This window comes from Sus scrofa, chromosome Y, assembly GCF_054392235.1.
Source record: "Sus scrofa isolate SSC_HxYL_T2T_F1_AM1 chromosome Y, Sscrofa_HxYL_maternal_Yorkshire_Landrace_v2.0, whole genome shotgun sequence".
Taxonomy (NCBI): Eukaryota; Metazoa; Chordata; class Mammalia; order Artiodactyla; family Suidae; genus Sus; species Sus scrofa.
Window position 1 is genome coordinate 19,591,792 of NC_139402.1, and position 144,179 is coordinate 19,735,970.

Genomic DNA, 144,179 nt, shown 5'->3' on the forward strand with positions numbered 1-144,179 from the left:
ATCATGTCACCAGGTGTAAGCCACTATATTATTATTTTTATTATCATCATATATATTTCTATTTTTATTATAAGCAGCAGAGCCCTTGTTGATCATATTCACATATGGCAGAGTATTTTGATCTTATTCAAAATCTAGTGGTAGATTACTTTGATTAATACATTAAATAAGGACAATATTAAGATTATTGGTGGCCCAATTTGCTACATATCATAAAGAGGGAATTTGGGAGTTCCCATAATTGCTCAGCAGGAATGAATCAAAAGTATTCATGAGGATGCAGCCTCAGTCCCTGGCCTCAATTAAGTGTTGGGGATCCAACATCACCATGAGCTTTGTTGTAGGTCACAGACATGGCTCAGATCCCACTTTGCTGTTGCTGTGGTATAGGCTGGCAGTTGCAGCTCCAATTTGACCCCTATCCTAGGATTCTATATGCCATGAGTGTGGCCCTGAAAGCAAAAAGAAAGAAAAAAGAGGCAATCCAGGTATATGTTTGACAGGAAAAGTAAATGCTGTGAATGGATATGTTAAAGTGCTGTTCACACTATTATAACTCTTTCTTTCCATAGAAGAGACAAAAAAAGATTACAGCATAATGAATATTTGTAGAATAAACGAATGCATAGATACCAGACATACTGTAGATAGCCAAATATTTGTTGAAACTTCTAGATGTTTCTAGAAGTGTTTGGAGATGAGATTACATCTGAGTGAGGCCTTTAAATAATGATTAGGATTTGGCAGGAAAGATGGGAAGGCAACTCAGGAAAGAAGAAAAACACTGATAAGGAACAAAACAGGAAAAGAATTCAATATGAAAGTTAAGTGTAACTGAAGTGTATCTCTATGGGCATGTGGAGGGGGGTGGAAAGTGACAGAAAAACATACTGCATAGGCAGTGAAATTTATCAGATTTTTTTTCTTTTTAGGTTCACATTCACTGCATATGGAAGTTCCCAGGCTAGGGGGTGAATCAAAGCTACAGCTTCTGGCCTGTGCCACAGCTACAGCAACATAGGATCCAAGATGCATCTTCAACCTACACAATAGTTCATGACAATACCAGATCCCTAAGCCACTGAGAGAGGTCAGGGATTGAACACACATCCTCACAGATACTAGTCAGATTCATTTCCACTGTCCCACAATGTGAACTCCATTAGAAAATTTTAAGTGATGGAGCAATAAGTTCTGATATTTCCTTTGTGTGGTAAATTTATTGATAAATAGACTATTGAAGACCCTACCTACTTTAGAATTTTGGAATGCTATATTTTTTAACTTTCCTGGAATTAGTAGAATAATGAAGGAGATAATGATGCTCAACTTATTTCCTCCTCCATCACAACCACTAGCCCTAGCTCCAATGCAGCCACTTGGTGGTATTTTCCCTTTCCTGAACACTTCTTGTGGGGATGGTGGTGGATAAGGATAGGTGTATAAAGATAAGGTGGTTGGTAGGACCTCCTGAGGGGACATATTGCAGCCATCCTCAAAACATTTTAAGAGCAATCATAGTTCCCCAACAAAAAAAAATGATACACAATGCATTTTTTTTTCTCCAGCTGTACATGATTTGAATTCAATACAAACTAGCCACTTCGTGACCCTCGCCTGGGTAATGGTATTTACAGATACCCGCCTGGCCTTTCTTTAACCTAGCAACAACCGTATAAATCACAGTTTCCCTATTTGCACAAAGTCTATCGGGAGTCCTAGTGCTTGTTGATTTTGACGGAAACCATGTCCAGGAAGGATATGTGGTACTAAGTTTCTAATCCATAGTGTGCAGGATGAGAATTTCTTTAGCACTAATGGATTCTACAAACAAAAGTGTTCCCTACTCATCTGGTAAATCAGCCTAGGTTCAAAACCATATTTCTAAGACCTCTTTTAAAAACACAAAAACTGGGCCTGTTGACCTGTTCCCGTGATCCTTAAGAAAATTAACCTGTAGTAGTTTATAAGCCTGTCTGCTATTATCACAAAGCCTGCATTTGCAGGATCCACAGCATCATTACACTGCTAGGAAGTCCTGGGATTTGAAGACTAGGAAGAGATGAGGGAAAGGAAGAAAATTTACTGGCTCGGACACAGACATTTGGGCTTATAATCTACAAATAATTTTACCCTATCTATATACATATTACCTTTACTCTTGGTATTAGAGGAAGTAAAAAAATGGCTATTTTGTTGCTCTCATGGTGTAGAAAAAATGGGTCCTCACTGGATTGTAAATTAGGCTAGATTTATAGAGGTTCATCTTTTGCTTTGGTTTGTCCATTTTATTCCTTGATTTATTCTGGTCCACAATATTGGAAAACTGCTCAATTCCCAAGTGGAATTTAGAAATTTCAGAAAACCTCTCTAGACAAAAGGGCTAATGTAGATTGCCTTGCCTTGAAAGGAATGAAAGAGATCATTAGCAATGTTTATTTTTCAGCTGTACAAACCTCACTTATGGTTAAATTAAAAAATGAACTATTCTCTTTCTTTTAACATAGGATATTGGATCATATGTTAAAAGAAAAGATGAGACTTCTTTATGAATTAACTTTGTCCCTTCTTGGAAACTACTGGATTTTTTTTCCCCTGAAGAAGCTACTTCCTACGAGGAGAGAGTTGTGTTTCCCTTTCTATATTTGCCTTTTTGTAACCTCTTCTGTTGTCTGGAAAAGAGATCTCTATGTTGTCTTTAGGGAGTCTGGGATTGGGATTTATTCTTCTATTTGGTTATAATAAACCCTAATACAACTTTCCCCTTGCACAGAGCAGTGAGGAGTGCAATAACAGTCTATTGAAATGAGGAGAAAATAAAGCTTTGGGACCAAGAGGTGACTTGAAAAAATCCATTAGAGAACTAAAGACAAGGATTTTTCTCTCAAGTGTGTATGACTCTGCTTCCTCTCTTTTCCATGTGCCATGCCTATTTTATGTCCACTAGTGAAATAGGGTTTAGATTCCTTTAATTTCCATAATTCTTTCCATACTTGGAAGGATGTGAAGCTTCCCTCCAAGCCACTGGACCTTGCCCAATCTGGACCTTGGAAAGCTGAGAGTCCCTTTTTATGAAGTACTTCTTGGGTGTTAGTGAAATTTTTCTAGCTTCCATCATAACTGCCTATTCCATCCTTTGGTATGATAGATAACAGGTTGTGTGGGTGGTCACAATTTTCTCCCTGAGAAACATTGGGAAGTACAGATGGAGAGAGCTTGATACTTAGAGGAGTATGGAAACGATGTCAAGAAGTTGAGATGGGTAGACCCCACATTCACATGTTCAAAGATATCAGAGACAGTAAGCTAGGAGATTGATTCCTTTGATAAAAGATATGTGGTGGCTGATGAGGTCATAAATAAGGAGACTGTGGAAGAAGGTGGGATATCATGTTTTGATTTGGGACTAACAGTAGCATCATGTGTAAGCATTCCCCAATGTATGTGTGTGATGGGGGGAGAAGAATGATGAGAACTGTCTGAGTAAAATAGGGACTTGATATCTGTCACAATTAAAGCCTCCCCACATTGCTAGTTCAACAAGCCAATTATCACTCCTACTTTCCTATCATATTCCTTATTTCTAACACTTCTCAGAAGGTTGAATTTTCTAAACTTTTGCTTTTTACCTGCTATTCATTTTCACTGAATGGCTCTGATTGTAGCAGGAGAGATTGCTATGTAATAGCCCATATTTAGTGACAGAAACACATTGAGCACAATTGGGGCAGGTAAAAAAATGAGGAGGAAAGTCATAATATAAACATGTGATTCTAGAGTTATTGCTGTCTTCCACTTACATAACTGGAGAGGTATCCACAAAGAAAAATAAACATGAAATTCTAGATATGTGCTCATATGATAATTGAAATATGCTTAGGATGAGAGTCTGTATATAGCTGAGTCCTGAATCTAACTCTGTTAAATATACCAAGAATGTTCAAATAAGTTTGATAGAGCAATTGTCCTCCCATCCCAGTTGTATCTCCAGAATTTCTGAGCAGTGATGTGGCAGTTCACAATGCAAAGGGCATTTAGATTCTATAGTACTTTAAGGCATTATGATCACAAATGTAGTTGAAGCCAGAGAACACATTAGTTTATTACATTCTGAAGTATGTCCCCATGGCCTGAAGCCAGGTCTGGAGTAGCTCCCACCACCTCAAAAAGCCAAATACTGGTTCTGAATTCTCCCCTTCAGACTCCTCCTCTTCCTCTTCCTCCATCTTATCACCAACCTGCTGCATTATTTGTTCCTCACCCTGGAAATGTTCTTTGTTCTTGTAATCTTCATCCTCTTCCTGATCCTTTGGTGCCTGTCCATAATCCATATTTTGGACTGTCTGCTGTTTGAATGAAAACATTTGGGGAATGGAAATTAGAGGCTTCAGAAAGGCCTGCACTGAAACTTCTCGATTAAGTTCTGTAGAAGGAAACTGCACTGCCTTGTGGATATGCTCATTATTATTAGATATTTGAATCCTCTCCACAGGGTAATTTGGGTGATTCACACTGTCTCTCTGGGACTTGTACATATGCCTTTTACGTGGCTTCACTTTGGTTCTTTGTCTTCTCCATGATGCCTTGTACCTTGTATTGTTAGCTCCAAACTTTCTCACATTAGTCTGTCTTTGGCCTGATGTGCTACTGTACAGAGTGCATCTTTTGGACTTGGCTAAGTTAGAAGATCGGGAGGTCTTGTTAGCACATTTTCTTGAGTTGGTAGAGGACTTAAAATCTTCATTGTTGATGAAGACTTTGGGCATGTCCCTGGAATGAGTACCGGTGTTAATTGTGAACTTGCCTCCGGCTGTGGTTTTACTGGTCACAATAACCCTTGTTGGAGTTGAGGACCAGGTACATCTCCATGGGTTGGAGCCCTTCAGTTTTAACTGGATCATATTCCTGTTTTTTTCCAGACATGTAGTTTGCAAGCTGGAATTTCGGTATCTTGGGCCTCTCAGGAAAACAGAGGGCCGATGATGAGAGTGGCGGTCATATACTACAAATTCTGCCATGAAGAATGTGATACCAACATGCCTGGCAAACAGTCTGCGTGAAATATCCAGGTGACTCCAGTGGTTTGGGAGGGCTTGTGGTCCTCTACACCGCCTCATGGCTACTCCAGTCAAGTGTCTTGTCTAGGGAGGTTTAGGGGGGAGTGGTTGCCATGACATCTCTGCTTTGTGACTTCACTAAAGCAATAAACAGAAATCACTAAAGAAATAAACAGACCTTTGCCTCCTGGGAATTTAGGAAGAGACAGGGCAGTGGATTAAAAGAAGATTATAGATTTTTTTATGGTGGATAGATTTTTTTATGTGCTTATTTTCCCCTACCACTTTCTGTATAAAGAGATAATTTTATACACACTATACTATAGTCTTCCTGGGTTGAAATTACCTCTGCAATAGGAAGAAACTCTAGGTGCACTGAAGCTCTTGGGAAACATTAAGAATCTGTGAAGATTCTTAGTGTAAGTATAAAAGAGTCCTTTTCCAGTTTATTTTCCTTGTAGGATATATATAAGCAGAGGATATTGAAAACATCTTTTAAAGAGGAAGTGAATGTGGTTGTATGATAGGACTGCCATAAAAAAGCAATACATACTGGGTAACATTAATAAATCTTCTCTCACTGTTTTGAAGATCAAGATAGTGATCAAAATATTGGCAGATTTTTTAACTTCCAAGTCCTCTTTGATCACATCTTTATATTGTCTCTCTTCTAGTATCCTATTTTTATAAAACTAGTCATGTTGCATTAGGAGTCACTCTAATAATTTTATTGTAAGCTAACTCCCTCTTTAAAGGACCAATTTCCAAATATGTACAGGAAGAACTTATAACTTAATCACATAATATAAGGTACTAAGAGTTAGTGCTTCAGCATATGAATATTGAGATATTTAATTTGCAAAATTTATGTATTAAAAAAATTATTGCAGTATAGTTGACTTAAAATGTTAATTAGTTTCAGGTGTACAGTGAACTGAATCAGTTATACACTTACATGTATATACCCATTCCCTTTCAGATTATTTTCCATTCTAAGTTATTATAGAGAATTTAATTGTGTTTCCTGTTCTATGCAGTAGGTTCTTGTTCATTATTATTATTATTATTATTACTGTTATTATTATTATTATTAGTCTTTTGTTTTTTATGGCCTTACCCATGGCCTGTGGAGTTTCCCAGGCTAAGGGTCCAATCAGAGCTGTTGCTGCTGGCACATGCTGGAGCCACAGCAATGCCAGATTTGAGTCATGTCTGCTACCTACACCACTGCTCATAGCAGTGCTGGATCCTGAACCTACTGAGTGAGGCCAGGGATCGAATCCACAACCTCATGGTTCCTAATCAGATTCATTTTTGCTGCACCATGACAGAAACTCCCTTGTTCATTTTTTAATTTGATTTATTTATTTATTTTTATTTTTTGTTGTTTTTCCCTGATACAATTTTTTTTTACTGTACAGCATGGTGACCCAGTTACATATACATGTATACATTCTTTTTCTTCCATTATCATACTCCATCATAAGTAATTAGACATAGTTCTCAGTGCTACACAGCAGGATCTCATTGCTAATCCATTCCAAAAGCAAAAGTTTGCATCTATTAACCCCAAGCTCCCAGTACATCACTCCCTCCCACTCCCCTAGGCAAACAAAAGTCTATTCTCCAAGTCCATGATTTTCTTTTCTGTGGAAAGCTTCATTTGTGCTGTATATTAGATACCAGATATAAGTGATATTATATGGTATTTTTCTTTTTCTGACTTACTTCAATCAATATGAGAGTCTCTTGTTCCATCCATATTGCTGAAAATGGCATTATTTGTTCTTTTTAATGGCTGAGTACTATTCCACCGTGTATATATACCACATCTTCTTAATCAAATCATCTGTTGATTGACATGTGGGTTATTTCCATGTCTTGGCTATTGTGAATAGTGCTGCAATGAACATGCGGTGCAAGTATGTATTTTTAAGAAACGTTTTGCCCAGATATATGCCCAAGAGTGGGACTGCGGGGTCATATGGTAGTTCTATGCATAGTTTTCCAAGGTACCTCCAAACTGTTCAACTTAGTGGTTGCACCAGCTTACATTCCCATCAAGCGTACAGGAGGGTTCCTTTTCTCCACAACCCCTCCAATATTTGTTATTTGTGGACTTCTTAATGATGGCCATTCTGACTGGTGTGAGGTGGTATCTCATGGTTGTTTTGATTCACACTTCTCTAAATATCAGGGATTGTTTAATGTGCTTGTTGGCCATCTGTATATCTTCCTTGGAGAACAGTCTATTCAGGTCTTTTGCCCATTTTTCCATTGGATGTTTGGCTTTTTTGCTGTTGGGTTGTAGAAGTTGTTTATATATTCTAGAGGTTAAGCCCTTATCCTTGGATTGTTTGAAACTATTTTCTCCCATTCTGTCAGTTGACTTTTTGGTTTTTATTTTTTGTTTCCTTTGATACTCCTTCACACTCCCCTTCTATTTTAAATGATATTCTTGCTGGATAGAGTATTCTAGGTTGCATAGTTTTTCCTTTTAGCACTTTAAATATCTCTTGCCATTCCCTCCTGGCCTGTAGAGTTTCTCTAGAGAAATCAGCTGATAACCTTATGGGGGTTCCCTTGTAGGGAACATTTTGCTTTTCTCTTGCTGCCTTTGGGATCTTCTCTTTATCACTAACTTTTGCCATTTTTGTTATAATGTGTCTTGGTGTGGGTCTATTTGGGTTCAACTTGTTTGGAACTCTCTGTGCTTCCTGTATCCTGAACTCAGTATCCTTTAGATTTGGGAAGTTTCCATCGATAATTTCTTCAAATATATTTTCCATCCCCTTATCTTTTTCTACTCCTTCTGGAATTCCTATTATGCAAAGATTGGCCTGCTTTATGTTATCCCATAAAGGTCTCTTATATTGCTTTCCAGTTTTTTGATTTGGTTTTCTGTCTGCTGACCTGATTGGGTGATTTCCATTATTCTGTCTTCCATATCACTGATTCGTTCTTCTGCATTATTCCTTCTGGTTTTTACTGCCCTTAGCTCAGTTTGTATCTCTGCCAATGAGTGTTCTAGTTTTTCTTGGCTCCTCCTTATATGTTCTAGTTCCTTTCTGAGGGTGTCTGCATTTCTGTTCCTATCTTCTCTTTAATTCGTTCAGTATTTTCCCTGTTTCCCTTTTGAACTCCATGTCCATCAGACTGCAGAGGTCTGTTTCATTCTTGACTGTTTTAGGTGAGTTCTCCTGTTGGTTTGACTGGGGGTGGTTTCTCAGCTTCTTCATCTTGCTCGTTGTTTTCTTTTTCTTGGTGGATTTGCACTCCCTGTGGCCAGGCAGGGTTTTCCTTGGCCCTGCTGTGGAATATTTCCTGGGGGCTGGTGTTGTTGGTCGTCTTCTTTGAGGCAGTGTGCGTTTTCCTGAGGGTGGGCAGGGCTGAGACGGTCTCTCTGAAGCAAAGGAGGACTTCCTGAGGGCAGACAGGACTGGGAGGTATGCACTGTGATAGAAGCAGATTTCACGCAGCTGGGCAGAGCTTGCTCTGGTGTTACTGGGCTATGGGGCTCTTCTAGGGGGCTGGCAGTGCTGGTTCGCTGTTCCACAGGAGTGCAGCACCCCCAAGGGTGGGAGCTGCCAGCTGGGCCACTGAGAACACAAGGGGCTCTTCCCCAGGGCAGCAGGGATTGGCAGGATCACACGACAATGGAGGCAGATTTGCATGGCCAGGCTGAGCTTGTGCTAGCTTGTCTGGGCTGCGGGCCTTTTATCAGGGGCTGGCGGTGCTGGGTGGTGCTCTGTGGGGGTGTAGCCCCTCCAGAGCGCAGGCAGGCCAGGGCAGGGAAAGCCCCTGCAGTGGTTGGCTTCCTGCAGATGGTGAGGCCAGCCCTCCAGGATGGCAGGCAGCCTCAGGTCCGCAGGTGCGCACAGGGGAGGGGGAGGGGGGATGCACTGGGAAGCACAGCTTTCTGATAGCTGGTGGGCCAGTGAGCTCGCTGTGGTGTGGGGAGAATTCTATGGCAACCCACCCCTCCTCCTCTTCCCTCCCCAACCCTGGCACCTTGTCTCTCCTGAAGATCCAGCTCTTCTCCCAGGTTCCCTCTGATGTGGCTTTCCACTTCCCTGCCCTTAGCGTATTGCTCCTTCCCCCTTGCTACGCTCTGCTTCCTAGTCTCCCAGGCAGTCTCTGCCCCATCAAACTTTTCAGACCAGTTCCTCCACCTCCCAAGCAGTCTCCACACCACCCACCCCAGCTCGTTCTTGGGGAATAACCTCTGGAGCCAAGTCTGGGTGCCCAGCCCCCACCGAAGCATCTCGGCTTTTGATGACTGTGCCAGTAGTTCAGATGATCTCTTCAGTTCTCACTCTGCTCTTCAGAACTCAGACTTACTGCTGCTCTCTTCTCTGTATCTGGAGATCCCTCCAACTTAGTTGATCTTTCCCTTGAGTAGGTGACTTTCCAGGGTGTGGGATCCCTTTCTCCTGCTAAGTTCCCTTTCAGGAGCACCCATTCAACTCTGATTCCCCTTCTCTCACCCTCCTCTTTACTCATTTTACCCAGTTATGTCATGAGTTTCTTGCTGTTATTGGAGTTTAGGTTCTTCGGCCAGCAATTAATTGCTATTCTGTGCAAGTCGTTTAATCTATAGATGTGTTTTGTTGTTGTTGTTGTGTTTGTTGGAGAGGGTGAGTGTGTCCCCCTTCTCTTCTGCCACCTTGCCCTTTTGCCATCTATGTTTGTCTTTTCTTCCTTTCATTTTTGCTTGGATGGTTTCCTTTTATTTTGTGCTTGAGTGTTTTCTTTTCAGTTTTTGTGAATGTTTTGTTTAGATTTGTGGTTTGCCCTGATTTTTTTTTTAGGTATGTTAGCACCTATTTACATCTGCTTGCAGTAGCCTGATAATCATATACGTTCACATACAACATTCAAAAAAATTTTTTTAATTAAAAACAGAATCTCAGAGAGGACAAGATGGCGGAGGAGTAGGAGGACACGCTCGCCCTCTCCCACAAACACAACAAAAAAAGCACATCTACAGAATAAATGACTCGCACAGAACAGCAGCCAATTGCTGGCAGAGGAACCTAAACTCCAATAACGGCAAGACATTCGTGACATTATTGGGCAGAATTGGAGAAAAGAGGAGAGTGAAAGAAGGTGAATCCCAGCGGGACGGGCGCTCCCGAAAGGGAACTGCGGAGGAGAAAGGGATCCCGCACTCTGGAAAGTCACCTACCGGCCGAAAGATCAAACGAACTGGAGGAATCTCCAGATGCAGAGAAGAGTGTAGCAGTAAGTTGGAATACAGAAAAGCTGATCAAGAACCGAACAGACCATCTGAACTACGGGCACAGTCACCAAAAATTGAGACGCCTAGGGGGGGCTGGGCACCGAGACCTCACCTCTGAAGGTTAATCCCTGAGAAAGGGCCGGGGGACGCCTGGGCGGGGGGGCTGGGCACCGAGACCTCGCCTCCGAAAGTTAGTCACCGAGAGGGGGCCGGGGGACGGCTGGGTGGGGGCTGGGCACCGAGACCTCGCCTCCGAAGGTTAATCCCTGAGAAAGGGGTGGGGGGCGCCACCTGGGTGGGGGCTGGGCACTGAGACCTTGGCTCCAGAGATTAGTCCCCAGGCTGGGGGGGCGGGGCAGAGCAGAAACTGCTTGGGAGGTCTCTAAACCATTTGACGGGGCAGAGACTGCCTGGGAGACTAGAAAACAAAGCTGTTGCAGAGGAAGGGAGCAATACTACAGGGGTGGGGAAGTGGAAAGCCACATCAGAGGGAACCTGGGAGAAGAGCCTGGTCTGCGCCCGTGCTGGGGAGGGGTGAAAAGAAGGGGTGGGTCCCCATAGAATACCCCCCACGCCACAGCAAGCTTACAGGCCCGCTAGCTAGCAGAAAGCTGTGCTTCCCAGTGCATTCCCTCCCCCCACCCCTGCCATGCCCTACGCTCTCACCGGACATGGGGCTGCCTGCCATCCAGGAGGGCTGGCCTCAACAATTGCCTGAAGCCTACCACTGCAGGGGCTGTCCCTGCACAGGTCTGCTTGCCCTTTGGAGGGGCTACACTTCCACAGAGCAGCACCAAACACCACCAGCCCCCGAGAAAAGGCCTGCATCCCAGAAAAGCTAGAACAAGCTTAGCCAGGCTGTGAATAGATCCGCCTAATTCTCGGACAGTTTTTCTGAGTCGGGTTGCCCCGGGGAGGAGCCTCTTTGGTTTCTAACGGCGCTGCTACCTGCCCAGCCCCCAGAGATGCTCTAGTGGACCAGCTGCATAGGACTGCCAGCTCCAGGCAGGACCCCCTGCAGCCCAGAAAAGCTGCAACAAGCCTGGCCGAGTTGGGAAAAGATCTCGGATGGTTTTTCTGAGTTGGGCTGACCTGGGGAGGAGCCTCTTGGGTCTCCAATGGCCCTACTACCCGCCCAAGCCCCCAGGGGGTGCCCCACTCCCGTGAAATAACTGCTCAGCACCACCAGCCCCCTGGAAGAGCCCCTGCAGCCCAGAAAAGCTGCAGCAAGCTCAGCCAGACTGTGAAAAGATCCGCCTACATTCTCAGGCTGTCCTTCTGAGTTGGGCTGCCCTAGGGAAGAGCCTCTTAGGTTCTCAGTGACCCAGATAGCTGCTCCAGCCCTCAGGGGGTCCTGCACTCCTGAGGAACAGCTGCCCAACACCGCCAACTCCCTGAAAGAACCCCACAGCTGAAAAACACCAGAGCAAGCTCTGCATGACCAAGTGAAATCTGCTACCATCGTGGTGTGGACCTTCCAGTCCTGTCTGCCCTCAGGAAGTCCTCCTTTGCTTCAAAGAAACACTGCTAGCCACATCAACACTCCAGAAAAGCCACACTCCCTCAATAAAGATTGACCAACAACGCCAGCCCTCAGGAGATATTCCACGGCAGTGACAAGGCAAACACTGCCCGATAACGGAGAGTACAACCTCCTCAGGAGAAAGAAAACAACAAGCAAGATGAAGAAGCTGAGAAACCACCCCCAGTCAAACCAACAGGAGAACTCACCTAAAACAGTCAAGAATGAAACAGACCTCTGCAGTCTGATGGACATGGAGTTCAAAAGGGAAACAGGGAAAATACTGAACGAATTAAAGAGAAGATAGGAACAGAAATGCAGACACCCTCAGAAAGGAACTAGAACATATAAGGAGGAGCCAAGAAAAACTAGAACACTCATTGGCAGAGATGCAAACTGAGCTAAGGGCAGTAAAAACCAGAATGAATAATGCAGAAGAACAAATCAGTGATATGGAAGATAGAATAATGGAAATCACTCCATCCGGTCAACAGACAGAAAACCAAATCAAAAAACTGGAAAGCAATATAAGAGACCTATGGGATAATATAAAGCAGGCCGATTTACACATAATAGGAATTCCAGAAGTAGTAGAAAAAGATAAGGGGATGGAAAATATATTTGAAGAAATTATTGCTGGAAACTTCCCAAATCTAAAGGATACTGGATTCAAGATACAAGAAGCACAGAGGGCCCAAAACAAACTGAACCCAAACAGACCCACACCAAGACACATCATAATAAAAATGGCAAAAGTTAGTGATAAAGAGAGGATCCTAAAGGCAGCAAGAGAAAAGCAAAATGTTCCCTACAAGGGAACCCCCATAAGGTTATCAGCTGATTTCTCTACAGAAACACTACAGGCCTGGAGGGAATGGCAAGAGATATTTAAAGTGCTCAAAGGAAAAACTATGCAACCTAGAATACTCTATCCAGCAAGAATATCATTTAAAATAGAACGGGAAATAAAATTTTTTTCCAACAAACAAGAACTTAAGGAATACAGCAACACAAAACCCAGGTTAAAGGAAATATTGAAAGGGCTTCTCTAAACCAAAAAGAAAGGAAGGAAAGGGAAGAAAAAAAAAGAAAAAAAAAGAAGAAGAGGACGAACTAGGACTGAGGAAACTGCAATCAGAGAGCAGTCACTCAAATAAGCCAGCATACATATTGCTTATTTGAGTGACTGCTCTCTGATTAATCATGAACATGCTTCAAACAAAATAAAATTAAAAAGAAAAAAATAAAAGAGGGTCATCAAAACCATAAAATTGGGCAAGGGATGTCAGGAAGTAAATAACCCTTTTTGTTTATATGCATGTCTCTCTTCTTAATTTTAATATAGTAATGAAGTGTTTGAACTTACAGGACCATCAGGCTAAAACACACAATTATGGGGTTAGCATACTTAAAAAACAGGGCAACCACAAGCCAAAACCAAATATTGCATTTGCAAAAAAGGAAAAAAAAATACACTCAAGCAGATAATAACAGGAGACCATCCAACCAAAAAAAAAAAAAAAAAAAAAAAAAAAAGAAGAATGGAGAACCATAGAATCAACTGGAACACGAGGTTCAAATGGCAATAAATAATCATCTATCAATTATCACCTTAAATGGCAATGGACTGAATGCCCCAATCAAAAGACACAGAGTGGCTGAGTAGATAAAAAGGCAAAAACCTTCAATATGCTGCCTACAAGAAACTCACCTTAGGACAAAAGATACATATAGATTGAAAGGGAAAGGATGGGGAAAAATATTTCACGCCAATAGACATGACAGAAAAGCAGGAGTCGCAACACTCATATCAGACAAAATAGACTTTAAAACAAAAGACATAAAGAAAGACAAAGAAGGACACTATTTAATGATTAAGGGATCCATCCAAGGAGAGGATGTTACTATCATCAACATATATGCCCCAAACATAGGAGCACCCGGATACATACAACAAATATTAACAGACATAAAGGGAGATATTGATGAGAATACAATCATAGTAGGAGACCTAAATACCCCCCTTCACATCAATGGACAGATCCTCTAGACAGAAAACCAATAAAGCAACAGACATCCTAAAGGAAACAATAGAAAAGTTAGACTTCATTGATATCTTCAGGACACTACATCCAAAAAAATCAGAATACACATTCTTCTCAAATGCTCATGGAACATTCTCAAGAATCGACCACATATTGGGACACAAAGCGAATCTCAATAAATTTAGGTGCATAGAAATTATCCCAAGTATCTTCTCTGACCACAACACCATGAAATTAGAAATCAACCATGGGAAAAGCAAAGAGAAAAAACCTACTCCATGGAGACTACACAACATGCTACTAAAAAACCAATGGGTCAATGAGGAAATCAAGAAGGACATTAAAAACTACCTTGAAACAAATGATAATGAAGACACAACCTCTCAAAATCTATGGGATGCTGCGAAAGCAGTGCTCAGAGGGAAATGTATAGCAATACAGGCCTTTCTCAAAAAAGAAGAAAGATCCCAAATGGACAACTTAACCGTCCACCTAAACGAATTAGAAAAAGAAGAACAAAAAAGTCCTAAAGTCAGCAGAAGGAAGGAAATTATAAAGATGAAAGAAAAAATCAATAAAATAGAGACTCAAAAAACAATAGAGAAAATTAATAAAACCAAGAGCTGGTTCTTTGAAAAGGTAAACAAAATTGACAAACCCCTGGCCAGACTCACTAAAAAGAGGAGAGAAAGAACCCAAATCACCAAAATTATAAATGAAAAAGGAGAAATCACAACAGATACAGCAGAAATACAAAAAAACATAAGAGAATACGATGAACAACTGTATGCCAACAAGTTTGACAATCTGGAAGAAATGGACAATTTTCTAGAATCTTACAGCCTGCCAAAACTGAATCAAGCAGAAACAGACCAACTGAACAGACCCATCACTAGAAATGAAATTGAAGAACTCATAACAACACTCCCGACAAATAAAAGTCCAGGACCAGATGACTTCACAGGGGAATTCTATCAAACATATAAAGAGGAATTGGTGCCCATCCTCCTTAAACTCTTTCAAAAGGTTGAAGAAGAAGGAATACTCCCAAAGACATTCTATGAGGCCACCATCACCCTCATTCCAAAACCAGACACAGATACCACCAAAAAGGAAAACTATCGCCCAATATCATTGATGAATATAGATGCAAAAATTCTCAACAAAATCTTAGCCAACCGAATCCAACAACATATCAAAAAAATTATACACCATGACCAGGTTGGGTTCATCCCAGGTTCACAAGGATGGTTCAACATACGCAAATCAATCAGCATCATACACCACATTACCAAAAAAAAGTCAAAAATCATATGATCATCTCCAGAGACGCAGAAAAAGCATTTGACAAAGTTCAACATCCATTCATGATCAAGACCCTCGCCAACGTGGGTATAGAGGGAACATTCCTGAATATAATCAAAGCCATTTATGATAAACCCATAGCAAATATAATCCTCAATGGGGAAAAACTGAAAGCCTTCTCACTCAAATCTGGAACAAGACAGGGATGCCCACTCCCACCACTGCTCTTCAACATAGTTTTGGAAGTCCTAGCCACAGCAATTAGACAAACAAAAGAAATAAAAGGCATCAATATAGGAAGAGAAGAGATCAAACTGTCACTGTATGCAGATGACATGATGCTATACCTAGAAAACCCTAAGGACTCAACCCCAAAACTCCTTGAACTGATTAATAAATTCAGCAAAGTGGCAGGATATAAGATTAACATTCAGAATCAGTTGCATTTCTGTATACCAGCAATGAAACACTAGAAAAGGAATACAAAAATTTCCTTTTAAAATTGTTCCTCACAAAATCAAATACCTCGGAATAAACCTGACCAAGGAGTTAAAGGACCTATATAACGAGAACTATAAAACTTTAATCAAAGAAATTAAAGAAGTGGAAAGATATTCCATGTTCCTGGGTTGGAAAAATCAATATTGTGAAAATGGCCATCCTACCCAAAGCAATCTACAGATTCAATGCAATCCCTATCCAATTACCCATGACATTCTTCACAGAACTAGAACAAACAATCCAAACATTTATATGGAACCACAAAAGACCCAGAATTGCTAAAGCAATCCTGAGAAACAAAAACCAAGCAGGAGGCATAACTCTCCCAGACTTCAAGAAATAGTACAAAGCCACAGTCATCAAAACAGTGTGGTACTGGGATCAAAACAGACAGACAGACCAATGGAACAGAATAGAGAATCCGGAAATAAATCCTGACACCTATGGTCAATTAATCTTTGACAAGGGAGGCAAGAACATAAAATGGGGAAAAAAAGTCTATTCAGCAAGCATTGCTGGGAAACCTGGACAGCTGCATGCAAAGCAATGAGACTAGAACACACCCTCACACCATGCACAAAAACAAACTCATAATGGCTGAAAGACTTAAATAGAAGACAGGACACCATCAAACTCCTAGAAGAAAACGTAGGCAAAACCCTCTCTGACATCAACATCATGAATATTTTCTCAGGTCAGTCTCCCAAAGCAATAGACATTAGAGCAAAAATAAACCCATGGGACCTCATCAAACTGACAAGCTTGTGCACAGCAAAGGAAACCCAAAAGAAAACAAGAAGACAACTTACAGAATGGGAGAAAATAGTTTCAAATGATGCAACTGACAGGGGCTTAATCTCTAGAATATATAAGCAATTTATACAACTCAACAGCAAAAAAACCAATCAATCAATGGAAAAATGGGCAAAAGACCTGAATAGACATTTCTCCAAAGAAGATATACAGATGGCCAACAAACACATGAAAAAATGCTCAACATCGCTGATTATAAGAGAAATGCAAATCAAAACTACCATGAGATACCACCTCACACCAGTCACAATGGCTATCATTGAGAAGTCCACAAATAACAAGTGCTGGAAGGGCTGTGGAGAAAAGGGAACCCTCCTGCACTGTTGGTGGGAATGGAAACTGGTACAGCCACTTTGGAGAACAGTTTGGAGATACCTTAGAAATCTATACATAGAACTTCCATATGACCCTGCAATCCCACTCTTGGGATTCTATCCGGACAAAGCTCTACTTAAAAGAGACACATGCACCTGCATGTTCATTGCAGCACTATTCACAATAGCCAGGACATGGAAACAATCCAAATGTCCATCGACAGATGATGGGATTCGGAAGAGGTGGTATATATACACAATGGAATACTACTCAGCCATAAAAAAGGATGACATCATGCCATTTGCAGCAACATGGATGGAACTAGAGAATCTCATACTGAGAGAAATGAGCCAGAAAGACAAAGACAAATACCATATGACATCACTTATAACTGGAATCTAATATCCAGCACAAATGAACATCTCCTCAGAAGAGAAAATCATGGACTTGGAGAAGAGACTTGAGGTTGCCTGATAGGAGGGGGAGGGAGTGGGAGGGATCGGGAGCTTGGGTTTATCAGTCACAACCTAGAATAGATTTACAAGGAGATCCTGCTGAATAGCATTGAGAACTATGTCTAGATACTCATGTTGCAACAGAAGAAAGAGTGGGGGAAAATCTGTAATTGCAATGTATACATGTAAGGATAACCTGACCCCCTTGCTGTACAGTGGGAAAATTTAAAAAAAAAAAACAGAATGTATATTTTCTTATTTTCTCTCCCCATATTGTAAGATTTGTTGTATTTTTTATGTTTTTAAAACATCTTCATGTTTAGATCTGTATGCTGACCTATTTGATTGATTGCTTTCCAATTCTGGTTTTCTCCATTCTCTTTCTTACTTTTTTTTTTCTTTTTATCATTTATGGTAACCACTGCAGTATTTCTTTTAGAAAGTGTTTAGTATTGCTGTACTCTTTTAACTTTCGCTTGTTTAAGAACTTTCTTTTGTATTACCCAGTTATGTCGAGAGTTTCTCGCCCTTTTTGGAGGTTTAAATTCTTCTGCTAGCATTCAGTCAATATTCTGTGAGAGCTGTTCTACATATAGATGTGTTTTTTTTATGTGTTTGTGGGAGAGGGTGAGTGCAACCTCTTACTCCTCTGCCATCTTGCTCCACCCCCCCAGGGAGTTTCTTTCTATGCCAAATTTCTTGAGACTTTTTGTCAGAAATGTGTGTTAAATTATTTCAAAAGCTTTTTGTGCATGAATTGGGATGCTCATGAGGTTTTTATTTTTCAGTTTTGCTGGTGTAGTGTATCACTTTGATTAATTTGTGCATATTGAAGAATCCCTGCATCCCTGTGATAAATCCTACTTGATCATGGTGTAGGATCCTTTTCTGTATATCTGTATTCAGTTTGCTAATAATTTTGTTGGGGATTTTTGCATATCTGTGCATCAGTGATATAGGCTTATAATTTTCTTTTATGTAATAACCTTTTCTGGTTTTGGCATCAGGGTGTGGGTGACTCACAGAATGACCTTGGGAGTGTTCCTTCCTCTGAGTATTTTTTGGTAAAATTTTCAGAAGAGTAGGCATTAACTTTTAATTGAATGTTTGATAGAAATTCCCTGTGTTTTTGTTTTGGGGAAGTTTTTAGACCGCATTTTCAATTTCAGTACTTGTGATTGGTCTAATCATATTTTCAATTTCTTCCTAGTCCAGTCTTGGCAGTTTGTACCTTTGTAAGAATCTGTCCACTTTAGTCTAGGTTGCCTATTTTATTGGCAGACAATTGTTCACAGTAGTCTCTTTTGATGCTTTGTATTTCTATGGGACCAGTTGTAATTTCTCCTTTTTCATTTTTCATTTTATTGACATGAATTCTATCTCTTTTTTTTCATGATGGGTCTGGCTAAAGTTTTATTCCTTTTGTTGATCTTTTCAAATAACTAAATTTTGGTTTCATTGCTCTTTGTTGTTTTCTTAGTCTCTATTTCATTTGTTTCTGCTCTGATATTTTTCTTTGACTAATTTTTAATTTTTAGCTTTGTATGTTCTTCCTCCTCTAGATTTTTAGATGTAAGTTTAGGTTGTTTACTTGAGCTTTTTCTTGTTTCCTGAAATAAGATTTTATTTCTATGAATTTTCCTCTCAGAACTGCCTTAGCTAGCCCATAAGTTTTGGGTCATTGTATCATCATTGTCATTCTTCTCTAAGTGTCTTTTGAGTTCTTCGTGATTTCTTCAATGATCCATTGTTTGTTCACTGTCACAATGTTTAGCTTTCAATATTATGTGTTTCTTGCTGTTTTATCCTTATACTTGGTTCCTAGTGCCATAGCATTGCAGTCAGAGAAAACGCTTAAAATAATTTGAAATTTTAAAATTCACCCACCTTGTTCTGTGGCCCAAGATGCGATTTATCCTGGCAAATTTTCCATGCACCCTTAAAAATAATGTATTCCTACTGCTTTGGGTCAGAACATTGTATAAATATCAGCTGAGTCTATTTGGTCTAGTGTGTCATTTAAGGGCTGTGTTTCATTGCTGATTTTATGTCTGGATGATCTATACATTACTGTAAATGGGGTATTTAAGTCCCCAGTATTATTGGGTTGCCATCAACTTATTTTATGGCTGTCAGCAGTTACCTCATATATTGTGGTGCTCCTATGTTTGGTGGATATATATTTATATCTTCTTGGATTGATCCTTTTATCATTGTGTAGTGATCGCCTTGTCTTTGTGACCTTCTCTATTTTAAAGTCTGTTTTGTCCAATTTGCATATTTCTACTCCTGATTTCCTTCAATTTCCATAGGAATGGAATATCTTCTTCCATCCCCTCACTTTTAGTCTGTATGTTTCCTTAGGTTCAAAGTGGATGCCTCATAAACAGCATATATATGTGTCATTTTTGGTATCCATTCAGGCAGATAGTGTCTTTTCGTTGGAGTAGCTAATCCATTTACATTCAGTGTAATTATGGATAAATATGTATTTATTGCCATTTTGTTAATGGATTGGGGTTGTTACTTTGGTGGTTTTTGTTGTTATTTTTCCTCTTTTTTGGTCCTCACTTTTGATTTGATGACTAGTTTTAGCATTGTGTTTGGACTACTTTTTCTTTTTTATGTGTGCATCCATTCTAATTTTTTGGTTTGTGGTTCCAGTTAGATTTGGATGTAACCATGTCAGTGTGTACAGAGTTGTTTTGAGTTGCTGTTCTATTATTTTCAAATGCATTTCCAATGTTCTTAATTTGTCCTCTCTTCACGATTTGCTAGCTTTGATATCATATTTGTCAATGGGTGATTTTTTTTTGACCTACATATTACCTTTGACCTTAGCAGTGAGTTTTGTCATTTGCAGGTTTTTTTGTTTCTAATTTTGGCAATTTATTTTCTATCAGAGAAGTTTTTTTTAGTTGTTTTATAGCTGGTTTGGAGGTGCTGAATTCTGTTAGCTTTTGCTTGCCTGAAAAGCTAGGTATCTCTCTATCAAATCTGAATGAGAAACTTTCTATCTTGGTTCTAGGTTCTTCCCCTTCATCACTTTAAATATATATTGTCACTCTCTTCTAGCCTGCAGATTTTCTGCTGAAAAAAAAAAAAAATCAGCTGATACCTTCATCGGAGTTCCCTTGTGTTGGCATTTTCCCTTGTGGCTTTTAGTGGTGTTACCTTGCGTTTCATTTTTGTTAGTTTGGTCAGTATGTGTCTCACTGTGTTCCTCCTTGGGTTTATCCTGTATGGGAATCTCTGTACTTCCTCAACTTAAATGAGTGTTTCCTTTCTTATATTAGGGAAATTTTAAGCTATGACATCTTCAAATATATTCTCTGGCCCTTTCTTGCTCTCCTCGCCTTATGACACCTGTAAAATGGAAATCTTGGTACATTTAATGTTGTCCCAGATACCTGGGACTCTTCTTGTTCTTTCATTTTCTTTATTCCTTTCTGTGGCAGTGATTTCCACCACCGTTCTCCACCTCACTTATTGATTGTTCTGCCTTGGATATCCTGCTCTTGACTCTTCTAGTGCATTTTTACATCGTATATCATATGACCCATCTAAATTTGCTTGTTTTTTTTTAAGTCTTTAAGCTCTTTGTTAAATGTCTCTTGTAACCTCTTGATCTGTGCCTCCATATTTTCCAAGATCTGGATCATCTTTACTAGCATCGCTCGTAATTGGTTTTCACTAGGTTACCTATCTCCTCTTCATTAGTTGTTTCTGTGGTCTTTTGTCCTTTTCCTTTGTCTGAAAGCTATTTCTTTGTCATTTCATCATATCTAACATCATTAATCATTTAATGTCCCCCTAGGAGGCACGTAGATGCAGCAATGGCGCCTAGTCTTGGAATTCTCAGTAGTGGTTGCAGCTCATGTGTACCCAGGGAGTGGGCGGTTGTCCATGAGTACTGGCTGTGTGCCCAGGGAACAGGGAAGAAGAAGGGAGTCACCCCTGGCAAGCAGGCAAGCTCAGGACCCCCGGATGACCTCTCCTCCTTCCCCCAACCTGGGGCGTGGCAGGTGCAGGAACTGGGCCATTCCAGGGGCCGCTGCAAGTTGCTGTTTCACTTTGGGCACAACCTCTACTTCTGGAACGAAGTGATCGTCAAGGAGTATCAGCTTGGCCTCGCGGGTAAGGAGCTGCTTGCCTGGCGGGTGGGGGTGACGCTGGGGGGAGGGTGGGCATGGATGGCGGGCTGACCGCTCATCGCCTGAACGCCCGCTTTTCGTCCAGGATACAGGGCGTCCCGTTCCACGTCTGGTGGTGCCGGGATTGGGAACGGCGAGCCCCCCGGCCACAGGCAGCACCCCAGCAGCCTCACCTTCCTCCACTGGTTGTCTGACCACGACTGCCCAGGGTCTACCTGGGTGGCTGAGGTGGGTTCCCTCCAGCCCCCACTCAGCCGTGGCTATGAGGGTGTCCCCGGGCTCTTGGCCAAGGGGTCGGGGCTGGGCCACGCCTGCCCTGTGCTGCCTTGGCCTGTCTCCCCTCCCAGATCATGGGCGAGGACCTGTGGCCCCACCCACTGCCCTACTACCCGCGGGAGGGAGGAAGGCACCAGCCAGCGGGAGAGGTAACTGAAAGGAGAAGTCGGAGGGGAGCCCAGGGCAAGCCCTGGGCACTGAAAGGCGTGTCCTCCACAAGCTGGGACTCTGCTTGGGACAGCAAAGGGCGGGCCTGTGGCTCCAAGGCACCTGGGAGCGGGGCTGCTTCCTCGGCCTCCCACACAGGGCTGTGAGGATGATGGAGGGGCCTGGGCCACCACAGGGCACCCAGGCTACCAGGATGCAGACCCCCTGAGCTTTCAGTGGGAGTGACGGTCTCCCAAAGAGCACAGGCTCCTTGAGTACGTTTGTTGGGTCGACTGGCCGTTGTTCCCTGGCTTCAGGCCTCCTGCAACTGCTGCAGGGTGGCATCACTTGGGCCGCTCCCTCTGCACCCCAGCAGTACCGTCCCCCCCCCGACCTTGACTTCGGTCCACCAAGGCTCCCTCCCCAGCCTCTGCCCGCATGGCCAAAGCCCTGTGGTTCCCTGGGAGCTTGGCTCCCCTCTGCATCCACATCTGGGGCAGATGAGCAGGGTCTCCCTTGAATTTTCACAGCCAACCTTCAGGCTGCCAGGAGCAGCACCCAGTCCGGCCTGCACATGGCACAAGGCAACTTGGGCACAGGCCTCAAGACCAGGAAATGCTTTCCCAAAGGGCAGGATTCCCTGCCTGTTGTCCCCTTGTGTCCTGTTGTTGGAAAAAGCTGTTTCCCCTGCACTCCTTCCCCACCTCCACCCCCCTGAGGTGTTCGTTTTCCTGGGCGCTGTGTTCCCTTTTAGGGTGGGGGCATGTGTGTGAGTGTGCCTGTGTGTGTGCGCGTGGGGAGGGGGGTAATGTGTCCTGTGTGCTTGTGTGTATTCCAGGCAACCAAGACCAGGAGATGAAGGTGATGGAGAATGAAGTGGGCCAAGTGGAAGAAGAGGAGGCCTGAGGTGTCTCGGGGTGCCCCAGAGGAGTGCTTAGAGCCTGGAGAGCCATGAGGCCAGTGAGAGTTCCAGCGAGTGCCTGGCACATTCCTGGCACGAGGCCGAGACATAAAGCCTGTGCCAAGTGGTCCTGCCTTGGTGTGTGTTTGTCTGGGGGTTCCTGCGGTATTCATGAGTTGAGATGGTCTTGCAGGGCTTGGGCACCCACTGGTGATGGATGTCCCTGTCTGCGGGAGGGAGGTGGGCCTGTGGAAGTGGAGCATGGACCCGGGTGCGGCCTGCCTTGGCATTCTGGTGAGGGCAGGCCTGGGAGGAGGAGGAGGCCAAGCGAGGCAGACTGCCTAATTGGAGACTCGATCCTCCGGCAGGGAGAGGGGCCTGGGAGGGGTCCTGGCCTGCAGGTGCCTGCATGGCCTGGTGCGTCCTGGGTCCAGGGTCTCCCGCAGCGCCCTCCCTCTGGGACGTCAGGCACACACTGGCCTGATGGGCGGCATGGGACCCATGTGGGGAGGGGTTTCCTTAAAGCCCCTGTGCCCGAGCAGGTGGGAAGGGAGCACGGGCATCTTTCGGGTAGGTACGGGCCCAGCAAACAGGCCATGAAGGGGTCCACGGGAGTGCGAGAAAAAGGCAGTTGTGAGACTCATTGTGTGCAGGGGTGGGTGTGGTTGTGGGCGTATGGGGGTGTTCCCTGATGTGGCCCGAGTGGGTTCGCCTGCATGACGCAGGCCCTCCTGGGGCAAGGCGCGTTGGACGGATAGACCCTGGACACATTCGACATCTCTCAGGAAGGGACCTAACCCCTGGACCAGCGGAAACAGGGAGGCCAGAGCAATCAGCCGCACGATCCCAGCCTCAGCCAGGGAGCAGGGTCTAAGGGCACTCATGGTCCCGCCCCCCTCCACCCACAGGCAGAAATTAGAGTCTGGTCGGGCGCCGCTGAGGAGCTCAGAGTCGAGGCGGAGGACCCGAGGCGCCCAACGGGCCGCAGTCCAAACACAGACCGAGACCCCTAGGGTCCCCTGCACAGCCACACCACACACCGCCCCGCTTCTTCCCCCCGTCCCCGCCCCTGCGGCTCCTTCTCTTGAATCCCAAATCTGCAACAACCTTTTCCTCCTTCTCAAGGGCACCCTTACATTTTCCCCCATGGGAGGAGCCCCTTGCGGAAAGCCTGGCCTGGCCTGGCATCTTTGGCAGACTGGCCGGTCCCGCTGCCTCACCGACTGCCAGCCCCTCATACGCTGCCAGCTGACGACAGGGCCCTCGAATTCGGGACAGCCCCTTGTCGGTCAGCCGGATGGATGGCGATGGCTTAGGCGGAGCCTCCTTCGGCGCCCGCTCCCACAGCCCAGGGAGGGGCGGAAGGGGTAGGCTGGACTGGGGCAGCCCCTCTCGCTAAGGGTAGCCACTCCTGGTAAGGCACTGGATCCCTGCTGTCTGGCTCGGGCTAGGCACCGGGGGCGCGATGGCCCTGGACAGGGCTGTGTCCACAGCACCGCGCTGTCTGGGCTTGCATGGTGTTTTCGGGAGGGTCACCGGGAGGGAGCGGCCAAGGCTGAGTCTCCTGCGGTACACCGTGGGGCCTACATCACCTCTGCTTCCTCCCAGCCAGGCACGCCTTGGGGAGCAGCCTCAGAAAGGCACTCATGCAAAGGCGTGGGCACACAAAGGGCAAGCCCGAAGTGGGGGCCGGCCACCCGGGAGGAGACGCCTTGGCCATCCTGGCCGGGGGGCATTCGGTCAGGCTGGCTGTGAGCGAAGAGAGGGACAGGCACGTGCAGACGGTCAGGAGGCCAGAGAGAGCCCGCACACCTAGGAAACCACACAGGCCAAGTGAGAGATCCAAGGACAGGGCTCTGTGCTGGACCCTGAAGGTTTGCCCGGCCCTCGAGTGGCTTGGGAGTGCCACCCTAGCAAAGGCCGGATGCACACTGCCCTGGCACGCCAGGGAGCGTCCTGCTGCCCAAGACCTGGACCTCCAGGAAGGCTATGCAGGATCACTGCAGCGCTGGGCATTTCCTCAGGCCTACTGGGAGGGCTCCCTGAGGTGGAAGGGGCCAACGGAACCGGGATCCTGATGTCCTGGAGGCAATTTCAGGTTGCACTGGAGAGGGAGAGACGGGCCAAAGGGGGGCAGGCGGGCACCTGCAGCTTAGCCCTAGGCCCAAAGACCGCGGGGTGGAGTGTAGTAGGGCGGGGCCGAGGAAGGGGCCGCCCACTGCCTTGAGTCTGATTGGTCGTGATCAGAGGGCGGGGGGGGCGGGGCGGGTTCTGGGAGGCTCTTCCCGCCCAGGCCTCGGGCCAGGCGGACGGTTTAAGGCCTTTGCGCCTGCTCCCTGGGCCCGGCAGCCCAGCCACGCGGCCTCCTGGGGCTCCGCGGCTCCCTGCAGCCACCCTGCAGATCTGGTGCCCTCCGTGGGCCGGGGCCAAAAGGCCCGGAGGGCGCCGAGCGGAGCACAGGGTTGATTGCGGCCCCTGGACCTGCTGGGAGGGCCAGCTGCTGTGCTCGCACCTCCAGCTCCTTCAGAGCTGCCTCAGCTCAGGCCTACGTGGCCAGTGAGGCGGGGCCCGGGGAAGACAGCGCCGCCGCCCAGCAGTCCTGGGACGCCTTCCTGCTGGCAGGGGCTCTGCAGCAGGCCGGAGAGGCGGGTCTGGCATCGCCGCTAGCTGGTGCCCCTGCTGACGCGGGCGCCACCGTCAGGGTGGAGCCCCTGCAGGAAGGCTGGACCCCAGAGGGAGGCCAGGCCGCCGGCCTGGGGGAGGAGTGGCTGCTGCTGCTGAAGGAGGACGTGGTCGGGGAGGTGGAGGTGGTGGCTGAGAAGGAGGAGCAGCAGCAGGAGCAGCGCGATGCCGCGGTGTCCGTGGCGGAGGAGGCCCAAGCGGAGCAGGCGGAGGAGCGCGAGCAGAAGCCCCAGGCGCGCGCCCAGCAAGAGCCAGGCCAGGCACCTCAGCGCGCCCCGACCCCGCTGGAGGCCCTGGAGGTGCTGGAGGCCCTGGAATTAAGAGTGGAGCGCGGAGGATGCCCGAGCCCGGCGGGCCTATGCTTGGCTGAAGCGCAAGTTCGCTCTGAGGCGGAAGCTTCATCTGGCTCCAAGAAGCCCCTTCATCCAGAGCCTGCCTGGCTTCTGGGCCCAAGTCTTATCCTGACCTCGGCTGCTCAGGGAGGGTCGCTGCCCAGGCAAGAGGCAGGAGGGGCAGGAGGAGTTGGGGGAGCAGCTCCGGAGCTGGGAGGTTGGGGAGGGGGTTTGGGGGGGAGGTGTCTAAGGGAGAGCCAGGCAGAGCCAAGGTGAGAGGGCCGGGGGAGCCGGGGTGGGCTGGGAGGGGGGCCCAAAGGCACCGCAGGTGGGGAGGCTGTGGCTGAGCCTAAGCGAGGAGGACTCGGAGTAGCCTCCTAGTCCTGCCTCTTTGGGGCAGTCCTTCCGGTCTGCAGCACGCACAGGCATTCTCCCTCAGTTCAAAGCGTCCTGCGGGAACCCTGAGAAGGGGGAGAGGCCTGGAGCCTCTTCGCAGAGAGCACTTTTTGGAAGAATGCTTCATGCCAGGCAAAGCCCCGGAGACAGCAGGAGTCTCCGCCCCGCAGCCTCTCCACAGAGGTGTTCCCACCACCTCAAGGCAAGAGCCCAGGATTTTGAATTACACCTGGAAGAGGGTGCTGGGCTTGGCCGACAGAAGCTCGGATGCCTGGAGGCCACAATCCCTGCATTGCCGGGCCCTTGGCCCCCACCCTGGACTGTGTGCATGACCCACACATGCGGGCTCACGCACACTCCCCCCCACCCAACACACACACACACAAACCCAAGGCTCCAGGCCCACAGCCTCAAACCTCCCCCCCCCAGGGTGGCTCAGGTGAAGAGGTGAGGGCTGCCCAGAAGGCGTCACTGGGACAGGGGCAGAGCCCGTGGAGTCTATGGGAGCAGTGCTGAGCCTGCACGTGGCACTCAGAGGCCCCTGTAGTGATCAGAAGGGTTCAGGAAGTCAGCCCTCCCCATGTGGCTGTAGACAGCATGGGAGGCACAGGACCCCAAGCATCTCCCAGGCACGAGCATGTGGGAACACAGGGCGGTTGCTGAGGATCATGGGGGCATCTGCGTGTGTGTGTGTTTGTCTGTGTGCACGCATGCAGGTGCACAAGGGCACCTGGGTGAGAGGCAGTGCCTGAGTCTGACAGAATGCCTGTTTGGGGCCCAGATCCTTTCGTTTCACCCAGACCGGCTCTGGTGCTTGTGGCTCTTCCTTGGGTGGCATGAGGCAGGGGACACGTCCTTGAACCTGTGGTAGCTTATGAACCACCCCCAGCTGTTGGCCATGATGAGCGCTAAGACAAAGACCTGCTTAGCTACTTGACCAGTTGGGAGGTCAGTCTGGGGGGCTTGAGGCCAGGTAGGGGGAGCAGGGTTGGGGGTCCATTTATGACCACATGAAGGAAAAGTGGTATTATGATGGAGATGGGTTGCTGCTAGGATTGGGGTCTATGAGAGAGATGGCAGTGGCTCACAGTTCTCGGGATTGCTTTTTTGGTTGGGGAGCAGTGGGTCCTGCAACCCCTCCTGCTACCAGGTAGCTCTCATGACAATTTCTTGTAGTTGTCAATGTCTTCAGTTAATGCAAAGTCCCTCCCTTTCTAGGGTAGGCTCTCAGGATGTCTCTCTTTAGCTGTGGGTAGGGGCCGTTCTGTTGTTGCTCCTTTTGTGTGACCAGTCCAGGAAGGATTTTCTGTAGCCCAAGTGCAGAGGCTACATCCTAACTGTTGCTAAAACTCTCTCTCTCTCTGTAGCTGTACTACCTGCACCATTCCTGTATTCCTTCCCCCTACTGGGGCAATGACAGTGCTCCCTGTGGTTTCTGCAAAGTAAAACACACAGCAGAAGCCCCCTTGGCTTCTTTGGCTAGCAGTGTAACATATGCTGCTTCCACAGTGTCCTGCTTGATGGTTGGCAGGGATCACAGATCTTGTAATACTCCTGAGGTCAGTCCACCAAGCCATTGGTCCATTTATGACTCCTAGGCAGTGTGTGTTGTTTCCAAATTCTCTTTGCTCCTTCACTGGGCCTTGTGTGGCTTTCCATCCACCCACCATGCCTTTTGTGACTACCAGGATTCTTTGAACTTTTCCAAATACACTTTCTGCTCCCTAGGTAGATCATGACTCTCTGCCCACCCACCAGGCCTTTAGAAAATCCCAGGACTGTTTGCACTATTTCTGCAAAATGCATTAGAAGTTACCAATAGCATGGTAACTGAAGCCAAAGAATGAATAAGTGAGATGGAAAACAGCTTGGTGGAAAACTCTGCCACAGAAAATAATAAAGAGAAAGGATGGAAAATGAATGTGGCAATCTAAGAGAGGTCTGGCACAATTAAAACCACTGCCATTTGGATTAGAGGGATCCCAGACATTGAGAGAAATGGCCTGAGAAAATATTTAAAGATATAATACCCAAAAAGATACCCTAAAATGGGGGAGAAAACTTTCACTCAAATCTAGAAAGCACAGAGAATCTGATTAGCATAAACCCAAGGTGGAACACACTGAAATGCATATAATCAGTCTGACGAAAGTATAGGGAGGGAGAATAATATTAAGAGCAATGAGGGAAAAGAAACAGATAATATACTTGGGTAAGCCCTCCCCCATATTAGCTGATTTTCAAGCAGATAATCTGCAAGCCAGAAAGTGGTAGAATGATACATTTTTTTCAACTGATGAAAAAGAAAAAAAAATATACAACAAAGAATACCCTACCTTAGAGTTCTCTTGTGGCACAGTCTGGTAAGGATCTGACATTATCAATGCAGAATTTTGGGTCGATGCTGTGGCATGGAATCTTGTCCCGGGAACTTCTATATGAAAAGGGTATGGCTGAAGGAAAAAAAAAGGAATAAAATATCCTTAGAGAATCTTTCATTCACACTAGATAGAGAAATTAAAACCATTACAGATAAGCCAAAGTAAGAATTCAGCACCATCAAACCACCTTTATTATAAATGCTATAAGAACTTCTCTAGGAGGAAAAGAAAAGGCCACAACTAGAAAAGAAAGTAAATTAGAAATGAGAAAAATCACCAATAAGTGGAAATGGATGGTGAAGCAGACAATCACCCACATACAAATAGGAAATCAAAATAGCAATTTAAGAGGAAAGAGTATAATTGCAGGATATTGGAAATATAATTGAAGTTAAGAGAATAATAACTGAAAACAATCTTGTGTATGTATATATATTTATGTTCTCATATACCAAAACCTCATGGAAACCACAAAAAAAAAAAAAAATCCCTATACTTCAAACAAAAAGAAAAGCACTCCAAAAACAACATGAAAAATAGTCATTGAATCACAAGAAGAAAGGGGAAAAAAAAAGGGAATGGAAAAAACAAAGACCTACAAAAACAAATCCAAAATAACTAACAAAATGATAATAAGAACGTGTATGTTGATAATTATATTAAGTGTAAATATATTAAATGCTTCAACTAAAAGACATGCCCTGGCTGAATGGATATGAAAACATAACCTATATATATTCTGTCTACAAGAGATGTATGTCAGATCTAGGGACAGGTACAGACTAAAAGTTGGGGGATGGGCAAAGTTATTCTATACAGTTGGGGAAAAAAACGAAAGCTAGAGTAGCAATAGTCATGTCAGGCAAAATACATTTAGAATAAAGACTACTCGCATTCCTTTGTGGCTCAGTGGGTTAAGAATGCAAGACAGTGTCTGTGAGGATTTGGATTGGATACCTGGCCTCATTTAGTGGGTTAAGGATCTGGGATTGTGGCCAGCTGTGCCATAGGTTACAGGTGTGGCTCAGATCCAATATGGCTGTGGTTCTCAAATAGGCAGAAACTGCTGCTCTGATTTAACTCCTAGCCTGGGAATTTTCATATGCCACAGGTATGGCCCTAATAATAATAATAACTAGTATTATTATGAATAATTAAAGACTGTTACAAGAGACAGAGATGGATACTACCTAATGATCAATCTAAGAAAATACAACAGTTTAGGTATATAAGGTAAATGGTACAGCCATAAGGGAGGAATAAACAGTAATACAATAACATCAAGGGAATTTAACACCACACTTACAGCAGTGGACAGGTCTTCCAAAGAGAAGAACAATAAGGAAACAGGCATGTAAAAATACATGATACCAGATGGACTTAACTGACATTTATAGAACACTTTATCCAAAAGCAGCAGGATACACTTTATTCTCAATTGCAATATTCTCCAGAATATATCATGTCTTGGGCCACAAAACAAGCCTGGATGATATTAAGGACATTGAAATCAGTTTATGTACCCCTTTCTGACCACAACACTATGGGATTAGAAATCATTCAACCACAAAAAAAAAAAAACCCACAAACAAAAACAAAAAAATGCATTAAGTTCCCATCATGGCTTAGCAGAAGCATATCTGATTAGTATCCATGAAGATGAAGGTTTGATCTCTGGCCTCATTCAGTAGAGTAAGTGTCCACATCATTTTGGCTGTGGTATAGGTCACAGACAGGGCTTGGATCTGGTGTTGCTGTGGGTGTGGTATAGGCCAGGAACTGCAGCTGTGTTTGGACCCCTAATCTTAACCTGGGAATCTCCATGTGCTGCAGGTGCAGCCCTAAAACGACAAAACAAAGAAATAAAATGTGGCTGTGAAGCAATATGCTACATCACTGAAGAAATGAAAGAGGAAATAAAAAATTACCTGGATAAAAATAATAATGAAAACAGGATAAACAAAAGCTATGAGACACATAAAAAGCAGTTCTAAGAAGGAAGTTTATAGCCATACAAGCTTAGCTTAGGAAACAAGAAAAAGCCTAAGTCAACATTTTAAACTGAACTTAACGCAACCAGAGAAAGAACAAATAAAACCCAAAGGAAACAGAGATAAAGAAAACAATAGAAAAGATCAATGAAACGAAAAGCTAGTTCTTTGAAAATATTACCAAAATTGATAAACTTCTGGTAAGACTAATCAAGAAAATAAAGGAGTTGAGAAGACTCACATCAATACAATTAGAAGTAAAAAAGGAGAGGTTACTCTGGACATCACAGGGGAAAAAAAAGTGTCATTAAGAGACTAAGGAGTTCCAGTCATGACTCAGTGGGTAACAAACCTGAGTAGCATCCATGAGGACATGGGTTTGACACTTGGCATCTCTCAGTGGGTTAAGGATCCAGTGTTGCCATGAGCTGTGGTGTAGGTCACAGATGCGGCTCAGATCCCACCTTACTCTGGCTCTGGCATAAGCCAACAGCTACATATCCGATTTGATCCCTAGACTGGGAACCTCCACATGCTACAGATGTGGCCCTAAAGAAGACAAAAAAAAAAAAAAAGACTATTACAAGAAATTATGTTGATAAAATGATTACTTGGAAGAAACGGAGAATTTTTTTTTTTTATGTCTTTTTAGGGCCGCAGCTGCAGCATAAGGAAGTACTCAGGCTAGGAGTTGAATCAGAGCTGTAGCTACTGGCCTACACCACAGCCATGACAATGCCAGATCAGAGCTTAGTCTGCAATCTACTACAGAGCTCACAGCAACACTGGACCCTTAACCCACTGAGCAAGGCCAGGGATCGAACCTGTGTCCTCATGGATACTAGTCAGATTTGTTTCTGTTGAGCCACAATGGGAACTCCCTGGACAAATACTTAAAAGATCCAAATTTCCAAAACTGAACCAGAAAGAAATAGAAAGTAGGAACAAACCAATCACAAATAATGAGATTGAAATCATGAGTTAAAAGCTTTCAACACAGGGAGGAGAGAAGATGTTGAAATAGTTGGACATGAGGCTCACCTTCTCCTAAATATACTTTGGGAACGCATCTACCTTTTGAACTGTTCACACAGAAAATTTGGTCAATGTTGACAAAAGACCTCAGACTCTGATTGAGCAATAAAAACTTCATGAAACAAACAAAAGAATAAAGAAAGGTAATGAGAAAGTGGGATGGGACCTGTTCCCTGAGGATGGAGCTGGAAAGAGGAAAAGCTCCTGCAACCTGGGGAAGGCAGGGGAGTAAGTGGGATAGATGGGCAATTTGGGGTTCATAGATGCAAATGATTATATTTAGAATGGATGAGCAGCAAAGTTCTATTGTACAGACCAGAAAATATTATCCAGTTTCTTGGGATAGAAGAGAATGGAAGAGAGTATGACAAAAAGAATGAGTGAGTGTGTGTGTGTGTGTGTGTGTGTGTGTGTGTGTGTGTGTACATGACTGGGTCACTATGGGGTTCAGCAGAAATTGAAACAACACTGTGGATCAATTATACTCTAATAAAGATGTTTTAAAAAGTTTAAAAAGCAGTTAAATTAATAAGATGGAATATCATTAATCCATTAAAAGAAGTTCTGCTATTTGGAGCAATGTGAATGGACGTAGAAAATATTATGCTTGGTGAAATAAGTCAGACAGAGAAAGGCAAATACTGTATACTACCTATGTGTTTATAATCTCTAAAATAATACACATGATTGTGTATGCAAAACAGATTCATGGGTACAGAAAAAAAAAAAAACTTCTTGTTACCAAAGGAAAAAGAGGTTGTTGGGGGGATAAATTAGGGATTAAGAGATTGAAATGACTAGGTATAAATAGATAAGGAATAAGAATATTCTGTATAGCATAGGGAATTATATCCATTATCTTATAAGTATCTTGTAATAACATATAATGGATTATCATATGCAAAATACTGAATCACTATGCTGTATACTTGAAATGAATATAATATTTAAATCAACAATACTTTAACAAATTAAATAAATAAATTTTTTAAATAAAAAAATAAAATCTTCCAAAAAGCAAAAGCCCAGTACTAGATGGCTTCATAGGTGAATTATATCACATTTAAAAAAAGAGTTAGCACCTATCTTCTGAAACATTTCCAAAAATTTGCAAAGGTAGGGAACACTCCCAAGCTCACCTATGAGACCACCATTACCCTGATACCAAAACAAGACAAAGACAGCATGCAAAGAAAGAAAATTTACGGGACAATATGACTGATGAACATAGAAACAACCGTCCTCAACAAGATGCTGGCAAACTGGGTGCAACAATACATTAGAAGACTCATACACCATATTCAAAAGGGAGTCATCCCAGAAGTGAAAAGATTCTTCAGTATTCACAAATCAGTCTATGTGATACACCACATTAACAAACTGAAGAGTAAAAAAGCATAATCAATGTCAATACATGCAGAAAAAAACTCTTGACAAAATTCAATACCCATTTATGATTAAAAAAAAAGAAAAAAAAAAACCTCTTCACAAGGTGGGCATAGAGGGAACCAACCTCTACATAACAAAAGCCATATATGACAAAACCACCACTAACATTATTCTACAAAGTGAAAAGCAGAATGCATTTCCTTTAAGATCCCGAACAAGGCTAGGATAGCCATTCTCACTACACTTATTCAACATAATTTTGAAAGTACTAACCATGGCAATCATGGAAGAAAAAGAAATAAAAGGAGCCCAAACTGGAGAAGAATGAAAACAGCCGCTATTGCCAGATGACATGATACTGTAACACACAAAATCCTGAAGAGGCTATCAGAACACTTTAAGAGCTCATCAATGGGAGTTCCCGTTTTTTTTTTTGTTTTTTTTTTTTTGTCTTTTTGTCATTTCTTGGGCCGCTCCTGTGGCACATGGAGGTTCCCAGGCTAGGGACTGAATCGGAGCTGTAGCTGCCGGCTTATGCCAGAGCCACAGCAATACGGGAACCTAGCCGTGTCTGCAACCTACACCACAGCTCACAGCAACGCTGGATTGTTACCCCACTGAGCAAGGGCAGGGATCGAACCCGCAACCTCATGGTTCCTAGTCGGATTCGTTAACCACTCGCCACAACGGGAACTCCAGAACTCCCATTTTAATTTTAAATGATTAAATACCCAAATAGATATTTCCCAAATGAAAACATACAAAGGCCAATAAATGTGAAAGATTCAGTTAGACCTAAGCACATTAAAAAAATAAAAGATTTAAGTTATTGGAGTAGAAAATAAAAGTGGAGCATTCTTACAGTACTTATAGAATTATAACAGATTGTGAGGACTTGATATACACAGAAGCTACCAAAAGTGACCAGCAAAATGGAAAATTTGAACACACTTATGATTGTATTAGCAACAAAAACCTTTGAACACAGAAACTCCCCAGTTAAGATTGCTGAAAATTTTACACATGCATTTTTTTCCTAGTTCTTCTGAAATTCTTTCCAAAAAAATGGAATAGGATTACCCACTTTCTAACTCATTCTACTGAGCCAAGTTCAATAGCTCTGCCAAATAAATAATTCATAAGTAAGAAAATTACTAAAATAGAAGTAAAATCATGGAAAAATCCAGTAGCACACTGAAAATTTTAATCAGCATTATCAAGTGAGTTTATACAGTTTCAAGAGTGGATCAACATATTATCAAAAATTTAACTTACCACGTTAATATAAGGAGAAAAAGAGTGGGAAAAGTAAGCAGAGGAAGAATCTGACAAAATACAACACCGTGTAGTGATGAAATGCTTTTGTTTTTCTGATCAAGAGGAATAATAAGACTAGTATTCTACTTTTCCCAATTCTGTTCAACACTGTACTAGAAATTTTAACTATAGAAATAACGAAGAATAGAAAAATCACTTAATTTTCAAAGATTAACATCATTTAATGATGTATACATAAAAAATGCTAATTCTTTTTTAATTAGAGCAAATAAGTTCATCAAAAACAGGATATAAGGGAGTTCCTGTTGTGGCACAGTGGGAACAAATTCAACTAGTATCCATGAGGATTTGGATTCTATCCCTGGCTTCACTCATTGGGTTGGGGATCTGGTGTTGCGGTGAGCTGTGGTGTAGGTCACAAGCATGGCTTAGATCCTGTGTTGCTATGGCTGTGCTGTAGGCCAGCAGCTATAGGTCAGGTTCAACCCCTGGCCTGGGAACTTATGCCTCAGGTGCAGCCCTAAAAAGAAAAGAAAAGAAGAAGAAAAAAAAAAGGATATAAGGTCAGCATGAAACAACCACTTACTTTTCTACGTACCAATAATGAAAACCCCAGAAAAATCATTAAAGGGTAAATTCCAACTAAGTTCAAGAGCATAAAAAATATTGATTTGATGTGTGTGCATGTCTCATATCTTGAGCAAAGTTTTAGTGTACTTTTATTATTTTATTTCCTGTTCCTTTTTTGTCTCATTTTATCCGTAAGGAAAATGATAGTTGTGCAAGGAGAATTGAATTTATTTTTCCAAAGTACAAGATGATGTAAGAGTCTCCTAATCTAAAGGTGGAAATGGAGAAGAAATATGTGGTATTTTGGAGGTTGTTAGGTAATCAATTTAGAATTGCTTCAAGTTAAACTTTGACCGCTGTTTTTTCTTTCCTTTGAGGTGATATTCACATAACGTTAAGTTAAAATTATAATTAATGTTTAAATTTAAGTGGGATTTAATAGATTCACCATATTATACAAATAACATCTATATTTAGTTCTGCAATATTGTCATCACCTCAACATTAAATTCTGTGCTTATGAAGATGTCACACATTCCATCTCCTCATCTCCCCTGGAAAATATCAATATGACTTGGGTCACTAACATTATGTCCAATTCAGGTATTTGTGTTTCAAAACTATTTAATTATAGTGAGGCCAACGGATTAGGGTATAGTTGCCATTGAAAAGATAGTTTGTTATACTCACAGATCCCAAAAGAAGGCACACAATGAGGGTGCCACATGAGGGAGCACCAAGACCGGTCAAGAGTCAGGAGTGGCGGAAGGTGGGCTGGAGCCTTCACTGTATTTCTGTATAAAGGGACAGGTGAAACAGTGTAAATAGGCTTAGGTTTGCCTAATTTCAACAGCTTCCATGGGCTCTGGAGCATATGGGCATATTCTTAGATGCTCCTAAACCCCAGGGTATTTAGAGTACAGAGGTAGTGACCCAGAGTGTGAGAAGTTTTTGAGTAAGTGAGCTCTGGATTTCTTATTTCAGTGTCTTAAGAACTAGCTTACCCTGGGAGGAATAATCTCTCCAGCATCAGAAAACTCAAGATGTCAAATTATCAAAGCTGAAAAAGTAAAGATTTATTATATAATTTGAAATAAATAGAATCATGTAACTTTCCTAATGCAGCTTCTCTGACAGAATAATCTATAGAGGGGGTGCTCATTGATCAGCAGGTATTTTTCCTACGGAAGTGTTATGTTTCATCATCCCAGAAAAAATTCAGAAATGAGACAGAAATTGGGAAAGTAAAGAGAGGGTTTATTTAAATGAGAAATACACCGCTTAAAAACAGGGAGGCAAAGAGATGAGCAGAGGCCCTGTGTTTTTTGGTATGTCAGTTATGCATGGAATACAAATGGATGGGCAGAATATTCATTGAGAAGGAGAGGCTTTGGGGTCATATTCCCAGATTTTCATTCCAGCTCCATTTCCTAGAGGGAGGAAGGGTTTTTTATCTTATTCAGCTTTGATCAGATGTGTCATGGGATCGGTGTATGGTGGGTACTTCTTATCTACAAGGGTATCTACTCATTTTATTGTAATGAGGCCGTAAGAGAAATAGGTTACATTTAGATATTGGAAATTTTCATCTTTATCTTTCTTTGTCTCTTAGGCACTTATCCCCACCCCACCTCCCCAAAAAGTGTGGTTTCCTGTCAATCTAGAGGTTCCTACTTTTCTTTGTCTGCCCTCAATCCCACAGTTTACATGATGCGTGGTTTTCTGCCACCTGGCCCCATGCCCTAACCCTTTTCTAGCCATCTGCCTGCCATAATAATATTAGTACCTTACTCTTACATCTGAATAGTGCATCACTATGGCTAAGTCAGAATGTGCTTAATCACTTATTTGATGAAATGAGACCTCTCTCTTTTTGTCTCCTGTGAGCAGTGATGTGAACATGTGTGTACATGCATGTGTACCTTTTCCAGTTTTCTTGATTGTAGAGTTGAATTATTCTATCATAAAATTCTAAAATTTTTTTCCGATCATTCTAAAAATAATTAACTCAAACATTTTGAGAAGTAATTGCTATACTCACTCTATAAGTTTAAAACATACAAGATAGGTTTATTTGTATTATAAAATGATTATCACAATAAATCCACATCCATTTTCTCATATATATATATATATATATATATATATATATATATATACAATAAGAAGAAAAGAAAGAAAAAAAGAAAAAAGTCTTCATGATGAAAACTTTCAAGAGTTACTCTCTTAATAACCTTCCAATATACCATTGTCATTATATATCTGCATATAGTCATTGTGTGGTATCCTATACCCCTAGTGCTTACTTATATTAAACTAGAAGTTTGTACCTTTTTATCACGTTCCTCCTATTCCTTTTGGTCCCTATCTCTGACTCTAGCATTCACATATCTGATTCTCTTCTTTTCTTTTCTTTTTATGGGCTCACTTGTGGCCTATGGACATTGTTGGGGCTAGGGGTTGAATCAGAGCTGCTACTGCTGGCCTGTGCCACAGCCATAGCAACTCAGGATCCAAGCCACATCTACTATGTATGCTGTAGCTTGTGGCAATGCTGGATCCTTAACCCACTGGGAGAGGCCAAATATTGAACCCACATCCTCACTAATGCTATGTTGGGTTCCTAACTCACTGAGCAACAACAAGAGCTCTAATATCTGTCTTTATTAGTTTTTTTGTTTTAATATATGAGAAATATCACAGAGTATTTATCTTGTCTTACTTATTTCACCAAGTGTAATGAGTTCAAGTTCTACCCAATTTGCCAGAAATGGTAGGATTGCCTCCTTTTACAGCTAAATAATATTCCATATATATGTAGTCCATTGTGCATTATATATTCTATGTATTTTTATATATCTGTTGTATTATATACAGTATGATCTATCATATCACATATTCACATAAACAATATATATTGTTTATGTAAACCACATATTCATTTTTATTATGTTGTATTAGAGGATAGTCGATTTACACTGTTGTATCAATTTCTGCTGTACAGCATACTGACCCAGTCATATACATATATATTCATTTTTTTCTTATAATATCCTCCATCATATTCTATTTGAAGAGATTGGATACAGTTTGTTGTGCTGTACAGTAGGACCTCATTGATTATCTACTGTAATGTATACTTTGCATGTACCAACCCCAACTCTCCCTCCATCCCTCTGCTGCCCTCTATCCTTGGTGACAAGTCTGTTCTCTCTGTCTGTAAGTCTGTTTCTGTTTTGTAGATAGGTTTGTTTATGCCATATTTTAGATTCCACATATAAGTGATATCATATCGTATTTGTCTTTCTATTTCTGACTTGCATCATTTAGTCTGAGAATCTCGGGTTGCATCCATGTTGCTGCAAATGACATTATTTTGAACTTTTTATGGTTAAGTATTATTCCATTGTCTGTGTGTGTGTGTCTGTGTGTGTGTGTCTGTGTGAGTCTGTGTGCATGCACGTGTGTGCGTGTGTGTGGTATGTATGAGTTCTTAATGCATTCATCTGTTGATGGTCATTTAGGTTATTTCCATGTCTTGGCTATTTTGAGCAGTGCTGCCATTAATATATGGGTGCATGCATTTTTTTTGAATGAAAGGTTTGTTCAGATGTATGCTCAAGAGTGTGATTGCTGGATCATATACAGTTTATCAGTCCTTACCTTTAGTTTTTGTGGAACCTCCATACTGTTTTCCATGATTGTTCCCATTTAACATCCCTAACAGCAATGAAGAACATTTCGCTTTTCTCCACAATCTCTCCAGCAGTTATTCTTTGTAGACTTGTTAAGGATGGCCATACAGATACATGTGAAGTGGTACCCCATTGTAGTTTTGATTTGCATTTCTCTAATAATTAATGATGTTAAGTGTTTTTTCATATGCATACTGGCCCTCCCCATATCTTCTTTGGGGAAATGTCTATTTAGTTATTCTGTCATTTTTGATGAGTTTTTTTTAGGTGTTTTGTTTCGTTTTGTTTGGTTTGGTTTGGTTTGGTTTGTTTTGTTGGTGGCTGAGTTCTATGAGTTGCATGTAGATTTCAGATTAAGCCCTTATCAGTTGCATTCTTTGCAAAGATTTTCTCCCAATCTGTAATTTGCCATTTCTTTAAAAATGATTTCCTTTGCTTTGCAAAAAAATTTTGAGTTTCATTAGGTCTTGTTATTTTATGTTTGTTTTTATTGTCATGACGCTAGGAGATGGATCAAATAACATCCTGGTGTGATTTGTGGCAAAGAGCGTTCTGCCTATGTTTTCTTCCATGAGTTTTATGGTATCTGGCCTTATGCTGATCTTTAATCCATTTTGAGTTTTCTTTTGTGTGTAGCGTTAGAGTGTTCTAATTTTGTTCTTTTACATGTAGCTGTCCAGTTGTCCCAGCACCTCTTATTGAAGACACTCTTTTTCTTCCACTGTATGTTCTTGCTGCCTTTGTCATAGGTCAGTTGACCATAGGTGCTTGGGTTTATTCTTGGACATTTTATCCTGTTCCATTTATCTTTATTTCAGTTGTTGTACCAGTACCATACTGTTTTTGATGACTATTGTTTTGCAATATACTCTATAAAGTCAAGGAGCCTGATTCTTCCAGTTCTGGTTTCTTTTTTAATTTTGTTTTGTCTATTTGGGGGTCTTTTGTGTTTCTGTACAATTTTAAAATATTTTCTTCTAGTTCTGTCAGAATATCACTGGTAATTTCTTAGGGGTTGCATTGAATATGTAGCTTGTCTTTTGTGTGGGTAATATAGTCATTTTGACAATACGGGTTCTTCCAATCAAAGAGTATGGTAAATCTTTCCATCTAGGTCATCTTTGATTTCTTTCATCAGCACCTTATAGATGTCAGAATACAGGTCTTTTGTATCCTTAAGTAGGTTTATTCCTAGGTATTTTATTTTTTGATGCAGTAGTAAATGAGATGATTTCCCTAATTTCTTTTTCTTATTTTCGTTGTCAGTATATAGAAGTGCATTCTATTTCTGTGCATTAATTTTGTATCCTGTGACTTTGCCAAATTCATGGATGAGCTCTAACAGTTTTCTGGTAGTGTCTTTAGGATATTCCATGTGGGTTTATCATGGAATTTGCAAGCAGTGATAGTTTTACTTCTTTTCCAATTTCAATTCCTGTTCTTTTTCTTCTCTGATTGCCATGTATAGGACTCCCTAAAAAAAACCATGTTGAAAGGTAGTGGTGAAAATGGACTTCCTTGTCTTGGTCCTAATCTTAGTAGAAATGCTTTCAGGTTTCCACCATTGAGAATGGTGTTAGCTGTGTGTTTCCATATATGGCTATTATATTGAGGTACATTCCCTCTATGCCTACTTTCTGTTGAATTTTTTTTTAATCAGAAATCGATTTTGAATTTTGTCAAAAGCTTTTTCCATGCCTGTTGAGATGATCATATATTTTTCATTTTTCAATTCCTACATATGGTGTAACATAGTCTTTGATTTGTAGAAACTGAAGGATCCTCACACCCCTGGGATAAATCCCACTTGAAAATAGAGTATGATCCTTTTAATATATATGTTGAATTTGGGTTGCTAATAGTTTGTTGAGGGTTTTTGCTTCTATGTTCATCAACAAACAGAAATGAACTGTAATCTTATTTTTTTGTGGTATCTTTTTCTGCTTTTGAAGGTGATGGAGGCCTCATAAAACAGCTTGAAAGTGTTCCTCTGCAATTTTTTGGAAGAGTTTCAGAAGAATAAGTGTTAACTCTAAATGATTGGTAGAATTCATCTGGGATGCCATCAGGTCCCAGAATTTTGTTGTTAAGAGGTTTTTTGAATAACATTTTTAATGTCAGCATTCATGATTAGTCTCTCTGTATTTCTGTTTCTTCCTGGTTCAGTCTTGGGAGGTGGTACCTTTCTAAGAATCTGTCCATTTCTTCTAGCTTGTCTATTTTATTGAAATATAGTTGCTTATAATAGTCTCTTGTGATCTTTGTTTTTCTTGGGTGTCAGATGTAATTTCTCCCTTTTCATTTCTAATTTCATTTATTTCAGCCCTTTCCCTTCTTTTTTCTTGATGAACCTGACTAAAGTTTTATAGCTTTCTTGATATTTCCTAATAATTTTTGGTTTGAGTGATCTCTATTTTTTTCTGTCTTGAGTTCATTTATTTCTGTGCTAATCTTTATGATTTATTTCCTTGTACTGACTTTGGGCTTTGTGCGTTCTTCCTTCCCTAGGTGTTTTAGGTATAAGTTTAGGTTGTTTACTTGAGATTTTTCTTGTTTCTTGAAATAAGATTGTATGTCTTTAAACTTCCCTCTCAGGACAGCTTTTGCTGTGTCCCATAGGTTTGAGTCTGTAATATCTTCACTGTCACTTTTTTCCTAAGAATCTTTGGATTTAAGGATTCCTTCAGTTATCCATTTGCAGTTTAGTAGCATTTTGTTTAGCTTCCTGGAGTTTGTGGATTTTGCTCTTTATTTCTTGTAGTTGATTTCTAGTCTCATAGAATCAGTGTCAGAGAAAATGACTGAAATAATTTCAAATTTTTTTTATTTTATTATCAAGCCTTGAGCTGTGGCCCAAGATGTGATCTATCCTAGAGAATGTTGCATGGACACTTGAGAAGAATGTATATATCTACTACTTGGGAATGGAATGTTCTATCAATATCAGTTAAGTCTATCTGGTCAAGGGTGTCATTTAAGGCCTTTCTTTGCTGATTTTCTGTCTGGATGATCTGTCCATTGATATGAGTAGGGTGTTAAATTCCCAACTGCTATTTCATTACTACCCATTTCTCTTCATATGGCTGTTAGCAGTTGTCTTACATATTATGGGGCTCTCTGTTGGGTGCATGTATATTTAAAATTGTTATATGTTCTTTTTTGGTTTGATCCTTTGGTCATTATGCAGGCTTCTTCTTTGTCTCTTTTTGCCCTTCTTTAAGTCTATGTTATCCGATATGTGTATTACTATGCCTATTTCCCTTTGATATACATTTGCATGCCATACTTTTCTACACCCTCACCTTCAGTCTGTATGTTTACTTTGGTTTGAGGTAGATGTCTTGTAAACACCATATATATGGGTCCTGTTTTTGTATCCACTCTTCCAGTCTGTATCTTTCAATTGGAGAATGTAATCCATTTACATTCGATGTAATTATGGATAAATATACACTTACTGCCATTCCTTTAAGTGTTTTGGATTTTTCTTTGGGGTCTTTCTCCTTCCCTTCTTCTTGTGTTGCCTGCTTGTGTGATTTGCTGTCTTTTTTAGTCTGTGTTTGGATTGCTTTTCCTTTTTTATGTGTGTGTCCATCATCATTTTTTTGCTTTGTAGTTCCTCCCATTAGGTATTGACATAATCATCAGTATGTGTACAGAAATATTTTTGGTTGCTGGCTTCTTAATTTCAAATGCATTTTTAATATTCTGCATTTGTCCTGTCCTCTTCAAATACTTGCTGGTTTTGTTATCATATTTTAAGAGGGTGAATGTCTAGTTTTATATTGTCTTTGCCTTTACCAGTGGGCTGTCTCATTTATAACCTTCTTGTTTCAAATTTCAGCTTTTTATTTTCTGCCTAGAGGAGTTCCTTTAAGTATTATTGTAGAGCTAGTTTGGAGGTGCTGAATTCTATTAGCCTGTGCTGGCCTGGAAAGCTTTTTATCTCTCCATCAAATCGAGTGAGAACCTTGCTGGCTAGAGTATCTTGGTTATAGGTTTCTCCCCTTCAGCACCTTAAATATATCTTGCCACTCTCTTCTAAGTTGCAGAGTTTCTGGTGGAAAAAAAAAATCAGCTGGTACCCTTATGGGGTTCCTTTTTTATGTTATTTGTTGCTTTTCCCTTGTGGCTTTTAATGTTTTTTCTTTGTATTTAATTTTTGTCAGTTTGATAAGTCTGTGTCCTGCTGTGTTTTCCCCTGGGAATATCATTATGTGATTTTCTGTGCCTCCTTAACTTGAGTCTCCTCAAATATTAAGGAAATTTTTGGCTATCACCTCTTTAAATATTTTTCTGACATTTTCTCTCTCCCTTTTCCTTCTGAAACCAGTATTATGCAGATGTTTATGTTTTAGTTATCCCAGGGGTCTGTTAGACACTCTTCAGTTTGTTGTTTGTTTTCTTTTTTCTTTATTCTTTTCTGTGGCAGTGATTTCCACCATGGGCTGTCTTCCACCTCATTTATCCATTCTTCTGCCTCAGCTTTCCTGCTATTTATTCCTTCGAGTATTCTTTTTTTTTCAGATACTGTGCTATTCATGTTACTTTTCTTGTTTTTAAATCCTCTCACTCTTCGTTAAAATTTTCTTTTAACTTATCTGTATTTCCATTCATGTTCCAATTATCTTGGATTATCTTTATTATCATTATTCTGAAGCTTTTTCCGGTAGATTACCTATCTTCATTTAATTGTTTTTGTGTGTTGGACTTTTTCTTTCTCATTTCATATTGTCCAACTTTCAATGTTTATTGTCACCTTTCCAGCAGGTGTATAGGACCAGCAGCTGCTGAGCAACCCTGAGTATCAGGAGTGGCTGCGTCTCATATTTACCCAGAGCACGTGATGGGAGCTGCAGTACCTTTCCTGACCTAGGTGGCTGCTGGGGATGGGCTCTCTGAGGAAGGTTTTTCAGTTCATGGGGTTACATTTGTAACAGGAGGGCAGCAGTGGCTCATGTGGCCTCTCCTGCTACCAGGTATCTCTAGGGACAATTTCCTGTGGCTGGCAATGTCAGCACCTGCTCCTGCAGTCTCTCCCTTTTCTGGGGAGGCTCTCAGGACTACTCTCTGTAGATGTGAGGGCTGTCACCATTCTGCAGGCACTTCCTTTGTTTGGCCACTCTAGCGAGCACAATTTCTAGCCCCAAGAATGGGGGCTGCTCCCTAACTGTTGCTAAAAACCTCTCTCTGTAACTGTGGAATGTGTGTCTTTCCCAAGTTTCCTCCTCCTGTCAGGCCACTGGTAGAAGTGCTCTTTTTAGCTGATTGGAGTGGAACATGAACCAATAGGCCTCTGGCAGCTCCTTTGAGCAGCCATGCAATGTGTGCTCCTCCATCAGCCACCTACTGCGACACTGGAAGGAGCTACTGAGCTTGTGCTATTAGTCTTTGTAGCCCTAGGGTGATGACTATTCCTCAGCTGTGGCTAGGCACCTGCTGCTCCAGATGTGACTCCTAGATCTGGAGCAGCTGGTCTCTTGCAACCTGGGAGTTCACACAGGGAATAAGACTGTAGTGGTGAATCCCTCAGTTTGCTTCCTGTACCCCCAGTGTGTGTGTCTGCACTCACTACATCTGTGAATGCAATCTCCCTAGACTCTAGTCCCTCCAGGCTGTTTCTGTGCAGCCAATCCCAACTTTCCCACATACCAAGCCCCAGCTTTCTGAGTCGGATCTCCAGAGCCAGAATGTCATTTCCTGACCACTGTTCATATCAGCCTGTTTGTCAAATGCAGGACAGTAGCATTGACTTCTTATAGAGGACTGTTTCTGTTTTAACTGCTTCACACCAATTGTTGTGTTACCCTACACTAGTAGAGTTCCTCCTCTGTCCTGGCTGTTCTCCTTGTCATTTGGGGCTGGTGTGTGTGTGTGGAGACTATCCAGGTTTCAGATTTTCTTTGTACCTAGCTCCCTCCTAAGGGTGCAGGTCCTGTCCCACTTCATTTCTTATTTTCTCTTTTTCTTTTGTCCTACCCTGTTTTGTGAAGATTTTCTTGTTTTATCCAAGTCCTGGCCTTGTTTTTGTCATTGTTCAGCAATTTTCTGTGAGAATAATTCCACATGTAGATGCAATCTCAATGTATTTGTGGGACTAGATGAGACTCACACCCTACAACTTTGTCACTTTCTCCTTTCCTCTAACCACATATTATGCATGTATTATGACAGACTCTTAGGTAATTTCATGACTTGTCTATTGTAAATAAAGCTGCAAAGGTGGTGCAGAAATCTTTTTGAGTTAGTGTTCTCATTTTCTTAGGATATATTCCCTAAAGTGAAATATCAGGATCCTATGTTGCATAATATTTTGAGGATCTTCCATAATGTGTTCCATAGAAGCTACAACAATTTACAAGCCCATCAAGCATGCACAAGTGTTCCTTTTTCTCCACCTACTCATCATCAGCATTTGCTCTTACTTTTTTTTTTTTTTTTTTTTTGGTCTTTTCATCTTATTGGGGCCACACCCGAGGCATATGGAGGTTCCCAGGCCAGGGGTCTAATTGGAGCTGTTGCCACCAGCCTACACCAGAGCCATAGCAGCAAAGGATCCAAGCCGCGTCTTCAATCTACACCACAGCTCATGGCAACACCAGATCCTTAACCCACTGAGCAAGGCCAGGGATCGAACCTGAAACCTCATGGTTCCTAGTTGGATTCGTTAACCACTACACCACGACGGCAACTCCCCTCTTGCCTTTTTATACTGACCATTCTAACAGGTGAGGTGATATCTCACTCTTAATTTACACTTTCCTAGTAACTAGTAATCTTGAGCATTTTTCATGTTATCACACACACACACACACACACACACACAAACACACACACACACACAGACTCTCTTAGGTCTTTCCCCATTTTTCATTTAGGGTGTTTTTGCTATTGAGTTCTTTATATTTTGGGATTAAAAACCCCTAATCAGACAAGTTATATGTTTTGCAAGCTTTTTCTTTTTTCCATTTCATTTGCTGTCTGTCACTTTACAAGTGTTGGGCTCATGGTGGTTATCTTACCATACAGAAGTTTTTAGTTTTATGTAGTCTGACTTGCTTTTTGTTGATTTTTTTGCTTGTGCTTTAAGTGTCATATCCAAAATGCTTACTACCAAGGTTCATGTAAAGTAGTTGCAGCTGCAGTTTTTCGTTTGAGGATTTCTACAGTGTCAGGTCTATACTTAGGTCTTTAATTAATTTTAAGTTATTTTTTGTAAGTAGTGTAAGATATTGGTCAAGTTTTATTCTTTACATGTCCATACCCAGTTATTCCAGCACCAGTTATTAGAGGGCCCATCTTTATGTACCAGGGGTTCTTGGCTCTCTTGTCAAATGTCTGTTAATCATAGATACTTGGGCTGATTTCTTCACCTTCAATTCTGTCCCATTAGCCCATTTTTGTTTCTATACCAGTACTGTGGTATAAGTTTTATGACCATGTATTTTCATAGAATAGCTTAAAATCTGAAAGTATGGTACCTCATTCTTTGTCCTAGTTTAAAGATTTCTTTGGGCTTTTAAGTCATTTGTCAGTCCATACGAACTTTAGAAGTACTTTTCTACTCCTGTAAAAATTGCCTGTTGAATTTTGAACAGGAATGCATTGAACCTAGAAACGGCTTTTGGTAATATTGGCATTTTTACAGATAATAATTCTTCTTAGCCATAACAAGAAGATACCTTTCCATCTGGCTTCACTGATTTTTTCTTTTCATTAATGTCTCCTAGTTGTCAACACAAGAGATTTCTCTCCTCCTTTGCTAAATTTCTGAAAGAAATTAGCAGTGTACACACATGATGTTTTGTATGTTAATTTTTACCGCTAAACTCTACAAAATTATGATTATCAGGTTTTTTTTTTTTTCTGGTTGAATCATTAAGATTTCTGTATGTAAACCCTTGTCCCTTGCAATTACTGTTTTACTCCTTGCTTCCAATTATGATATTTTTAATTTCTGTTTCTTGCCTGATTGCTATGGTCAGGACTTCCAACACTGCTGAATGGATGTGGTGAGAATGGGCATTTTTGACTTGTTTCTAATATTTGAGGATTTTCCAGCCTTTCACCATTGAATGATGCTAGATGTTCATTTGTCCTGTATGACATTTATTAGGCTGAGGTGTTTTTTTTTGTCTCTGATTTGTTGAGGCTTTTGTAAGAAATCATGAATTTTATCAAATGCCCTTTCTGTATCTATTAAATGATAAAACCTTTTCTCTTACCCTGTTAAAAATCTATCACATTGATTGAGTCATGTGGATACAAGGATCCACTTGATCATGGTAATGATCATTTCAAGGTGCTGGTGAATTTGATTTACTAGTTTGCTGAGAATTTTTGCATCTATATTCACCAGGGATACGCTCTATACTTTTCTATTAGCTTTCTTACTAGGCCAAGTCTGGCACTGTCAAATGAGTATGGGAGTATTCCTTCCTCTTCAAAGTTTTAGAAGATTTTCAGATACATTTAGTGGTAAATTTTCTTTAAATATTTGATAAAATTCCACCATCAAAGACATTTGATCCTGGACTTTTCTTCATTGGGAAAATTTTATTACTAATTTCATCTCTGTCTCTTCAGAGTTTCTGTTTCATCCTGATTCAGTCTAAGTGGTATGTTTCTAAGAATTATTCCATTTTTTCCTAAACTGTTCATTTTCTTAGTTTAAAGTTGTTCACAGTAGCCTATTGTGATCCTTTGTATTTCTATGATATAAATTATGTTTCATTTCCATGTATAATTTTGTTAATTTCAGTCCTCTTTTTTTTTCTTGGTCAGTCTAGCTAACAAATGATGTGTCAATTCGATTTACCTTTTCAAAGAAGAAACTCAGTTTGGTTTTTCTGCCGTGTTGCATTTTGTTTTAATCTTTATTATGTCCTTCCTTTTGCTGACTTTGGGCTCAATTTGTTTTTTTCCTAGTTCCTTAAGGCATAAAGATAGTTAATTCTATTTTTTCTTGCTTCTTAAGGCAATCCCCCCCCCAAAAAAAAACAAAAAACAAACAAACAAAAAGCATTATGGCATGTTTTACCAAGAACCTCCCAATTAGAACTGCTTTTGCTGCATCCCATAAGTTCTGGTATGTTGTTTTACAGTTCTGCTTGTCTCTAGAAACTTTAAAATTTTCCTTTTAATTTCATTTTTGAACCATTGGTCTTGGGGGCAGAGGATTGTTTAATTTCTATGTGTTCCTGGTTTGTCCAGTTTCCTCTTATTACAGATTTATACTATCATATCATTGTGCTATGTCTTAAAGAAGATCTTTGGTATTACCTTAGTCTTGTATTTGCAAAGAAGACTGTTTTGTTGCTTAACATATTGTCTCAAAAATGTGCCACGTGCTCTTCAGAAAAATGTGCACCCTGCTGCTCTTGGATAGAATGTTCTATATGTCTTAATAGACATGTCTCGAAAGAAGGTATACAATAAGTTAGGTACAGAAAATGAAGATATCATTTCAGGATATGCAAATGAAATTCATGAAATACCTCTTGATTTTCCCATATTTTTATTGTTGTCTTTTTGTTGTTGAGTTGTAAGAATGCTCTCATATATACTGCTTAGTATATCCTCTTGAGACATATGATTTAGAAATGTTTTCTCTCATTTTATAATTACCTTTTCATTTTCTAGAAAATATTCTTCAATGTAAAAAGTTTGTAATTGTTTATCGTTTCAATAGAGAAGCTGATTCTTGGATTTTCCACAACATTATTCTTGCTCTCTACTCTATTGTTAATGCCTTAACTGGATGAACCGGTACTTAACTAGATGCATCAGGTTGTTCAACAAAAATATAAGGTTTGCTTAAATGAACTTTTGCTTATCAACAACCAATTTAATGAAAAGACCCAGAAATTCCATATACAAAGTATCCTTTTCTAAGTCACCTAAGAATAGAGAAATTCATAGTCCTTGCAGTTTTTTAAAGCCTCGGGAGAAGTTACACTATAGACATTTTCCAGAACACCTATTTTAAAATAAAAATAAAAATAAATAAATAATGCTAACTAAACTCTGGCTGAATAAAATGACTTCTGCCAACCAATCAGGGGGTGGTCTCTTTCATATCCTTTTTATTTATACTGTGCAGTAATTACGTATGTTCCCAAGTCCTGAGAAATCCACCTCTTACAATTTTTTGAACCTGATTTATCGCTTAGCAAGTCCATTAAGTGTAAAGAATAAACAGAGACTATTAAATTACTTATTATTCATTTACTCAACCATAACAAGAGTAGATAATATAAGATTCACATTTATGAAAAATCTACAAAATGTCTTTGAAAAGCAAAATATGACTGCCACCTTAATGTATTTATCTTCAGAAAAACACGTGAGCTGTAAAAATAAAGCAGTGTATTTAGCACTACATCATTTATAGTTTGAAAGAGGTAGATATTTCTATAAACCTGAGAAATGAACTAACCAACTCAAATAAGGTAGTTTCATTAGTAAGTAAAAAATACTGGTCTTGTAATCACAAAATATCTTCCTACCCATCTGAAAATAAAATGGTAGGTTACCCTATATCCTCGTTTTTTTCTATATCATGGATATAGCCTGACACTATGGATTTTATAATTCTAGAAGATCCACAACATGGTGCAACAAGCACAGTTTAACTCATTACAACATTTAAACTTTCTCCTGGTGCACCAAAGTGTCTTGAAAACAGGGTTGAGAAACAAGGGTCAGATAATAACAATTAGCCAGAGAAAAAATTCTGAAGGAAAACCAACTTCATCCCAAACAGAATCCAGATATTTGAGTATCTATATCACTTAACACAATATCTACTATACCAGGTACACCCAAAAGGGTAACTAAATGCTGCCATCCAGTTCACTTTCGGCCCAAGATTTACTTTCTACATCAAACAAGAGCCACAAGAAGTGCAGTGGGTCACAGAACCACTTTCACAAATGTTAAGAGTTTAACTGCAGGAGGGTTCTGGTGAAATATGATCACAATTTTAAGGCAAATTCTTATTTCTGACATCTTTATTTCTCCTTGGAAGAGGGCCCACTATTTCATTTAGTAACTAAAAGAAATACTTATAAAAAAAGTTGTTGGGGTTTTGGTTGATTTTGCTAGTTCTGGCAGTGTAATCAGTCAAACTTCATGTATGTTCTTTTCCCTCCAATGTTTGGATTCTTGATCATCAAGGTCAGTGATAGAAGTGGAAGTTTATGAGGATCATATAATGTGGGCTCTCTTTTGTATTAGGTAATTCAATTTCCAAGTCATTTTAGATCATAAACACTACAGGGACATATAACGATTATTCAGCTTTTAGACACTGAACTAACAAAGGAAAGTAACAAAAATCAAATTTCAGAAATTTCCCCATTCCAAATGTAGAGATCTAAATACCACTTTTTAATATTCAAACATCAGTTCCAACCTGAAACTAAAGCAATACAAATAGCTTTAGTCATATAAATATTCAGCCTACTAGACCAATGACTTGTCTGCATATAATGCTTTCTTTACAAATGACATCTTCATATACATACATATACCATCGCAACTTTTGAGGGAGTCAAAACTTGGCAGTTATGTCAGTTTGTCAAGTGATGAAAATATTATCAAAAACTAATCTGAATCAAATATGCTGTGTTTTCTTTACTTTTTATTTAATTTTTTTTTTCTTTTTTTAGTCTTTTTGTCTTTTCTAGGGCCACTCCCTCAGCATATGGAGGTTCCCAGGCTAGGGGTCAAATCGGAGCTGTAGCCACCAGCCTACACCAGAGCCACAGCCACAGGATCGATCCAAGCTGTGTCTGCAACCTACACCAGCACTCACGGCAATGCTGAGCTTAACCCAGCTTAACCCAGTGAGCGATGCCAGGGATCAAACGTGCAACCTCATGGATTTGTTAACCACTGAACCATGAGGGGAACTCCTGCTGTGCTTTCTTTATATCCCATACTTAACTTGTCATTTAAATGAGCTACTAGACAAAACTAATCAGCTTTATATTTTCTCTTTTATAGTAAAGAACTACAGTTTAAATTTGTTTTGTTTTTACATGGAGGAGCCATTATGAGACCAAGTCTCAATTTAATTCTGCTAATCATATGCAAGAATAAGAAACAGAAACTGAGCAGACAAGCAGATACATTAAAATAACAAGGCAATGAACACATGCATTGCAATGAAGGAAAAATAAAGCAAGTGTAAAATACAGCCATGGAAAATGCATACAGTAAAACAACACAAGACTGCTAAGCAGCCCCCTGTACCATCTGGTCCAATAGCTAAGAAAATACAGATATGGTAGAAAAAGTATGAAAATTTTCATCACAAAAGGAACAGTAACTACTTCAGAAAAGTTATACACAAAATAGAGTTCTCAATATAGTGATCACACTTGAACTTAGTCAACTAAATTAATATCCACAAGAGATTATGTGGAAAGGGTATTCTGAGCTGCATTTTGGTCACTTGTTCCTTTAGACTCAGCGTCCAGGTTGCCTCCTGGGGCTCTTTTAGATGGGGCGGTCAATGCTTTCTGAGCCTCAAAAGCAGTGCAGGGCTGTATCACAGGTGTTGTCAAATCTAAATCTGCTGCTTTTACGGATACTTGCTCTTTCAAGACTTCCACCTTATCATTAAGCTCATTTCTTTCCACCTGAAGAGCTCTGCACAGCTTCTCTAACCGTTCCAGTTTTATCTGAAAGGCCTTGTACTCTTTATCACAAATAGTTTTCTGAGGAAAAAAAAAAGGCAAAATTTATGGAAACTTTCTGTAAATAAATTCAAGTTAGATTACTGTATCTGTAACTAACTGGAGCAAATCTGTAAACCACTTTTTAATCATTACTATATTTAAATGTATTTAAAATATTTACAGTTATTCCAGAACAATGCAAGAATTAAGTTGTCTTTTCATACTTTTTAGGGCAAGCAAAGTTCTTTTCTTAGCTTTGTATTAAGTTGACTTAGTAAAGTATTACGGAAATTTAGGATCTTAATTTGACATATTAAGAGACTATATTAAAATTTTTATTTCTATATGTTTTTCTTTCCTTCCACCATTTTTGAGTGCTAAAACTTTCTCCTGTGAAATATTATAAACCATTCTTTATCAAGTAAAGTAAGAAATTTAGTCATCGCAAATGGAATACATTTCAGATTTATTTACAGCAAAACAGACAAATAGTACCACACTTAACTGTGGGAAATAATAAGTCGAGATAGAAAAGCAGCAGTTATAAGGATGTGATCTCTCCAAAATAAGTAAATATTAATAAACAAACAAACAAACAAACAGCTGTGTTCCCCCCACCTAAAAAGCAGGGTTCTCATGTTCCAGCTTTCCAACCAGCACATCAGCATTACCTAAATACTTATCAGAAAAAAAAATTCTTGGGCCACACCCCAGGTCTAATTAATCAAAACTGCAAGAGAGGAGCACATAACCAGGTTTAACAAATGTTAATAAAGAAAAGCTGAAGTTTACCATAGAAAAAAGCAAAACTTAGACATTTCACAGCGATCTACAACACAAACCTGAGCCAACCAAATAAGGAAAAAAGTTTAAACACCTCTCTGAGGACAATCTAAAAGCCTCAGTTACTAACCAAACCCCCACAAGTTGTAGCCTGCCTTAATACTGAAGTAAATGAGCACTGCTATTCAGTCTTATAAAACCTCACCTCTTCAGCCATTTGAAGAAGTATTTTATTATTATTTTCCCATTTGGTACGCCATACTGTCACTTCTTTTTCCAGTTTTTTAGTTTTCCTTGTCATCTGTTAACCAAAATAGTCACAAATTTAAATTCTAAATTGCCTGACTCACCACAAAAACATTTTATAATATTCTTCCCCTCTGTTAACACTACACTTGCCTCCAGCATCTCATAGCTTTATTATGTTTTTATAAAAGTGACTATGCCAGGCTGCTGCTAGCAGAGCTAACAGAAGCCCCTGTGGTAGAGCAGTAAGAGTGAAAGTTGAGAGATGCATATTATAAGAAAAACAAATTTGAGCTCCTCAGTTTCAGAAAAACTGGCAGCACATGTAAACTTCAGTTACCACATTCTGAATTCTCTCAAGGCTGGAATACAATTCATCCCAAGTGGAGATAGCAAAAGAAGAGTTGTAGGGGAAAAAAAAAAAGAAGAAAAAGAAGGCCATGTTGTTCAGTTTTCTGTAGAGGTTGTTATAATACATTAATTAATCGTATCCTTGGAAGGATAGAGAGTATTAGCCCCAAACAGATTATCCCATGCTGCAAAATCCCAGTTTTCAGAAATTCAGAGTAAGATTCAGGTATGCTGGTCAATCAGCCTTGTTTCTAATACCACATTATTGTTGGTAGGCATGTCAGCTCTGTTGCACCGAGTCAGACACTGCTGAGGGAAACAAGGATAAGACAGAGCCAACGGCCTGTGCCACAGATAATTACCCCAAATACCACAACAAAGAGTGAGACAAGGCTGTGAGGCTGAGAGCAGTTCCATAGTGATCTTTACAGCTGCCAGCAGAGAGAAATGTGTTCCAAACCAGAAGACTCTACAGGAGGAAGCAATGTGAAGTCCCTCTCTTGAACTCCACAGGTACTGGAGTCCAACTAACATTTTCAGTGTGTACCTTGACTGCAGCCTAAACTGAGAGGACTGGCAGGCAGAACCAATCTGCTGCCCACTGAATTCTCCACATTACCGGGGCTTAAAAACCTGAGGCGGTAAACAGCGCACTTAACATGGCCAAGCACTGCTTGAAATACTTCTGTTACTTTCATTTTTAAAAAGAAAAGAAAAGAAAGACATAGGAAGGTTACATAATTTGTCCATGGTCTACAAAAATGATACAAGTTTAAATTTGACAACTACTGTGAATGTAAGATTTTAAAATATTCAGATTATAACTACAATGACTACTATCTATCAAATACTTATTACAAAATACCAAGGCCTACAATTACTATTGTCCATTGACCAGGTTTTAAAAAAAATTTCCCAATTTTAAAGTGGACATGCCAAGCTAAATAGCTTTCCCCAGGGAATATACACATAGGAAGGAACAAATCTCAGTTCCAGGTCCCATGTTCCAAACCAAGGTGCTCCCTTATTTTTGGGAAAGAGGCAGATAATCATACACTTTAAAATTGCCCTTGACCCATATTCTGAACTGGAATGATCCAAAACATTTCCATGCCAAATTTTAACTACTAAATTTTATAATGATGTTTCTCTGTATTGTATGCATAAAGACCAAATTTAAAAGACTGAAAACATTCTGGGCAAGACCAAGGTCCCTCACAATTAATAAGTTTCAACCAAAATACATTATTGCTTTCCTTGGCCTAGAGTTTTAATAATTTACAAACATTTGGTGAAAGTACTGGGAGTGATCATCTGAAGTGATACTTTTTTAAAGAAATCTACTTTAAGATTTAAGATTAAGAAGTCTACTTCTATTTGACTTTAGTACAAAAATTTTCTTTTGACAATAGTAGACTTCTGAGAGTATCAAGATCATTAGCAACTTCTGGTGATTTCAGAGCAAAATTCAATAATAGTGTGCTCAGACCAATGTAAACTACATCCAAATAATAATTATGTTTTCAACAACCTTTTGTAAATTTACTAGTGACATTCTACTAGAAATTTGTAAATACCTTTTCCATTTCCTGTCTGAAGGTTGTAAAAAGTTCATTGCTTTTTGCCATGGTGGTCTGGAATTCTTCAAATTTATCCATATAAAGAGAAAGCTATAGAAAAAAGTACCAAATACTGAGTTCCAAGCAAGGAATATAAAATGGCAAGGACTATTCAAATAACATGATATGGCTAAACATCAGTTATTAGTTTTAAACAAAAAATAACGGCAAATGCATATTAAATTTCTGAGTAACAGAAATGTTGAAAATTCTTGTAACCCACGAAATGCATTGAGGCTTATGACCTCTTTATATATGAAAAACTGTCCTTGGAAAAAGATTATTCTTTTAGAGTACTACCTGCATGCTTACTAGCTTGATGTCAAAGTCTATGTCCTTCCTTAACCTAGACAGGAAAATAAAAGCCAGAGAATAGTTCATCTGAAGGAAAAATAATATAGTGGGAGGTAAGAAAAAGAACATTTAAAGGAGACAGAAATACCACTTTTTATTTGAACTCCTACCCTCAAGACTTTTCAGTCTAGTTGGGAAAATAACGGTGACAAGCCCCAAAAGAACAAAGAATGCTGTCACCTCTTCCTCCCCAAACAACACAAGTTTGGTTGGGGAGGAGGGCACTGGAAGAACACAGCAGCATCCACAACAGAAAGCTTCATATAGGTGAGCCCTCAGAGAGGCCTCAAGGATCAGACAGAATTATTTCATTTCAACAAGAAGAGAACTCTTTAGAAACCATATGAGGAAATAGACGCCCAGAAGAATAAAGTGTTTTGCCAAAGAAAGGTAGGAAAGAATGAAAGACAGAGGGCAAGAAATAGCATTAAGTGATAGAGCTCCACCTGCATTAGCGCTGCATTAGAAATATTCAATAGGAGTTCCCGTCGTGGCGCAGTGGTTAACGAATCCGACTAGGAACCAGGAGGTTGCGGGTTCGGTCCCTGCCCTTGCTCAGTGGGTTAACGATCCGGCGTTGCCGTGAGCTGTGGTGTAGGTTGCAGACGCGGCTCGGATCCCGCGTTGCTGTGGCTCTGGCGTAGGCCGGTGGCTACAGCTCCGTTTGGACCCCTAGCCTGGGAACCTCCATATGCCGTGGGAGCGGCCCAAGAAATAGCAACAACAATAACAACAACAACAAAAGACAAAAAAAAAAAAAAAAAAAAAAAGAAATATTCAATAGGTCCATGTGAACAGGATGGAGAGAGAGTAGGACTCCTGAGGCAGATCAGAAGTTCTGGCAGTTTTAGCATGGTCTATTTTTAATGAAAATGGACTACCCAAGTGGAGGCTCCGACATGAGAGTTCAGTGATGGTCAATACTGAGTCAAGAGCAAATGTTAACTACCACATACCTGGGTTTCGGTGCTTGGATTACAGACGAGTAATTAAGACACACTATGAAACACTTTGAAATCAACAAATGCTGGAAACTGACATGGTGAGGATGATACCATGACACCAAAACTTGGGAAGCACACCAACATATAAGGAGCAGGAAAAGAAAGAGGTGGCAGCAAAGGAAACAACTAATGATTACAAATGAAGGCTCCTGCATAAGTGATGATAGAAACTGCACTGATAACATTACAACAGAATCAGGGCTTGCCCATGAGCTTGAAAAATAGGTCCTCTGACGATTTACTACTGGAGCAATTATCAACGACTCCCACCTTAAAGAACATTTTCCAAAGCAAATACAGAATTTTTTACACTCTCCACATCAGTTGTCTTATCTACTTAAATGGAGCACTGATTAGACAGAACTAATAAGCTAGAAGCATGCTAGCACGATCATAACTTACAGTGGAAAATTCAACACACCTCTTTGATTTGATTCCTCTTCAATTTTCACTGTAAGTTAGTCTGGCTTTACAAATATCACTATAAAATACTGCCAAAGAAAAGCAGCACTCAAGAGGGTTGCACATGAACATGCATGCCACTCTTAATGTTTTAAAACAGGTAATATCATTTTCAGCACAATGTAACCTAGTTAACGTAAAAGAGCATTAGTAAACATTCAGATATGGGAAGTGCAATCTTTCCTGTATCATTTCTTTAAACCAGGGTGAAGCATTTGCTCCCTGTATTCCACATAAACTAACCAAACTAAGGATTGGAATAGGACAACATAAGAGAGATAAAGTGAAAAATGGGGAAAATCCAAACAAAAAAATAAATAAATATATAAAAAATAATAATAATTAAAAACAAGGGAAAATCCCAATTCTTTTTAAAAAGTACAAACACACTACCTTATGTAGAAGTGGACCTACAGCTACCCATAAAATAAAATATGTGCTTTCCGATTGCTTTATTTTCCCCATAGAACAAATTCAAAATATAGCGGAGCAAAATATCCAAGATAGTATGAAGGAGACACTGAAAGCAGCCTGAGCAGCCAGTCATCCCAGTTTGCCTAAAACTGAAGAGTTTCTTGGGACATGGTACTTCCAGAGATAAAACTGAGAAAAGTTCTAGACAAAACATGGTTAAGTTGGTCACCCTAACTGAATGAGGACAAAAGATCCATTCAGTTCTGGTTCTAGCTGGGAACCAGGAGACTCACAAATTTGCTAACCTCTGCCGTCAAGTTACCTGCTGTCTTAATTGCACTTCTTGCTGTTTCATTTCTTCACATTTGTACCTTGATTCTGTTGCTTCTTTTAACAGCTAGAAAACAGAAACATTCTGGCAGAATACTAATAATAATATTACACATATGACTAAAATGTCAAATGACCAGATATGAGGGTTTTAGCCTTTCATCATTTTAGGAAGAATCATGGATCGATGGCTAAAGAAAAAATTGAAAATGGGTCTATGCTATAAAAAAAAATGCATCTCTCTAAACCGTACACTTGAACTAGTTAGGAATTGTTCACATCATGAGAAAAACAGAGGAATACTCATGGTATGAGTATGTCAGGGCTTATGCTAGTCGAGTAAAATCCAGGATGGAACAGTCCACATTATTATAATCACTTCTCAGTTTATTAATTTAAGTTTAGCATATATAACTATATATTTGCGTATGATAAGCATGATATTTCACTATGTTCACAATTACTGACAACCAAAATAGTATATGCAGATTTGGGCAACTGTGCTGTATGATTATCAGAAAATTATACCAGAGTGATTAAAAAAATAGTTTACCTATCTTCAAGTTACTTATTTATAACAGAGAATGTAGGAGACCAAGACCCATATTTGAAAAACTTGGTATGAAATTTAATTGCTCTAAACTCTTAAGGCCTAACTTGCCAATAACTGGCACAAATTTTCAACCTTGTCATGACCACTACCTAAAAATCAAGATAACATTCCATACATAGAAAAATGAAATATGTGCAAGTATTTCCACCATACCTATGTGGTGTAATTGTTCCAACATCTTTTCAATATGAAAATTTCATCAGATATAACCATATATATTCTAACATTTCTCAGTCTAGAAAGTAAAGGAACAAACTGTGTGCCCCAAGAGCTATGTAAATTGTCAACTAAGTTTAAGACCTTTAAGTGGCTTTGGTAACAATTTTGACCACACACACACACACACACACACACACACACACACACGTATGTATATCTTAAAATAGAACTTACAAAGTCTCTTTCTCGTTGATGTTTTTCATCAGCTTCCTTTATGAGTTGTGTTGTTTGCTGAAGCTTGGCATCTACAAGCTGTTGTTGTAGTTCCTTATGTTTGAACACTTTATCAACGTGCTATGTGGAAAACAAAATTTCTTACATTATTTAAGGAAAAAGGAGACTCACTGGTGAGGAGACGTAACACAAGTTACAGTTAACCTCCCTGCAGTACTGAGTTTTTTCCCTGCTGTTCCTAGAAATACTGTGATAGGTAAGAGAAGAAGTCATTATTGTTTCCAAACTAAACTGTTAAGTGGTATTTATGTACAATAAAGTCATCAGAACAAACTTCTCAGATGGAGAAATGGTAACTCTTTTAGTTATAACATTCCATGACATAGGAAGAAAGACTGCTTGACCTAATGAACATTTGAGGATTGTACCAGATCTTTCAGCTATACATATTTTGATAGTAAATTTTATTCTTACCCAAAGGAAGAGAAAATTCTGTAAGACCTAAAACTAAATGATGTACAAGTAATATGATTTGAACACACACGTTCTAAATTGGCAGCATTAAGAGACAGGTAGACTGTCATTCTTAAAAACTACAAAATAAATTTAAAGACTCTTTTACAAAATGATGACACGATAAAAATACATCTAAGAAAAAAGAAAATTCACTGTGTAGGCCTAAAAAGTCTTGTCAATAAACACAATGCAAGGAGAGAAAAAAAGAGAGCGGGAAACCTACACATTATAAACACTTGAGACATAACAACCAATAAACTGTATAAACTCTGTTTAGTCCCAATTCAAGCAATCTTATAAAATTGAGGACAAAGAAATATGAACAGTGATAAAGTATCTGATTAGGTAGCTGTTGTTAAATTTTTAGTTATGAAAATTAAATTGTGTGCTGCCTCGAAGAGCCCTGTCTTTAGAGAAATGCAAACAGCAGAATGGAATCATAGATTTGCTTAAACAAAGATAAAATAAGAGTTAACTAGACACAAAAGTAAGTAACTGCTTAAGATAAGTGATGTATTCTAGTTTTGTTTCAAACTATGGAAGTTCGAAAACTGGTAAAAGATGGAATGGCATGGTTTGGAAAATACTCAAAACCTTAAAAATATTTTCAAACACTATACACAACACTGAAGTTGAAACAATCCAAAACCTGAACTGAAAACTGGACACATGCCACAATGGTGTTTTTGTTTGTGTTTGTTTGTTTGTTTGTTTTGGGGGGTAAAATATGTACAAAGTTTACGATCTTTAACCATTTCAATTGCACACAATCTTTTTTCTTAGCAATTTTAATCCATATAAACGGTACATAATACATTATTTTTCTCTTTTCACTAGCTTAAAGGACCTTATAGGCAGGCCATGTACCCTCTAGAAGACCCAAAGCCTTTATCCTATATGTTTGACCACTGAAAGTAATGAAAACTGAATGAGCAGGTTATCACCAATTTACTTTTAAGTATCACCCAACTTCCAGACTAACCTGCAAAGTTACTGAAAGGATAGATTTTTCAGCCACATATCATTCCTATAAGATTTTCACTTCTCTGGCTACGTAGCACCAACCAGACTGACAGACGGGTTATTTTCTTGTCCCCAAAACAGCACAGGAGGCAGAAAAAAATGGTACTGGACATTGTGCACATTATTATAGAACCCTGAGATACTGAGTATTTGTGTGCCAAATATTTAATTACTGTTATGTGAAACATGGGAAAAATAATCTGTATGCTAAAATCACATTCTTCCAGTATCATACGGGAAAGAAGTAATACTTAACACGTCTCCTAGGAATTAACTCACATATCCAAATCCACTGCCTCCCAGGATATCAAGCGATGATCCCAATTAGTCCTAAGTTCACATGGTTCCTAATCTTTTCCTAACAAATGCTGAACTTCTTTTACACCTACGCAGAAGTTCGAAAATTGTACTGTGACAAAAGCTTTAAATTTGCATGAAGTGGCAAAAGGTTTGTCTAAATAACAAAATATCTAAACATTAAAAAAAAAAAAAAAAAAAGCCTTTACCTCCTCCCTCAGTGCATACTGTTCAATGAGCTTCTTCAGTTTCTCTCCCAGTTCAATGTTTTCCTGGCGGAGTTTGGCATTGTGGACATCGTGTTCTTGTAGTTGTCCCTGGATTTCACTCAAAGTAAACTGGAAATGTGCAGTTGCTTCTTTACGTCTTTCTTCTTCTTCTCTTGCCTGCTGCATATTTTCTTCCTTATTACCCAAAATAATTTTTGTTAATAGTGTAAAATTACATATAGCTAAAATGCTCAAAATAAGATGGTGCTGCTAAATGGGTTCATATAAATCGGTCCAAAATGCTGCTCATAACCACAATGTATTCTCCTTTCTGGTCCATGACCAGAAATCTTTCACTGAAAATCAAGCAGATTTTCCAAAGTAGACAGAGAAATCAGAGAGAAGTGAACTGCCCTGCTTTACATAAAGTATTATTTGACCATCCAGATATTTACTCTGCTAATGTACAGTCATTACTGTCGCCACAGAGTTAGATTTGTCCATAGTCTTTTCCCAAATATGCTTTGCACTGGTTAGGCTCAGCCTCTTCTTGGATCAGCATGAAGAGATATAGCCCATCTAGCAGCTTACTTCCCCTTCCCCTCCCCACTGTACAGCAAGGGGATCCAGTTATCCTTACACATATACATTACAATTACATTTTCTTTCCCCACCCTTTGTTCTGTTGCAATATGAGTATCTAGACATAGTTCTCAATGCTACTCAGCAGGATCTCCTTGTAAATCTATTCTAAACTGTGTCTGATAAGCCCAAGTTCTTGATTCCTCCCACTTCCTCCCTCTCACATCTGGCAGCCACAGGCCTATTCTCCAGCAGCTTACTTTTTGAGTCACATCTTCCATTCCCTGGATGGTAAGGGATAAATGGAATTTTTATCTTTGAAGTCTTGCTTACAACTGTTTCTAGGATACAAATGCAAACATAGCTCTACCTAAACAATAACTAGTCCATGCTGACTCATTATTAAAAGAAAAAAAAATCTATTACTATCCAAATCTAAGGTTTCAAAAGAAAAAGAGGGGAAAAATACACACAGTAAGTGAGGATTCATTTCATGAACTATCCTATATTCTAGATCCTTTGGAGTTTCCAACAGAGAGGTAATCAGAGATCATCCATGCTCAATCAAAATCATTCTTCACTGTACCACCTCATCTACTGTTAAAGATAGATATGGTCCCATCACAGAAGGTGGATTCTTTCTAGAGCCTCATCTGTCCTTCTCCTACTAATACAAATTTTGACACCTGCTCCCTCTGCCTTTACTATCAGCTCAGGTTTAAGTACTACTCTAAGGTATTTATCAACTGAATACCTGAAAATATACAGAGAGAAGTGAACTATCCAATTGGCATCCATACAGAGCAACCTGTTTCTCTGTCAAACTCAATCTGACTAAAATCCATAGTTCCTTTATTCTGACCAAGTACTTCATTCCCTATCCAAGGAAGATGTGGCAATCAACTATATTGAAGATCTGAGGAATATACAGCAACCTTGAACTTCCTAAGCAGGGGTAAATTTGACATAAAACATCAATACCTTCTAGATACCCTGTGATCAAGTATGAGGTACATTAAGGAGCTCTTTCTTGACCCCAAACCAAATGTTGCATGGAAAGAGTTTGATTTACAGTGATGCCACACACAGTATGAGCACAAGTAAATAAAAAGGAACGCAGTTTATCTCTGAGCAAATTGCTCTCTGCTCAGGAATCTCATCTATGAGAGCAACTATACTCAGGGTTACCAACCAGCAGCCATTTTGCAACTAACTCCCACTAAAGCAAATGATTTTAAGGGCTTACTTTAAATAGCTACATGGAGAGTATAAAATCAGCCTAAGTCCCACCTTAGAACAAAAAAATAAACCAACTCACCTTTAACGTCTTGTTGTGACGCTGAAGTTCCCTGCAAAGAGACTCAAGTTTGCTTCTTGCCAAGATGGCCTTGCTGTGTTCACTCTGCAACTGTACCTTTTCTTTCACAATCTGGGCTTGCTTCTTCTGCAGAATTTTCACTTGCTTCTGAACGTTCCTGCTCTCCTCCAGCTAAAATTAATAAGTACTTCACATTTAGAAGTGCGGTGAAAACACTTACTCCATTACAGTTGTGACAACCCTACAATCAGAAAACCTTTTCTGCTATCCTCTTATTCAGTTGTGATAGAAAAGTATGCAAATAATTTAAGCAGAAAGCCAAATTTCTATATTTCTATAGCCAAAAATATATATACCTCTTAGGAAAGCTTATGAATAAACATCATCTAGTTTTACTTTCATTTTTTCCTGCCTGTTAATAGTTTACCTGCAGCATATGGAAGTTCCAAGTCCAGGGGGTTGAATCGGAGCTGCAGCTGCCAGCTTATACCACAACCACAGCAACGCCAGATCCTCAATCCACTGACTGAGGCCAGGGATCGAACCCACATCCCCACAGACACTATTGTCACCTTCTTAACCTGCTGAGCCACACAACAGGAGCTCCTGGTTTTGCTTTTCTGTAAGAACCCTCAAAAGGTACTTTGCAGAAGCAGGCAACACTCAAAAGTCTCTTGTGAGCGACGAATGCAATTTTAAAGCTAGCTCAAATTCTTCTATTTTATACTAACGAATTAAAATCTTAGGCTTGGTGACATTTCAATAAATATTTGAAGAAGAATAAATGTTCACACTTTGAACACTTCAAAATAAAAAATGACACGTCCAAGAAAACTATCAAGCTTCCTTCAGGCAAAATATTGACAGCTGTTAAAAACCACCTTTACTTAAATTTGCTTTGATCTCTTACAATGAATTTATGAGCAGAGACCACTTAAAATTACCTACAGTTTCTGCCAATTACCTGTAACTAAACCTCTTTCTTTCCCTACTCCAAAGTTTTCAAATACCAGAGGGTGAGTAAAAGCACTACCATGCCTCTTGCAATTACACTTTTAAGTGCTAACAGTAATAATGGAAATAGTGGTATTGCAGCTCAGAATCCTGAACTATTGCACCAAAGGGGATATATTATGCTCAACTGATGAGGGGCCCATACACTGAAATAATAAACACTAAAGACTGAAAAAGTTGAACAGGAGACTTGAGAAAATGGTCATCAATGCAATAAAATTAATATACTTGATGCAGACACTGACAGATTTATGGTTTCTCTATCCTCTAAGAAACAAAAGGCACAGTCCTGTGCTGCAGACAGAGGTAAAGAGAAGTTGAGGATTAATATTTAACAAAAAGGGTACCTAAGGCCGTGCTACTTTTATGATCGTGACTGTGGATAAAGAGATACTGAAATGAACAAACCGCAATGAAGACCCAGTTTCATTTTCATCTGCCTAGCTTCATATTTAGGTACCTAGAGTCGGCATTATGCCAGGCAGGTGGAATGAACAAAGGGGATGGAGGTATTTTCAAAGAGACTGATATCACAGCAAATGAAACTTAATGGGGAAAAAAAAAAAAAAAAAAAACAGGCATAAATACAGAAGGTAGCATGGGCAAAGACAAAGTAGAAGGTAATATAGTGGTGGTTATAGCAGTCACAGAAAACAAATGCAGAGGGAATCCTTCAATAAGTGTGCTGGGCCAATGGTCAAGAGTATAAATCAAATACCTGTACTTGTGACTTAGGGTCCTCTGTTTCATAAGGTAATCAGAGCAAAGTGTAGCCAGGATGGTGCAATGTATCAGGTAGTCAAGGGACAAGAAATCAGGCTTACCTGAAGTGATATGAAGTAAGATGCACAGTGGACAAAACCAGGAATCTGTCTCTGCACTGTCTGAACTGACAAAAAGTAACAGAACTACTTTGGAACTTGGAAGTCTATTGAAAGGCTTGCAACTTTCAGGTAAATTCTTGGTTGGTAAACTGTGATTAATTTTAGTTCAATGAAACCAATAGCACTGTCGGCACTACTTACTCTTGCATGTTGTAGCTCCATGACAAGTGGTCATACTAAAATTCCTGGACTGGTTTACATGAGCCATGGTAGGCAATAAAGACTCACACCTCCATATGCCAGGGATCTGTGTTCTGATTTCAGATTTACAGATACATGTGACTAAGAAGGGACAGAGACAGCAGTGGGCCACCAATATTCCCATGCCTTCATGTGAAGATGAGTGTTAAGTAAACAAAATGAAATAATTTTGTTATTTTCCCCTTCATTTACCCTTTTTTATCCCCTTTGGAGAGCCAGACATTTAAGCAATAGAACATTCAAAAACAACCCACCTAGTGAGATTTAGAAAATTACCATGCAAGTCCGGGATCAAAGATGACCTGAGAAGACCTTAAGTCTGCATCTCAGGCTGATTGCTGAGCAACAGACATTCTACAACAGTAACAAAACAAAGTAAAACAAAAATAACAAACTGTGGTAAAAGGAGAGACTCTAATATCCAGAGTTACCACAGTATAAATCATCAACCAAAGAAAAAAAAAAATACAAAGCAATAAAAAAGTATAGCCTATTCAAAGGAAAAAGAGCAATCAACCAAACTACCCCAGAAGAAGACCAGATGGTACAATTACCAAAGACTTTAAAATACAGTATTTAAAATAAATGAAAATTTATAAAAAGATGTGGACAAAGTCAGGGAAAAAACACAAGTAAAATGAAAAGACAAAGCAAAATCATGAAAAGGAACCAAAAGAAAAAATTCTGGAGTTAAAAAAACTACAACTGGGAGTTCCCCTCGTGGCGCAGTCATTAACGAATCCAACTAGGAACCATGAGGCTGCGGGTTCAGTCTCTGGCCCCACTCAGTGGGTTAAGTATCCGGGATTGCCGTGAGCTGTGGTGTAGGTCGAAGACGTGGCTCGGATCCCGCATTGTTGTGGCTCTGGTGTAGGCCAGTGGCTACAGCTCCGATTCAACCCCTAGCCTGGGAACCGCCATATGCCATAGGAGCAGCCCTAGAAGAAGCAAAAAGACAAAAAAAAAAAAAAAAAAAAACTACAACTGAAATGAGAAATTGACTAGAAGGGTTCAAAATCTGATTTGGGCACACAGAATAAAGAATCAGGAAAACTGCGGAACAATAGAAATGATTAACTTAGGGAAATAGAAATAGATTAAGGAACAATCTAAGACCCCAGGGATCTGTGGAACACCTTCAAACGAACCAACACAGGCATTGAAGAAGACCAAGAACAGAAGAGATAGAACGGCAGAAACATTATCTGAAGAAGTAATGGTCAAAAAAACCCGACCAAATTAAAACTTGGTTCCAAGATATGAAGGCACAAGTCCCAAACTCCAAGGACAATAAACTTATGACACTCACGCTGAGACACACTGTAATAAAACTTCCAATACCAAAAACAAAAAGATCCTGAAAGCAACAAGAGGGAAAACAACTCATCAAATACAAAGGACCCTCATTAAAATAATCAGCAAATTTCTCAGCATTAATATTGGAGGATATAGCCAGCAGCTTTTAGAATGCTAGAGGAGGAAAAACACACCTTTAAGTGAGAATCTTATATCTGGCAAAAGTGCCCTTTGAAAATAAGACATTAAGCCATTCTCAAGGTAAACAAAAGTTAAAGGACGCTATGACTACTACAATACCTGTCCTACAAGAAATGCTGAAGGGATTCCTACAGGGTGAAGTGAAGGAACACTAGATAATACGTCAATGTAATATGAATAAACATCTCCATTAAAGATAAATACATGGACAACTATAAAAACCAGATTTACTCTAATTGTAGTTTGGACTCAACCTGTACTTCCATGTGAATTAAGAGATAATGCTTTGGGCACATTTTTTTTTCCCCTGCACCTAAGGCATATGCAAATTCCTGAGCTAGGGCTCAAATCCAAGCCACAGCTGTGACCTGCGCCGCAGCTTCAGCAACATCAGATCCTTACCCCACTGCACCACAGTTGGAACTCCACGACACATCATTTAATAATTTAAAGTAGGTGGTGACAGAGCTCCAGAGGGGAATTCTTGTATACTTTGCTTAACAGTGTGAATAACCTCACAATGTTAAATACAACTGTCCTGGTAAACCCCCCCCCCCCCCCCACACACACACCGGCTACAGAATACATTATGAATGAAATAAGGGAATTAAAATGTTTTACTACAAAAAAAAAAAAAAAAAACCCACAACTAAACACAAAAGAGCGATACAGAAAACAGTAAAGTAGTAAAAGTCAGTCTTTCTTATTAATAGTTTATTTTAATGTAAGTGGATGAAACTCTCATAACAAAATGAGAAACTGGCAGAATGGGCTAAAAACATGATCCAGGGAGTTCCCATCGTGGCGCAGCGGAAACAAATCTGACTAGGAACCATGAGGTTGCGGGTTTGATCCCCGGCCTCACTCAGTGGGTTAAGGATCTGGTGTTGCCTTGATCTGTGGTGTAGGTCACAAACGTTGCTCGGATCTGGCATTGCTGTGGCTCTGGCAAAAGCCAGTAGCAACAGCTCTAATTAGAACCCTAGTCTGGGAACCGCCATGTGCCGCGGGTGCAACACTTAAAAAAAAGGACAAAAACAAAAATAATAATAATAATAATAATCATACAAACATGATACACTTTTATCTAAAGTTAAGAGTTAGTAGAAAGCCTTTATCAGAATGAAGGTCTTCTGGCTGGTGCCAGTGCCTTTACTCTGCAGCATTAGGGTTCTCGTTCAAGATGGAGACAAAGAAGAATGCCAACTTCACCTCCTCCAACGGACGCACTGGATCTACAATTACATACTGGAACTTCTGGCACCCCAACTTTTTAAGATTTTCTTCTGAGAGAGTAATTCATAAAACTTTAAGATTTGAATGTCAATGGGGCTTACATCCAAGAGACCACCTTTTGGAACAGGAAAATGGTTCCTAAAGACCTCACATAGATGACTAACCAACCTGAGGGTCCAACCAGCTCAGGGTCAGCAGACAGAAAAGCCCAATTTATCTGGGAGAGAGCGCTATAAAGGTTATATTCATGGCTGTGAGCTGAGGTGGAGACTTCTTAATAAACACACATCTAAGTGCTATTATAATCTTTTCCAGAGACCTTGGGGGTGGGTGCTATCTTTTTTGTTCTTCCTCTGCAGCATTCAGAGTGCTTGGAACCCCCTGAGGGGAACTGTAAATATGGGCCTGGGGCCCTTGTTTTTATTTCTGGTGCCATATTTGTATGACTATTGTCCCTAGAAGACACCTACTGACACTCCTTGAAACACACTTGCTGGCACCGGAACTTAAGTCTGAGGGTTTGGCATACATCCACCTAGGGCCCACTGAGATGCCCTAAAGGGATGAGGCCTGTGAACCTACCTTTTTGTCCTCTCTCTCTGCTTTGCATATGTTCACCAGTATCTCCCAAAGGGGAGACCACCTAGTCTTATTTTTGTGTCTGTCACCCAAAGCATGACCCATTACTGTCTAGCCCTTGAAACCAGTAGGGCTGATACTCATGAGTCCTGCGGGGCTGTTACTAGTGGAGAAATTGTTCTTGTTGGCTAATTCCCTAACCTGAGCACATCAAAGAGACAACCGCCTAACTAAATACAATCTATCTCCCTGTGAAACAGACCTAAGAGCGTATCTTCAAAGCTCTAGCCAGGAATATACACCTAAGGGCCGACTACAATCCTCTCCAGAGACATGGGAGGGTAGCAGGCACCATCATCATGATTTCCCTGACACAGCCCAAAATCTTGTGTACACATCTGGTGTCCCAGTTTTTGTGGATGTTGCCCAGCCAAACCACCCCTTGGTGGCCAGCGGAACTTATGTTCAAAGGATGGATTGAAAAAAGGAAAAAGAGTTCTTAGCCAGCTATCATCACAGGGCTCAGGGCTTCATGCACAAAGGGCACACAGAAACACCCATGTCCAATCTTCTGAAAGATGTGTATCTGCATGCATTCAAAGCTGCTACCTGAGGGTCTGGCTTCCAATCACCCTGATTCTAGGTGAGGACTGAAATCCAAAACTTTTGAGAAGACGACAGATTTTGGCACATCTCAACTACTGAGAGCCACTCAGAATAATGTAGGCTAGGTTTGGTTTTGAAATCTTTCAGTTCATTGCTATTTTGTAAGTTCTAACATAACAACAGGGAAACTTGGGTGGTTGGGAAGGTAAATTACAAGGTTAGGAGTGATAATATATGCACTACATGTAAAATAGATAGATAGCAAGGACCTACTGTCTAGCACAGGTAAATCCACTCAATATTGTGTAATAATCCATGCAGGAAAAGAATCTGCAAAAGAATGAATAAGTGTATATGTATAACTGATTCCCTTTGTGGCACACCTGAATCTAACACAGCACAGTAAGTCAACTATATTCTAATAAAATTTTTTAATGAACAAATAAAAATAAATGTTTAAAAATTTCTTGAAAAAAGTAATGTAGGCCATTTGGACAATTACAAACATTTGAGAGACAACCAAGAGCTGAGGAAGAGTTGAATGACAGCGTTTATCTCCTACATGAAGCCATTTATTCAACAGTAGGAGAGTTGGTCGCACATAAACCAACACAGAGTCAAGAAAAGTGAAGAAAGAGAGGAACACATTCCAAATACAAAAAAAAAAGAAAGAAAAGCCTTCAGATAATAAACCTTACTGAAATAAACATAATTAATTTACCTGGTAAAATGTTTAAAATAACACTTATAGAGATGCTTACTGAGCTCTGGAAAAAAAAGGATAAATGAAATGAAAATTTCAACAGAGGTTAAAAAAAATCTAAATAAGTATCAGAGAGAAAACACAGCTGAAAAATACAGTAATTAAAACATAATAGAAAGGTCAGCAGCAAATTCAACGAGAGGAAAGGATAACTGAACTCAAACAGAGGTATTGGATTCCAAAAAAAACCAAAAAGTTCTTTGGGGCCTACAAGGAAATACAGCTACCTTTAAGGACACAGACTTGAAAATGAAGGAATGAAAAAAGATAATACATGAAAATGGAAACCAAAAGAAATCTAGAGCAGCTATTTTATATCAGAGGAAAAAAAAACAGACTTTAAAGCAAACTGTTTTAAGTGACAAGAGGGTTATCATGTAATGATTAAGCAGTCAATCCAACTGAAAATACAGTATATGCAATATTTATGCATCCAAATTAGAAGCAACTAAATATAAAAAGGAAATATTGAGAGACCTAAAGGGATAAATAGGAATAAAATAATAGTAAGAAATTTTAATACTCCATTTTCATCAACAGGCAGATCATCAAGACATGATAAGGAAAAAAAAGACTTAAAACATTGGATGGAAAATCCTCAACAGACATCTACCAAACATTCTAAGCAAAGCTGCAGAACCAAAGTTCTCCAACTGCACCTAGAACACTCCCCAAGATAGATCATACAATGAAGTGTAAAACAAGTCATGATAAATTCCAGGTATGATAATCATGACACACGATACTATATGAGGTATCTTTTACAAACACTATGTTATGAAGTTGGAAATCAATGATAAGAAGAAAATTCTCCAATGTGTGGAAATCAGACCCAATGTACAGAACAACCAATGGGTCAATGAAAAAATCAAAGGAGAAATTAAAAAAAAAAATCTTGGGACAAACGAAAATGTAAAAACATTCCGACACTTATCAAATGCAGGAAAAACGCCTGTCGAGGGATCGTCACAAGAAAAGATTCCATTGTATGTATGCACCGCATCTTCTTTATCCATTTAGGTTGTTTCCATTTTCTGGTTATTGTAAACAGTGCTGCAGTGAACACTGGGCTGCATGTATCTTTTCAAATTACAGTTTTATCTGCATATATGCCCAGGAGTGGGACTGCTAAATTATATGGCAGTTTTCTTTTTACTTGTTTAAGGACCCTCCATACTGTTTTCCACAGTGGCTGCACCAATTTATATTCCCACCAACAGTGTTAAGAGGGATTCCCTTTTCTCCAAACCCTCTCTAGCACTTACAGTTTAGAGACTTTCTAATGATGGAATAAACTCACAGACATCAAAAGCAAACCTGGGGTTACAGAGGGGAAAGAAATCATGATGTGGAGGGAGGACTGGGAGGATGGGAGTAACTTAAACACAGTACTGTATAGAACAGATGGGACCCTACTGAAAAGTGCAGGACACCCAATCGAGTTTGTAATAACCTACGTGCAAAAAAAAAAAAGAAAGTATATAAAATACTGCCAATTAAGTTTGCTGTATACATGAAACTAATACCACTGTAAGTCAATTATACTCCAATAACTATTTTTTAAAAATAGGGAAAATTTCAAATAAACAAACTAACATTATACCTCAAGGAACTAGGGGAAAATAAAGCCCGGAAAGTAGGAACAAGAAGGAAGATCAGAGTGGAGAGTGGAAATTGGAAATGGAAACCAAAAAGACTACAGAAAATTTCAATAAAATGATTTTTTTTAACAGATAAATAGAACTGAAAAAGGTTTAGCATGACTCACCATGAAAAAAAATCACAACTCATATAATCAAAACTGGAAATGAAAGAGTAGACTTTACAAGTAATATCATATAAATATAATGGCTTACCAGAGACTACCATGAACAATTATACGACAGTATTGGACAATCTAGAATAAATGGTTAAATTCATAAGAATATTCAACCTAAAAGGAGATCCATTTAAAAAAATCAATCTGACTACATCGATTACAAGTAAGAAAACTGAATCAGTAATGAAAATCATCCAAAGGTTTTAACTCCACAAATAATTAGACTATACACTTGTCTGTTTTATTTAATTTAGCATTGAAGTTCTCATGCTATCCATACGAATGGCCAGATTTAATCCCTGATTGGTGATCAAGACTGAATATTTTGTTGTGTATATCTGTATGGAAAATACTATATTTATATATAAAAATATATTTTATTATTTATATATAAAAATATAATTTTATAAAAATATATATTTCCCACATCTTTTTTTAAACCTAATTTTATCAATGTACACATAAGGTGTCTCACATCTTGGCTATTATCAATAATGCTCCTGTGAACACTTAACTTTTCAAATCAGAATTTGCATTTTCTTTGGAGAAAAACCCAGAAGAAAAATGTTTGGTCATATGGTAAACTTGCTTTTAATTTTGTCAATGCCCCTCCGCAATGTATTTACACTCCCATCAACAGTGCACAAGGGTTCCTTTGTCAACATCCTCATTGGTATTTGCTATCTCATGTCTTGACAGCCACACTAATAAATGATGACTAACAGACAGATCAAAACATCTCTCCTCTCAGGAGTTCCTATTATGGCTCAATGGTAACAAAGCTGACTAGATCCATGAGGAGTCAGGTTCAACCCCTGGCCCTGCTTAGTGCATTAAGGATCCAGGCCTTGCCATGAGCAGAGGTGTAAGTCACAGATATGGCTCGGATCCTGTGTTTCTGGGGCTGTGGCAGTAGTGTACCTAGAGCTGCTGGCCTGTGGACTTCCATAGGCCAAGTGTACAGACCTTTTAAAAAAAAAAAAAAAAAAGAAGTTTCCTTTTATTCTTTCATATGTGGCTGTCCAGTTTTTCTCAAGACAGTTTATGGAGAAGACTGTCCTTTCTCGATCATATACTTTTGGGTTTTTAAACATTAAGTAACCATATATGCATATGTTTATTTCTGGGCTCTTTAATCAAATTCACTGATTTACATGCCTAGTTTTATGACAAAACCATACCATTGGATTACTACAGCTTTGTAATTTTATTTGAAATTAGGGAGCAAGATATCTCTAGCATGTTTTTTTTTCTTTTCGAGTTTGATTTAACTACTCAAGGTCTTTTGTGGTTACAGAAAAAAATAGGACTGTTTATTTCTGTAAAAAAAATGCTACTGGTATTTTCATAGTGATTCTATTTTATTTTATTTTATTTTTTACATGAACACTTTATTCATTAAACCGAAAATGAGAAACAATCACAATATCCATCAATCAGTGTCATAGTGATTTTAAACAACCTGTAGGCAGAGCAAGATGGTGGAGGAGTAAGAAATCATGCTCAACCTCTCCCACAAACACATCAAAAAAACCAACAAACAAAAAAACGTATCTACATGTAAAACGACTCACACAGAACATAACTGAATGCTGGCAGAAGAACTTAAACCTCCAAAAAAGGGCAAGAAACTCCAGACATAACTGAGTAGAACAAAAGAAAAAAGAGAGGGAGAGAAAAGGAATCAGGATGGCGTTAGCATTCCAGAGAGGGAGCTGTGAAGGAGAAAAGGAACACACACCCTTGGAAGCCACCTAATGGACAGAAAGATCCGTCGAGCCAGAGGGACCTCAAAGTTGCTGAGAAAAGCACAGCAGTTGGACCGAGAATGGAAAAGTAAGGTGACAGCCGCTTAGATCATCTGAACCACCAGCCCAGAAACCACAACTTTGGGTTGGGTGCTGAGCATTGAGACTTAGACTCTGGAGGCCAGTCCCCAGGAAAGGGCTGGGGTTGGCAATGTGGTGACAGCCTAAGGGGATAAGAAGCAGTGCACCATGGGCAGGGGAGCAGTACACCACAGGCTTGGGAGTAGGACACCACAGCAGAGGGAACCCTGTAGATGATTAGCACACATAGGAGAGGCAAGGTGCCATGGTTGGGGAGGGAGAGAGGAGGAGGGACAGACCGCCATAGGCAACTCCTTGCACCAGAGCATGCACAACTCCATGCCAGGCACCTCTAGTGTGGGCTAAGGGAATCAGGGGGCAAAGTGTGACAATGTGCCCACCAAACACCATACACTGTTGTTCTCACTCCCCTGGGAACACACCGGACCTGCACCTGCCACTGCCAAAAGCTCTGGCTGGCACCCAGACACTTGGTCACTCCCCTTTCCCAAGACCATGAAACTAGGAGCAGCAGGTGCAGCACCTCTTGTGTGGTCTAAGTGGGGCAGGGGGCTTCCTGTGTGGCAAACCACCAGAGTTATCACTGACTCCAGAGGTGGGCGTGGCCTACCGCAACAGGGAATACCTGAACAATAATCACCTGCAGCCCCAACCACCTCAGAGGGCACCACTGAGAAGGACATTATGACAGAACACCACCTGTTATTGCTTTTGCTACCCTGGGAGCACACCCACCTTACTGCTGCCACTACCAAATGCTCTTGGCAAAGCCCAGACACTTGATCACTGTCCCTTCCCAGGAACCTGCAACTAAGTGGGAGCTAAACAGGATGAGATGCTTCTTTGCATGGCAGTTATCTCTGGCTCCAGAGGTGGGAGTGGCCTGCCACCATTAGGGGTCCATGAACAGACACCACTTGAAGCCTCATTCACATCCAAGTCACCACACAGGAGAGTTTTGTGACCAAACACCACATGTTGGTGCTCTCACCCCTAGAAAACACACCAGCCATCCTGAAGGCTCAAGGCAGTACCAATATGCCAGATCTCTGTCACTTCCCAGAATTCTGCAGCTAGGAAGGGTCTGTGCAGCATCTCCTATGTGGGCTAAGGGGGATGGGTTGCTTCTTGCAAGGTCTAAAGGTGGTGGAAGCAAACCACCACAGTTATCACTGATGCTAGAAATGGTCATGGCCCGTTTCCGATGGGGGTCCCTGACAGGCACCCCCTGAGGTTCCAATCACCTCACAGGAGGGCACTGCAATCAAAACTCACACACCCTGCTGCTTATACTGCCTAATGCTCTGGTCACCTTGCAGATTCTCCTAGGGCTCATTCCACTTCCCAGGGCCCAGCAACTAGGAATTAGCCAGTGCCACCTTCCTGCAGGTCCTTGCTGCTGATGAGAGCCCAATGAGCAGGCATTGACTGCTGGCCCTACGCACTGCCGCCTTCTCTCTGAAAACACACAGAGCATCCTGGGGATAGCAGCCTGCTCACACCCAAGAAAGAAACAGCAAATATTCAAACTCCCACACCAGAAATAAACAGTAACCCCCACAAAATACAAAGGGATACTCTTGTAGAAACATCCTTACAAGACTACAGTTTGGCTTCCTCAAACTCACAGAAAAGAAAAAAACAAAAGCAAGATAAAGAAGCTCAGAAACCATTCCCAGTTAAAGGAACAAGAGAACTCACCTAAAGCAGTCAACAATGAAGCAGACCTCTGCAGTCTGACAGGCTTTGAGTTCACAAGGGAGATAGTGACAGTACTGAAGGAATTAAAGAGAGGATCTGAACAGTAATGCAGATTCCCTCAGAAAGGAACTAGAAAATATAAGGAGGAACCCAGAAAACCTAGAAAATTCATTTGCAGAGATACAAACTGAGCTAAAGGCAATAAAGACCAGAATGAATAATGTAGAAGAATGAATTATTGATGTGAAAGATAGAATAATGGAAATCACCCAATCAGGACAGCAGACAGGAATCTAAATGAAAAAGCATGAAATCAATATGAGAGACCTATGGGATGATATAAAGTGCACGATAGGAATTCCAGAAAGAGAAAAAAAAGAAAAAGGGATGGAAAATATATTTGAAGAAATTATCGCTGGAAACTCTCCAAATCTAAAGGATACTGAGTTCAAGATACAGGAAGCACAGAGGACCCCAAACAAGTAGAACCCAAACAGGCCCATGCCAAGACATATTTAAAAAAATGGCAAAAGTTCAAGATAAAGAGAAGATTCTAAAAGCAACAAGAGAAAAGCAAAGCATTAAATATAAGGGAACCCCATAGGGTTATCCAATGATTTTTCTACAGAAACACTACAGGCCAGAAGGGAGTAGCAGGATATATTTCAAATGCTGAAAAGAAAAAATCTTCAACCTAGAATATTGTATCCAGCAAGAATATCATTTAAAATAAAGGGGAAATAAAGAATTTCTCCAGCAAACAAAAGCTAAAGGAGTACCACACTACTAAACCCTTTCTAAAAGAAAACTGCTTCTCTAAATTAAAAAAAAAAAAAAAAAAAAAAGCAGAAGAAGAAGAACTAGGGTGGAGGAAATCACAATTAGAAAGCAGTGAAATAAATAGGCCAGCATACAGATCTGAACATGAAAATGTTAAAAAAAAAAAAAATCAAAATCATACAATTTGGGGAAGAAAAGTTAAGAGAATATAGATTTTTTTTTTTTTTTAATTTGAATGATGTGTTTGAACCTATATGACTACCAGGCTAAAGCAAGCAGATATACAGAAGGGGTAACATGCTTAAAAACCAGGGCAACCACAAATCAAAACTGAACATTACCTTTACAAAACTGAAAAGTACTCAAGCAAAAGATAAATGGAAACCATCCCACCAAAAAAAAAAAAAGAAAGAAGAAAAGGGAAACAGAGAATCAACTGGAAAACAAGGTTTAAAATGGCAATAAATAAACACCCATCAATAATCATCTTTAGAGAGTTCCCGTCGGGGCGCAGTGGTTAATGAACCTGATTAGGAACCAGGAGTTTGCAGGTTCGATCCCTGGCCATGTTCAATGGGTTAAGGATCTGGCGTTGCTGTGAGCTGTGGTGTAGGTTGCAGACATGGCTTGGATCTGGCGTTGCTGTGACTCTGGCATAGGCCGGCAGTTCCAACTCCGAATGGACCCCTTGCCTGGGAACCTCCATGTGCCAGGGGAGTGGCCCTAGAAAAAAGCAAAAAGACCAAAAAAAAAAAAAAAAAAAAAAAATCTTAAATGTCAAAGGACTGAATGCTCCAATCAAAGACACACATTGGCAGGTTGGATAAAAAAGCAAAAACATTCAATCTGCTGCCTACAAGAGACTCACCTTAGGGCAAAGGCATATATAGATTGAAAGTGATGGGTTCGAAAAGATACTTCATGCCAAAGGACAAGAGAGGAAAGCAGGAGTTGCAATACTCATATCAGATCAAATAGACATTAAAACTGAGGCCATAAAGAAAGACAAAGTAGAACACTATTTAATGGTAAAATTGTCCATTCAAGAAGAGGATAGTACAATTGTCAGTATACATGCCCCTAATATAGGAGCACCCAATTTCCTACAGCAATTACTAACAGACATAAAAGCAGAAATAGATGGGAATACAACAACAGTAGGAGAATTTAACAACCCACTCACATCAATGGACAGATCCTCTAGAAAGAGAATCAACAAGGCAAGAGAGCTCCTAAAGGACAAAATAGAAAAGTTAGACCTAATCGACATTTTCAGAACACTGCATCCAAAAAAATCAGAATATACACTCTTCGCGAGAGCACATGGAACATTCTCAGGGATAGATCACATGATGGGGCATCAATCTAACCTCAACAAATTTAAGAGTATAGAAATGATTCATGTCATCATCTTCTATCACGACAATCATGAAACCAGAAATCAACCACAGAAAAATATGAAAAAAAAACCACACACCATGGAGACTAACCAATGTGCTATTAAAAAACCAATTGGTCAATGAGGAAATCCAAAAGGAAATCAAAAAATACCTCAAGCCGCACTCCTGAGGAATAGCTGCTCAGCACCACCAGCCGCTGGAGGAGCCCCCACAGCCCAGACAAGGCTAGAACAAGCTTGGCAAGGCCGTGAAAAGATCTGCCTAATTCTCGGACAGTCCTTCTGAGTCGGGCTGCCTTGGGGAAGAGCCTCTTGGGTTCTCAGTGACCCAGACAGCTAGCTGCTCCAGTGCTGGGGCAGGGGCCGAACTCCCATGGAACAGCTGCCCAGCACCACCAGCCCCCTGCAAGAACCCCACAGCCCAAAAACACCAGAGAAAGCTCTGCCAGGCCATATGAAATCTGCTCCCATCGTGGTGTGGACCTCCCAGTCCTGTGTGCCCTCAGGAAGTCCTCCTTTGCTTCAGAGAGACCCCCTCAGCACCACCAACACTCCAGAAAATCCACACTGCCTCAAAAAAGACTGACCAACAACACCAGCCCTCAGGAAACATTCCATAGCAGTGACAAGGCAAACACTGCCCGGCCACAGAGAGTACAACTCCCCCAGGAAAAAGAAAACAGCAAGCAAGATGAAGAAGCTGAGAAACCACCCCCAGTCAAACCAACAGGAGAACTCACCTAAAACAGACAACAATGAAACAGATCTTGGCAGTCTGACAGACCTGGAGTTCAAAAGAGAAATAGTGAAAATACTGAAGGAATTAAGACAAGATAGGAACAGTAATGCAGATACCCTCAGAAAGGAACTAGAAAATATAAGGAGGAGCCAAGAAAAACTAGAACATTCATTGGCAGAGATACAAACTGAGCTAAGGGCAGTAAAAACCAGAATGAATAATGCAGAAGAACGAATCAGTGATATAGAAGACAGAATAATGGAAATCACCCAATCAGGTCAGCAGACAGAAAACCAAATCAAAAAACAGGAAAGCAATATAAGAGACCTTTATGGGATAACATAAAGCGGGCTAATCTTTGCATAATAGGAATTCCAGAAGGAGTAGAAAAAGATAAGGGGATGGAAAATATATTTGAAGAAATTATCGATGGAAACTTCCCAAATCTAAAGGATACTGAGTTCAGGATACAGGAAGCACAGAGGGCCCCAAACAGGTTGAACCCAAATAGACCCACACCAAGACACATCATAATAAAAATGGCAAAAGTTAGTAATAAAGAGAGGATCCTAAAGGCAGAAAGAGAAAAGCAGAATGTTCCCTACAAGGGAACCCCCATAAGGTTATCAGCTGATTTCTCTAAAGAAACTCTACAGGCCAGGAGGGAATGGCAAGAGATATTTAAAGTGCTCAAAGGAAAAACTATGCAACCTAGAATACTCTATCCAGCAAGAATATCATTTAAAATAGAAGGGGAAATAAATATTTTTTTCCAACAAACAAAAGCTAAAAGAATACAGCAATACAAACCCAGGCTAGAAGACATATTGAAAGGGTTTTTTCCTAAACCAAAAAGAAAGGAAGGAAAGAAAGGAAGGATAAAAAAATGAAAGAAGAAGAGGAGGAAGTACTAGGATTGAGGAAACCACAATCAGAGAGAAGCCACACAAATAAGCCAGCATACAGATTTAATCATGAACTTCTTTCAAAAAAAATAAAATTAAAAAGAAAAAAAAAAAAGAAGTCATCAAAATCATAAAATGTGGGCAAGGGATATGAGGAGATACATTCTCTTTTTTAAAATGTTTTTCTTTTCTTTCTTTTTTTTTTGATATGTGTTTCTCTTCTTAATTTTAGTATAGTAATGAAGTGTTTGAACTTACAGGACCATCAGGCTAAAACACACAATTATGGGAAGGGGTTAGCATACTTAAAAAACAGGGCAACCACAAGCCAAAACCAAATATTGCATTTGCAAAAAAGGAAAAAAAATACACTCAAGCAGATAATAACTGGAGACCATCCAACCAAAAAAAAGAAAGGAAGAATGAAGAACCATAGAATCAACTGGAACACGAGGTTCAAAATGGAAATAAATAATCACCTATCAATTATCAATTTAAATGTCAATGGACCAAATGCCCCAATCAAAAGACACAGAGTGACTGAGTGGATAAAAAGGCAAAAATCTTCAATATGCTGCCTACAAGAAACTCACCTTAGGACAAAAGATACATATAGATTGAAAGTGAAAGGGTGGGGACAAATATTTCACGCCAATAGACATGACAGAAAAGCAGGAGTCGCAACACTCATATCAGACAAAATAGACTTTAAAACAAAAGACATAAAGAAAGACAAAGAAGGACACTATTTAATGATTAAGGGATCCATCCAAGGAGAGGATGTTACTATCATCAACATATATGCCCCAAATATAGGAGCACCCAGATACATACAGTAAATATTAACAGACATAAAGGGAGATATTGATGAGAATACAATCATAGTAGGAGACCTAAAAACCCCCCTCACATCAATGGACAGATCCTCTAGATAGAAAACCAATAAAGCAACAGAGATCCTAAAGGAAACAATAGAAAAGTTAGACTTCATTGATATCTTCAGGACACTACATCCAAAAAAATCAGAATACACATTCTTCTCAAATGCTCATGGAACATTCTCAAGAATCGACCACATATTGGGACACAAAGCGAATCTCAATAAATTTAGGAGCATGGAAAGCATCTCAAGTATCTTCTCTGACCACAACACCATGAAATTAGAAATCAACCACAGCAAAAGAAATGAGAGAAAAACCTACCACATGGAGACTAAACAACATGCTACTAAAAAACCAATGGGTCAATGAGGAAATCAAGAAGGAACTTAAAAAACCCACCTGGAGACAAATGATAATGAAGACACAACCTCTCAAAATCTATGGGATGCTGCGAAAGAAGTGCGCAGAGGGAAATTTATAGCGATACAGGCCTTCCACAAACAATAAGAAAGAGCCCACACGCACAACTTAACCGTCCACCTTAACGAATTAGAAAAAGAAGAGCAAAAAAGACCTAGAGTCAGCAGAAGGAAGGAAATTATAAAGATCAAAGAAGAAATCAATAAAATAGAGACAAAAAACGAAACAGAAAATTAATGAACCCAAGAGCTGGTTCTTTGAAAAGGTAAATAAAATTGACAAACCCCTGGCCAAACTCACTAAAAAGAGGAGAGAAAGAACCCAAATAAACAAAAGTATAAATGAAAAAGGAGAAATCACAACGGATACAGCAGAAATACAAAAAACCATAAGAGAATACTATGAACAACTGTATGGCAACAAGTTTGACAATCTGGAAGAAATGGACCGTTTTCTAGAATCTTACAGCCTGCCAAAACTGAATCAAGAAGAAACAGACCAACTGAACAGACCCATCACTAGAAATGAAATTGAAGAGGTCATAAAATCACTCCCTACAAATAAAAGTCCAGGACCAGATGGCTTCACAGGTGAATTCTATCAAACATATAAAGAGGAATTGGTGCCCATCCTCCTTAAACTCTTTCAAAAGGTTGAAGAAGAAGGAATACTCCCAAAGACATTCTATGATGCCACCATCACCCTCATTCCAAAACCAAACAGAAATACCACCAAATTGAAAACTCTCTGCCAATATCCTAGATGAATATAAATGAAAAATTCTCAACAAAATCTTAGCCAACCGAATCCAACAACATATCAAAAAACTCATACACCATGACCAGGTAGGGTTCAACCCAGGTTCTCAAGGATGGTTCCACATACGCAAATCAATCAACGTCATACACCACATTAACAAAAGAAAGGTCAAAAATCATATGATCCTCTCAATAGATGCAGAAAAAGCATTTGACAAAGTCCAACATCCATTCATGATCATGACCCTCACCAAAGTGGGTATAGAGGGAACATTCCTGAACATAAACAAAGCCATTTATGACAAACCCACAGCCAATGTAATACTCAATGGGGAAAAATGGGAAGCCTTCTCACTCCAATCTGGAACAAGACAGGGATGCCCACCCTCACCACTGCTCTTCAACATACTTTTGGAAGTCCTAGCCACCAGCAATTAGACACACAAAAGAAATAAAAGGCATCCATATGGGAAGAGAAGAGAAATAAAACTGTCATTGTACGGAAATGACATAATACTATACATAGAAAACCCTAAGGACTCAACCCAAAAACTGCTTGAACTGATTAATAAATTCAGCAAAGAAGCAGGCTATAAGATTAACATGCAGAAGTCAGCCGCATTTCTGTCTACCAACAATAAAATATTAGAAAATGTATACAAAAACACAATACTTTTCAAACTGCACCTCAAAAAATCAAATACCTGTAATCAAAGAAATCAAAGAAGATGTAAAGAAATGGAAAGATATACCATGTTCCTGGATTGGAAAAATCAATACTGTAAAAATGGCCATACTACCCAAGGCAATCTACAGATTCAATGCAATCCCTATCAAATTCCCCAGGACATTCTTCACAGAACAAGAACAAACAATCAATCCACAATAGACCCAGAATCGCCAAAGCAATCCTGAGAAACAAAAACCAAGCAGGAGGCATAATTCTCCCAGACTTCAGGCAATATTACAAAGCCACAGTCATCAAAACAGTGTGGTACTGGTATCGAAACACACAGACAGACCAATGGAACAGAATAGAGAACCCGAAAAAAACCCTGACACCTATGGCCAATTAATCTTTGACAAGGGAGGCAAGAACATAAACTGGGAAAAAGAAAGTCTATTCAGCAAGCATTGCTGGGAAACCTGGATAGCTGCATGCAAAGCAATGAAACTAGAACACACCCTCACACCATGCACAAAAATAAACTCCAAATGGCTGAAAGACTTAAATAGAGGACAAGACACCATCAAATTCCAGAAGAAAACACAGGCAAAACACTCTCTGACATCAACATCATGAATATTTTCTCAGGTCAGTCTCCCAAAGCAATAGACGTAAGAGCAAAAATAAACCCATGGGACCTAATCAAACTGACAAGCTTGTGCACAGCAAAGGAAACCCAAAAGAAAACAAAACGACAACTGACAGAATGGGAGAAAATAGTTTCAAACAATGCAAGGATAAGGGCTTAATCTCTAGAATATATAAACAACTTATACAACCCAACAGCAAAAAAGCCAAACATCCAATGGAAAAATGGGCAAAAGACCTGAATAGACTGTTCTCCAAGGAAGATATACAGATGGCCAGCAAACACATGAAGAAAGCCTCAACATCGCTGATCATAAGAGAAAAGCAAATCAAAACTACCAGGAGAGACCACCTCACATCACTCAGAATGGCCATCATTAATAAATCCACAAATAGCAAGTGCTGGAGGGGCTGTGGAGAAAAGGGAACCCTCCTGCATTGTTGGCTGGAATACAAACTGGTACAGCCACTATGGAGAACAGTTTGGAGACACCTTAGAAATCTGTGCATAGAACTTCCATATGACCCTGCAATCCCACTCTTGGGCACATATCCAGACAAAACTCTCCTTAAAAGAGACACATGCACCCGCAGGTTCATTGCAGCACTATTCACAATAGCCAGGACATGGAAACAACCCAAATGTCCATTGACAGAGGACTGGATTCAGAAGATGTGGTATATATACACAAAGGAATACTACTCAGCCATGAAGAAGAATGACATAATGCCATTTGCAGCAACATGGAACTAGAGACTCTTATACTGAGTGGAATGCGCCAGAAAGAGAAAGACAAATACCGTATGATTTCACTTACAACTGCAATCAAATATACAGCACAAATCAACATCCCCACAGAAAAGAAAATCATGGTCCTGGAGAATAGACTTGTGGCTGCCTGGCGGGGAGAGGGAAGGAGTGGGAGGGATGGGGAGCTTGGGGTTATTGGCTATAACTTGGAATGGATTTTCAATGAGATCCTGCTGAGTAGCATCAAGAACTATGTCTAGATACTTATAACACAATAAAGGGTGGGAAAAAAAATGTATATTTGTAAGTATATCTTGGCCCCCATGCCGTACACCTGAAAAATAAATTAATTAATAAAAATACCTAAATAAATAAATAAAACATAACTTGATTCTTGTTTCTCAAAGTCTAATTCCTGAACCAGCAGCTTTGGCTATCACCTGGGAATCTGCAGAATACCATCTATCTTAGTCCCCCTCCCATTCTCACTTAAAATCTAATTGCAAACTCTCTTTTGCATCTCCTGACTTAAAATCTGTAATTTGGTAAGACGCCTACACGATATGCATTGATTTGAGACAGACTGCCCTAGACCACTATGCTATTTGATTTCTTTCTTCCCTCATCTTCTCATGGCTGGCTGCTGCTGTCACATTAGCAAACAAACCTAACCTTCTATTCTGCTGTTTTTCTAAGCCGAATTTCATTCTTTACTTAATTTTTTTCCCGTTTTCTTTTTCTCACTTAATTTCTATCATGTGACTATATTATTGGTGAGTTTGACATCCAGTGGAAGCTTTCCTTTCTTGAGCCCAGCAATGCAACGATTGCTGCCATCTCTGCATGCAGACAGCTCAAGGTCACTTTCATAGATACTCCTGTTTCTCAGAGTATCAGAAGCCTGATAAGTGGGGGACATGTGTATGGAAGGAAGAAACAGCAGTATGTTCCAGCTTTGTTCTTAGAACCACTTATTGACAAAACACAGTAATGTTTATGGTGCATAACAGTTGCTTTAATAACAAATGAAAGTGATACTTTATATATATGCTTCAGAAAATGCAAGAATTTTGGCATTTACATTATAGCCAACTACTCTGAAAATTTTTCCACAACTGTTCTTCCAAGGGTTCTATGAGTTTTCCATTGTTCACTTTTAAAAGGACAGCAGGGGTCCCATGCTGAGAGTACTTCATAATTCAAAAAAAAAAAAAAAAAAGACAGCTACTTGAAACAACATTGGTTAGAAAACAAAATCTTCCGTGAGTCAGTTTCTCTGGAAGGTAGAAAAGGGAACAATGTTTGGCATATAGCAGATGTTCAGTAAATATTTCCTGAAAAATAGCACTGTTCTCATGTAACTCCCAATTTCAATCAAAATGTATAAGCTTTAATCTTAAGGATTCCTTTTATGACTTGAACTTCTGAATTTAAACATAGAAATCACTCCCTCCCAACTGTGAGGCTGCTGAACATAAAAACAAAAATGCTCATCTACAAATGCTGGGGTTGATTTAGGAAATCAATTTGACATCTCAGAAAACACTGTAATGGTTCCACATAGCGTTTCACACTATTAGGCCATACATTCAACACAAGGCCCAATAAATGTAATTTTCCCTTCAAGTGTGCAATAAAATATAATTTTACATGTAAACTGTATCATAAAAATATTTTTAAACATTTTGCCATACTATATGTGGGCCTTGCTCCCTTAATACTCACGAGATCTGCGTATTTCTTACAAAGAGCAGCCAGCTTCTCCTCTGGAGTTGAAAGTGTGTTTAAGGCTTGCATTAATAATAATACTTCTTTTCCTGGTGAATAATTAAAAAAAAAAGTAGCAAAAAGATGGCATTAATTCAACCTGTAAATTCTACAGAAAACTGATATTGATATTTAGAATATAATTTAAGGCTGTAGTGAGAGACAGCAAGTCACCTGCTATTTCAAGAAGCCATATAGTTAAAGTTGTAGAAACTCTTTTCAATACTTTTTTTTTTTTTTTTGCCTTTTGCCTTTTCTAGGGCTGCTTCCCGCGGCATATGGAAGTTCCCAGGCTAGGGGTCAAATCAGAGCTGTAGCCACTGACTGACACCACATCCACAGCAATGCGGGATCCCAGCTGCATCTGCAACCTACACCACAGCTCACAGCAATGCTGGATCCCTAACCCACTGAGCAAGGCCAGGGATGGAATCCACAACCTCAAGTTCCTAGTCGGATTCATTAACCACTGAGCCACGACGAGAACTCCTTCAATACTTTTTATTAGCTGCAACATCACCCAAATTTCTTCACTTACCAACAGTGCTAGCTGTTACCTATTTAGCACTTAAACAGTAACAAGAACACTTTTGAAGGTTTAGAATTCTTAACTAAACCACTGATTTCAAGACCTTTTACAAAGGGTAGAATGTTTTTCAAGTATTCCTCCTCACCAAGTGAAAACATACAGCAAAGCTCAAAAAGCATTCACACAGTACACACTGTCTATCTAAAATGCACGGGGTGACACATAACATTACCTACAACCAAAGAGGTATGATTGTTTCCTCATTATTCGCTGAGCATATTCTGCATGTTAACCAAATTTAGTGGCAGGAAAAAAAGACAAAGTAGCTCTTCCCTTGCAAGAAGGAGTTTCAGAACAGAATAACTTTGGCAGAGAAAGCAGATGACTAAGACAGGAAGTATGAATGACACTTTAAAGTAAGAAATATTGTTGTATTTCTTACCCTGAGATTACTTTTTATTTTCTAAAATGTTAACTCTCATATACAGAATATTTGACTTAAAACTGTGATGAGAACTTTGATATTTGACATACTTTACAGAACTTCTATGGGAATGAAAGAGAAGAAACAGGCCAACATCAAAAAGAATAACTTTGTTATCTACTAAAACTTCTCCTTCAGTTCAGGATGATACAGAAAAGGGGGAAATATAATGATTAAATGAATAGAAGTAACAGTGACGTAAACTTCAATTTGTGAAGATTTTAAACAACAACTTTAAACAATTTTAACCCAGAGCTACATTTTATGTATTAGTGCTGTGACTATTGATTCTGAAGATATTTGTCAGTTTGTAAGGAATTATAAATACTTTTCATACCCCTATAAATTTTATTAAGTTTAAAAAAGTAGTGAAAAGTGGTTTAAGAAAGAAAATTTCAAGTTGTAGGCTTATGCAGAAATCACTCAAATCAAATATGGTAAACGTTAGGTACAATAGGAATGAAAAATCAAGTGGCAACCAGGAAAGTGAAATAAGAGTTTCAGGTTTCAGCCATGAAATTTAACATATCACATTCTTACTCCTAATTGTCAAACTAACTAAGGGAGATAAAACATGTTCTAAAGATCAATCTTATTAACCTACTTTCTAAACTACAAATAAATACTTATACATATTATGTATATATTATTATATATTATATATAATTCTGAAACTTCAGAGAATAGTCTTCAATAAGCTGAGCTAACACATAGTTTTCACTGTACTTATTAGTCAGACTACCTTAAATGATCAAACAATAAGGCAAATCAAATACCACTTCTGCCAAACTGGCCACAATTCTTTTCTAGAAAACAGTTCTTAATTATTCAGAGAGAAAGAACCAAGGCATCCAAAACCAACCACTTATTTCTGCTGTTTTCACTTCCTGCATATAACTGCAGCAGGGAGGCATAGTGACCTGACCAAAGAAACTAGGTGTTATTAGCTAAACATGTACCTCAACACTGGGCATGCTCCATAATTACCTGTACTGCAGAAACAAACAAACAAAAACACAAGTTAAACAAGCAGCATGTGAAAATGTCCAACCCCTAAGCAGAGAGTATTACCTAAGGTTTTTTCTTCATTTCTGTGGCCCTCTGAATCTTGCTGACAATCAGAAGAATTTGCTCCAGCTTCTGGCCCTTGGGATTCCTCTCTTGATTCTTGTGTGCAGAATACTGGGCTCAGCAAATTCCTGTTCTTTGCTATAAAGCTACTGCTTTCATCTTCTTCCAGTGATTTCTTGTTAGTTGTGCTACCATAATTCGAGTCATGTTGTTGAGGAGTATCATTCAATTGGGAGTTATGCAACAAATCTACTTTTACTCCTAGTCTGCAAATGCTAGAGTCTTCCATTGTGCCAACCACAAGCTAGAGGAAAAGAGCAGAAAAAAATAGGAAAAAAAGGAGTTATACCAAATGCAATCAAGGGAGGAAAACATATGCAGTAGGTAAAAATTCAGTTTTCCATCCCACTTTGCTCATGTTTAAATCAGTTTTTACTTTTTGGACATGGTACAATCATTTGACAGTATTATTCTTTTCCCTTTCATAGTAGTTTATAAAACAGCAATAATTCTTAGAATCAAAGGGGGGGGAGAGGACTACTTTAACAATGGAAATGGAAAAATCCAAGGCTATATCCCTCCAATAACTAATATGCTGGCAAAATCTATCAGAGTCAACTGCTGCAGAACTATGGTACCTACTAAAAGTTAAAGAAAGAAAATTAAAAATCATAGCCCAAGTGAAGGCTTAGTGACTACACAAAAGTTGGAGAGCACAGTCAGATTTTAGACTTCCTTTGTTTGTTTGTTTGTTTGTTTCAGGGTTACACCTGAGGCATGTGGAAGTTCCCAGGCTCGGGGTCGAATCAAAGTTGCAGCTGCTGGCCTATGCCACAGCCAGAACATCAGAAGTGAGCCTCACATTCAACCTACACTGCAGCTCACAACAATGCCCAATCTTTAACACACTGAGGGGGGGAAGGGATTGCATCTGCACTCTCATGGATACCAACTGGGTTCTTAGCCTGCAGAGCCTTAAACTTCTTGTCTACCATTCTCCATGCTATAAGGACAGCAGCCCAGACTCTAAGTGAAGGCTACTGGTTCCAGAGGGAACAATACAGACATTATTTACAAGGATTATGGTCTCATTCAACCTCTTGGGCAGCTCCTTGATAAACCTGTACCCGAGTACATTTCACTCTTGGGGAAGTTGTCTCAGGGACTGGGGCAGCTTCCAGTGTAGCTTTAAATAAAAATATACAAGGCACAAGTATTAATTTCAACAGCCTGAGGTCAAGAACAAAAACCAGCAAAAAGCAGCAGAGAAAAATCTGAGTAGACAGAAAGTGACAGAAGAGAGAACACAGGAATTTAAAAGCTCCCACATTGGACCAATCTTACTATCTCTGCCTGGTCTTCATTCAGCCACTCTGGCCTTCAAGCAAAAGTAAACGCTAGGGTAAGGCTGTAAACAGCCTAGATAAGTAGTGTAAGCTATTCGAAAGTAAAAGAAACAACATGTCTTGCTTACTAATGTGGACTTTCTCTTTCTTTCTTTTTGCAACCCACTTATTTTTCCCTGGATTCCCTGAGTGTTTTAGCCACCTTACACAGAAGTTGGCCAAGATCTCCCCAGCCACAAGTGGAACCGCAGGCCATACACACCCATCCTAGTTTCCTGGGGTTCAGCGGAGAATAGAGGGACTCAAAATTTGGCATACAAGCCACTTATTTTGGGGGAAGGTTCACAACAGTTCAAGGAAGCTAAGATCAATTATTAGCTCTGAGCTGACTCCTATTATTATCCAAATTCTAAATCCAAGCTCTATACCCAAATGTATTGTACAAATGACTATACATATACTGGTTACACATAAAATGCCGTATGCTTCTCCTTAAGCCATCCCACAAGTCCCAGTGGAAATTCTCCTATTTGGGAAAGCCAAAAGTAAGAGTAACATTGGTGAGTACCCTCTGTGGCTCAGAGGAAACATATCTGACCAGCATTCATGAGGATTCAGGTTTGATCCCTGGTGCTGCTCAGTGGGTTAAGGATCCGGAGTTGCCCTGAGCTTTGGTGTAGGTGAGAGATGGGGCTGAGATCCCGTGTTGCTATCGCCAGAGTGTAGGCTGGCATCTGCAGCTACAGCTACAATTTGACCCCTAGCCTGGGAACCTCCATATGCCACAGGTGCAGCCCTAAAAAGACATAACCAACAAACAAAAACAAATAAGAGTAGCTTTGGAACTCACAAACCCTAAAGATGCCTTCATGTCACAAGTCTCTGTGTGACTCATGCCATTGTATCCTCTGAACTGGTGTGTCAAGTGATCAGTTTCTGGATATCTGCTGTCCAAAAATGATACACATTTTACCAAAACAGCCATTAGCAAGGAGGTGATGGTCAAGGTTCTTACAACATTCCTATTCACACTTCCTGTCAGCCACAGGCATCTGGCATTAGGACTGCTTCTCAAAAATCCAGTTAGGAAAGAATCCTGGCATTAACTCCCACACTTCACCTCATCTACACAACTAGGAAAGGCAGGCCGGGCCACTGAATGCAGCTCTTTCCATTGTAGCAACATGGACACAACTGGAGATCCTCATACTAAGTGAAGTAAGTCAGAAAGAGAAAGACAAATACCATATAACACTTATATCTGGAATCTAAAATACGGCACAAATGAAAAAAAAACAAACACTTGTGATTGCCAAGCAGAGCAGGGGGAGGAGGGGAAGGGAGTGGGATGGACTAGGAATCTGGGGTTAGTAGATGTAAACTATTGCATTGGAGTGGCTGAACAATGAGATCCTGCTATACCACACAGGGAAATATATCTGGTCACTTATGATGGAACGTGAGAAAAATAATGTATATGTATGTATGTATGACTCAGTCACTTTGCTCTACAGCAGAAATTGGCAGAACATTGTAAATCAACTATAATTTAAGAAAGTTTTTAAAAAATATCAGATATACAAGACAGATAATAACTTTGGAGTTAAAAGAGCCTAACCTTTGAATACACCACTTACCACTTACAGAGTGGCTGTGAGTAGGGGTCAGTCTTTTAGTTCATCTGTAAAGCTACCTTAGAGAGTTATAAGATTAGATGAGACTATAAACTGCTGGCCCATAAGAGGACAGTTATAATAATTCCTGAATGAGCACATTCTATAAAATGCATGCTACATTAGTTTTCTATGACTGCTATTAAACACTTACCACAAACCTAATGGATTAAAAATTTATATTTATATCTTACAGTTCCAAAGGTCAGAAGCCCAAATGGGTCAGTAGTGCTGTGTTCCCTTTGGAGGCTCTAAGAGAGAATCTCTTTCTTTGCCTTTTCCAGGTTTACAGACAACTGCATGCTCTAGCTTGTCACCTCCTCTCCATCTTCAGAGTGTGCAGCATAACATCTTCAGATCTCTCTGTCCCTACTCACTGACTCTGGTCCTTCTACTTTTCTTTTGTAAGGACCCTTGTGATTATTCTCTGCTCACCTGGATAATCCAGGACAATGTCCCCATCTCAAGATCCTATGTAATCACCAATGAGATTACATAGGATTACATTTGCCACACAGGGTAACACAGTCACAGGTTTCAGAGATCAGGACATGAGCAAATTGCCAGGGGTGGGAGTGGGGAGAGATCACATGCTTTTTTTTTTTTTTTTTTTTTTTTGCCATTTCTAGGGCCGCTCCCATGGCATATGCAGGTTCTCAGGCTAGGGGTCAAATCAGAGCTGTGGCCGCCGGCCTATGCCAGAGCCACAGCAACACGGGATCTGAGCGCATCTGCAACCTACACCACAGCTCACAGCAATGCTGGATCCTTAACCCACTGAGCAAGGGCAGGGATCGAACCTGCAACCTCATGGTTCCTGGTCAGATTCATTAACCACTGAGCCATGACGGGAACTCCTTGCTTTATTTTTTCTACCACACATGTTATTACATTAACATGGTCCACACTTCAATTCTTAAAGAAGAAATCATCTTCCAAACTACTGGTATAGCTTCATGAACTATTCCCCACTAAATGATTCTACCTTATAGGAACAGGAAATCAAGTATCACTTTAGCAAGTAAGTATTACTAATGGCTGATTAAAGGGCAAAAGTGGGGAGAGAGAGGGTTACTGTGAGGACACTTTAGGAAAACTACTTGGGATTCAAACCAACACACAAGACAATAAATATTAACTGAATTATTCGGTAACACACATAGACAGCAGAGATCATTTGGAACATCTTTTCCAACAAGTCCAAGAATTTATGGAAGTTCACAAAAAATAAATTCAACTGGGAAGTGAACTTAATGTTAAAAACAGAATCTCAGGGTCTGAATGAAACTTAAAGATCACCTAGTACTCTCCTGAAAATGCCACAAATGGGAAAATTTTAAACATAGTTGATGGTCAATATTAATTTTTTTTAATACTTTAGGTATGTCAAATACTATCACATTCATTATATTACCTCAAAGTAAATCATTAGGAGCAAAGGAAAAGGAACTGGTGTGAAGGAAGAAAAAGGAAGCAAAGGACTTTATCTAGGACATTAATGCGAATCTTATTTTACATAAACAAAACTGTCCACGTAACTTGCCCTATCAATTACACAATCATGTTAATTATAAATAAATATTTCTCCAGGAGCTATTCCTTTAGACAAGTTTTTAATCTTTATCAGATGTGTTTTTTAATCTATGACAAAGCAGGCAAGGAAATACAAAGGAGAAAAGATAGTCTTGTCAATAACGGATAGGAATTACAAATCAACAGCTATTTGTAAAACTCCGATATTAGCACATTTTCTAACACCATATACACATATAAATTTAAAATGGATTAAAGACCTAAAAGTAAGACCAGAAACCACAAAATTCCTTGAACACGCCTGTACACTTCGTGACATAAACCCTAATGAGATATGTATACATGTGTGTGTATGTATGTGTATATACACATATACATACATATATACATATATATACACATATACACATATACATACATATATACACATATACATACATATATACATATATATACACATATATATACACGTATATGTATACATATATATATATATATATATATCGTTTTTTTTTTTTTGGTCTGTCACCTAAAGCAAAGGAAGCAAAAGCAAAATTAAACAATGGGACCTAATTAAAACTTTAAAATTTCTGCACAGCAACAAAACAAAAGGACAGCCTACTGGATGGGAGAAAATATTTGCAAATTTCATGACTGGTAAGGGATCAACATTCAAGATAGACACTCCCATCATGGCTCAGCAGAAACGGATCTGACTAGTAACCTTAAGTGCGCAGGTTCAATCCCGGCCTCACTTAGTAGGTTAAGGATCCAGCCTTGCCCTGAGCTGCGGTGTATGTTGCATATGCAGCTCGGATCCTGTGTTGCTATGGTTGTGGCATAGGCCAGCAGCTGTACCTCCAATTTGACCCCTAGCCTGGGAACCTCCATATGCCATGGGCGTGGCCCTAGAAAGACCAAAAAAAGAAAAAAGAAAAAATTCAAGATATATGACCAGCTCATACAACCCAACATAAATAAAACAAACAACCCAACTAAAAGATAGGCAAAAGATCTGAATAGACATTTCCTAAGGACCTACAGAGCAAGAGGCACTTGTTTAATCATCAGAGAAATGCAAATTAAAACCACAATGAGGTATCACCACACACCTATCTGAATGGCTATCATCAAATAAACCACAAATAAATCCCTGGCCAACGGCACAGGCAGAAAAATTTTAAAAAAGCAAAAAGAAGTTTCCTAAAAAAGACTGCAAAGAAAAAATATTGACAAGAACATGAAAAGAGAATACTTCTAGATACTGTTGGTGGAGTGCAGCCACTATAGAAAATGATATGGCGGTTTCTCAAAAACTAAAAATTGAACTATCACATGACTCAACCACTCTACTCCTAAGAATATATTTGAAAAAAAAAATACTAACTCAAAAATATATATGCACCCCAATTTTCACAGCAGCATTGTTTACAACAGCCAAAATATAAAGTTGCCTTGTACACACACAATGCAATATTGTTCAGTGATTAAAAAAAGAAATATTGCCATTTGCAGCACTACAGACAGGCTTAGAAAGTATTAAAAGTGAAATGAACCACAGAAACACATGCTGTATATCATTTATAGGTGGAATCTAAATTAAGTACAAGGATGTACTGTACAGCACAGGGAATACAGTCAATATTTTATAATTACAAATGGAGTATAACTTTTAAAAATTGAAAACCACTATGCTGTACACCCTAATCTTACATAATATTGTATATAACTATAACTAAACTTTTCAAAAAAAATTTTTAAAGGAGAAAATAGTAAGATAGAAACCTCCAGCAACCACATCTGCAGTGAAGCAACAATTAAGTTGGCAAAAATCAATGTTCTTCAAACTCTAGAAAATCGTTAAAGCCAACAACCAAACAGTTACTTAAAGAAGAACATTCTAAGTTTTTAATTCACCTGCCTACAATACCCCAACCTCAACACAGAAGCAGCTATCATTTCTCATGCAGCTTGCTGGTGCAAGAATGGGTAAGAGACCTTGTTCGTAAGATTTCTGACAGTGGGCTTTGACCTATATAGCAGCTAACAACAAAAACACAAAAAAATACAAACAAAAATAAATAGAATTAAAATTAAAGAGAAACAGGCTGTTCTGAATTAAGAGAACCAAATAAAACATCTCCTTGACTAAAACAGTGACTGAAGAGTCACATTCCTCTTAACTTCCTAAATAATTTAAAAATAAAAGAATCATACAGTACATTATTTTTGCTTCCTAAAAAAAAAAAGAGAGAGAGAGAAGCAAAGCTTAGCTCAGGTGCCATAAAAGCACAAGCAAAGAAAAGAGGAATGTAAACTGAGTTCACACAAATGAGATGGTAGAAAAACTATGACTATTCATATCCAGCTATTAAGCAGAATCCATTCCTTAAAGGGTCTAATATTTACCTTTTAACTTAATCATTTAAAAAGCTGGTTAACATTTTTGTTCTTAATTCAACAACATTCCCCATCCCAGGAAATATAAACAGAACTTATGTTCTAAACTGCAGTGGTGCTTTTTTTTTTTTTTTTTTTTTAAATCACAGCTGTCCCTACGTGAGTATATGAAGCCATAATTTTGATTTGATAGAGTAAGAGGCATCCAGTTTTTTGTTTGTTTTAAACCCCCAGATACCGGAACTTTCTTCCAGAAATCATAGAGAAAAAGAAAGCTGTGAAGCATTAACACCTTCATACAGAAAAGTCACAATATCTGACGTCACAAACAGGTCAAAAAAAGTTCATTCTTGAGACTTTGCTCATACGTAAACTGGACCTTTTGAAGCTTACCTTACAGGTTAAAAAAAATATTTTATAGCTTCATACAGAAGTGAACCCTTCAATATGTTCAAAAGAACATAGAAAGAAAAAGGGTTTCTACTATGCCAGGCCCTCTGCCTGCAATTTCAACTTCAGGGCTCCCAAAACCATATACCTGTATGGATCCAGGTCGTTGTGTAAACTTTGTAATTCTACAAACTCGGCCCAGAACAAGTGGGATTTTTGCATTCTGAAGGAGATCTCGATTCTCTGCAACCAGTTAGACAAGGAAAAGCACTTTAAGCAAGACAAGTAAAGGCAGCGTTTGGGAGGAGCTCAAGCAAAAACCAAAGTCAAAGAAAAGAGGAAGGAAGATGGTTTAAAAAACAAAAAAGAAATAGACAAGTTGATGCCTAGGCATCAACTCCGCATCCCGATTGCCGAGCTTTGCTGTGGTTGGTGATGCTGAGTGGAAGCTCCAGAACCAGGCAGCTCCTAGAGGTCCGCCACTGCTACCCACTAAGAGCCCGGGGGCGAGCAGCAAAGGAAGGTATGGGAAAGGGAGGTGCATCTCAGCCTTAGTCCGCAAGCCATTATCTAACTACGCAAGAGTCCTGCCTGCTCAGCCCTAACTCACACAGCAGAGCAACCTGTATGTACACTCACCAAAACCGAAGAGGACGAGTCTTCGTCCCCAGTCTACCGAGGGTGGCGCCCCACGCAGCGAGCACTGGGACCTCGGAGGCTGGTAGAGAAGACTTCAGGCTCCCGCGAACCCCTAGGCGCCCCGTGCACGTGGTTGTCATGCCTAGGGCACTAAGGCATCCCACCCACTGGATCATAGACATGATTACCCTTCCTACGCCGTCTATTCCCCCAAGCCACGCAACCCAAACCCCACTTCCCCTCCATCACTTTATTCGAATACGGACCTCCTCCTCCCACATAAACTATACCTCCCCCACTGTCGTCACCCCCCTCAGCCCCCGGAGAAAACGCCGAATGTCTGTCCCTCGATTAAAGTAACCGAAGAGTGAACAGGCAAACCTGTACAGGTTATACTTTCCCTCACGCTCCGCCGCCGCCACCGCCACCAGAGCCTAGTGTCAACTCTGATTTGCTTTGGGTTGCGTAAGCGTCCTTCCAGCCCGGCCTCAACCATTTGCTGAGCGCCGGCTAAGCTACTTCCACCCCGCGCTGGCTACTCGCGTCGCCAAAATGTGACGAAAGCATTCAAATCCGCCAGTATGACCCGCAAGACGGAAGCTTGGAAGCTAACAAGTCCCAGAGCCAATCGCTGAAGTAGCGCTCTCCACGTGACGGGATCTGCGCAGAGAGGTCAAGAGAGATGGGGGTGGGGAGCATCGGAGGTTGGTACAGGCTTCCGGACCAAAAGGCAAAGAAAAATATCCCCGCCCTCCCACCCCTACCTAGGCTCCTCCCCGTGAGTTTGCGCAGGAGTGGATAATGAACCACCCTGTCACAAACTGTTCAATGATAGTTTACCGGCCAGGTTTGGGTTGAAGGCAGAGGGTAGCATTCTGAGAACAGGAGAGTATGATGGTGGTTGTGCTTTGCAGTTTGATGGGACTTGTAGTTTTCTATAGGCGATTTACTACTCTATGCCCGAGAGCTTTTATAAAGCATTCTACTGTTTAAAAAGGCAAAATTCAGGATCAGGTGAGAATAGTTGTACGTCCTGTTTTGCTCTTCTTCGTATGTCTTTTTAGTGGCCTTATCTCTTATTGTTCTTAAATTACCAGGGCAGTGCAGGTATACCTTGTTTTATTGTGCTTCACAGATATTTCATCTTTTTACAAATTGAAGGTTTGTGGCATTCTTGCACCCGACAAATTATTGGCACTGTTTTCCAACATAATTTGCTCTCATCTTGCCTTCTGTGATTTAAAAAAAAGTAATAATAAACAGAAACCTCAATTAAGTGGAATTACAGACTGCAAAGGAAAGCCCTCACATCTTGAGACCACACCAAAAGCCAAGTGGGAAGAAGGGAGTCCTCTTTCCTAGCGAATAGGCAACCATGAATGAAAACCTATGGACTGTTTCCCAACTTGTTTTTCCTCTCTGTAAAAGTGTCCTCCTCCTGCTATGGAGCCACTCGTGTCTCACCCATGATTGCGATTGTGAATAGCAATTCTTCACTAATGTGTGCTGAAGAAATAATGGGGTTCGACTTGCATCAGGTGAATACTCAACCAATTTCAATGTTTCTATTTTTTTTTGTGATTATCAGTGGTCAATTAGCTTTGATATTACTACTACAACTTGGTGCATACAATTATTAGCATAATTTAGCAGAAAAAAATTTTAATTAATGATCATACATTGAGTTTTAGATGTAATGGAACTGGACACTTAAGCCACAATATAGAGTAAATAAATTTAATCACAATGGGAAACAAACAAAAAATGTCTGTGACTTCCTTTAGTGCTAGCCTTACTATATTTCAATGATTTGGAATAAAACTAGCAGGATCTCTGAGGTACGTATGTACTTTGCAAAAAGCAAAAGAGTATTGGCTTTCAGAATTTGAGTTTTCTGGCTGCAACACCTGTGCAGAATTCTGCCCCTTCACCAGAACTTTGACCATTGTTTAACTGTTCAGAGATACTGTGCTTTGGGTCCAAACACTGTTCACTTTGGTTGACCTGCCTGTTGTTTACTGTAACTTTGCAGAATTCATTTATTAGCTGATGTTCCTGTTCCTTATTATCTTCTATATACAGGAGTATGTCTTGCAAATAGCAGTACTTCATCCTTTGCAAATCTGGATGCTTCCTATTACTGTTTCTCCAGAATTAGATCCTCACCTGCAGAGGCTTTTGGAGGAATGCTTCCAATGAAATAACTCTAGCCTAACTTTCCAAGGAAAAAGTAACACAACCATGATAAGAAACTAAAGGAATGACTATTTAGGCCTTTGTTAAAGCTAAGTTCTCAAGACTCTTGCTGGGTGAAGGAGCCATCAGTAAAGACATTAACAAAACTCCTTTCCCCCAACCTCCTCCCCACCACCTTTCTAGCACTGGCAGTCAGGAAATAAATTACCGGAACCCCTTACTGCCTGGTGCCAAAACAGCAGGGATATATATACCATTAAAGCAACTCCTTTGTGGGCCCCACCTTGGGCTCCTTTCTGTTCAGAACCAGGGATCTGCAGTAAAACCCCAGTTCTCATTCTAAGATAGGGACAACTAGTTTCAAGATATTTACACTTACTGATTTCCTTTATATCCACGCCCCTTGCACATACACACAAACTGTGTGTGGCACCTAGGAAAAGTGGGAGAAAGGCCACAGTGTCCTCCTCCACAGGTTTAGCATGAATGCTGACTCCCAGTGGCCAGCAACTGGATCAAATTCAAACACGTCACTTAAAGCCTCATCTTCAGCATCCTGCTTCTCTGGTCCTGGAGGGTTTGCCAAAACATTATATCCAGCCGTATCATCTGGTTCTAATGAAGAAAGAGAGAAAAGAGTCAGTAGGCTCTATCAAAATTCCAACTGTCAATAATTAAACAATTCTGAATAAAAATAGATAATTTCCTGATGATCCCTGCTTACAGCACCCACAACCCATCACCCCCTCACACATACTAGGAAGAAGTGTTCTGTAACTCATTCACTTTGCAAGGAAATGGAAAAGGTCAATGTTTCTCACCACATACAGAGCTTCCATAGAACTCCCAAGGGCCATTAAGTTCAGCATCATTGTGTCTCTGTAGGTTGTTTAAATAATCCAGAGAGGGAGAAATTAAAAGATTTTTTAACTTTTAATATTTTTAAAATTTTTTCATTAAAGTTTAGTTGATTTAGAATGTTATGACAATGTCTACTGTACAGCAAAGTAACCCAGTCATACAAATAAATACATACATTCTTTTTCTTGTATTATCTTCCATCATGATCTATCCGAGGAGATTGGACAGAGTTCCCTGTGCTGTACAATAGGACCTCATAGCTTATCTATTCTAAATGTAATAGTTTGCATCTAGTAACCTTAAAATCCCCATCCATCCCACTCCCTCCCCCTCCCATTTGGCAAACACAAGTCAGTTCTCTATGTCTATTTATTAATTCCTCCCTCTGTTGTAGCTCTTTATTCTATAAAATTCAAATAAGCAGATGAGCAAAGGCACACAAAACTGTACTTTTCGTGGGAAAACTGGTCTTTCAGGACTCCACAATACTGGGTGTCCTGTGGCTCCTTGCATTCTTCTACAATCAGGGTGATGTACTGAGATCCAGGACCACACAATTGAGTTTCCATGCAGACCTAAAAATATCTTTAAATTTACTGGGAAGGGTAATATTTACTGATGAGACATTCAGACCTCCCTGTTCCCATTCATTTCCAATGAGAATTATATCTATCATGGGGGATTCCAGGATCCATACCAGGACAAATCCTGCTCTCCCTTCAGGAATTAACTCCCTTACATATCCATAAAACTCTTGCAGCAGGCCAGCAAGTCTGTGTGCAAGAATGTTTTAAAATTGGTCTCCCTGCAAAATATTAACATTTGAAAGATATAGCCCCTGAATTTCCAGGCTATGCAAGTAACTGCCTAAGAATGTGTGCTGGCTCATCAAAGTACAATTGGAATTTTAAGTAAAGAGATCTCAGAAAAGGATGCAATAGTTCATGTCATTGACCTACATGGCAACCAGAGGCAGAAGGGAGCTAGTTTCATGTGGCTTCCAACCAAGTTCATCAAGGAAAACTAGCTTCCTGAAACTTTATTATGAAGAGTCACCTAATATATATAGCATATATAAAATGAGAATAAAACCTTTATCCTGTGTTTCTGGTGTTTCTTTCCTGTGTTACCTTTTTTTTTTTTTTTAATTAAAGTGTTCTCTCTGTGAGTCTGTTTCTGTTTTGTAGATAGTTTCACTTACACCTATTTTTTATTCCACATATGAGATATATGGTATTTATCTTTCTCTTTCTGCATTACTTCTCCTAATATGAGAATTTCTAGTTGTATCCATGTTGCTACAAATAGTATTATATCTTTCCTTTTTATGGCTGAGTAATATTCCATTGTACATATGTATCACATTTTCTTCATCCAGACCTTTAGGTTGACCTTTAGGTTGTTTCTGTGTCTTAACTATTGTGAGTAGTGATGCAATGAACACAGTGGTGCGTGTATCTTTTTGAATGAAAGTTTTGTCTGGATACATGACCAGGTGTGGGATTACTGAATCATGCAGTGGTTCTGTATTTAATTTTCTGAGGAACTTCTATACTGTTTTCCACCAACAGTGTAAGAGTGTTCCCTTTTTTCCACACCCTTTTCAGAATTTGTTATTTGTTGCCTTATTAATGATGCCCACTCTAACTGCTGTGAGTAGCTCATTGTAGTTCTGATTTGCATTTCTCTAATAATTAGTGATTGCAAGCATTTTTTTTCATGTTCCTACTGGCTATCCATATGGCTTCTTTGAATAAATGTCTGTTAAATCTTCTGCCCTTTTTTTGATTGGGTTGTTTGTTTTTGTTGTTTGTATATTCTAGAGATTAAGAATGTATCAGTTGCATTGTTTAAAAAGATGTTCCCTTATTCTGTGGGCTTTTTGTTTTTCTATTGTTTCCTTTCCTGTGCAAAAACTTTTGAGTTTATTTAGATACCCTTGGTTTATTTTTGTTTTTATTATCATTATTCTAGGAGATGGATCAAACAAGCTGTTGCTGTGTTTTACGCCAAAGAGTGTTCCCCCTATGTTTTCTTCTAGGAGTTTCATAGTATAAGGCATTATATTTAGACCTTTAATCCATTTTTAGTTTACTTTTGGGTATGGTGTTAAAAAGTGTTCTAATTTCATTCTTTTATATGTAGGTGTCCAGTTTTCCCAACACCACTTGTTGAAAAGACTATTTCCTCCACTGTATGTTTTTACCCTATTGTTGTAGATTGGTTGACCATAGGTCCTTGGGCTTATTTATTTCCATCCTATTCCATTTATCTTTATTTCTTTTTTGTTCCAGTACCATACTGTTTTGAATACTGTATCTGTGTAGTTTAGTCTGAAGTCGGGAGCCTGATGCCTCCATTTGCATTTTTCTTTTGCTATGTTGTTCTGGCTGTTCAGGGTCCTTTCTGTTTCCAAACAAATTTTAATATTTTTTCTAGTTATGTGAAGAATGTAATTGGTAATTTGATGGGAACTGCATTGAATGTGTAGATTGCTTTAGGCAATATAGTCATTTAGAAAATTTGGATTCCTCAAATCCAAGAGTATTGTAAATATTTCCATCTGTTTGTGTCACCTTTGATTTCTTTCTTCAATGTCAAAATTTTCAGAGTACAAATTTTTACCTCTCTTTTTATTTATTTATTTTTTATTTTTTGTCTTTTTAGGGTCGCACCCACAGCATATTGAGGTTCCCAGGTTAGGGGTCCATTTGGATCTCCAGCTGCCAGCCTACACCACAGCCACAGGAATGCATGATCCAAGCTGTGTCTGTGACCCAAACCACAGGTCACAAAAATGCCAGACCCTTAACCCACTGAGTAAGACCAGGGATCAAACCCACATCTTCATGGATACTAGTCAAGTTTGTTTCCACTGAGCCATGATGCCAGGTTTTTAATCTCTTTTTATGTAGGTTGATTCTGAGGAATTTTCTTCTTTTTGATGTGATAGTAAATGGGATGGTTTCATTAATTTATCTTTCTAATCTCTCATTGTTAATATATAGAAGTGCAAAAGACTTCTGTGTATTAATTTTGTATCCTACAACTTCACCAAATTCACTGATAAACTCTTAACAGTTTTTTGATAATGTATTTAGGATTTTCTAGGTGTATTTTCATATCATCTATGAACAGTGATAATTTTACTTCTTTTCCAATTTGGATTAATTGACTAATTTTTATTGCTTTTCTTTCTCTGATTGTCATGGTAGGACTTCCAAAACTATGTTCAATAACAGTGGTGAAAGTGGACATCCTTTTCTTGTTCCTATTCTTAGCAGAAATGAGTTCAGTTTTTCACCATTGAGAATGATGTAAGTTATAAGTTTGTCATATATGCCTTTTTACTGTATTGAAGTATGCTTGTGCTATGCACAATTTCTGGAGGGTTTTTTTATATATCAGAAATGGGTGTTAGAGTTTGTTAAAAGCTTTTTCTGCATCTATTGAGATGATCATATGGTTTTTATTCTTCTGTTTATTGATTTGGTGTATCACAGTGATTGATCTGCAGACATTGAAGAAAACTTGCATTCCTGGTATAAAACACAGTTGATCACAGTATATAATCATTTTAATATAGAGTTGGATTTAATTTACTAATATTTTCTTGAGGACTTTTGCATCAATTTTCATCAATGATATTGGCCTGTAATTTTATTTTTTGTGGTATCTTTGATTTTGGGATAGGATGTTGGTGGCCTTATAGAATAAGGTTTGGAGTGTTCCTCTGCAATTTTCTGGAAGAGTTTCCAAGTGATAAGTATTAATTATTCTCTAAATGTTTAATATTTTCCTGTGAAGCCATTAGGTCCTGTAGCTTTGGGGGATTTTTATGGAAGTTTTTAATTATTATTTCAATTTCAAGTCTTGTGATTGGTCTATTTATATTTTCTATTACTTCCTGTTTCAGTTTAGTTGGTGGTACTTTTATGAAAATCTGTTTCTTCTATGTTTTCCATTTTCTTGACATATACTTGCTTGTAGTATTCTCTTGTGATCCTTTGCATTTCTGTGGTGTCAGTTGTATCTTCTCCTTTTTCATTTTTAACTTTATTGGTTTCAGCCCTTTCCCTTTTTTTCTTGAAGAATCTGGCTAAATATTTGTCTATTTTATTGATCTTTTCAAAGAACCAAATTTTAGTTTCATGAATCTTGATTTTCTTTGTCTCTATTTCATTTATTTCTGTTCTGATAGTGATGATTTCTTTCCTTCTACTAATTTTGGGCTTTGTCTGTTCTTCCTGCTCTAGATGTTTTAGGTGTAAGGTTACCTTGTTGATTTGAGTGTTGTCTTAGTTCCTGAGATAACTTGTATTGCTATAAACTTCCTTCTCAGAATTTCTTTCACTTTGTCCCATGAGATTTGGATTTTGCTGTCTTCATTGTCATTTGTCTCTAAGTATCTTTTGATGTCCTTTTGATTTCTTCAGTGATCCATTGTTTGTTTAGTAGCATATTGTTAGGCTTCCAGGAGTTTATGTTTTTTGCTGTTTGTTTCTTATGTTTGCTTTCTAGTATAATAGCCTTGTGTTCAGAGACAATGCTTGAAAGAATTCCAGTTTTTTAAAAATTCAGCAAGGCTTTGTTGTGGTCCAAGATATGATTTATCTTAGAGAATGTTTCATGTACAGTGGAGAGGAATTATATTCTGCTGCTTTGGGATGTTAAGTTCCATAAATATCAGTTAAATCTATCTATTCTAATGTGTCACTAAAGGACTGTGTTACCTTAGTGATATACTGTCTGGATGATCTGTCCATTGCTGTAACTGGGATGTTAAATTCCCCCACCATTATTGTATTACTATCCATATCTCCTATTCTGGAGAAATTATCTTATTCGTATACATATATATATGAATATATATACTGATTTGTATATATAAATCACCATATTCATTTATATATATTATATATTATTTTTTCATATTTATGTATATAAAATGGGAGCATATAAATTTACAGTTGTTCTATCTTCTTCCTGTAGTGATCCTTTGAAATTCAGTAGTGTCCTTCCTTGACTCTTGTGACTTTATTTTAAAAATTATTTTGGGAGTTCCCGTCGTGGCGCAGTGGTTAATAAATCCGACTAGGAACCATGAGGTTTTGGGTTCGATCCCTGCCCTTGCTCAGTGGGTTAACGATCCGGCATTGCCGTGAGCTGTGGTGTAGGCCGCAGACGCAATCGGATCCCGTGTTGCTGTGGCTCTGGTGTAGGCCGGCAGCGACAGCTCCGATTCAATCCCTAGCCTGGGAACCTCCATATGCCGCGGGAGTGGCCCAAGAAATAGCAAAAAGACAAAATAAAAATAAAAATTAAAAAAAAACTATTTTGACTGATATGACTATATTAGTACTTCTTTCCTTTGATCCCCTTTTGCATGTAATATCTTTTTCCATCCCTTGGCATTCAGTATGTATGTAGGTATTTTGTAAATAGTGTGTACATAGGTCTTGTTTTTGTATCCATTCAGCTAATCTGTGTCTTTCATTTGGAGCATTTAACATTTACATTTAATGTAATTATGGATGAGTATGTATTTACTGCTATTTTCTTAATTGTTTTAGTTTTTTTTTTTTTTTGGTCTTTCTTTTTTCATCCCCTCCTCAATTGTTGTCTTCTTTTGTGATTTGCTAACTACCAGTAGTGTTGTATTTGGCTTGCTTTTCCTTTTTTATGCGTCTGTCCTTTGTTTTTTTGGTTTATCGTTCCCATTAGATGTTGATAGAACCATCTGTATGTGTACAGAAGTATTTTTGGTTGCTGGTCTCTTAATTTCATGTTCATTTTCAATGTTCTGCATCTGTCCTCTTCTCATGCTTACTAGTTTTGATATATATTTGTCAGTTGGTGAATTCCTACTTTTATGTTATTTTTGTCTTTAGTAGTGAGCTTTCTCACTTGCAATTTTTCTAACTCTGGCCTTTTTTTTTTCTGCCTAGAGGATTTCCTTTAGTAGTTGTTGTAAAGCTAGTTTGGAGGTACTGAATTCTCTTACATTTTGCTTCTCTGGAAAACTTTTGATCTCTCCATCAAATCTGAGTAAGAGCTTTACTGTGTAGAGTATTCCTCCCTTCTTTCACTTTAAATATATCTTGACACTCCCTTCTATCTTGCAGAGTTTCTGCTAAAAAAAAAAAAAAAAAAAAAAGCAGTTGATATCTCTAGCAGATTTCCCTTTTGTGTTATTTGTTGCTTTCCCCTTGTGGCTTCTAATGCTTTTTCTTTACATTTCATTTGTGTCAGTTTGATTAGTATGTCTTGCTGTGTTTCTCCTAGGGTGTATCCTGTATGTGATTCTCTGTGTTTCCTCAACTTGAGTGAGTTTTTCCTTTCCCATATTAGGGAAGCTTTGGGCTATAATCTCTTCACATATTCTCTGTGGCCCTTTCTCTGTCTCTTCTCCCTCTGGAACCCCAATGATGTTAATGTTAGTAAGTTTAATGTTGTCCCAGAAGTCCCTCAGATTCTCCTTAGTCTTTTTCATTCTTTTTTCTTTATGCTTTTCTGTGGTAGTGATTTCCACCACTCTGTCTGCATTTTTCTGCCTCAGGTATCCTGCTATTGATTCCTTGTAGTGTATTTTTTTATTTCAGATATTCTATTTATCATAGTTTCCTTGGTCTTTAAATCCTCTAGTTCTTTGTTAAACAATTCTTGTAACTTCTTGATGTGTGTCTCAATTCTCTTTCTGATCTCTGGATTTGAGCTTTATTACCATCATTTTGATTTTTTTTTTCAGGTAGATTGCCTATTTCCTCATCATTTAGTTGTTTTTGAGGGGTTTTGTCTCATTCCTTGTTCCTATTTCTTTGTAATTTCATATTATCTAACTTGGTCTATGTTTATCATCATCTTAAGGTGTGAAGATGCAGCAGCTCAAGTCCAATCCTGGAGTTTCTGGGGTGGGTGGCTGCTCACATGTACCCAGAGCACACAATGGGAGCAGTAGTATCACAATACTTCTCCAAGAGCAGGGTGGCTGCTCAGGATGGTATCTGTGAAGGAGGTGGTGTTGGTTCATGGTTCACATGATTGCACTTCTAGCAAAGGGGGCAGCAGTGGCTCCTGCAACTCCTTCTGTTATTGGGCAGTTCTAAGGACCAATTTCTGTAGCTGCCATTGTCAGCATTTGCTCTTACAGTCTGTCCCTTTGTGAGGGAGGCACTAGAGACTGCTCCCTGTAGCCAAGGGGATAGATGCTTTTCCCTCACGCCTTCATTTGCTGGGCAGTTTGTGGGGTAGCTGTCAGGACAAGTGCTGTTCCTGAAGTCATTCCCTTTCTTTGGTGGGTTCAGGAGAACTCTTTCTGTAGTTCCAAGGGGGTGGTGGGCTCCTTCATAGTTATTGCCAGGCAGCACTCTGTAGCAATGGGGGTGTGCATTGTTTCCCCAGTCACTCCCTTGCCTGATCTCTCAAGGGAGAACTCTCTGCAGTCCCAGAGGCTCTGCTGTTCCTTGGTCCTTCCCTTTGCTGGGCAGTTTGTGAGACAGATATTTGTAGGCATGGGTTTAAATGCCATTCCCTGCCACTTGCATGAATTCCCTCTGTAGCTGCAGGGTACATGCCAGTCCCTCTGCTAGACTGCTTTCAGGACTACTTTCTGTAGCTCTAAGTGTGGGGGGGTCACTCCTCAGCTGTTGCTAGGCAGCAGCAGCTCCAGGAATGGCTCCTGGAGCTAGAGCAAGTGGTGTCCTTCAACCTGAGAGTGTGTGCAGGTTACAAGGCTCTAGTGGTGTATCCCACTCCGTCCCTCCAGCACCCCAAAATGCCTCCTGGCCTCCAAGCCCAATTTGATTTTCTCAGCTTATACCCTCAAATGTGATCTCCCTAGACTTTAGTCCCTTCAGGCTGTTTCCACACAGCCAACCTATTTTTTTTTTCCCCAGGTATTCAGCCCCATCTCTCTCTGAGTCTCATATTCAGAGCTGGAGTTTCAGTTCCCAACCCCTGCTTCTAGCAGCATATGGGATTGGGAAGTGCAAGGCTATAGCACAAGACCCCTTCTGAAGGATTATTTCCATTTTAACTGCTTCACACCAATTACTGTGTTCTCCTCCAGCACTCTGGAATTCCTTCTCTGTGCCCACTGATCTCCTTACTGGTGGGATACTGCCCAGGGTTAAGGATTTTTTTCTATTTCTACCTCCATCCTGGAGATGTAGGTCCCATCCTGATTCCTTTCTCATTTTCCTTCTCTCTCTTTTTTCTTCTTTCTTTTGTCCTACCAAGTTTCATAAAGTTTTTCTTGCTCTGTCAGAATCCTGAGGTCTTTTGCCAGCATTCAGTACATTTTCTGTGAGAATAATTCCATACGTAGATGCATTGTCCAAGTATTTTGAGGGGAAGATAAGCTTCATGTCCTACAATGGCCTTCATCTTTTCATCCCCGCTTCAATGGTCTTTTCAATTGACTTTTTTTTTCTCTTTTTGGTCTTTTTAGGGCCACACCAGGGAATATGGAGTTTCCCAGGCTAGAATTCGAATCGGAGCTGTAGCCACTGGCCTGCACCACAGCCACAGGAACACTGGATCTGAGCAGTGTCTGAAACCTCCACCACAGCTCACAGCAACTCTGGATCTTTAACCCACTGAGCAAGGCCAGGGATGGAATCCTCATCCTCATGGGTACTAGTCATTTTGTTTAACCACTGATCCACAATGGGAATGCCTCAATTGACTTTTTAGTCTCTATTTCACTTACTTTTGCTCAGATATTTGTAATTTACTTTCTTCTATTAATTTGGAGGTTTGTTTATTCTTATTTTTTAGTTTCCTGAGGTGTAAAATTAGATCCTTCATTTGCGATCTTTCTTGTATTTTCATGTAGGGATTTATTACTATGAACTTGTGTCTTTCAAATGCTTCTGCTGCATTTCAAAAATTATTGTATGCATTTTAATTTTAATTTGCCTTAAGATATTTTGCTTTCTCTTGATTTTTTTCTTTGATTCATTATTCATTCAGTAGCATATTGCTTAGTCTCCACATATTTGTGGGGGTTTTTTGTTTGTTTGTTTGTTTGTTATAATTAACTTCTATTTTCATAACACTGTGGTTGGAAAATATGCTTGAAGCTATTTTCATCTTCTGAATTAGGACTTATTTTGGGACCTAACATATCATCATCTATCTTGGAAAATGAACCACAGTTCCTTAAAAAGAATTTGCTGATTTTGGATAACTATTCTATAAATATCTGTCCAATGTGTCATGTAAGTCATTTTCATGTCTCCTTATTGAGTGAAGCATTAAAATTCCCTGCTATTAATCTATAGCTATTTCCCCTTTAGATCTGTATTTGCTTCATATATTTAGTGCTCCTATATGGGGCTCACAAATATTTAGAAATGTAACATCCTCTAATTTGATTGACTTTTATAATTATATAATAACCTTCTTTGTCTCATTATCATTTGCTCTAAAGCCTAGTTTGTCTGATCTAATTGTAGCTATTCCAAATTTTTTTTTTTTTTTTGGTTTCCATTTGCATGGATCCTAACCTTTACTTTCAGTCTACGTGTCCTGAAACTGAAGGAAGCCCTTTATAGCCTGCATATAGTGGGTCTTATTTTTTAATCCATTTAACCACACTATGCTTTTCATTAGAAAATTGGTCCACTTATACTTAAAGTAATTATTGATAGAATATTTACTGCCCTTTTTTTCTGGCTGTGTTGTCATTCCTTTGTTCCTTTTTTCCTCCCTTTCTCTATCCTTTGTGATTTAATGATTTTTCTCTAGTGTAATGCTTAGATTCCTTTTTATTTTACTTTTGTGTATTCATTACAGGTTTTTGTTTTGTAATTACCATGAGATATACATAAAAAGCATATATTTATGCCTATTTTAAGTTAATAACAACTTTCATTCAAATAAATATTCTCTACATTTTTCCTCCAAACTTGTTTTTTTTTTTTTTTGGCAGCTCTCTTGGAGGACATGGAAGTTCCGGGGAGGTGTTGAACCCACACAGAGCAGTGACACCATATCCTTAACCAACTAGGCCACCAGGGAACTATGTCATATTTTATTTTTTTGGTGTCACAATTTATACCAATTTATTTTGTGTATCCAAATTACTATTATGGTTGTTTTGATTACATTTGTCTTTTACACTTCATACTAGATTTTATAAGTGATTAACATACCTCAAGCACATCAGTAGATTACTCTCAAGGCAGATTTTTCTTGATCAGTGCATCCTTGGTTCCCATAAACTTTGACTATTTACCAGAGCTTGTATGAGGTTAATTTATCAGTTTTCTGCTTTTTAAAAATATTAACATTTAAAAATAACGTGGAGCTTCCAATTCCAGTGTTCTATTTTCTTTCATTCTCTTTGGCATCAATTAATCTCAAGACCAAACTATTGGCCAAAGTGTTTGCTTCTCTCCTATAAGTCTGCTTGCCTGAAACTCAACTTTCATGCACAAACCATTTAAACTAAGCTGTAACTGAACCCACTATTTTAGCTAATTCTCATATCAAACAAATATTTCCCCTAGCAATACCAGATAGAAATTAACAAGAGACCACCCCTGGAGCTTAGAGCTGTCTAGAATTAGTCAAACTAGCTAATTCTAAACAATTGTTTTGCTTTCTCTTGCCTTTTCTACATAAACTCAATAAAAATTCTCTGCCTTCCCATTGATCCTATGTTTTGTCTCCTAACCTTTGTGATATTTACCCTGGCTTACCAAGTCTCTTTATATTAATATAAATAATAAGTTCTTTCAGTGACATTAATTTCTCTTTATGTTGTCACTCAGTCACATCTGTGAGTTAAATTCCTATAAGCACAAATGAGACAGACATTCACCATTCTGATTATTTCATTTTTAAGTATTTATTTTTTAATTATTTTGGCCAAGCCTGCAGCATGTGGAAGTTCCTGGGTCAGAGACCAGACCCACACCATAACAGTGACAATACCAGATACTTAACCCACTGTGCCAGAAAGGAATTCTTTCTCATGCACTTTAAAATTCAGTTTTTTAAGTGTATAAAGAGTTGTAATGTTTATGTACTATAGATTAATTGATTTTATTATGAAATTACCTTCTTTATCCCTTTTACTTTCAAAGTCATATTTTATATTTAAGCATATATGTTTCCTGTAATCGACATGCAAGTAGGTCTTGTTTTTTAAAGCATAATGTGAAAGTATCTGCCTTTTAATTGGGATGTTTAGAACACTTGTGTTTAACATAGCTGGCAATATGTTTAACTTTGAGTGTGTCTATGTATTGCGTGTTTCTATTTCCTATCTGGTTTTTTTCTTTACTATTTCTCATTCTCTGATTTCTTTCAGATTACAGCATCTTGTGACTATTTCAATGTATTTTCTTTTTTTGCCTTAATTTTATTTTAAGAATTGCTTTACAAATTTGACTTGTTAATAGTTTGAAGTATCTGGAAGTCCTTTTTTAGGTTCAGAGGTTCAGAGACATTTCTGTTTTGAACAAACTCTGGGCTGTAACTTCTTGAAAAGACTTTAGGCAAACATTATGCAAAACCTTGGTTTCCAGATTCTCAAACAGCTGTAAATTAATTATTAATAATTTTAAATATGAAAAAACTGAACAGGTGTTACAGTAAGAATACGCAATTGAAAAAGGAAATGTGTTATTTCTGCAGCATAAAAATAAAGTTAATAAAGATAATAAAATAAAGACAAGAAAACATTTTAAGACAAAATATCTATAAAGGAAATGATTAAGCCTGTTTTCAAGTTCAGTGAAAGCTACCTCTGAGTTATAAACATAGATTAATGTACGTTTTTCAGAACAAATATTAAAAAAGAGTATAATTTGTAATACATCTGAGACATAATATGCAGTATGTGGTAAATATATCAGGAATGTCAATGAAGAAATTTAGCAATGCTGAAGGATTGCTAAGTTTCATAAATACATTTGATGTGCATGCCAAGTGAAAAACAGTGGTGTAGAAGATGCTGGATTCAAATTAAAGAAGCAAAGTTGTAAACACTTAAAATAGTAACTAAATTGTTACTTTAAGCACTGTATTGTTATTGCCAAATATCCTCCTAAAAAGCACTGAGAGACTCTGACAGAGAAAAATGTAACAGAAACTAATTAATTTATAGAAGATTTGACAAGGCCTGCTCCTCAACCCAGGTCCTGAAGTCAGCGGTGCCACAGAATAAGAAGAAAGAGACACAGAAATAGAGTGAGGATCAAGGGGCCACAGCATTCAAGAGGCAGTAGCAACCCTCTGAGCCAACTCATGGTTTTTATTCACTATTTTCTACTTCCTTGTACATGTAGGGGATACATCAGTATTTTACTTCAAATTTATTTACGGAAGCAGGATATGCTAGGACACTCATTCCTAAGCACATAAAGTAATCATAGATGTTTTAGCCCTCCCAGGCCAAAATTTGTTGTCTGCGTCAAGCCATCTATGGCCTCTCTCAAAAATCCCCCAAGCAAGGCTCCAGTCCTGAGAATGTCGGAGCTGATGGTTTTCCATCAGCAACATCAGTGCTTCAGCAGTCTTGTTTTCAAGATGCCATTCTTTGATGTTGTTCTCATTTGTTTTGCCTCAAGGGTCATGAGAGAGTCACAAGACTATGTAAAGTATAGACTGACCTCTACGGCCACTCTATGGTGCCAGTCTTTTCTTTCCATTCTTTGTCAGTCGCATATTCATGCCTCCAACAGAGATTTAATTAAGGTTTTTTTGAACATAAAAAGTGATGACACTGACAAATCTCTTGAACTTCCTTGCATAATTGCATAACTATACAGTTTCTGAAATTAAAAAAGTTCTTCACAGAAAATAAAATATTTAACTTGCATTTACAGCAATAAATTTAACATAGTGAAGACTCAGTGTTTCATTTGATTTGAAAATTCCCTTATGCAATTCTTTACTAGAAACCTATAAAATAAACATAGATTTATAGTACCTCTCTTTTTATAATATGGAAGAACAAATCTCTATAATTTTTAAGGGGCACTCAGGTTACTCTAAGATAGTTTCTGGTATTAAAGATATTCTGAAAAAAATTTTTTTTCTGTGCTTAGGATATCTTTGGAAGGCAAAAACCAGAAAAGTTTTCTAAGGAGAATTTGACTTGATTAAAATTAGTTAGTTGATACCTGATAATAAATATTATTACCTATTTAATTAAACTGTGGTAAATAAATACTTTTAAAATAAACATAGAAGTAGCATGACTATAAATAAAACAAGCTCTTGTCTAAGTGATGAAAAAAATTGTTTTCTTTTTTACTTAATAAAAAAAAAGTAACCTAAAGCACAGAAATTTTTCCAGTAATTCACAAATCTATATTATGTAGGCAAATAATATAAAAAGTTCAGAAAATCCTTCCAGGGAGTTTCTACTATGGCTCATCAAGTTAAGAACCCTACTAGTATCCATGAGGATGCAAGTTAGATCTCTGGTGAGTGGGTTAAGGATGTGATGTTGCCAGGAGCTGCTGTGTAGCACAGAGTGGGCTTGGATCTGGGATCACGTGGCTGTAGTGTAGGCTAGTAGCTGCAGCTCCAATTTGATCCCTAGCCTGCAAACATCCAAGTTCCCCAGGTGCAGCAATAAATAAAATAAATCAGTTATAAAATGTCTATTTTACTACTGATAATTATAAGTCATACAAAGAAAAATATTTTGGTGTCTTCAATAAGACTTAACACAGTGTAATGAGATCCAGACACCAAACAACAAGAAGAACAACAAAATAACAAATCTTTGAAAATCTGTTAGTTTTTTTTCCTATCTCAATTAAAATGTAAGAATTTTAACTTATTATTTGTATGGTTAGAAATCCTCAATTTAGGAGGAGAGGAGGAAATGCTCTTCTTGTAGGAAATAACTCAGAAGAGTTGTGAAATTCAAATTCACACTTTTAGGTAATTTTTTCCAGTAAGGTCAACCATTTTGATTTAATAAAAACAACTTTGTATTCTCTGATTAACATTGTTAAGTAAAATATAAGCATACATTTTTATCGTATTTGGGTATGTATTTGCCAGGTTTACTGATAAATTTGCTAAAAATTATCTCCATTTGATGTAAAGCTTATAAAGAAAGTAAATCTGTTTTTAACCAAATTGAATCATTGTTATGACAAAAGTAGTCCCATGTTGTAATATCTACATTGAATGATTATTTTCCAAGAAATTTAGGTAACTAAAAATGTTGGACTGAAAACAAATTGAAAATTGAGTAGATTAATGTTGTTTGCTTAATTTCTAGATAACTTCAAAGACTGAGTATCAATAAATCAATTACTAAGCATAATTTTAAAACTAAATATTTTTGCTTCTATTTTTTTTTTTTTTTTTTTTTGCCTTTTTGCCTTTTTGCCTTTTCCATGGCTGCTCCTGCAGCATGTGGAGATTCCCAGGCTAGGGGTCCAATGGGAGCTGTAGCTGCCAGCCTACGCCATAGCCACAGCAACACAGGATCCAAGCCGCGTCTGCAACCGACGCCACAGCTTGCAACAACACTGGATCCTTAATCCACTGAGTAAGGCCAGGGATCGAACCCACGACCTCATGGTTCCTAGTCAGATTTGTTAACCACTGCGCCACAACAGGAACACCTGCTTCTAATTCTTTTATGCTACATAGAAGCTATATATGTGAGTCTGTTAGTAATTATCTTCATACCACTTTGAGAAGTAAAAGTGATGTGTGTAGCTGTAAAAAATTGTGTTCTGTGTTTTCATGGTCTCAGTAAAAGTGCTGATGTGTGGAAGTTGACAATTAGGCAACTTTTGCAGTCCCTCTGAAAAACAGAAGTTACATTAGCGAAAAGTTTTGACTAATATAAGCAGTTGAGATTGCATACTAGGAGCCATAATGACAGGAATACAATTGTGCACATCTGTCTGCTTTTCATTCATGTTGCTGCAAATGGCATTATTTTGTTCTTTTTAGGGCTGAGAAATATTCAATGGTGTATGTGTACCACATCTTTTTAATCCATTCATCTGTTGAAGGACATTTAGGTTTTTTCTATATCTTGGCTAGTGAATACTGCTGCAATGAATTTTATGTATTTTTTCCAATGAAAGTTTTGTCCAGATATATGCCCAGCAGTGGGATTGCTGGATCATATAGTAGTTCTATACTTACTTTTCTGAGATCCTCCATACTGTTTTCAATTTACATTCCCACCAAGAGTGAGAGTGTTCCCCATTCTCCACAGTCTCTCCAGCATTTGTTATTTGCTGACTTGTTAATGATGGCCATTCTGAGCAGTGTGATGTAGTAGCTCCTTTTAGTTTTGAATTGCATATCTCTAATAATTAGTGATGGAGAGCAGTTTTTCATGTGCCTATTGGCCATTTGCATATCTTCTTCGGAGAAATGTCTATTCAGGTCTTCTGCCTATTTATCAATTAGGTTGTTTTTTTATACTGAGTTATAGAAGCTGTTTGGATATTTTAGAGATTAAACCTTTGTCAGTTGCATCATTTGAAAATATTTTATGCCATTCCTGACTTTTTTTATGGTTTCTTTTGCTGTGCAAAACCTTTTATGTTTGATTAGGTCCCACTGATTTATTGTTGTTTTTATTTCTATTGCCTTGGAAGACTCACCTAAGAAAAACTGTGTACAGTTGATGTCAGAGAATGTTACCTATGTTCTCTTCTAGGAATGGTATCTTATTTTGTCTATGTTTAAGTCTTTAAGCTATTTTGAGTTTATTTTTGTGCATGGTGCAAGGGTGTGTTCTGGTTTCATTGAATTACATGCAGCTGTCTAGTTTCCCAGTACCACTTACTGAAGAAACTGTCTTTTGCTCATTTTAAATTCTTACATCCTTTGTCAAAGATTAATTGACCAGAGGTGTCTAGGTTTATTTCTCATTCTCTATTGTGTTCCATTTGTCAGTATATCTTTTTTTTGAACTAGTAAACTGTGTGGATTGATGTTGCTTTGTGATAAAGTTTGAAGTCTGGGATAGTGAAGCCTCTTGCTTTTTCCCCCACACCCCACCCATCAGAATTGCTTAAGCAATTCTGGTTCTTTCATGCCTCCATACACATTTTGGATTATTTGTTCCAGTTCTGTGAAAAATTTCATGGGTAATTTGATAGGAATTACATTGAAATTGTAGATTGCTTTGGGTGATATGACCTTTTTAACAATATTAAGGTTTCCAATGCTGGAGCACATAATATCATTCTTTTCTTTAAATTTGTTTTAATTTCCTTGATTAATGGTTTATAGTTCACAGCATATAAGTCCTTTGGCTTCTTGGTCAGGTATATTCACAGGTATTTAATATTTTTGGTTTGATTTTTAAAAATATTTTAAATTTATATTACTTTTCTAATCTTTCATCCTTAGTATATCGAAAATACCAAAAGAAGAAAATATATTCCCAAAGTTAGCAGAAATAAGCAAATAATACAAGGTAAGTCAATGATATAGAGACCAAGAAACAAATGTAAATCAATGTAATCAAAAATTTGTTTTGTGATTCAACAATCAAAATTAACACATCCACAGCATATATCAAGAAAAGAAGACAAAAAGACACACAAACACACAATATATATATACACAGACCAAAAAACTAAAAAAAGATCTAGTAATTTATGCCTCATATATTAAAAAAAAGAACATTTTATGAAAAATTATGTAGAACAAAAGCATAATATAAAAATAGAGAGTTTTAGACTCAAATATTCTGCCAAAACTAAGTAACAATGAAGCCAAGGATTGAATAATGAAACTACTAGATGTGAAACATAAACTGTATTAAAAACTTTCCTGCCAAAAAATTTTTTAAAAATGTCCAGGGCCACATGGATTACCATGAAATTTTCACCAACATACAATGTATAATGTTATATCAATCATTTCATACTCCTAAGGAAATAACTGATATTTTTAAACACTCACAAATTTATTTGTGTGGCCACAATTACCATGATGACAAATTCAAACATTATAATACAAAAAATTACATTCTATATCCTTGATATAAAAATTTAAAAATCTACAAAAAATTGGCATATCTAATCTAAAAATGTATGAAAATAGATCATATACAATAATGAATCTGTTTTAATTCCATTGTTGCATGGAATATAAAACCTATAAACATCAAAGTGATACAACACATTAGCAAAAGCAATGACAAAAAATATGACAACATCAACTGAAAAAAAAAATTTCACAACATTCAATACCATTCTGGGTAAAATCTTTCATAAAAGTAGGATTTAAAATATATCTCAGCTAATTATATCCATTTTAAAAATCTAAAGAAAACTAATAATCCTTAGTGAATATTCTGAAAGCATCCCAACTGAAATCACAAGACTATGGTTATCCACAGCAGTTACTTCTATTCATCTCAGATTGGAATAGTTAGCATGAGCAAGCAGAACAAGAGATAAAGAGTGAGAAGGAAGGGAGGGAGGGAAGGAGGAAGGAAGGGAGGGGAAAGAAAGAGACAGAGAGATATTTTAAGATATATAAATTGTAAGGAAAGAAGTAAATCTGTCATATGTTGATGGCATGTTATTCTACACAGACATACCTAAAGATGCTAAACACAATTATTAAAATTAATAAAGCCAACAAGTACCAAAATATAAATGTTTATGCAGAAAATCTCCTGTATTTCTTTACACTAATAAAAATATCAGGAGAGAGGAAAAAAAAGCAGAAGAGAAGGGGGACACACCCACCCTCTCCCACAAATACAACAACAACAACAACAAAACACATCTACAGGTTAAACGACTTGCACAGAATAGCAATTAATTGCTGGCCGAAGAACCTAAACTCCAATAACAGCAAGAAACTCATGACATAACTGGGTAAAATGAGTAAGGAGGAGGGTGAGAGAAGGGGAATCAGAGTTGAATGGGTGCTCCTGAAAGGGAACTTAGCAGGAGAAAGGGATCCCACACCCTGGAAAGTCACCTACTCAAGGGAAAGATCAACCAAGTTGGAGGGATCTCCAGATACAGAGAAGAGAGCAGCAGTAAGTCTGAGTTCTGAAGAGCAGAGTGAGAACTGAAGAGATCATCTGAACTACTGGCACAGTCATCAAAAGCCGAGATGCTTCGGTGGGGGCTGGGCACCCAGACTTGGCTCCAGAGGTTATTCCCCAAGAACGAGCTGGGGTGGGTGGTGTGGAGACTGCTTGGGAGGTGGAGGAACTGGTCTGAAAAGTTTGATGGGGCAGAGACTGCCTGGGAGACTAGGAAGCAGAGCGTAGCAAGGGGGAAGGAGCAATACGCTAAGGGCAGGGAAGTGGAAAGCCACATCAGAGGGAACCTGGGAGAAGAGCTGGATCTTCAGGAGAGACAAGGTGCCAGGGTTGGGGAGGGAAGAGGAGGAGGGGTGGGTTGCCATAGAATTCTCCCCACACCACAGCGAGCTCACTGGCCCACCAGCTATCAGAAAGCTGTGCTTCCCAGTGCATCCCCCCTCCCCCTCCCCTGTGCGCACCTGCGGACCTGAGGCTGCCTGCCATCCTGGAGGGCTGGCCTCACCATCTGCAGGAAGCCAACCACTGCAGGGGCTTTCCCTGCCCTGGCCTGCCTGCGCTCTGGAGGGGCTACACCCCCACAGAGCACCACCCAGCACCGCCAGCCCCTGATAAAAGGCCCGCAGCCCAGACAAGCTAGCACAAGCTCAGCCTGGCCATGCAAATCTGCCTCCATTGTCGTGTGATCCTGCCAATCCCTGCTGCCCTGGGGAAGAGCCCCTTGTGTTCTCAGTGGCCCAGCTGGCAGCTCCCACCCTTGGGGGTGCTGCACTCCTGTGGAACAGCGAACCAGCACTGCCAGCCCCCTAGAAGAGCCCCATAGCCCAGTAACACCAGAGCAAGCTCTGCCCAGCTGCGTGAAATCTGCTTCTATCACAGTGCATACCTCCCAGTCCTGTCTGCCCTCAGGAAGTCCTCCTTTGCTTCAGAGAGACCGTCTCAGCCCTGCCCACCCTCAGGAAAACGCACACTGCCTCAAAGAAGACGACCAACAACACCAGCCCCCAGGAAATATTCCACAGCAGGGCCAAGGAAAACCCTGCCTGGCCACAGGGAGTGCAAATCCACCAAGAAAAAGAAAACAACGAGCAAGATGAAGAAGCTGAGAAACCACCCCCAGTCAAACCAACAGGAGAACTCACCTAAAACAGTCAAGAATGAAACAGACCTCTGCAGTCTGATGGACATGGAGTTCAAAAGGGAAACAGGGAAAATACTGAACGAATTAAAGAGAAGATAGGAACAGAAATGCAGACACCCTCAGAAAGGAACTAGAACATATAAGGAGGAGCCAAGAAAAACTAGAACACTCATTGGCAGAGATACAAACTGAGCTAAGGGCAGTAAAAACCAGAAGGAATAATGCAGAAGAACGAATCAGTGATATGGAAGACAGAATAATGGAAATCACCCAATCAGGTCAGCAGACAGAAAACCAAATCAAAAAACTGGAAAGCAATATAAGAGACCTTTATGGGATAACATAAAGCAGGCCAATCTTTGCATAATAGGAATTCCAGAAGGAGTAGAAAAAGATAAGGGGATGGAAAATATATTTGAAGAAATTATCGATGGAAACTTCCCAAATCTAAAGGATACTGAGTTCAGGATACAGGAAGCACAGAGAGTTCCAAACAAGTTGAACCCAAATAGACCCACACCAAGACACATTATAACAAAAATGGCAAAAGTTAGTGATAAAGAGAAGATCCCAAAGGCAGCAAGAGAAAAGCAAAATGTTCCCTACAAGGGAACCCCCATAAGGTTATCAGCTGATTTCTCTAGAGAAACTCTACAGGCCAGGAGGGAATGGCAAGAGATATTTAAAGTGCTAAAAGGAAAAACTATGCAACCTAGAATACTCTATCCAGCAAGAATATCATTTAAAATAGAAGGGGAGTGTGAAGGAGTATCAAAGGAAACAAAAAATAAAAACCAAAAAGTCAACTGACAGAATGGGAGAAAATAGTTTCAAACAATCCAAGGATAAGGGCTTAACCTCTAGAATATATAAACAACTTATACAACCCAACAGCAAAAAAGCCAAACATCCAATGGAAAAATGGGCAAAAGACCTGAATAGACTGTTCTCCAAGGAAGATATACAGATGGCCAGCAAACACATGAAGAAAGCCTCAACATCGCTGATCATAAGAGAAAAGCAAATCAAAACTACCAGGAGAGACCACCTCACACCACTCAGAATGGCCATCATTAATAAATCCACAAATAGCAAGTGCTGGAGGGGCTGTGGAGAAAAGGGAACCCTCCTGCATTGTTGGCTGGAATACAAACTGGTACAGCCACTATGGAGAACAGTTTGGAGACACCTTAGAAATCTGTGCATAGAACTTCCATATGACCCTGCAATCCCACTCTTGGGCACATATCCAGACAAAACTCTCCTTAAAAGAGACACATGCACCCGCAGGTTCATTGCAGCACTATTCACAATAGCCAGGACATGGAAACAACCCAAATGTCCATTGACAGAGGACTGGATTCAGAAGATGTGGTATATATACACAAAGGAATACTACTCAGCCATGAAGAAGAATGACATAATGCCATTTGCAGCAACATGGAACTAGAGACTCTTATACTGAGTAGAATGCGCCAGAAAGAGAAAGACAAATACCGTATGATTTCACTTACAACTGCAATCAAACATACAGCACAAATCAACATCCCCACAGAAAAGAAAATCATGGTCCTGGAGAATAGACTTGTGGCTGCCCGGAGGGGAGAGGGAAGGAGTGGGAAGGATGGGAGCTTGGGGTTATTGGCTACAACTTGGAATGGATTTTCAATGAGATCCTGCTGAGTAGCATCGAGAACTATGTCTAGATACATATAATGTAACAGAACAAAAGTGGGGAAAAAATGTATACATGTAAGAGTAACTTGGTCCCCATGCTATACAGCGGAAAAAAATTAAAGTAATAAAATGTGAAAAAAAAATTTTTTTAATTTAAAAAAATCAGAAATGGGGGGGCATCTTTTTGTCTTTTGGGGCCTCATCTGTGACATATGTGGGTTCCCAGGCTAGAGGTCCAATAGGACCTGTAGCTGTCGGACTATGCCAGAACTACAGCAATGTCAAATCTGAACCTCGTCTGACCACAGCCATTTCACACCAATGCCAGATCCAAAATTCACTGAGCAAGGCCAGGGAACAAACCTGCATCCTCATGGATGATAGGCAGCTTCACCAACCACTGAGCCACAATGGGAATTCCAAAAATTATCAGAAATTAAAAAAAAAAAAACTATTTAAAATTGTGTCTGGAGTTCCCGTCATGGCGCACTGGTTAACAAATCTGACTAGGAACCATGAGGTTGCGGGTTTGATCCCTGGCCTCGCTCAGTGGGTTAAGGATCTGGTATTGCCATGAGCTGTGGTGTAGGTCCAGATGTGGCTCAGATCTGGCATTGCTGTGGCTCTGCCGTAGGCCAGCGGCTACAGCTCCAATTAGACCCCTAGTCTGGGAACCTCCATATGCCACGGGTGCAGCCCTAGAAAAGAAACAAACAAAAAAATCTTGTCAATTTTCAAAAGCCTTAAAAGAAAAGTTTTTTTTCTCCTTGGCTACACTTCACATATACAGTTCCCAAGATAGGGATCTTAAGTCACCTTTGTGACTTAAGCCACCACTGCAGCAACGACAGATCCTTAACCCTCTGTAACAGGCTCAAATCTCCATCTCAGTGTACTCAAATTCCAGCAGATCCTGTTGCACCATGCTACAGGAAACACTAAAGTATATTTAATCTACTCTCAGTGAAAACACCAAATCCAAAAAAAAAATTAAAAAATTGAAGATAATTTCAAGAAATGGAAAGGTAGCCCATGCTTTTCGATAGGAAGAATTAATTTTTTCTTGTCTTTTTGTCATTTTTAGGGCAGCTCCCGTGGCATATGGAGATTCCCAGGCTAGGGGTCGAATCAGAGCTGTAGCTGCTGGCCTATGCCAGAACCACAGCAATATGGGATCCGAGCTGCATCTGCAACCTACACACAGCTCACGGCAATGCCAGATCCTTAACCCAATGAGCAAGGCCAGGGATAGAACCCACAACCTCATGGTTCCTAGTTGGATTCATTAACCACTGAGCCACAATGGGAACTCCAGAATTAATATTTTTAAAGTGGTCATACTACTAAAATAAATCTACAGATTTAACAAAATCCTTATCAAATTACCTGACACTTCAACAAACTGAAATAAACATATGTAAAATTTTTATGGAATCACAAAATACCTATAATTGTCAAAACCATCTAGAGAAACAATAAAAAAAGTAGCAATAAGCCCCTTCCAGACTTACAAAGCTACAGTAAGTAAAACAGCCTGTTACTGGTACAAAAAGTGACTCATAAAATAATGGAACATAAGACAGAGTCTGGAAACAAATATATTCATATGGTCAAGTAATACAACAACAATGCAAGATTATAGAGTGAAGGATAGACAATCTCTAGAGAAAGTTGTGTTGTAAATCAATGAAATTAAAACATTTCCTCACACCATAAACAAAACAAACTATAAATTTTTAAAAGATAATATGTAAAAATTGACACCATAAATGTCCTGGAATAAAACGTGGGCCAAAATCTCTTTGATAAAATCATAGCACTATTTCTTACATCAGTCTCCCAAAGCTAAGAAGGAAAATAGGATTTTATCAAATTTTGCATAGCCACCACCTAAATGGATTAGAAAAAGAAGAACAAGCAAAACCTGAAGTCAGCAGGAGGAAGGAAATCATAAAGATCAAAGAAAAAATCAATAAAACAGAGTTTCAAAAACTAATAGACAAAATCAATCAAACCAAGAGCTGGTTCTTTGAAAACGTAAACCAAATTGACAAACCTCTGGCTAGACTCCCCAAGAACATGAGAGAAAAAACCCAAATAAACAAAATAAGAAATGAAAAAGGAGAAGTCACAATGGATACTACAGAAATACCAAAAACCATGAGAGAATACTATTGGTAGTTATATGCCAACGAATTGACAACCTAGAAGAAAAGGACAACTTTCTAGAGACTTACAGCCTGCCAAAATTGAACGAAGAAGAGATAGATCAACTGAACAGACAATCCCTAGAAATGAAATTGAGTATGTCATAACAACACTCCCTACAAATACAAGTGCACGACCCGATGGACTCACAGGCGAATTCTACCAAATAAACAAAGAGGATCTGGTGGCCATCCCCCTTAAACTGTTCCAAAAGGCTGAAGAAGAAAGAACACTCCCAAAGACATCCTATGATGCCACCATCACCCTAATTCCAAAACCAGACAATGATACCACCAAAAAACGGCAAATATAGGCCAGTATCTTTGATAAATATCGTTGCAAAAAGTCTCAACAAAATTTTGGCCAAATCCAACAACATATCAAAAGGATCGTATAGCACAACCAGGTGGGATTCATTCCAGGTTCACAAGGATGGTGTCAATCAATGTCATATACCACATTAACAAAAGAACAGTCAGAAACCACATGATCATCTCAATAGATGCAGAGAAAGCATTTGACAAAGTCCAACATCCCTGCATGATAAAAACTCTTACCACAGTGGGCATAGAGGGAACATTCCTTAACATAAACAAAGCCATTTATGACACCCACTGCAAATATAATACTCAATGGACAAAAGATGAAAGACTCTCATCACTGTTATTCAACATAGAACTGGAAGTCCTAGCAACAGCAATCAGATAAACAAAAGAAATAAAAGGCATCCAAATAGGACAAGAAGAGGTAAAACTGCCACTGAGTGCAGATGACGTGATATATACATAGAAAACCCTAAGGACTCAACCCAAAAACTACTTGAACCGATGAACAAATTCAGCAAGTAGCAGGATATAAGATTAACATTCAGAAATCAGTTGCATTTCTGTATACTAACAATGAAATATTAGAAAAGGAATACAAAAACACAATACCCTTTAAAACTGCACCCCAAAACATCAAATACCTGGGTATACACCTGACAAAGGAGGTGAAAGACTTATATGCTGAGAATTATAAAACACTAATCAAGAAAATTAAAGAAGATGTAAAGAAATGCAAAGATATTCCATGCTCCTGGATGCGAAAAATTAATATTGTAAAAATGGCCACACTACCCAAAGCAATCTACAAATTCAATGCAATCCCTATCAAATTACCCAGGACATTCTTCACAGAACTAGAACAAACCATCCAAAAATTTATATGGAACCACAGAAGACCCATAATTGCCAAAGCAATCCTGAGAAACAAAAACCAAACAGGAGGCATGTCTCTCCCAGATTTTGGGCACTATTACAAAGCCACAGTCATCAAGACACTATGGTACTGGTACAAAAACAGACAGACAGACCAATGGAACAGAAGAGAGAACCCGGAAATAAACCCCAACACCTATGATCAACTAATCTTTGACGAGGGAAGCAAGAACATAAAATGGGAAAAGACAGTCTTTGCAGCAAGTATTGCTGGGAAACCTGGACAGCTGCATGCAAATCAATGAAACTAGAACACACCCTCATACCATGCACAAAAATAAACTCAAAATGGCTGAAAGACTTCAAAGGAAAGCCATCAAAGTCCTACAAGAGAACATAGGCAAAACATTCTCTGACATCAACCTTACAAATGTTTTCTCAGGTCAGTCTCCCCAAGCAACAGACATTAAGAGCAAAACTAAACCAATGGGACCTAATCAAAGTGAAAAGCTTTTGCATGGCAGAGGAAACCCAAAAGAAAACAAAACGACAACTGACAGAATGGGGGAAAATAGTTTCAAATGATGCCACCGAGAAGGGCCTAATCTCTAAAATATACAAACGAGTTACACAACTCAACAGCGAAAAAGGCAAAAACCCAGTTGAAAAATGGGCAAAAGACCTGAATAGACATTTCTCCAAGGAAGTTATACAGATGGCCCACAAGCACTTGAAAAAATGCTCAACATCCCTGATTATCAGAGAAATGCACATCAAAACTGCCATGAGGAGTTCCCGTCGTGGCGCAGTGGTTAATGAATCCGACTAGGAACCATGAGGTTGCGGGTTCGGTCCCTGCCCTTGCTCAGTGGGTTAACGATCCGGCGTTGCCGTGAGCTGCGGTGTAGGTTGCAGACGCAGCTCGGATCCCGCGTTGCTGTGGCTCTGGCGTAGGCCGGTGGCTACAGCTCCGTTTGGACCCCTAGCCTGGGAACCTCCATATGCCGTGGGAGCGGCCCAAGAAATAGCAACAACAACAACAACAACAAAAAAGACAAAAAAAAAAAAAAAAAAGACAAAAAAGACAAAAAAAAAAAAGAAAAAAAAAAAACTGCCATGAGATACCACCAGTCAGAATGGCCATCATTCATAAGTCCACAAATGACAAGTGCTGGAGGGGGTGTGGGGAAAAGGGAACCCTCCTGCACTGTTGGTGGGAATGTAAGCTGGGTCACCCACTATGGAGAACAGTTTGGAGGGACCTTAGGAAACTATACATAAAAGTACCACATGACCCCGCAATCCCACTCTTGGACATATATCCAGACAAAACTCTCCTTAAAAAATACACACACACCCACATGTTCATTGCAGCTCTATTCACAATAGCCAAGACAGGAAAGCTACCCAAATGTCTACTGATAATGACTGGATTAGGAAGAAGTGGTATATACACACAATGGAATACGACTCAGACATAAAAAAGAATGAAATAATGCCATTTGCAGCAACCTGGATGGAACCAGAGACTCTCATCCTGCGTGAAGTCAGTCAGAAAGAGAAAGACAAATACCATATGATATCACTTATAGCTGGAATATAAAATACGGCACAAAGGAACTTGTCCACAGAAAAGAAAATCATGGACGTGGAGAACAGACTTGTGGTTGCCAAGAGGGAGGGAGAGGGAGTGGGATGGACTGGGAGCTTAGGATAAACAGATGCAGACCGTTGCCTTCAGGATGGATTAGCAATGGGATCCTGCCGTGTAGCACTGGGTACTCTATCAGTCACTTGTGACAGAACACGTAATGTGAGAAAAAAGAATGTACACATGTAAGTGTAATTGGGTCACCATGCTGTACAGTAGCAAAAAATAATAAAAAAGTTTAAAAAAAAGAAATCCTCAATTTATAATTTCTTTGTTGTGTATTCTAAATCATTAACACTTTTCAGAGATTAAAAAAAAAGTTACAAACACAAAATGAGAGGTACTTATTGAATTACAGAGGGACGCTGTGGAAGAAGGAAAGTTCACATCTTTAGTTAACATTCTAATTACAACGAAAGTAAACATAAAAACACATAGGCAAAGCCCACATCATTCCAAATATCAAACACCTATTATTCTCTTTTTTCATAGAGTGACAAATTCTTAATTAATTTGAATTAAAATAGAGACTAACAAATTATATTCTTTTATATAATCAGATCTCCATAAAACTTGAATTCTTTTATAGAGAATATCATATGATCTAATTACACAATTAAATTCCCAATCATTGCTCATGGGGAATAATATCACTATTTATAAATGAGTTAAAGCCCATCCAATAATGAAGTCAACATTAAGAGAAAGGGGAAAGAAATAGAGAAACTGACACCCACACAAGTCCTATTACAGCTTGAAATGCACTTCTGGGAGCTAATAAAAAATGGGACGTGGTGTTTGAAGTGTCCACTTCCCACATAACTGACTTTGAAAAGCATGAAGCTATTGTACAATCTCCCAGGGAACCTGCAAAACCATTAAAAACTTTAGGTTTAAGAGGGAGTATGGGAGTTGCCTTTTGGCTCAGTGAAAATGAACGCAACTAGTATCCATGAGGAAGCAGGTTCCATCCCTGGCCTCACTCACTGGGTCAGAAGCCAATGTTTCCATGAGCTGTAGTATAGGTTCCAGGTGCACTGGGATCTGGATCTGTCATTGCAGTGGCTGTTGTGTAGGCCAGCAGCTGCAGCTCTGATATGACCCCTATCTTGGGAACTTCGGCCACAGGTTTTAAAAAAACAAACAAAGACAGTGTAATTGTGACTTTCAGAAAGTTTTGGGCAAGTAGAATGATCCCTACCACCATCAAAGTAAAGAGTTAAGCCTCTTCCTGGATTTGAATACAGTATCCCCATGACTAGAAGTCTTGCAACCTCAATCTATGTAATTCCTGGTTGTCCTGTGTAGCAAAATATTATTATCCACATCTAATTGTCACTGAGCCATGTGACAACTCTGCAAAGCTTAGAAAAAAGAAATGGACCAGCCATATTTCTCCATTTTCTCCCCACTTCTACTACCTTTGCTGCCTATTTTTGCCTTTTCTGCTCCCATGTCCTGCTTTCCAAAGAAACTTGGACCTCTTGTGTCCTTGAGAGATGGAATTCACCAGGAAGATTAAACCACCACTGAGTTGAGTGATTAATTTGCCATATTAAAAGGGACTACCTTCCCAGGTAAGCAGTTCCATCTTGACTCTACCTGACAATAAATCGGGTGCAGTTAGCAAAAGGTCAAGACTCTGTGCTCTTCACCACAGTTCCAGACTCTCTCCTATCCCACCCTTCTACTTAATTCCCAGCACAGACCTGAACACCAGGAAGGCACTCTTCTCTTTCACCTTCAGTGGCTGCAGCCTGGGAATCAAGAGCTGTGTCCTCCAACTTATGCTCCCCATAATCCCTATCCACCGCCCACCACCAAGCTACACCAATCGCTTTGCAGTGTCTTTGGTCTAGGCGGCCCACAACCCAAAAGAAGCTCTGGTAGCTATCTGGCGCCGCCTCCCCAGCTGCACGGGTACTTTCGCCACAGTTACCAGTCCCCCAGGCTGCCTCCCTCCAAGCTGCACGCTTATCCTCAGGTTGCTCTCCCCCAAGCTTTTAGGAGCAGGGGCGGGGGTCGTTAAAGGAAGTTGGAAACCAGATCTAGGTCTGAACTTTCAAAGCATAAGGGGAACGCCCTTCGACGGTGGGCAGAGCCTGGACGCTCTCCCTTTTCTTAGAGTGGGAAGAGCGATGTTAGGGTTGGTATTTGGAGGTGGAGAGCTAAAGATTCCAGGTCTGCTTTTGCCTGTCGCCCTTAAGGGCTTGTAACTGTCAGAGTGGAACTGACCCGCCCCCAAAGAAAGGTAGAGCCAAAACCAGCAAAGGAACTTCTCTGGCTTATCTTCCTTGAAAGAGTTCATTCAAAAACATCTCAGACCTAGGACTGTCACCCAATTTCAGGGTGAGTGAGCTCCCTAGGTCTTTACTTTCTTCAACTTCTCAGGCTCTCCAAGGTTGAAAACTGTTCAGTGTTTTCTCCTGGAACATAGAGTTTAAACATCTGTTGATAAAGCAAAAAATTCACATCATTATTACCTACATAAGAGAGCTCACTGTCTCAACAGGTCATCAAGTATTAATAGGAAGTAAAAGGGACAGGAAAGGGCAAAATTTGGAAATAATTTAGAAGATACAACCTTTCAGTTAAGACTACTCTTTCAGCTGGGACTGGGGTTCTTGTTTGGTTAGGAAGGGGTTAAAGATCATAACAAAATAATGGAAAGTTGATGGGTACAAAAATAGGAAAATTTTCCCAGAGGGTACTCCAAGGAACTTTTGGGATATAATCTCTGATTTGATGCTTCAATGGAGTAGTCTTGGGTTTTTTGGGGGTTTTTTTGTTTTTTTGGGGTTTTTTTGTCTTTTGCGTTTTGTTGTTGTTGCTATTTCTTGGGCCGCTCCCACGGCATATGGAGGTTCCCAGGCTAGGGGTCCAAACGGAGCTGTAGCCACCGGCCTACGCCAGAGCCACAGCAACACGGGATCCGAGCTGTGTCTGCAACCTACACCACAGCTCAGGGCAACGCCGGATCGTTAACCCACTGAGCAAGGGCAAGGACCGAACCCGCAACCTCATGGTTCCTAGTCGGATTCGTTAACCACTGCACCACGACAGGAACTCCCCACCTATTCTCTGACGCACCCCACTCCCAGCATTCTATAGTTCTTCTCCCTTCGGACAATATCTCACAACCTCACTTACCCCTGCTCAATCTGACCTGTGTATAGGCCTCCATTATTTGCTCCTTTTCTGGATACCAGAGGAACCACTGATCAATCTGGGGCAGTGGTCAACCCCCTATGTCTCCAGAGCTGTCAGAAAGTTGAATGTAGTTGAAATGGGCAGCATGTAAATCCCAGGAGTGCTCTAAGAATCCACCGAACATCAAGGACTGCCATGTTTTCTATATTCCCAGGGGGAAAGGATATGGAAAGAACATACCCAAAATTTGCCCCAAATATTATGTGTACTATATGGGTGCACTGTGACTGCCTTCTATCCTGGAACTCCGAGAACAACTTTCTTGAAGCTTTAAGTTATTTTAAGAATTATAAAAAAATTAAATAGGATTATGTGTGTGGAGGTGGTGGGGTGGGTGGGGGGTTTGAGGGAGATCAATGAACCTCCCTTGCCCAAGGTATGCATTTCTAGAGGGAAGAATGATTTTTGCACTTCTGTTATTTCTCTAAATTTACAAAGGTGAGAAATAGCTGAGAAAAAAGAAAGGCTCAAAACACCTATAGATAAATGTAAGCATATACTGTAATTTGCATATTTTTACTGCAAATATGTATTGTTCCTACTGAGTTCTTCTTAAATCTCAAAGTTGAAACTGCTTTGCTAAAAGTTTTCATAAGGAATCTCAGATTGCATTTAAAAGTCTCTAAGGTTAGGAAGCAAAATCCAAGAACTGCTTTCAGATTTTATTTGTAACACGTATATGTTTGGGTGAAATCTTCTATTTTTGAGGTTCCCAAATACTCTAAGTTTACTGGACCTTCTAGGAAGTGACCTCCTGGGAGACTGTATACCTAGAACTTTTAAATCAGGTACCACTCTAGTTTTCCCAAGACAGTTCTGTGAGCATTGACTCCACAAGGTCAACCTTAGTTTCCTGAAAGTACCTGGTCATATGTTTGTTTTTGTTTTTTGTTTTTTTCCTACCCAGACACATCATGTCTGGCTTCCTGTGGAGTAGCACTGGAGAAGTCAAAAATTCAGTGGTGTTTTCTTTTAGACTTTGAACTATACATTGGACCTGTGGGCAGTAGTTCCCAACCCTGGCAGATTTTCCTGGAATGATTTGATATTAAATAAGTATCATTTTAAAATATAACATTCCAGGCAAGGCCTTTGTTACATAACCAGTGTTTCCAATTATATCCTATTGACAAGATGGATGGGTTCTTACTAAATCTATGCAAATAGCTATATATATCCATGAAAATGTGAAGACTTAATAAATTTCTGATCCTTAAGAAAAGTCAGGCAGGGAGAATAAATATTCTTTATAAATATTTAATTTTACTTTATAAAAACAGAATGAATCTACTAAGTTGTTATGAATTATAGATAGCTTAGAGAGAGAGTAACTTCCTTTACAACCAAAATATAACCTCAAAACAGTATTAACACTATATTCCCATGAATTAGCCCTATATACTTAATTCAGGTTCTGTTGCATCTTGGGTTAATTTTACTATGAACCTGTCTGCTTCTCTACTAAAAAGAGTTCTGGATATCTTGATTCTGTCCATTGATAGGGCCACAATATTTTCTAAACTATATTGGCTAAATTATATTACCAGAAGTCTGTACCCAACAATATATTTGAAATGACAGTAGTTTGAAGGGTCATGGGGTCGGAGACAATACTTTCTTGGGAAGATGAAGTATTCTGCCCTGAAGCAGATTGCAGGTTGATGATGATGATGATGATGATTATATATTGTAATATTATAGTGTAGTTGTTTTACAATTCTGTGCCAATATCTGCTGTACAGAATAGTGATTCAGTCATACCTACATATACATTCTCTTTCTTACATTATCTTCCATCATGTTCTATCTGCTGTGCACTAGGACCTCATAGCTTATTCATTCTAAATGTAATAGTTTGTTTGCATCCATGATGCCAGTACTTTTAAGGAAGCAAACAAACAGATATCTACAGATATCTAAAGACTTGAAACTGCTATGGTTAAATTATTACTGATAATTTTCAAATATTAAAAATTTGATGACAGCTAATAATGAATATTGCAACTGATAAAGAAATTTGGTTGCTTCTGTGGCCTGAAGCTAACAAAGCTAACTCATAAAATTTTAAAGAAAATGTCCATAAAGTAATAATATGGCCACTTTTAAAGAAGGCAGTACACAATATATTTTGGATAAAAATAAGCAAAATTTTGCAGAGGAAAATCTTGCAATAAAACATAATTCTAAGAAATGTGCATAATATCCAATGAGGATAACAAAAATATTAATACTATGCCAAGGATTTGTTAAGAATATACTAAGAACATCAAATGGATAAAATAACTAGGTCTGAAAGAACTCATAATCATCTATAAATAAATAAATTTTGATAGGTAGATATTATATTCATCCCAATTGAAAATTATTGCCCTAAAAGATGCTGTATTCAATTAAAGAAGTAGGGCTGTAATCAAGTTAACACTGAAAACACTAAAAAAAAACCCTGAAATTATTACTGATTACATTGCATTGTTTTTGTCTATTATCAGACAAAAGAAAAGCAGATTCTAATAGTGAAAACACTGTGAGCAGCAACAAGGTGAACAAATAGGCATGAGCTTTGAGTAAAGTGTACAAGTTATGAACCATTTTATATTAATAACTGTTTTCCCATTCAAATTTAACACAGTATAGGTTGAACATACCTTCTGATTTGATTACATGTTCCATGAAGCTCTTCAACAGCAGCATATCAAATAAATAATGATTTCCAGCAGCTTTTGTTTTCCTAAATGTGAAATGGGGTTATCCATCAGTCAAATCTAAAGATAATTTTATGTGTAAAATATTTCATGAAAGTTTTATTTTATTTTATTTTAAAGTTTGAAAAGCAAAAATCAAAAAATCTGTCAGGGACTATTTGTACATTTTATTGAGATATAGTCATGGATGTTTCTGAAACAGTACATGGCCATCTACCTAAGTAGCTAATAAAACACATAAAAATAAATACAGAGGTTTTTACACAACTATAAAAATATTACAATTTCATAAGTGAGAAAATTTTCTTCCCATTTTTTCCTTCAAATGTTAAGGACATAAGAAAGACAAAAAAGGGCCTTGTCCTGCAAGATGCAGGCAACCCTGGCTGCAGAGGAAGATGGGATTAATATGGCAGAATAGAAGGACTAGAGCTCAACTTCTCTCCTAAAAACAGCAAAATTTACAACCAAATGGACCAGAAACTTTCAAAAAGATATCCCACTCCAGAAGACAAAAGGACACAACAAGAGGTAGGAGGGGTGATTACATGAAATAAGCAACCCCATACCTCCCAGGTGAGAAGCCCCACAGACTGAAAACTGACTGATTCACAGAGACTGACCTAGAGGAGTGAGAGCTCTGAGCCCCACATCAAACCCCCATGGGGATCTGGCACTGGGAGAAAGAGCCCCTGGAGCATCTGGCATTGAAGGCCAGTGGGGCTTGTGTGCAGGAGCTCCATGGGACTCGGGGAAACAGAGACCCCATTCTTAAAAGGCGCACACAGACTTTCAGGTGCACTGGCTCCCATGGCAAAGCAAAGTCTCCATAGGAATCTGGGTCAAAACTGACTGCAGTTCTTGGAGGATATCCTAGGAAAAGAGGGGTGAATGTGGCTTGTTGTGGGGGAAGGACATTGGAAGCAAAGCTCTTGGGAATATTCATCACCATGCCTTTCTTTGCAGTTGGCCATTTTGGGAAAACCTGGCCCCACCCAAACAATAATCCAGGTGGGATCACAGCCGTGCCCAACTACCTTTCTTTGCAGTAGGCCATTTTGGAAAAATCTGGCCCCAAGCCAAACAATAATCCAGGTGGGATCACATCTGTGCCCATCAGTAAACAGGCTGCCTAAAGACCCCCCAGGCACATGGCCACCTCTAATCTCAAGCAGAGAAAGAGCCCCATCCACCAGAGGAATAGGAATTAGCTCCAGCTACTAGTGGGAGCTCCACCTCCCATCAGGAAGCCTACAGCAAGCCCCCATATCATCTTCATCCACAAGGGGGGCAGACACCAGAAGTAAGAGAGGCTACAACTCTACTATCTGTAAGAAGGTCACCACACCAAAAACCAATAAAAATGAAGAGGCAGAGAACTATAACTCAGATTGGGGATAAAGAAAAAACCTCATAAAAACAGTTAAGTGATCAAGAGATTCTCAGCCTCCAGGAAAAAGACTTTAGACTGTTGATGCCGAAGATGATGCAAGACTTTGGAAATAAACTGGAGGCAAAGATGGATAACTTACAGGAAACACTGAGCAAAGAGATACAAGACATAAAACTTAAGCAAGAGAGGCAAAATATAGTAACTGAAGTAAAAAATTCATTAGAAGCAGCCAACAGCAGAATACAGGAGACAGCAAGGTGGAGGCAAATTAGTGGAAATCACTAATATGGAACAGAAAAGAGAAAAAAGACTGAAAAGAAATGAAGAGAGTCTCAGAGAACTCTGGGACAACATTAAAAACACCAACATTCATATTATAGGGGTGCCAGAAGAAAAAGAGAGAAGGAAAAGGGTCAGAAAAAATATTCAAAGAGATAATAGCTGAAAACTTCCCAATCATGGGAAAGGAACTACTCAAATCCAGGAAGTGCAATGAGTACCATATATAATAAACCCAAGGAAGACTACCCCATGACACATATTAATCAAACTGACCAAAATTAAAGACAGAGAGAAAATCTTGAAAGCAGCTAGGGAAAAGAAACAAATAACATACAAGGGAACCCTGATAAGGTTACCAACAGATTTTTCAGCAGAAACACTGCAAGTCAGAAGGGAGTGGCATGATAGACTTAATGTGATGAAAGGAAAAAAACCTCCAACCAAGATTACTTTACCCAGCAAGACTCTCATTCAGATTTGAAGAAGAAATCAAAAGATTCACACATAAGCAAAAGCTGAGAGAATTCAGCAACAGCAAACCAGCCTTACAACAAATACTAAAGGAACTTCTCTAGGCAGAAAAGAAAAGACCGCAACAGGAAACTAAAATTCCATGAAAAATGACAAGGCTCATCAGTAAAAGTATATATATAATAAAGATACAAAATCATCCAGTCGCAATTATGAAACCAAAATCAGAAATCGTAAGAAGAGGAGGGTACAAATGCAAGACACTGGAGATGAACTTGGAATTAGGAGAACAGCTTAAAACAATCTCAGTATATATATATATCTATACACACATACCCTTATATCAAAACTTCAGAATAACTCAAACCAAATATCTACAATTGATACACAAATGAATAAGGTAAAATCAATTCAAATACAACACTAAAGACAGGCATCAAACCACAAGAGGAGAGAATAAGAGAAGGGAAGAAAAAAGAGCAACAAAAACTAATCCAAAGCAATTAATAAAATGGCAGTAAGAACATACATATCAATAATTACCTTAAATGTTAATGGACTAAACGACCCAACCAAAAGACACAGACTGGCTGAATGGATATAAAAACAAGACCTGTATGTACTCTCTCTTAAAGAAACCCATTTCACTTCTAGGGACACATATGAATTGAAAGTGAGACAATGAAAGAAAATATTCCATGCAAACAGGAATCAAAAGAAATCTAGAATTGCAATACTCATAACAGACAAAACAGACTTTAAAATGAAGAATATTTTAAGGGACAAGGGAGGTCAGTACCTAATGATCAAAGGATCAATCCAAGAAGAAGCTATAGCAATTTTAAATATCTACGCACCCAACATAGGTTCACCACACTACATAAGGCAACTGCTAGCAACTTTAAAAGGACAAATCTACAGTAACACAATATTGGTGGGAGATTTTAACACCCCCACTTACAGCAATGGACAGATCAACCAGACAGAAAATAAATAAGGAAACACAGGCCCTGAATGAAGCATTAGACCAGAGGGACTTAATAGATATTTATAGGACATTCCATCCAAAAGCAACAGAATACACATTCTTCTCAAGTGTACATAGAACATTGTCTAAGATTGAGCACATCCTGGGCTACAAATCAAACTTTGGTAACTTTAAGAAAATTAAAATCATATCAAGCATCTTTTCCAACCAAAAGGTACACAAACTGGACAACAACAACAAGAAAAAAACTGTAAAAAACACAAACACATGGAGACTAAACAACATGCTACTGAACTACCAATGGATCACTGAAGAAATCAAAGAGGAAATTAAAAAATACCTAGAAGCAAATGACAATGAAGATATGACACTCCAAAACCTATGGGATGTAGCAAAAGCCATTCTAAGAGGAAAGTTTTTAGCAATACAAGCCTACCTCAGGAAATAAGAAAAAGCTCAAATAAACAAACAAACTTTACATCTAAAATAACTAGGGAGAGAGGAACAGACAAGACCTAAAGGTAGAAGAAGGAAAGAAATCATAAAGATCAGAGCAGAAATCAATGAAATATAAACAAAGAAAACCATAGAAAAGATCAATGAAAAAAAAAAAGCTGGTACTTTGAAAAGATCAACAAAACTTGCAAACCGTAGCCAGACTTATCAAGACAGAGAGAGAAGACTCAAATCAATAAAATTAGAAATGAAAAAGGAGGCATTACCACAGACATAACAGAAGTACAAAGGACCGTAAGAGACCACTATATGCAACTATACACCAATAAAATGGAAAACCTAGAAGAAATGGACAAATTCTTAGAAAAGCACAATCTTCCAAGACTAAACCAAGATGAAATAGAAAAGATGAATGGACAAATCACAAGTACTGAAATTGAAACTGTGATTAAAAAACTTCCAACCAACAAAAGTCCAGGACCAGATGGTTTCACAGGTGAATTCTAACAAACATTTAGAGAAGAGCTAACACCTCTCCTTCTGAAACTATTTCAAAAAAATTGCAGAGGAAGGGATACTCCCAAACTCATTCTATGAGGCCACCATCACCCTGATACCAAAACCAGACAAAGATTCCACAAAAAAAGAAAACTACAGGCCAATTTCACTGATGAACATCAACGCAAAAATCCTCCACAAAATACCAGCAAACTGCATCCAACAATACATTAAAAGGACTGTACATCATTAACAAGTGGGATTCATTCCAGGGATGCAAGAATTCTTCAATATCCACAAATCAGTCTGTGAGATACACCACATTAACAAACTGAAGAATAAAAACCACATGATCCTCTCAATAGATGCGGAAAAACACTCTGACAAAATCCAACACCCATTTCTGATAAAAACCCTTCAGAAGGTGGACATAGAGGGAACCTACCTCAACATGATAAAGGCCATATATGGCAAACTCACAGCAAACATTCTCAATGGCAAAAAGCTGAAAGAATTCCCGTTGAGATCAGGAACAAGACAAGGATGTCCACTCTCACCACTACTCTTCAACATTGTTCTGGAAGTCCTAGCCACGGCAATCAGAGAAGTAAAAGAAATAAAAGGAATCCAAATTGGAAAGGAAGAAGTAAAACTGTCACTATTTGCAGATGACATGATACTATACCTAGAGAATCCTAAAGACTCTACCAGAAAACTGTTAGAGCTCATCCACCAAATTGGCAAAGTCGCAGGATACAAAATCAATACACAGAAATCAACAGCATTTCTATATACTAACAATGAAAGAGCAGAAAGAGAAATTAGGGAAGCAATCCTGTTTACCGTCACATCCAAAAGAATCAAATACCTAGGAATAAACCTACCTAATGAGACAAAAGACTTGTACTATGAAAACAATAAGACACTGATGAAAGAAATCAAAGATGACACAAACAGATGGAAAGACCTACCATGCTCTTGAATTGGAAGAGTTAATATTATCAAAATGACTATACAATCTACTAGGCAATCTACAGATTCAATGCAATCCCTATCAAAGTACCAAGGACATTTTTCACAGAACTCAAATAAAATATTTCAAAGTTTGTTTGGAAGCACAAAATACCCAGAATAGCCAAATACATCCTGAATAAGAAAAATTGAGCTGGAGGAATCAGGCTCCCCAACTTCAGGCTATACTACAAAGCAACAATCATCAAAACCATATGGTACTGGCACAAAGACAGAAATGTAGATCAATGGAACAGGATAGAAAGCCCAGAATTACACCCATGCACCTACAGCCAACTAATCCATGACAAAGGAGGGAAGAATATACAATGGATAAAAGAGCCTGTTCAATAAGTGGTGCTGGGAAAATTGGACAGCCATATGGAAAAGCATGAAATTAGAACACTCCCTAACACCATACACAAAAATAAACTCCAAATGGATTAAAGACCTAAATATAAGGCCAGATACTATCAGACTCCTAGAGGAAAACATAGGCCAAACACTCTCTGACGTAAACCACAGCAACATCTTCTCAGATCCACCTCTTAGAGTTATGACAGTAAAAACAAAAATGTACAAATGGGACCTAATCAAACTTAAAAGTTTCTGCACAGCAAAGGAAACCCTAAACAAAATGAAAAGACAACACACAGAATGGGAGAAAATCTTTCCAAGTGAATCGATGGACAATGGATTAATCTCCAAAATTTATAGACACCTTCTGCAGCTCCATGCCAAAAAAACAACCCCATCCAAAAATGGGCTGAAGATCTAAACAGACAGTTCTCCAAAGAAGACATACAGATGGCCAAGAAACACATGAAAAGGTGTTCAACATCACTCATTATTAGAGAGATGCAAATCAAAACCATGATGAGGTACCACCTTACACCAGCCAGAATGGCCATCATCCAAAAGTCTACAAACAGTAAGTACTGGAGAGGGTGTGGAGAAAAAGGAACCCTAGTACACTGTTGGTGGGATTGTTAATTGGTGCAACCTCTATGGAAAACAGTATGGAGATTCCTCAGAAAACTAAACATAGAACTACCTTTTGATCCAGCAATCCCACTTCTGGGCTTTAATCTGGAGAAAACCATGACTCATAAAGACACATGTACTCCAATGCTCATTGCAGAACTATTTGCAATAGCCAAGGCATGGAAACAACCTAAATTTCCATCAATGGAGGAGTGGCTGAAGAAGATGTGGTACATACACACAATGGAATATTACTCAGCCATTAAAGGAGTGAAATTTTTAGCAACATGGATGGACCTAGAAATTATCATGCTAAGTGAAGTCAGTCAGACAATGAGACACCAACATCAAATGCTATGACTCACATGTGGAATCTGAAAAAAAGGACAAAATGAACTTCTTTGCAGAACAGATACTGACTCTCAGACTTTGAAAAACTTATGATTTCTAAAGGAGACAGTTTCGGGGATGTGCTGGGGGTGTGGGATGGAAATCGTATAAAATTGAATTGTGATGGTCACTGTACAACTATAAAGACAATAAATTCATTGGGTAATAAAAAAGTATAAAAATAGAAAGCCAAAAAAAAATAGAAATTATTCTAATGCTCAGAATCTTTTTTAGCATATTATGCAGGGGAAAAATATCATTATTGAAGGTGAAATTGAGCAGAATTTTAAGAAATGAGCCTATCAAAACAAGCAACCTTTGCTAAGATGAAATCTCTAAACATTACATAGCTTCACAAATTCAAACCAAATTTGCTTTCAGAGTTTTTCTTTCATTTTTAAAATTATCTAGAACAAAGTAATACTTTAGAGGACTTTAAAGAGAATGTGCCTCTCAGGGTAACTACTTGAGATACTCTGCCTTTGGTCCAAACAGTGGGGTGTGCAGGAGAAGGACATCTATCGGAAGCCTAACAGCACCTGCTGAAGGCTATTGGTAGTGAAAGAATAGTTACTGTATAGCAATATTTGCCCTAGAATTTTCTTTACTCTGAAGGATTTCATTTTTTTTATAAGTTCTTGTGGTCCTCAGAGATGAACTTCACAAAAATAGGTGAACCTCAGCCTTGAAATCCTTAAATAGGAATTTAGGGAATGGCTAAACACAGGTTCCTGCATTGGGTTAAATGATCTGGATTGCCACAACTCTGGCTTGATCTTTGTCCAGGAACTTCCTTATGCAAGTGTGGCCAAAAAAAAAAAAAACAAAAAGAGAGAGAGAGAAAGAGAGAGCGAGAGGGTGGGTGTGGGTAGGGAGGAGGAGAAAGGAAAAAAGAAAGAAGGAAAGAAAGAAGAGTAATGCCTAAACAACACCTACGGGCTGCTAGGTCTAAAAGTAAGTCAGTAGCAGTCTGTGGCCATTACCTTCTTGTGCACCTTCAAAGAAGAATGCTTTAACTGATTGGTAGAATCTGAAAAAAGGACAGACTGAACTTTGCAGAACAGATGCTGACTCAGACATTGAAAAACTTACGGTCTCCGGACAAGACAGTTTGGGGGTAGGGGGTATGCTTGGACTGTGGGATGGAAATCATGTGAAATCAGATTGTTATGATCATTATACAACTACAGATGTGATAAATTCCTTTGAGTAATTTAAAAAAAAAAGAAAAAAAAAGAATGGCAGTTCTCTTTTCTCTGACAGACATTACTAGATGAAGAGTCACATATGTACTGTTATTTCCCAACATGTCTTCTTTTTTCTCTAATATTTAATCAAATCATTATTGCCACATATTTCTTAGATGATTTCTCAATCTGTCATAACCAGGGCAAGATTTCCAAGTCAATTCATATTGCCTTCAATCTATGATAAAAGAAGGGGGTCTATAAAATTAAGATTATAACTTGGGGTCTAGGATGGCACTTCAGTGAGTAACGTTAACCATTATTTTTGCATCTGAAATCCTTAATTTCTCTTCTTTTCCTTGGAATGGAAGAAAATTTATTTTTTCTCCTTCAGCTATATCCCATAAGTGTATGAGTGTCTTGCTTTTAAGGGCAAGGGAAAGTGCATTTTAATATTTTTATTAAGAAAATAATTTGTTTATGACTACATAGATAGTTATATGTAAGCATAATTATGATGCTGCTTTGCTTTTATGCAAAATCATTCTTTCTTTTTGATTCTGTTATGGTAGTAGTGTCTAGACACCCAAGTTTCTTCCTTCTCTTACCTGTCATCTTCTAGCTATCACCAAGAACCAAAACCCATTCTTTGGTTTCCTTGCACTCTGGCAGAGATTTTAAAAGAATGAGAGTAATATGTGCATGTGTTAGGGTGGGTGCATCCTGCACATTTTAAATAAGATTGTTCCTTTTTTTGTTATTGCATTGTTTCAATTCTTAATATATTTTGGCTATTAACCTCTTATCAGATATATATAGTTTGAAAATACTTTCTCTCAATTCAAAGATTGCTTTTTAATTTTGTTTATGGCTTTCATTTACTGTGCAGAAGAAGTTTTTTAGCTTGAAGTAGTCTGTTTATTTTTGCCTTTGCTGTCTTTGCTTTTGGTGTCCAATCCAAAAACAAAAAAACAAAGAAAAACTGCCAAGTCCAGTGTCAAGGACATTGTCACCTATGTTTTCTTATAGGAGTTTTATGGTTTTAGTTCTTATATTGGACTTTAATACATTTTAGTTGGGTTTTTTAGCTGTCCAATTTTTTCAACACCATTGATTGAAGAGATTCTCCTTTCCTTACACCATATTCTTGGTTCCTTTGTTGTAAATTAATTAGCCAAAAATGTGTTGTTTTACTTCAGGGCTTTCAATTTTGCACTTATCATTTGTGTGTCTTTTTCTTTTTCTTTCCTATTTGCTCTGCTTAGAACTCCCATAATATGCTGAATTGAAGTGGTGAAAGTAGACATCCTTACATTTTCCTGTTCTTTCAGTCTTTAATCATTGAGTATAATGTTCACTGTGTATGACTTTTATTATGAGCTTTTTAAAAATCACTAAATAGTGCTGAATTTTGTCAAATGTTATTCTGCATCAGTTGAGATCATTTTGTGTGTGTGTGTGTGTGTGTGTGTGTGTGCGTGCGTGCGTGTGTATCTGTGTGTGTGTCTGTGTCTGTGTGTCTGTGTTTTCTTCCCCATCATTCTGTTAGTATGGTATATTACATTGACTGATTTTCTTATTTTGAACCATTCTTACAGTTCAAGACTAATCCTAGTTTGTCAGGCTGTATAATTTTAGTTACTGTTGAATCCAGTTTGCATGTAGTTTGCTGAGGATTTTTGCATCCAACATTTATAAAGGCTATTGTTCTATATTTTCTTTTATGGTAGTACATTTTACTGGCTTTAGTATCAGGGTAATTCTGGCCTCATTGAATTAGTTAGGAAGTGTTTTCTCCACTTCAATATTTTGGAAAAGTATGAGTATTGATATTGGTCTTCTATTAATGTTTGGTAAAATACACCAGTGAATGTTTCATGTCCAGGGCTTATCTTCATTGAGAGGTTTTTTTGATAGTGGTTCAATTGCCTTATTAATTATATGTCTATTCACATATGAATTTTTCATGATTTAATCTTGGTAGGTTTTAAATTTCTAGAATTTTATTCACTCAAGTAAGTTATCTAATTTTTTGGCATATGCTTGTTCACAGTACTCTTTATAATATTTTTTATTTCTGTAGAGTCAGTTGTAGTGTCCCCATTTTCATGTCTGATTTTAGTAATTTGAATCTTTCTTCTTTTTCTTGGTCCATATAGCTAAAATTTTATCAACTCTGTTATTCTTTTGGGGGAAAAAATGAAGTATAGTTTATTTGCAATACTGAAGTATAGTTTATTTGCAATACTGGTGAGTATCCACTGTACAGCATACTAATTTGGGGCTACTTTCAGGTTATGTTCCATTGTAGGTTATTACAAGACATTGGACATAATTCCCTGTGCTATGCAGTAAATCCTAAAACAAATTTCTAATTACATCAATTTTCTGTTATTTTCCTATTCTCTATTTTCATTTATCCATGTAGTAATCATTATTTGCTTCATTCTGAATGTTTGGTTTAGTTCATTATTGTTCAGATTTTTTAATTTGTAAATTTGCGTATTTGACGTCTTTCAGGTTGGCCATAGCTATGCCACAGTTGTGGCAATGCCAGATCTTTATTTAACCCACTGCATTGGGCAAGGGATTGAACCAGCACCTTCTCAGAGTCAATGCTGGATCTTTAACATGCTGTAACACAGCAGGCACTCCAATGTACTTCTTGTTTTTTAGGATAAGAATTTATAGCTATAAAATTTCCCCTTACTTAGCACTGCTTTCATTGTGTCCTCTAAGTTTTGACATATTGTGTGTTTAATTTCATTCATCTCTAAGTATTTTCTAATTTTCCTTGTGATTTATTCTTTGATTCATTGGCTGCTTAAAAATTTGTGTAATTCTCCCAATCTTATGAATTTTCCATTATTTTCTGATACAGATTTCTAACTTCCTTCTGGTTGGAGAAAGATACTTCCTGTGATATGTATGTTTCAATAACTATTGAGGCTTAATTTATGGCCTATATCATCTACTCTGGAAATGTCCCTTTTGTACTTGAGAAGAATATGTGTTTTGTTGGTTTTGGATAGTGTTCTGCATATGTCTGTAAGATCTTGTTGGTTTATAGTTTTAAATTCTCTGTTTTCTTACTTGTATTCTGCCCACTTTTTTAGCTAGTATTGCAAATAGGGTATTGAAATTTTTGCTATTAGTATAGAATTGTTTATTTTCCCTTTCATGTTATCAATTTACGCTTCATATATTTTGGGGATCCATTATGTGCATAATGTTTATAGTTGTTACATCTTCTTGATATTTGAAACTTTTCTTAAAATATAGTGTCCTTAATTATCTCTCGTAAACTGTTTTGAAACAAATTGTACTTTGTCTAATGTTAGTACATCCATCCCTGCTCTCTTTTGAACAGTAGTTGGATAGCTTTCTATGCTTTCATTTTCAACCATTTTGTGTGTTTGTATCTAAAGAGCTGAAATTGACCAAAACTACCTGCATATCACCATCTAAGTCTTTTGGAAATTGCCAGTCCTATAGTTGTGTAGGTAAGGAGACAGATTCCTGGTGCTTTCTTACTCCACCAGAAATCCCAGAATCCTCTGAAGAAGTTAACTCCTTATTTGGATAACAAATTCTATAAATTCTCATGTACTATGGTGAACAGAACAGATTATCTAAGACCTGCAGAAAGAAACAAATTTATATTGTGGTATTTACCATAGTTATCATGTTACCAGGATGATCTATAAGTACATAATTATAAAAATTGATCCCAGAAAGAGTTTAAGTTTTGAAGGAATAGTGATAATACATGGAAGCAAACAATAGACTGTACTGGAGAGATCTTAAGTTTGGCATCAGGTAGAATCTTGCTATATAAGAGTTTTGTGATCTTTCTAAAGGATCCTGCTAAATACACTTTGGGACTAACTGTAAAAGCTAAGTTTTTTCCATTATAAAAATGTAGACTCTAATACCTAGCCAGCAGGGTTACTTGGAGATTAACTGCAATAGCAAAATACGATTGAATAATAAGACTTATAACACTGAAAGTCCTCATGTAGAAATTATTCATAATTAAGAAAGACCTTTTACTATTGAATGCATTGTGGACATACTATTACTCTTAGAGTCAAAGGGCATAAGTTAAAAGTACTCCAGTCACCCAAAGGTCAACTATAATTAGAACTCACTTCTGGTTTTTGAAGGTCACAAGGAAAAAGACAGTCTTGGTTTTCTGCAATCAAGTAAGGACGTAATACTTGGCAACAGGCACAGTATTATAACAAGATTTTAATTTTTTGGCTTCATTTTGCTTTTTGGCTAGGGTGTATACTCATTTTTTGGTCATGATAATCTGCAATAAAAAGCAAGAGTAGGACTTAACAAGGCAACATATAGTCCCATGGATGTCCCTTGGGACTTTTCCAGAATATAATTGATCTTCTGGCCTCAAAATTCACTTTTCTACTGTTTTGGGTTTTTTGTTTCTTTATTTGTTTTTTGCTTTAAAACTCTCCAGAACTACAAAGCCTCTACCTACAAATCCAGACATTCCTCTTTTCCTTTTGCACATACAACTAACTTTTCCCCTGACAATCAGTTACTCCTCTGTCCAGGAGGCTTTAGCAATAGATAACATTTAAAGTTGTAGAGATAGTTGTGGGGAGAAGGGGAGGACCTAGGCCCAAAACAATGGGTAGAATTCAGAGAAGTGTAAGAAAGAAATTGGGAGTTTCAGAAACGCAGGACACTGAATTTAAGATAATCCTACTTCCAAATTTTGTAGTAAGCCTACTTGTCTGCATTCTCTCATTAGATATCCATAATTATTATTCCAGTTGGTTTCTGCATCTTCCTCCTTAAGTCATCCTGCACAGGGAAACTAGAAAGAGCTTTTAAAAACCTGTCACATATCATTGTTGCACAGTGCCCATTGCATTAGAAACAAAATCCCAAATTCTTAACAAGGTGTACAACCTCTGCTACTTCTGTACTTTCCTTACTCTGCAAGAGCCAGTCATGCCAGCCACTTCTCAGCTCTTTAAAAGGCTCTGAGCAGTCCTTTCAACAACTGCCATGACCAGCTCAGCAGGTGAGGGCTGAAGAATGAATGGATGTTGTGAAACTTAAGAAAAAGTTAAAATAAAACAAGACAAAAAGACATTTGCCTTAAATAAAGGTAGGGACCCAGGGACTCAAGGTCTCAGGGAGCAAGAGCATCACCTCAAGAAACTACACTGCTTTTCTTGTGCTCTTTAGAATTACATCAAATGAGGAGGGGGTTTAGGTATAGGTTTAGGATTAAATCAAGTGAGGAGGGGGTTGTAGGTGCAGGACATAGGTCTTTTGTTATTTGAAAAGTTCTTTTATTATTTTAAAAGTCACATAGCTGGTAGCTGGTTAAGCTATTATTGTGACCTTTAGGCATTTAACAATCATTAGCATTGAGGAAGCCTGGCTGTAGCTATCTATGCATAGCAGCTAAAGAGTCATCATTGTGCTTCTGTAGATGGCATGACTATCTGAGGCAACCAGGCTTGCTAGGTTTATACCTCATTCTCCTTCCTGATGCATATTCTGCTAATGATGGCTCATAAACTCACTGGGCCATGAGATTCCTCTTTCTCGTATTTTAACAGGACATATCATGCTGTGCAAAGAGCATGCCAATCTGCACTGGTCTCACAAGCCTAGACCAATGCATTATGTCCTCATGCCACTGACCACATGAAAAAGTTTGGCCTTTTGGTCTTTGTTCTTAAACTTAAGTTAATTACCAGCACTGCAACTGATTTTCAAGCAGGAATATGGGTAAAGTAAGGCAGGACAAGATGGAGTTTTCACATAGAAAATAGAAACAAAGAAGCTAAGAAAAGATTGTAGAAACAACTCTCCCAATAACCAACAGGATTGTATGTACTCCTCAAAAAGGGCAGGGCTGTGTCTGAAGCCAAGAGAATCAAATAATTTATGGAAGCAATGGTATATTGGGTGTTCCTGAAAGGCCAAGTAAGGAGAGCTGTGACAAATGCCCACTATTTCTAAAAACAAGACAACTTGAGTACTGCCTGCAGAATGGGGTGGAAAGGTGGAGGAGTTAGTTGAAACTGAGGTATCTATCCTACCTTGAAGTTCTGTGAGCCCTGACAAAGCTATGTTGTAAGATATGTCCACAAATTTCATAGATTAGGTACAAAATAGCAGCAGTAAGTTCTCATTTATGAAAATAGAGGGAGAAACATGACTTCCTGCTGTAGGTATACTGTTATTGAGGGAAGGCTGCAGAGAAACCCTGCCTCTATTCTTGCTTCAGGGTCTTCCAGATCCAATTTCTTGCTTATTTCAGTGAGATACATAGAACATATTTTAGGAAGTTTCCTGGTAGTCTAGTGGTTAGGGATCTGCACTTTCACCCCTGGTGGCCATGGTTCAATCTCTGGTCTGGGAATTGAGATCCCACATCAAGCCCTATTCCATACCACAGCAAACAAACAAACAAAAGCAAATAAAACAAAACCAAGAAAACCCACCCTCTTTTAGGTATATATGTACCCCTCCCTCCACCCCCATATACCTATATAAGCATATATGTATATATGTATGACTGGGTCATTATGCTATCCAGGAGAAATTGCCACAACAGTGTAAATCAACTATACCTCAATTAATTAAATTTCAAATTTATTTAAATTTTTTAAAAGCTAGAGAATACTCCTTTGTATAATGTAATAATTGCTGTATAGGTTTGTTCATTCTAATTTTATGTTGTAGCAAAACTGATCTGGACATTCTTTTGTGAGTATCTTATAATAACTTTAATTCAAAAATATAGGTGTGGTGGGGACAGCAAACAAACTACAAAGCCAGGGGCACCTTCTTAATGTTCAAGACTGCCCTTTGGCATAGCAGTAAACTGACCTGTCAAACAAGGTGAGGTGTGGAGTTGAAACACCAGTAAAACTGCAGTTCCTGGAAGAAATTCAATGCTCTGGTAGGACATGTGCTCTCCCTTCGGGGTCCCAGTTTGTTGTATTCCTTGAGGCTACCAATCCATGGAGGGTCCATATCCTGACTCTGATGATGATTTGTCTGTTATAGCAGCTTACTCCTTTGGCAATGCTTGATGGGGGTTAATGATTGATTACTAGCTTCAAGGAGCCTCCCAGCTTTTTGTCCAGAGGGGTCACTGGAAAGAAGCAAAAAGACTGGGAGAGCTGGAGGGATGTAATGAGGAATGCGAGGAAGGTGGAAGGGGTCCAGAAGTGAAGCTACCACAGAGGAAAATGAGCCTGGCTGCTAACTGAAGTGATTGCAAGGTGTGTAATTAGCTCAATTTCCTATGACATAAAATTTAAATCCACAGATGAAACTCTTTAAGCTCTTTACTGCCATGTCATATTCTGATCCCAGGGAGTAGAAAGCCATTTGGACATCTCAAACTTTTAATCCTGAAATCCATCAGTGGATATCAAACACTGGTCCTGGCCTGGAACCCATTTGGAGGCCAGGACCAGAAAAAAGGAGTATTGGCAAGTGCCACAGGGGTTGGTAACTGGTAGGTCACACATACATTAGAGTCCTAATGGACTACCCACCTGCCCCTCACTTCCTGCCCCTGTGGATGTAGCCCTGACAGGATCCAGAAGATGTACAGTTCTGCGTCATGCAGCACAGGATACCCTGGGGTAACGGCACTCCTCTCATTTCTCCCCAAGGGCAATGCAAACACCCTAAACTCTTTCTAACAGCCAAAATCTCCAAATTGGAGGTATCAATAAGGAAGCTTTCCTCTTTGGTGCCATGCTCTAAATCCTTCTACTTTTATGCAAATGACTCCAGGAAGAGGGATGGGAGGATGAAAAGACACCGATGCCCCTGGTAAGAAAAGAAAATGAAGTCAGAGTTGCCAACTGGCACTTCGAAACTCTTGCCCACCCTGGAGTAGCAGAATGCAAAAGCACTGGTCAATAGTCAAGCCAGGTTGGCCCTATCATTCCACTATCACTGCCAAAATGGTGCAGATCTGACAAACAGCAGAGGTGGATTAGGGAATTAGCAAAGTCAAGTGACGTAAGTGCTCCA

At 39.1% G+C, this 144,179-nt stretch overlaps 1 protein-coding gene across 8 annotated transcripts; it reads right to left on the bottom strand.

Annotated features, from left to right (window-relative positions):
• Positions 1-48,545: 48,545 nt before the first annotated feature.
• LOC110257894 (gamma-taxilin) lies at positions 48,546-94,168 on the bottom strand. Of its 8 annotated transcripts, none has more exons than XR_014836233.1 (11): positions 93,994-94,168; positions 85,632-85,935; positions 83,506-83,597; positions 61,683-61,853; positions 59,783-59,977; positions 57,738-57,857; positions 56,724-56,798; positions 55,947-56,114; positions 54,126-54,218; positions 52,157-52,252; positions 48,695-51,207 (listed from the first exon to the last, which is right to left on the bottom strand). XR_014836233.1 is itself a non-coding variant. In XM_021080891.2 (10 exons), exons 2-10 carry the CDS (start codon positions 85,918-85,920, stop codon positions 50,905-50,907), a joined length of 1,434 nt encoding a protein of 477 aa, XP_020936550.1. In that variant the 5' UTR covers positions 85,921-85,935; positions 93,994-94,168; the 3' UTR covers positions 48,546-50,904. The 8 variants fall into 8 exon arrangements, 5 of the variants coding, with proteins under 5 accessions (XP_020936550.1, XP_020936551.1, XP_020936552.1 ...); XR_014836231.1 differs by having other exon boundaries at positions 50,466-51,207; positions 55,947-56,016; XR_014836232.1 differs by lacking the exon at positions 93,994-94,168 and adding an exon at positions 93,613-93,872 and having other exon boundaries at positions 50,466-51,207; positions 55,947-56,016.
• Between the last annotated feature and the right edge of the window lie 50,011 nt (positions 94,169-144,179).

What these genes read in the sequence shown, in the direction of transcription:
- LOC110257894 (XM_021080891.2), bottom strand. Translation starts at nt 85,920, where the DNA reads ATGGAAGACTCTAGCATTTGCAGACTAGGAGTAAAAGTAGATTTGTTG. An exon ending in GTAAGAAATACGCAGATCTC is followed by an intron (nt 61,854 to 83,505) that starts GTGAGTATTAAG and finishes TATTAATTTTAG; the next exon opens with CTGGAGGAGAGCAGGAACGT. An exon ending in TCAGACAGGAAATGGAAAAG is followed by an intron (nt 52,253 to 54,125) that starts GTATTTACAAAT and finishes TTTGGTTAACAG; the next exon opens with ATGACAAGGAAAACTAAAAA.